This window comes from Choloepus didactylus, chromosome 26 (genome assembly GCF_015220235.1).
Source record: "Choloepus didactylus isolate mChoDid1 chromosome 26, mChoDid1.pri, whole genome shotgun sequence".
NCBI classification, from domain to species: domain Eukaryota; kingdom Metazoa; phylum Chordata; class Mammalia; order Pilosa; family Megalonychidae; genus Choloepus; species Choloepus didactylus.
Genome location: NC_051332.1, coordinates 8,747,153 through 8,859,258, shown reverse-complemented (window position 1 = coordinate 8,859,258; position 112,106 = coordinate 8,747,153). Strand labels below are relative to the sequence as shown.

General features: G+C 40.3%; 1 protein-coding gene across 1 annotated transcript; it reads right to left on the bottom strand.

Moving 5' to 3' along the window:
* Positions 1 to 12,160: 12,160 nt before the first annotated feature.
* LOC119520734 (olfactory receptor 13A1-like) lies at positions 12,161 to 82,962 on the bottom strand. The gene is given in 3 exon segments (XM_037818693.1): positions 12,161 to 12,333; positions 12,336 to 12,851; positions 82,611 to 82,962. Coding segments are annotated over 3 exon segments (1,041 nt in total).
* Positions 82,963 to 112,106: the final 29,144 nt, after the last annotated feature.

Below are 112,106 nucleotides of genomic sequence, written 5' to 3'. Positions count from 1 at the left end.
CTCTGAGACATATTCTGATCAGATTTTCAAATGCTGAAGATAAGGGGCAAGTTCTGAAAGCAGCAAGAGAAAAGGAAATCACCACTTACAAAGGAAACAACATAAGACTAAGCAGTGACTACTCAGCAGCCACCATGGAGGCAAGAAGGCAGTGGCATGACATATTTAAATTCTGAAAGGGAAAAATTGCCAACCAAGAATTCTATACTCAGCAAAGTTCTCCTTCAAATTTGAGGGAGAGCTTAAATTTTTCACAGAATTTGCTAACAAGAAACCCGCCCTGCTTGAGATACTAAAGGGATCACTACTGACAGAGAAACAAGGAAAGGAGAGAGAGAGATGGTGAAAGGTTCAGTACTAAAGACATTCAGTATGGGTACCTTAAAGGACATAAAGAGAGAGAGGGGAAAATATATCTGATAAACATAAACCAAATGATAGGATGGCTGATTCAAGAAATGTCTTCACAGTAATAACATGAATTATAAATGGACTAAACTCCCCAATTAAAAGATAAAGATTGAAAGAATGGATCAAAAAATATGAACCATCAGTATGCTGCATACAAGAGACCCATAGACACAGGGGCACAAAGAAATTGAAAGGATGGAAAAAATATTTCATGCCACCTACAGCCAAAAGAAAGCAGGAGTAGCAATATTGATCTCAGATAAAATAGACTTCAAATGAAAGGATGTTATGAGACACAGAGAAGACCACTATATACTAATAAAAGGGACAATTCAACAAGAAGAAATAACAATCATAAATGTTTATGCACCCAACCAAGTTGCCTCAAAATACATGAGACAAACATTGGCAAAATTAAGGAAGCAATGTGTTTCCACAAAAATTGTGGGAGACTTCAATACATCACTCTCACCTATGGATAGATCAACCAGACAAAAGAGTAATAAGAAAATTGAAAACCTAAACAATATGATAAATGAATTTGACTTAACAGACGTATATAGAACATTACATCCCAAATCACTGGGATACCCATTCTTCCCTAGTGCTGATGGAAATTTCTCCAGAATAGATCATATGCTTGGTCATAAAACAAGCCCCAATAAATTTAAAAAGATTGAAATTATTCAAAGCACATTCTCTGATCACAGCGGAAAACAACTAGAAGTCAATAACCATCAAAGATTTAGATATTCACAATATCTGCAGTTTAATAACACACTCCTAAACAATCAGTGTGTTAAAGAAGAAATAGCATGGGAAATTACTAAATATCTAGAGACAATTGAAAACAAGAGCACAACATATCAAAACTGTGGGATGCAGTGAATGCAGTAGAGGGGAAAATTTATAGTTCTAAATGCATACATTAAAAAGGAAGAAAGAGCTAAAATCAAAGAACTAATGGAACTATGAAGAAGCTAGAAAATGAACAGCATACTAATCCTAAGCCAAGTAGAAGAAAAGAAATAACAAGGATTAAAAAAGAAATAAATGACATAGAGAAAAAAAAAAAAACAATAGAGAATAAATAAAACCAAAAGTTGGTTCTTTGAGATCAAAAAGAGTGGCAAGCCATTAGCTAAATTGACAAAATCAAAAAGAGAGAAGATACAAATGCAATAATAAATGAGAGAAGGGACATGACTGTTGATCCTAAGGAAATTTAAAAATCATAAGAGGATACTATGAACAACTATATGCCAACAAACTAGATACCATAGAGGAAATGGGCAATGTTCCACAAACACAAGCACAGCAAGACTGACCAGAAAATAAATAGAAGACCTCAACAACCCAATCACAAGCAAAGAGATCCAATCAGTCATCAAAAAGTTTCCCACGAATAAATGCCCAGGGTCAGATGGCTTTACAGGGGAATTCTACCAAACTTTCCAAGAACTGACATCAATCTTACTTAAAATCTTTCAAAAAATTGAAGAAAATGGAACACTAGCAAACTCATTTTATGAAGCTAACATCTCTCTAATACCAAAACCAGGTAAAGATGCTACAAGAAAAGAAAACTACTGGTCAATCTTCCTAACAAATACAGAAGCAAAAATTCTCAACAAAATGCTTGCAAGCTGAATCCAAAGACACATTAAAAAAATCATGCACCATAACCAAGTGGCGTTCATTCCAGGCATGCAAGGAAAGTTCAAAATAAGAAAATCTGTCAATGTAATAAAATACATTAACAAATCAAAAGGGAAAAATCAAATGATCATCCCAATAGATGTTGAAAAACATTAGACAAAATCTGGCATCCTTTTTTGTTGAAAACATTTCAAAAGGTAAGAATGGAAGGAAACTTCCTCAACATGATAAAGGGCTTATATGAAAAACCTGCAGCCAGCATGGTACTCAATGGTGAGAGACTGAAAGCCTTCCCTCTAAGATCAGGAATGAGACAAGGATGCCCGCTGTCACCACTGTTATTAAACATTGTGCTAGAAGTGCTAGCCAGATCAATCTGGTAAGACAAAGAAATAAAAAGCATCCAAATTGGAAAGGAAAAAGTAAAACTGTCATTATTTGCTGATGATATGATCTTATTTTTGGAAAACCCTGACAAATTGACAACACAGCTACATGAGCTAATCAAAAAATTTAGCATAGTAGTGAGACACAAGATTAATGCACATAAGTCAGTTATGTTCCTATACAATAGAAATGACACAATTGAAGAGACACTAAGAAATAGATTCCATTCTCAATGGCCTAAAAAATTCAAGTACCTAGGAATAAACTTAACCAAGGATGTAAAAACCCATACATAGAAAATTATATAACTTTACTAAAAATTTTAGAAGGGGACCTAAAAAGATGGAAAAATATTCCATGTTCATGGATAGGAAGGTTGTTAAGATGTCAATTCTACCCAAACTCATCTACAGATTCAATGCAATCCCAATCAAAATTCCAACAACCTACTTTGCATACTTGGAAAAGCTAGTTATCATATTTATTTGGAAGAGAAAGATGCTAAAGCATTCTAAAAAAGAAAAAGTATGAGGACTTACACTTCATGACTTTGAAGCTTACTATATATCCACAGTAGTCAAAACAGCATGGTATTCATATAAATATAGACATATTGATAAATGGAATTGAATTGGGAATTTGGAAATAGACCCCTAGATCTGTGGTTGACTGATCTTTGATAAGGCCCCAAATCACTGAACTGGGAAATAACAGTCTCTTCAATAAATGGGGTTGGAAAAACAGGATATCCCTTTCAAAAGAATGAAAGAGGAACCCTATCTCACACCCTACACAAAAATTAACTCAAAGTGGATCAAAGACCTCACTATTAGAGACAGTACCATAAAACTAGAAGACAATATAGGGAGACATCTGCAAAACCTTGTATTAGGATATTGCTTCTTAGATTTTTACACCAAAAGCACAGGCAACAAAAGAAAAAATAGATAAATGGGAACTCCTCAAAATAAAAAGCTTGTATACCTCAGAGGAATTAGTCAAGAAGGTGAAGAGGCAGCCAACTCAATGGGAAAATATATTTGGAAACCATGTGTCTGACAAAAGACTGATATCTTGCACATATAAAGAAATTCTACAACTCAATGACAATAGTATAAACAACCCAATTATAAAATGGGCAAAAAATATGAAAAGACATTTCTCTGAAGAAGAAATACAAATGGCTAAAAAACACACAATGTTCATCTTCCCTAGCTATTAGGAAGATTCAAATTAAGACAGCAATGAGATATCCCACACCCATTAGAATGGCTGACATTAAACAAACAGGAAATTACAAACCTGGAGAGTATGTAGAGAAATTGTAACTCTTATTCATTGTTGGTGGGACTGTATAATGGTACAGCCCCACTGGAAGACATTCTGGCAGTTCCTTAGAAAACTAGATATTGAGCTACACTTCGATCCAGCAATTTCACTTCTTGGTATATATACCCAGAAGATCTGAAAGCATGACATGAACAGATATTTGCACACCAGTGTCCATAGCAGCATTATTCACAATTGCAAGAGATAGAAACAATCCATATGTCCTTCAATATATGGGTGGATAAACAAAATGTGGCATATAGACATGTTGGAATACTACAATGCAACAAGAAGGAACAAGGTCAAGAAACATATGACAGCATGGATGAACCTTGAAGACATAATGTTGAGTGAAAGAAGCCAGGCACAAAAAGAGAGAGCTTGTATGTTACTACTAATGTGAACTCTGTGAAAAATGTAAAATAAATGTTTTATATTGCAGAATGTAAGGGACCTAGCTATAGACAGCAACTAGTGAAGGGGGAACAATAATAACAGATCAGTTATGGAAGGTAATCTTAATGTTATGGGAATGCTCAGGAATGACTATGGTTTGTTAATTTGGGGGATGTATGGTAGGAACATGTTGTAAACAATATAGTTATTTTAGGTTATTTGTTTTCTTATTTATTTGTTTGATTATGGTTTATTAATTTTCTTGGGGTATGGTAGGAACTTGATGGAAGCAATGTAGTTATTTTAGGTCATTTGTTTTTCTTATTCCTTTGTTTTGTTTTGTTTGAAATGTTTTTTATTGTTTGTTTTTTAATTTTTTTTGATCAAATTTTAACAAGTGTACAACACAATTGCTGGTAAATAAGTAATCAATAAATGGTAGATACAATCATTCATATTAAAGTTGATTATTATTAAACTAAAAAAATAAAAATAAAACCTATATTATTATTTTAGCAGCAAAATCCTCTGGTGTTTTTTCTTTTAGAAAATCAGAACTTCAGTTCCTAGGCTGCTTAAAGTTTAATTCTTTCTTATCAGCAGTTTATGGGCAGTCAATTGCCTCAGCATCCTTGTCAGCATATGGTATGGTCAGGGTTTTTAATTTTAGTCATTCTAATAGGTATGCAATAGTATCTCATTCTGTTTTCAATTTCCATTTCACTAATGATTAATGAAGTTAAAATTCATTTTGCATGTTTATTGGTCATCTGTACATACTCTTTGGCGCAGTGTCCATTGACAATTTTACTGGGTTCTCTGATTTCTTGTTATTGTGTTTTGAGGGTTCTTTATGTATGCTGGACACAAACCCTTCACCAGAAACAAGTCTTGTAAATATTTTTTCTCTACATCTGGTTTCTTTTTTCATTTTGTTAATTTTCTTCTGCAAAGAAGTTTTCAATTTTAATACAGTCCAGATTATCAATTTGTTCTTTGATGATTTATTGACTGTGTGTCCTATATAAGTGTGCCGGTTTGAATGTATTGTGTCCCCCAAATGCCATTATCTTTGTGGTCTTGTGTGGGGCAGACCCTTGGGTGCTGGTTGGATTTGCTTGGAGTGTGCCCCACCCAGCTGTCGGTGATAATTTTGATGAGATGTTCCCCTGGAGGTGTGGCCCCACCCATTCGGGGTGGGCCTTGATTGGTGGAGCTATATAAATGAGCTGAGTCAAAGAGAGAAAAGAGAGTGCAGCTGGGAGTGATGTTTTGAAGAGGAGCAAGCTTGCTAGAGAGGAACGTCCTGGGAGAAAGCCGTTTTGAGGCCGGAGCTTTGGAGCAGATGCCAGCTGCCTTCTTAGCTAACAGAGGTTTTCCGGAGGCCATTGGCCATCCTCCGGTGAGGGTACCTGATTGCTGATGTGTTACCTTGGACGCCTTGTGGCCGTAAGACTGTAATTGTGTAGTGAAATAAACTCCCATTTTATAAAAGCCTATCCATCTCTGGTGTTTTGCATTCTGCAGCATTAGCAAACTAGGACAATAAGAAATCATTATTTACCCCAAGGATGCAAACATTTTCTACTATGTTTATTCTAGTTGTACAGGGTTGGCTTTTATGTTTATGTATATGACCCATTTCAAATAAAATTTTATAAATGTTGTGAGGTAAAAGTTGAGGTTCATTTTTCTAATATATGGAAATCCAATTGTTCCAGCACAATTTGCTGAAAAGATTATCATGTCTTCATTCAATTGCCTTGATGTCTTTGTGATTAACCAATTGACCATATATATGTGGGCCTATAGCTAGACTTTCCATTGCTTTCCATTGATCTGTACATCTAACCTTTTGCCAATACAGCACTGTCTTGATTACTAGCATTATAATAAGTGATGAAATCAGATGGTAGCCTCCTTGCACTGGTTAGGACTTTGAGTTTGTTGTAGAATTGCAGTGATGGGAGGGAGCATATTTACCTAATTTGTCATCTTGGATAAAAGGTATGCAATATTTCAACATAAAATATAATGGTCATCTGAAGTTTCTTGTAAATATCTTACCATGTGTGGAAGTTTCATAATGTACTTAACATTTTTGTTATTCCTGTTTGTTGAAAATTGTCAAGCAATTTTTCTGCATGTATTTAGATTATCTTGTCTTTTTCTCTTTTTGTTCTGTTGATATTCTGAATAATGTTGATTGATTCTAATATATTGAAACTGTCTTGCATTCCGGTGTAAACCATTATTTATGTGATGTTTTATCCTTTCTGGATTATATATTCTAGAATTTTGTTGAGGTTGTTGAACTGTTGTTTTCTTTCTTCATTATGATTTTGTCTGCTTTAGATGTCAGAATACTATTGACCTTATCAAGCAATTCAGGAATGTTTCTGACTCTTCTCTTCTGGGAAGTGATTAGTAGAATTGCCCTAAAAAATGTCCTGTGCTCCACCTGTCCGTTCATTCCTTTCTTATAACTCATGGCAAACACTGACATTTTTTTGTTTCCATATTTTTGCTTCTACCAGAATGTCCTATAGTATGTAGCATTTACAGACTGATTTATTTCATTTTGCAATTTGCCTTCTTTACTCCATGTCTTTTCATGGTTTGGGTGCTAGCTTGCTGAAGTTGCTGAATAGTATATACCAGGAATGGTTTGGCTGTTACAATGGGGGTTTATTAGTTCACAAATTAAGTTCTAAAGCCATGAAAATGTCCAAATTAAGGCATTGATATATAGATATCTTCTCTGAGGAAAGGCTGATGAATCCAGGGTTCCTCTGCCACATGGAAAGGTGCATGGCAACATCTGCTGGTCCTTCTTCTGGGTTCTTGTTTCAAAATGGCTTTCATCAAAATGTATCTTGGTTTCTGTCTCTCTTAGCTTTTCTCAGCTCTGAGCTCTCTCCCAAATATCTCTTCCTTTTATCCTCACATAAAGGACTCCAGCAAGGGAAACAAGACCCACCTTTAAAGAGTAAGTCACATCTCCATGGAAACAACCTAATCAAATTTCCCAGCCACAATAGGTCTGCTCCAAAACTGGATCAAGAGAATGTGGTTTTTATGGGATAAATAATACATTCAAATCAGCACATTCCAGTTTCTGGACCCCAAAATCATGTTCTTTCTGTACACAAAATACCTTCATTCTATCACATCACAAAAGCCTAAATCTTTTCAGTAACAATATTAAGTACCAAGTCTTATCAAAATCAGTTACAGGTATTGTTTGTCCTAAGGCAAAAATTTCCCTCTGGCTGTGAAACTTATAACATATTATCTTCTTCCAATATACAAAAGAGGGACAGTCATAGGATAAAGATTCCCATTGCTGTAGGGAGAAATTTGAAGGAAAACAGGAATCATAGGACTAAACAGTTCTGAAAACCTGCAGGGCACATGCCATTAGATTTCAAATTCTGAGAGTCATTTCTCAAAAGATGTTTTACCCTTGGGGCTTGAGAGAGTGGGAGTCCCACCATTTTCAAATGATTGCATTGTAGCCTTTTCTCTCCAAATGCTGGGCTGAGGGTCCAAACATATCCAATTATTGGGGAGACCACCTTGTTCTCAGCTCCACCTTCCTGAAGCAGTGAGGTGGCACTGGACTCTCTGCTATCTCTTAGGCACAGACTCTCCCCTCTCCAGAAGGTTGGGTGGTGGTCAGGCTCTCCCCAACCCCAAGGGGATGTGCCTCCTTGAATTCCAGGGCAAACTCATCCTGTCCACATGCATGGCTGGGTCTGATTTCCTGGCTGTGGTTTCTTGACTTCAGACCTTAACTACCATGGTTCTGCCTTTGAAGTCATCTTTCCTTCAATTTGTTCCTTTTATGTCCCTTTTAGTCCAGATTGGCAGTGGTTCTGTTTATACAGAAATCATAAAAAAATTGTTTGCTTGGCATGCAGTGTACAGATGTCAAAACCATCAAACAGTAGGAATTTACACAAATCCTTCCGCAAACACCATCTCAAATTGTACCTTGCACTGATATGGCTGACTGGTTCTTCCATGTTAGGTTAAATCCTAAACTGGGACACTAGCCTCTGGAAGATCACTTTCTCAAAGACCAGAATTTTCAAGACCATCAAATTTTGGATTCTTTGTACCCAAGATTTCAGTTCTCAGCTTATCCCTTTCTTCCAGCATTTTACCAAATGCTGTAAGGAGAAGCCAGGATGTATTTTCCATATTTAACTTGGAGAATTCTTCAGCTAAGTATCCAGGCTCATCAGTTTCAATTCTGCCTTACACCTAATGCTGGGGCTCAATTTTTTTTGTAGTGGACATAGGTTTAATTGGGACTTACTGACAGGCTTTATGGTTGTGGCCAGCTGTGGAAAGTGAACAGCATGAAAAAGCAGCATGATGGGGGGGTGCTTATAAAGGTTTGTGACAATGGACTTTCTCATGAGATTTGGTTACATCAGGATCTTGTCAGATTTGTTTATATAAAGGTCTCATGAGACTTATTTACTACAAGTGCTTAGGGGAGGGAAGTGTTAATGCTTTCCTCCCAGGGGAAGGAGCCTGTTTTCTGGTCATGTAGGCAGCTGTTTGCATCTCATAATGGAGGAGGGGTTGGGGCCCTGGGTCCTCACAATCCATTCCCATGTAGCAGACTACATTGACCATAGGACAGACATTGCAGGATAAGAGACAATAGACTCTATGGGTCACCCCATTCAGAAATATCAACTCCACAAGAGATGCTTCTAACAACTGATAAAATCTGTGGTTTTCAGTCTTATTTTCCTATATGTTGAATTCTGCTGGGCCAGCAGGTTGTTCCACATGGTCCAATTCACAAGAGTTACAGAACAGGAATCAATTTTGCCAAATTCTCTACCACTTTAAAACAAGGGTCACCTTCCTTCCAGTGTACAGTAATACATCCATCATTTCTCTCTAGGTCCTCACATGAAGTATCTGTCATCCATATTTCTACCAACAGACTCTACAAAACAATCTAGACATTTTCTATCAAGCTTCTCATAATTCTTTCAGAATTTTCCCCTTACCCAATTTTAAAGCTGTTTCAGCATTTTTGGTATTTGCAAATGGCAGCACCCCACTCCTGATATTAAGTTATATTAGAGTTCTCTAGGGAAACAGAACCAACAGGAGACATCTGTAAATATGAGATTTTTAAAAAATGTCTCATGTAAGTGTGGAGATGCACGAGTCCAAATTCCACAGGGCAGGATGCAAGCTGGCAGCTCTGATGAAGGTCTTTGATGAGCTCCCCAGAAGAGGCTGGCTCTCTGAAGAAGAAATAAAAGTTCTCTCTTCTACCTTAGGAGTCTTCAACTGATTGGATTAAATTCAACTGATTGGGTTCTCTTGTTGTGGAAGACACTCCCTTAGTTGAGTGTAGATGTAATCAGCCACAGATGCAATCTGCAATTTATTAAACTAATAATTTAATAAATCAGACTTCTGGCTCATTAACCAACCACAAAAATATCCTTGATGTAACCATTTGTCTGGAACTTGTGTGACAAGACACCTGGGCACCATCACCTGGTCAAGTTGACACAGGAACCCAACCATCACATACTTGTTGCTTCTACGTTCTCTGTAAGGTGATTGTGACAGAACCTCATGCTCTAAGGAGGTGGGCTGGAACAACATAGGAGCCCAACTATAGCTGTCTGCATGAGGTCAACCCAACAGCCCAAGATTGCCTTTCTCCAGACTTCCCTTGGGTGGAAGAAAAAATTCCCATGTAGTTTATGGCATGGTTTGGGCTTTCTGTGAAATAAGTCAAAAATGAATCCTTGTCTACAGAAGAGCCCAGGCTGAGCAGCTCCAGCTGGTATAGAGACAATTTTCAAAAGTACTCAGGGAAGCCTTAAAGGACTACAGGAACAGTAGATCACAAAAAACTAGACTAGCATCTTTCCAGCTATGTCAAATTTCATCTTTCTGAGAGACACGAATGTGTGACCTTGCCTGTGTGGAAAGGTTGCTTTAGACATTGGCATCATTGATGGAGGAAACTAGTGGATGAAGGGAATTTTCCCTGCCTGGCTTTTGAAATTTCCTAAGATTTATGACATATTTTTTCCAATTCATCCATTTGGAAGGGGAATGTCTAATCAATTCCCATCCAACCAAGGCATTTTAGAAAATGTTGACTTGTTTTATAGTTACACAATTCTATTTATGGGGAGAAATGTTGCCACAAGTTAGATCATTCCCAGAGTCTCATCCAAGATCCACATGATTCATTGGATGCGAAAAGGGACTTCTGATCTGCTAATATTTAGTTGAGATTTTCTACTTAATGTAGATGCTGTAATGGGTTGAAGTGTGGGGATTTATTACAGTGGAGTAAATGTATTTTGCATGTGGTAAGACATAAATTTGGTGGGGGCAGATTATATGCATCAAAAAATATCTCCAGAGAAATATGTCTACCTGAACCTCTTCATGCATCATTATTTGTAATTGGTTCTTGCTGATGTAATTAACTTAAAATTCTAATCTCAATTCAATATCAGTTTTCCTTATAAGAGAAAGGAGGGGAGACACAGACACAGAGTAGAGACACAGGGAAGAAGACCACATGGCAATGAGGCAGGGATTGGAGAGATGCTGCCACAAGCCAAGATCTCCAGGAGCTACCCACAGCTGGAAGAGTCAAGGAGATCTCTCCTAGACCAGTAGGGAAGTTTGAACCTTCCAATAACATGGATTTTTAGTTCTAACTTTCAGAAAAATTGAAACAATTCTCTTGTTATAAGCCACCTAGTTTTGGGAAGGGTTGCAATTTTAGAAATGCATTCACAGCACAGGACCCTCACTCAAGGAATCAACAATGGGAACTCTAACCTCTGTACCATGGACTTACTCCCACATCCCACAACAATGAATGTAACCAGTTCACCTAAAGCCATTCTCACATAACTCAGAACACCATTAGTACAAAATATCACACATGTTGAGCTGTAAAGCAACCTTTTATGAAATGTGGTTAAACCATTTAGAATGGTTTATGAAGAACCTGGAGCAGCAGCTGTTATAGGTTTGTGTTGGATACTGATGCAACTTGAATTTATGCATGCAGAATTGGGTTATTTTATGTGAACAAGCTGAGGAGTTGGGCAATAATGTGCCATTACACACATCTCCAGACGGGACTGACTAGGTGTAGGGGGTGTTAGAGCAGGGAGCCCCACCCTGGACAAAATAGGCAGAGACACTCCCAACATGAAAGTTCTCTTATTGCTGATGGTGATGCTGATCTGGGCCTGAAATTAGTATCCTAGTCTTATAGACAACAAGAGGTCCTGGAAAATAGCACTGCACAAGGCAGAGCAAGGTGCTATTTGTGGCTCAGAAGATGAGGGAAGATTTTGAGTGGGGGCATTTTTGCTGGCTTTGATTGTAAACTGGTTTTGAACATGTACTAATGGGAAGGGAATCCTGGACAAATAGACATCTATGGACAAATGCATGGATGGTGAAGTGCATGAATGGTGACAGTGCATTTGTGGGGACAGTATTTGGGACCAAAGAGGTAAGATAATGGTACAGCTGGTCAATCTTTTTAGTTAGAGCTGTGGTGCAAGGCAGGGGTAGTCACATTTGAGGAGGACTGGATTAAGAAAATATTGGGGGCAGTGTTAAGTCTCAGGGCTCTCTGAGAAGTCAGCCAGAGGAGGGTGTGTTTCCCAGAGTGCAAGATGAGTGCCTATGAAGAAGTACTTCTGGTTCTGCTGACACATTTATTATATTTCCACATCATGTGATACCATGCTGGGGCAAGTGCACCACATCCATGCAATTCCAACAAATCAACCAACCCAGCAAAGCCACACCAACTAGGCCAACTATCACAGCTGGGGATGATTTTGCTAAAGTGTGACAGCCTAGTCATACTTCTATAAACATAGTCATAGTCCTCATAAAATGGTCATGAGGCAGCACAAGATAGAAGAACGACATTTAATGTCTACTAAAGGGGAAGTTTCCCTAGCACTGTCTTGATCTCCTTGTTCCTCAGTGTGTAGATGGGTGGGTTTAGTGTGAGACTTATGGTTGTGTACAGCACTCCAGCCAGTTTGCTTCTCTCAGGGCTGTAGCTGATTACAGGTCTGATGTAGGCACAGAACACAGCTGAGTAGTAGAGACCATGATGAGGCGGGAGAAGCAGGTGGAGAAGGCTGTCTGCTTTCCCTCAGCTGAGCAGATGCATAGAATGCTGGCAATTATGTAGCTGTAGGACACAAGTGTGAGTAGGAAGTTGAAGCATCCATGGAAGGCATCAGCCAAGATGGTCATGATATTGTTCATATGGTTGGGACTGCAGGAGAGCAGCAACAGTGGAGGGATCTCACAGAAGAAGTGAGTGATGACATTGGGGCCACAGAAGGACATCTGTGCTGTCAGAGCAATGTGGATGGAGGAAGCCAGGGCACAGATCACACAGACTCCCATGGTCAGCACCAGGCAGGGTCTCGGGCTCATCAGGGTCCCATAATAGAGTGGCTGGCAGATGGCCACATAATGGTCATAGGCCATGACTGTGAGCAGTGACAGCTCAGAAGATGCAGACGAGGTGAGTAAGAAGAGCTGGGCCATGCATCCCTGGAAGGAGATGGTGTTTTTCTCCAAGGCCAGATCTACCAGCATCTTGGGCAGTGTTGCTGACGGTGCAGGAATGAGATGCAGACACAAAGTTAAGAATTAAGGGAGCAGGAGACACACTGCATCTTGTGCTAAGTGGATGCTAATGCACCTGTACTCCAGCTATTTATTTGTTTCAGAAGACAAGAGAGTATATGTTAAGTGTCCTAAGGCACACAGAGCCCACCAGGTACCTATATTTACATCCTGTTGCATATCAGAAGGAACAATCTAGGTTTAGAACAATGGTAAATGTCACCATAGTCACAAGACACATATCTTTACAAGGTGTGCCTGCATAGCCTTCCATGCAGGCCTATGGCTTAGCATTCTAAGCCACCACCCCAGATACATCTCAGGCAACATGGAAGACTCAGTTTCCCACCTGTCCCCCTTTTTGTTTCTTCAATGCAGACAGGATGGACCAAGCAGCTTCTTTCTGCTTTAGGTCTGAGAGGGTTTTTCTCATGCATCTGAGGACTAAACAAAGACAAAGCAAAATTATTAAGATCAGGAGAATACTACCTAAAAACCCACCACCAAGAGATTTAACCCATATAAGGGGATTTAATCATTCAAGGCCTTTAGCAATGCCTTGCATAGTTTCAGTTTCAGTTTCTGTAAGAGAATCTAAGTTAGCACTTTGTATATCACTTACTATTTCCTGCAGTTTTAGAATATCCAATGTAAGATTATTATAGTGTCCAAGTAAATGTTTTTTAACTTTACTCCAATTAAAAAGCATGTGATTATATTCATGAGTGGTCACACAAAACGTGAATGTATTCCAGTCACATTTTAACTTAAATTGATACTGTAGATTCTCAACTTCTCCTAGAAGAGCATTTTCTAGGTCTACAAGGTGAGCATTAACTTCCTTGTCAATTTGTAATTGCTTGCCCCAAGGCTTTCTTGCATTCTTGTGCCATTTTTGGACAAATTTGGTGGTCTGAATGGATTGATGTAAGGCTGTTTCTGAAACAGCAGCAGTTGTGGTGATGGCTAGTATACCTATAATAAAAGCTATTAATAATCTAAGAAATCTTTTTGTTCTTTTATATACCTTTTCTAAAATTTGCAATAACATATGCATATCAGGTGATGACTCCCAAAGTCTATGCTGTGAAACAGGGAGCCATAGACCCTTTCATCATCTAAGAACTACAACAGTGATGTTGCTATAATTTATGGTGTTATTTAAACAAGTATATAATGAGCAACTCCAATTGTCCAGACAGTTAATTTCTTTAGTAGCAGTGTTAATAGTTAAGTTTCCTACCTAGAACACATAGGGGTCTCTGACACAGGCTTGTATTCCAAAAGTATCTAATATTGTGAAATTTAAAGTATAATTAGTCTTGTCTGTATAATTTCCATTCCATCAGGAAATATTATGTAAACTAATAGGAAGCCTCCAAAGTGTATCTTGAACATAATGTTTTAAAGTAGGTCTTGGTGGAGACCAAACAAAACCATGCCAAATAATTGGATATTTAGCCTGAGCATAGAGAGAATTATTAAGTGCAGAATGGTTGTAGCTATGCACTCCCCATCTTAATTTTTTATGATCTGAGCAATTTGCACTGGTGCAATTCTGAACTGAATACCCCTTAGGGGACCAGTCAGTTACAATTCCATAGGAACCATTCTGCACCAACACTCCACTACTTGCTCTACAATTACTCCAATGTACCCTCTACATTTCTGGCAACCAATACTGTGGGATGTGGCAAATAGGCCACTGGGGGGCATGGTCAGTAATGATAATATTTTCATTATAAGCAAAACTATATCCAGATATTAAAAATAAAGAGGATTTTGAAATATTGTCATGTTTAGGTATGATTGATAACCATGCCTGCCAAGTTGACTTTAAGCACCAAACAGCTTATCCCATACATAAGGGCAAGTGTGAAAAAGCCAATGGTTGTGAATAATGTTTCCTTCTTCCTCAGGAAACTGAGGAAGTCACTCATCTATTGGAGGAGGCAACCAAGAACCATTGCTAAAATACACAGTAGGTAAGGAATGATCCCACTCTACTGGTTGCTGCAATGGACGATTAGGAATGTAAGCCCAATAATGGTAAGAGAAGAAACCAATGAAACACAAACTAACAGGAGAGAGAATAAACAAATTTAAAAGAAGCTGGTGATATGAAAAGATAGAAATTTTGATGACAGCCTGGCAGGACTAATTAAGAATATAACAGAGGTAAAAAGTAACTACAATTAACAAGAATAAAAGAGATAATATAGCTACAGATCATACAGGCTTCAAAATAATAGGGGAATATTATGATAATCCTTAAGGCAGTAAATTTGAAAACATTTACGAAATGCATAACTCTTTGAAAAACACAACTTACCAAAACCTTACAAAAAGAAATAGAAAAAAATCTAAATCTTCTTTATGGTATAAGAAATTGAATCATTGTAAAAATAATCTTTACTTAGATGGTTAACTGGCATTTTTAGCTAACATCTAATGAAGAAATAACATTAACATTGTTCAAAGGTATAAAAGAGTGGAGGAGAAACTTTTTCCAACTCATTTTATGGGACCAGTGAAAATAAGTAAAACTTGAAAGGTTTAACAAGAAAAGATCATTCAAACAGAGTCCTCTGTTTAAAACTCCAAGAGAAATTCCTAAGAGAAATTTTTAAATAAGTGATACACCACTTTCAGGGATTGGAAGACTGAATGTTATTATGATGTCAATCCTCTTTTTCCTTTCTTTTTTTTTATTAAATTCAGTTTTATTGAAATACATTCACACACCGTACAATCATCCATGATATACAATCCACTGTCCACAGTATGATAACATAGTTATGCATTCATCACCACAATCTATCTCTGAACATTTTCCTTACATCAGAAAGAACCAGAACAAGAATAAAAAATCAAAGTGAGAAAAGAACACCCAAATCATCCCCCCCATTTATCCCCATTTTCCTACTCATCCATACACTAGATAAAGGGGGTGTGATCCATAAGGTCTTCACAATCACACTGTCACCCCTTGTAATCTACATTATTATATAATTGTCTTCAGGAGTCCAGACTGCTGGGTTGGAGTTTGGTAGTTTCAGATATTTACTTCTAGCTATTCCAATACATTAAAGCCTAAGACGTGTTATCTATATAGTGCATAAGAATGTCCACCAGAGTGACCTCTCGACTCCATTTGGAATCTCTCAGCCACTGAAACTATTTCATCTCATTTTTCATCCCCCTTTTGGTCAAGAAGATACTCTCAGTCCCACGATGCCGGGTCCACATTCATCCCCGGGAGTCATACTCTGTGTTGCCAGGGAGACTTACACCCCTGGGAGTCAGGTCCCATGTAGGGGGGAGGGCAGTGAGTTCACCTGTTGAGATGGCTCAGTTAGAGAGAGAGAGGGCCACATCTGAGCAACAAAGAGGTACTCAGGGGAGACTCTTAGGCACCATTACATACAAGTTTAGACTCTCCTTTGTGGTAATGAGCTTCATAAGGGCAAGTCCCATGCTCGAGGGCTCAGCACATCAAACTGCCAGTCCCAATGTTTGTGACAACATCAACACCAGTCCAGGTGATGATGTCCAACACATCCGCACCTTCCCCCAGATCCTCAGGGCTGGGGAGGGGGAGGCTGTAAATACATTTTTTATTATCTGCCCAAATGACTCTAGGATGTGTCACTATTTCACTCCAGCCTATACTAACCTACCGTATCTCACTTCCTATTCAAAGTTCCATGCAATTGTGGTGTTTGAACAAATAGATTGTAGAATTGTACCGTTTAGAAATTTAGATCCTGCACCAAATAGATATCTATTCCCTTGGTCTCATATGAAAGTTGAAGTTTTAAAACACAATCAGTTTCAACCTTTACCCTTTGGTCTGGCTTGCCCTAGTCTTAACCAGACCTGCTTCATTCATATCACTAATTGAAGTCTGGGCTCTTTTTCAGCTTTTTTTTTTTTTTTTTTTTTTTGACAGTGGCTGTATGCACTAATACTGACATTCATATCTGTCGAGCTCTAGCTCTGAGTTTCAGGTGTCTCAGAGATAGGCATTGTTCCAGAGACCAATCAGGTCATACACTAGGGGATCAGCATCTCAAAGTTTAGAGATAGGCCTTACAATTCAGAGATAGAGTTAACTGCTGTAAGAGCTTACAATCTAGGGTCTCTTACAATTATGTGTCCATGTTAGGCTACGTTCTAAGATTCAATTCTGAGTTTACACATTGTAGTTAGTCCATATTGGTGAGGCACCATCCCTCTCACCATGTTTCTCCAACACTTTTACTCCTATATATATATTTTCCCACAATTTTATAGAGTTATGTTCACATACCATACATTTATCCACAGTGTACAATCAGTTGTTCATGGTCTCATCATAAAGTTGTACATTTATCACCACAATCAGCACTTGAACATACTGATTACTACAAGAAAAATTTTTTTTTAGCAATAAGAAACATTGATAAAAAGAAAAATAACATGTCATACAATACAATATACTACTAAGGACAGCAAATAACACCACTACCAAGAATCCCATATTATGCCCATATATCCCCCTCTGATATACATTTAGCATTGGCATATTGCCTTTGTTACATTTAATGGAGGTATATTACAATGTTACTGTTGACCATAGACTCCAGATTGCTTTGATTATGTTTTTTCCTGAATACCATCCCTTTTTCAAATTTCTACATGGTTGACATTCATTTGCTTTCCCACATGCAAAAACATTTTTATATTTGTATATTTAGTAACAGTCATTGGCCACTCCAGTTTTTGCCACGTTATAGAGTCCCAGTCTTTATCATCTATCTTTACCTCTGGTGTCATACATTCTCCTATCCCACCTCTTTCAGCTTTACTCACAGATATCTTTGTTCAGTGTACTTACAATATCATGCTACCATCACACAATATTATGCTATCTATTTCTGGATCTATGCAATCACTCCTAAACATTCTGTAGTCCTTCAGCATCAAATGGCTGATCTCTGCCCTCTTTCTATCTCCTGGTCGCCTGTGTTGTCAGCTTTTAACTCCCAAAGTCTGTTCATTAATGTCTGTTCATATTAGTGAGACCATACAGAATCTGTCCTTTTGTTTCTGGCTAACTTCACTCAACATAATGTCCTCAAGGTTCATCCACCTTACTACATGATCCATGTCTTTGTTCTGTCTTATAGCTGCATAACATTCCATCATGTGTATATACCACAGTTTGTTTATCCACTCATCCTTTGATGGACATTTGGGCTGTTTCCATCTCTTGGCAATTGTGAATAATGCTGCAATAAACATTGGTTTACAAATGTCTGTCTGTGTCTTAAGTTTCAGTTGCTCTGAGTATATACCCAGCAATGGAATAGCTGGGTCATATAGCAAATCTATATTTAGCTTACTGAGGAACCTCCATACTGTCTTCCAGAGTGGGTGCACCATTCTACATTCCCACCAACAATGAATAAGTGTGCCTCTTTCTCCACATCCTCTCCAGCACTTGTCATTTTCTGTTTTTTTGGATTATGGCCATTCGGTTAGGTGTGAGATGATATCTCATTGTGGTTTTGGTTTGCATTTCCTTAATAGCCAGTGAAGTTGAGCATTTTTTCATATGCTTTTTGAGCCATTTGTATTTCCTCTTCAGAAAAATGTCTGTTCATGTCTTTTGCCCATTTTTTAATTGGATTGTTTGTCTTTCTGTTATTGAGATGCAGGATTCCTTTATATATTTGAGATATTAAACACTTATCTGATATGTGGTTTCCAAATATCATCTCCCATTGTGTAGGTTGTCTTTTTACTTTTCTGACAAAGTCCTTTGATGTACAAAAGTGTTTAATTTTGAGGAGATCCCATTTGTCTATTTGTTGTTGGTTGCTCGTGCCTTGGGTGTGAGGTCTAAGAAACCACCTCTTTCACAAGATCTTTAAGATATTGCCCTACATTTTCTTCTAAGAGTTTTATGGTCTTGGTGCTAATGTTTAGGTCTTTGATCCACTTTGAGTTAATTTTGGTATAAGGTGTGAGATGGACATCCTCTTTCATTCTTTTGGAAATGGATATCCAGTTCTCCAAATACCATTTATTGAACAGGCTGCTCTTTCCCAGTTGCTTCGGCTTCACTGCCTTATCAAAGATCAGTTGTCCATAGATGTAAGGGTCTACTTCTGAACACTGAATTCGATTCCATTGATCAGTATATCTGTCCTTATGCCAGTACCATGCTGTTTGAGCACTGTAGCTTTGTAATATGCTTCAAAGTCAGGGGTAGTGTGAGACCTCCCACTTCATTGTCTTTCTCAAGACATTTTTGGCTATTTGGGGCAACTTACTCTTCCAAATAAATTTAGTTATTGATTTTTTCTATTTCTGTAAATTAAGTTGTTGGGATTTGAATTGGTATTGCATTGAATCTGCAAATCAGTTTAGGTAAACTTGCCATGTTAACTATATTTAGTCTTCCCAATCCATGAACATGGTATGTTCTTCCATTTTTTCAGGTCTTGTTCAATTTCTTTTAGCAGTTTCTTATAGTTTTCTATGTAAGGTCTTTTGTGTCCTTGGTTTAAGTTTATTCCTAAATACTTGATTCTTTTGGTTGCTATTGTAAATGGGATTTTTTTCTTGATTTCCTCCTCTTGTTGCCACATTACTTGTGTATAGGAACACTACAGATTTTTGCGTGTTGATCTTGTAGCCTGCTACTTTGCTGTATTCATTGACTAGTTCTTGTAGCTTTGCTGTAGATTTTTCTGGATTTTCTACATATAGAATAATGTCATCTGCAAATAGTGAAAGTTTTACTTCTTCTCTCCAATTTGGGATGCCTTTATTTCTTTTTCTTGCCTAATTGCTCTAGCTAGAACTTCCAGCACAATGTTGAATAACAATGGTGAATAGTGGGTATCCCTGTCTTGTTCCTGATCTTAGAGGAAAAGGTTTCAGTCTCTACCCATTGAGTGTGATGTTAGCTGTGGGGTTTTTCATTATATGCCTTTATCATATTGAAAAAGTTCCCTTCTATTCCTATACTTTGAAGTGTTTTCATCAGGAAAGGATGTTGAATTTTGTCAAATGCCTTTTCTGCATCAATGGAGATGATCATGTGGTTCCTCTACTTTGATTTATTGATGTGGTGTATTACATTAATTGATTTTCTTGTGTTGAATCAGCCTTGCATACCTGGAATAAATCCTACCTGGTCATGGGTGTATAATTCTTTTAATTTGCTGCTGGATTCGATTATGAGTATTTTGTTGAGGATTTTTGCATCTATATTCATTAAAGAAATTGGTCTATAATTTTTCTTTTTTCAGTAGTATCTTTGCCTGGTTTTGGTATTAGGGTGATGATGGCTTCATAGAAAGAGTTAGGTAGCTTTCCCTCTTCTTCATTTTTTTTGAAGAGATTGAGCAGGATTGGTACTAATTCGTTCTTGCATGCTTGGTAGAATTCACATGTGAAAGCATCTGGTCCTGGGCTTTTCCTTTTTGGGAGCTTTTTGATGACTGACTCAATCTCTGTACTTGTGATTGGTTTGTTGATGTCATCTATTTCTTCTTGAGTTAATGTTGGTTGTTTATGCTTTTCTAGGAAGTTGTCCATTTCATCTAAGTTGTCTAGTTTATTAGCATATAGTTGCTCATAGTATCTTCTCATTATCTCCTTAATTTCTGCAGGGTTGGTAGTTATATTTCCTTTCCCATTTCTGAGTGCATTTATTTGCATCTGCTCTCTCTTTTTTTTTTTTTTTTTTTTTTTTTTGTTAGCCTAGCCAGTGATCCATCAATTTATTGATTTTCTCAAAGAACCAACTTCTGGTTTTGTTGATTCTCTCTATTGTTTTCCTGTTCTCAATTGCATTTATTTCTGCTCTAATCTTTGTTATTTCTTCCCTTCTGCTTGCTTTTGGGTTAGTTTGCTGTTCTTTCTCTAATTCCCTCCAGGTGAGCAGTTAACTCTTCAATTTTTGCTCTCTCTTCTCTTTTAATATAGGCATCTAGGGCAATAAATTCCCTCTCATCACTACCTTTGCTGCATCCCATAAGTTTTGATAAGTTGTGTTTTCATTGTCATCTGCCTCGAGGTATTTACTAATTTCTCTTGTAATTTCTTCCTTTACCCACTGGTTTTCTAAGAGGGTGTTGTTTAGCCTCCATATGTTTGTGAATTTTATGACCTTGTGCCTTTTATTTATTTCCAACTTCATTCCATTGTGATCTGAGAAAGTGTTTTGTATAATATCAATATTTTTAAATTTGTTGAGACTTGCTTTGTGACCCAACATGTGGTCTATCCTAGAGAATGTTCCATGAGTACTTGAGAAAAAAGTGTATCCTGCTGTTGTTGGATGTAGTGTTCTATAAATGTCTGTAAAGTCTAGTTCATTAATCATACAATTCATCATCTCTGTTTCTTAAGTGATCCTCTGTCTAGATGTTCTATCCATTGATGAAAGTGGTGTATTGATGTCTCCAAATATCATTGTACAGGTATCTATTTCTCCTTTCAGTGATTGCAGTGTTTGCCTCATGAATTTTGGGCATTCTGGTTTGGTGCATAAATAATTATGACTGTTATGTTTTCTTGATGAATTGACCCTTTTATTAATATATAGTGTCCTTCTTGTCTCTTTTAATTGTTTCACTTTTGAAGTCTAACTTGTCTGATACTAATACAGCTACTCCCGCTTTTTTCTGATTGTTTTTGCATGAAATATCTTTTTCCAACCTTTCACTTTCATTCTATGTTTGTCCTTGTGTCTAAAGTGAGTTTCTTGTAGACAGCATATAGATGGGTCCTGTTTTTTTAATCCTTTCTGCCAGTCTGTGTCTTTTTATTGGGGAGTTTAATCCATTTATGTTAGTGTATTACTGTAAGGGCAGTACTTTCTACTACCCAGTTTGTTTTTTGGAATTTATATGTCATATCTTATTTTTTCCTCTCCTTTTACCTTTCCTGATAATCTTCATTTCTGCACTCTTCTCCAACTCTCTCTCTCCTGTCTTTTCCTATCAGCCTGTAGCACTCCCTTTAGTATTTCTTGTAGTGCTGGGTCTCTTATTCCCAAAACTCTCTCAGTGTCTGTCTGTCTGAAAACATTTTCATCTCTCCCTCATTTTTGAAGGAAAGTTTTGCTGATATAGAATTCTTGGTTGGCAGTTTTTCTCGTTCAGTATCTTAAATATATGCATGCCACTGTATTCTTGCCTCCATGGGTTTCTGCAGAGAAATCTGTACATAGTCTTATTGACCTTCCCTTGTATGTGATGGATTGCTTTTCTCTTGCTGCTTTCACAATCCTCTCTTTGTCTTTGACATTGGACAATCTGACCAGTAATTGTCTTGGAGTAGGTCTATTGGGATCTATTCTATTTGGGGTACGTTGTACTTCTTGAATCTCTAATTTTCTGTCTTTTATAAGAGTTGGGAAATTTTCAGTGAATATGTCTTCTATTACTCTTTCTGTCTCTTTTCCCCTCTCTTCTCCTTCTGGGATACCCATAACACGTATATTTGTGCTTTCATGTTGTCACTCAGCTCCCTAAGACCCTACTCATATTTTTCCATTTTTTTCACCATCTGTTCTTTTGTGTGTATGAATTCGAATGACCTGTCTTCCAGTTCACTGATCCTTTCTTCTGCCTGTTCAAATCTACTGTTGTGTCCCTCCATTGTGTTTTTCATCTCCTCCATTGTGGCCTTCATTCCCATGAGTTCTGCCATTTGTTTTTTTTAAGTTTATGAATTCTTCTTTATGGTCGATCCAGTGTCTTCTTTATATCCGTCAGCTCTTTTGCTATATCTTCCTTCATTTCATCAAATTTATTTAGCATTAGTTGCCTCCACTCCTGTGTCTCAGGCTGAGCTATTAGTTTGTTCCTTTGGCTGTCCATGTTTTCATGTTTCCTGGTAAGGCTTGTTATCTTAAGTTGTCTAGGCATCTGATTTTCTTGATTAGTTTATTTTGGAGCTTGTTTTCTGTCTTTTACCTAGTGGTTTCCTTGTTGTTGGCTTTGTTCTCTGACCTCTGTTATTCAGTTCACTTATTCTAGACCTCTAACTTAGGTTCTATTTAGTTGATCAGAATTTTTCCCCTCTGGTTTTTTCTGTTTCTTGCTCTGCCTCTATGTAACCTTTTTGTGAGTGGGTCTACTCAGATATGGTCGACCCTAGTCAGATTTTCCCAGTCTAGTGAGGTCCAGGACTCATTGGGAGGGTATGGAGTTTTCCTGAGAATGAGACCCTCTTATGAGGCCTTTAGAATTGGTACTTTTCCTCTCCTGTCCAGCAGGTGGCGACTGGCCAGCCCGCAGCTCCCCCACCAGTGTAAGGAGGTGTGGAGGCTATAGTTCTCCTGGTGACTCTGATCCTGTCAGGGGCATGGCTGACTGAAGCTGGAATCTGAATTCAGTCCCTGGGGCCTGAATTCCCAGAAGGAGGACTGCCAGTTGAGCTGGACCTCCCTCCACTCTCCCAATCCTCAGAACTCCAGTTGGCTCTCAGGGGCACTATTGCCTTCTCCCCTCTCCTCTTTGGGGCCTCTCCAGGTAAATTCCTTGGTCAGCCTGAGTTGCCAATTAAAGACGGGGTTGGAGGCCTTCAGTAGTGAATACAGAACTCAAAGTCACTGTGGGTACTCTGTCTCCCCGAAGCCCAGCCTAGTCCCTCAACCTGGGCTTTCCAATAGAAAATAACCACATATATTACTTTTAGATTAAAAAAAAAAAATAGAAGATAAATCAAGAAAAAGAAAAAAGGAAAAAAAAAAAGAGTCTGTTTTAAAAGTCTTTCCCCAGCCTGGAAGTTTTGTCAGTGTCAGAATAGAGCATTTAAAGAAATGCTTTGGGCTATTGTCTGATAATTACTCTCCAACCACTTCAGTTCCACCCCTGCCAGGGGCTATTGAAATTCAAAAAGATAAGGGATCAGTGAGAAGCCAGAAGGGACAAAATGTAGGGGAAAAAATGGCTTTTTTGGAGTCTGGGAATGGGTGCCAGCTTTTACGTGCCCCCACTTCTCAGAGCCCAGCCCTTCTTTAGCACCCCAACTTCCAAAGTTAGTTAACTAATTTGTTAATTAATTCTGCAGTTGAGGCTGGGTTGAGCCTCCCTTCTTGCCCTCAGCAGATTGCTGTTTTTTGTTTTTTTTTCCCCACCCTTTCAGGGAGCTGGCAGCAAGACAGTCTGTGAGGTCTGGGTGGGGAGGGGAGCTAGACCCCTGGTCCGGGGAACTTACAATGTTCGCTGTGATCTCAGCTTTTCCTCCAATTCCAAACTTGTGTCCAATGTGTGACTGGTTACTGGAGACCCCCAAAACACTGTTTCATATAGTTCTTGGGTAATTGCCAGCTGCTCTAGGGGAGAGACGAAATTCTGCTCCTCACCACTCTGCCATCTTCAGATCAATTCTCAATCCTCTTTTAAATGCTCTGTAGATTTAACACAATTTCAGTGATAATCCTAGCAAACATTTTTTAATCTGAAATTGAAAACTGATTCTAAAATTGATATGGAAACACAAAAGACCTGTAACAGACAGAAACATTTTTAAGAGAAGAGCAAATTTGGAGGAGTTAGAGTACCTGGTTTCAGTAATACAATGATCAGAGCTACAATTTCACAATAATTTCATTTTTGCATAAGGATAGAAAAATAAATCAATGCAACAGAGTAAATATCCAAACATAGACCCATCCATTTATAGGCAAGTGATTTTTGTGATGATGTGCCAAAAAATTCAATAACAAAAAGAAAGCCTTTTCAACAAATTATGTTGGAGAAATAGAATATGCATATGAAAAAAACACAAACTTTTCTATGTCATATTTCATAAGTATTGATAATTCATTAGTTATAGCATGATGAAAAAAGGTAAAATTATACTTTCTAAAAACAAACATAAGGGAATATCTGGTAGACCAATTCCCTAAGAAAAAATTTCTTATTTGGGCACAAAAGCATTAATAATACAAGATATACTGGTAAATCCATATTCATAAAAATAACAATTCTCATAAAAAGACAATACTAAAAATAATAGAGAAGCTACATAGTGGGATGAATTTTTCACACTACTTATAGGTGACAAAGGACCCACATACAGAATATGTAAAACTCTCCTACAACTGAAAACTATAGTCAAACTACTCAAAAGAAATGGATGATCCCTCCCAAAGCACAATTTGTGGATGATCCATAAGTGCGTCAAAAATGCTCAACAACATTAATTAACAGGAAAATACCAAAAAAAAGCCAAGCAAGGATCTGTGTGTGGCAAAACTGTCTTTCAAAAATGAGGGAGGGATTAAGACATTCCAAGATCAAGAAAATTTGAGAGGATTTTTACCATTAGACTATAATAAATGTTAGAGAATTTCTACAGTTTCAAAGCAAAGGACAATAGAAAATTGACTGAAGCCACAAGAAGAAGTAAAGATCACAGTAAGGATAATGACATAAGTAAATATAAATACCACTACCACAGTATGTTGATTTTTAACTCTGCTATTTACTTCCTACAGGATCTAATTATAAATGCATAAAATGTAATGATAAATCAATGATTTTTGACTGGTAGTGTACAAGCATTTAATTTGAAAAAGAGAGAGGCGGGGCAAGATGGTGGACTGGTGAGCTGTATGTTTTAGTTACTCCTCCAGGAAAGTAGGTAGAAAGCCAGGAACTGTGTGGACTGGACACCACAGAGGAATCTGACTTTGGGCATACTCCATACAACACTCATGAAAATGTGGAACTGCTGAGATCAGTGAAATCTGTAAGTTTTTGTGTCCAGGGGACCCATGTCCCTCCCTGCCAGGCTCAGTCCTGTGGGAGGAGGGGCAGTCAGCTCCGGGAAGGAGAAGGGAAAACTGCAGTGGCAGCCCTTATGGGAAAATCATTCTACTGATCCAAACTCCAACCATAGATAGACTGAGACCAGACACCAGAGAATCTGAGAGCAGCCAGCCCAGCAGAGAGGAGACAGGCATAGAAAAAAACAGCACAAAAAACTCCAAAATAAAAGCAAAGGATTATTGGAGTTCTGGTGAACATAGAAAGGGGAAGGGCAGAGCTCAGGCCCTCAGGCTCATATGCAAATCCCAAAGAAAAGCTGATCTCTCTGCCCTGTGGACCTTTCCTTAATGGCCCTAATTGCTTTGTCTCTTAGCATTTCAATAACCCATTAGATCTTTGAGGAGGACCTTTTTTTTTTCTTTTTTTTAAATCCTTTTTTCTTTTTCTAAAACAATTACTCTAAGAAGCCCAATACAGAAAGCTTCAAAGACTTGCAATTTGGGCAGGTCAAGACAAGAGCAGAACTAAGAGAGCTCTGAGACAAAAGGCAATAATCCAGTGGCTGAGAAAATTCACTAAACACCACAACTTCCCAAGAAAAGGGGGGTGTCTTCTCACAGCCATCATCCTGGTGGACAGGAAACACTCCTGCCCATTGCCAGCCCCATAGCCCAGAGCTGCCCCAGACAACCCAGTGTGACAGAAGTGCTTCAAATAACAGGCACACTCCACAACCTGGGCATGGACATTAGCCTTCCCTGCAACCTCAGCTGATTGTCCCAGAGCTGGGAAGGTGGAGCAGCGTGAATTAACAAAGCCCCATTCAGCCATCATTTCAGCAGACTGGGAGCCTCCCTACACAGCCCAGCAGCCCAGAACTGCCCTGGGGAGACGGCACTCACCTGTGACCTAGCACAGACATCCCTCAGCAGAGGACCGGGGGTGCAAGGCCTGGAAGAGGGACCCACTTTCAAGTCTCAGGAGCCAGACACCAATACCAAGGACTTGTGGGTCAGTGGCAGAGACAACCTGTGACAGGACTGAACTGAAGGATTAGACTATTGCAGCAGCTTTAAAACTCCAGGATCACCAGGGAGATTTGATTGTTAGAGCCACCCCCCCTCCCTGACTGCCCAGAAACACCCCATATACAGGGGGCAACACCAACTACACACGCAAGCTTGGTACACCAATTGGACCCCACAAGACTCACTCCCCCACTCACCACAAAGGCACAGCAGGGGAGAACTGGCTTGTGGAGAACAGGTGGCTCGTGGATGCCACCTGCTGGTTAGTTAGAGAAAGTGTACTCCAGGAAGCTGTAGATCTGATAAATTAGAGATAAGGACTTCAATTGGTCTACAAATCCTAAAAGAACCCTATCAAGTTCAGCAAATGCCAAGAGGCCAAAAACAACAGAAAATTATAAAGCATAAGAAAAAACCAGATGATATGGATAACCCAAGCCCAAGCACCCAAATCAAAAGATCAGAAGAGACACAGCACTAGAGCAGCTACTCAAAGAACTAAAGATGAACAATGAGACCATGGTACAGAATACAAAGGATATCAAGAAGACCATAGAAGAGCATAAAGAAGACATTGCAAGACTAAATAAAAAAATAGATGATCTTATGGAAATTAAAGAAACTGTTGACCAATTTAAAGAGATTCTGGACACTCATAGTACAAGACTAGAGGAAGTTGAACAACGAATCAGTGACCTGGAAGATGACAGAATGGAAAATGAAAGCATAAAAGAAAGAATGGGGAAAAAATTGAAAAAATCGAAACAGACCTCAGGGATATGATAGATAATATAAAAAGTCCTAATATAAGACTCATTGGTGTTCCAGAAGGGGAAGAAAAGGGTAAAGGTCTAGGAAGAGTATTCAAAGAAATTGTTGGGGAAAACTTCCCAAATCTTCTAAACAACATAAATACACAAATCATAAATGCCCAGTGAACTCCAAATAGAATAAATCCAAATAAATCCACTCCAAGACATATTCTGATCACACTGCCAAACATGGAAGAGAAGGAGCAAGTTCTGAAAGCAGCAAGAGAAAAGCAATTCACCACATACAAAGGAAACAGCATAAAACTAAGTAGTGACTACTCAGCAGCCACCATGGAGGCGAGAAGGCAGTGGCACGATATATTTAAAATTCTGAGTGAGAAAAATTTCCAACCAAGAATACTTTATCCAGCAAAGCTCTCCTTCAAATTTGAGGGAGAGCTTAAATTTTTCACAGACAAACAAATGCTGAGAGAATTTGCTAACAAGAGACCTGCCCTACTGGAGATACTCAAGGGAGCCCTACAGACAGAGAAACAAAGAAAGGACAGAGAGACTTGGAGAAAGGTTCAGTACTAAAGAGATTCAGTATGGGTACAATAAAGGATATTAATAGAGAGAGGGGAAAAATATATATGACAAACATAAACCAAAGGATAAGATGGCTGATTCAAGAAATGCCTTCACGGTTATAACGTTGAATGTAAATGGATTAAACTCCCCAATTAAGAGATATAGATTCGCAGAATGGATCAAAAAAAATGAACCATCAATATGTTGCATAAAAGAGACTCATCTTAGACACAGGGACACAAAGAAATTGAAAGTGAAAGGATGGAAAAAAATATTTCATGCAAGCTACAGCCAAAAGAAAGCAGGTGTAGCAATATTAATCTCAGAAAATAGACTTTAAATGCAGGGATGTTTTGAGAGACAAAGAAGGCCACTACATACTAATAAAAGGGGCAATTCACAAGAAGAAATAACAATCATAAATGTCTATGCACCCAATCAAGGTGCCACAAAATACATGAGAGAAACACTGGCAAAACTAAAGGAAGCAATTGATGTTTCCACAATAATTGTGGGAGACTTCAACACATCACTCTCTCCTATAGATAGATCAACCAGACAGAGGACCAATAAGGAAATTGAAAACCTAAACAATCTGATAAATGAATTAGATTTAACAGACACATACAGAACATTACATCCCAAATCACCAGGATACACATACTTTTCTAGTGCTCATGGAACTTTCTCCAGAATAGATCATATGCTGGGACATAAAACAAGCCTCAATAAATTTAAAAAGATTGAAATTATTCAAAGCACATTCTCTGACCACAATGGAATACAACTAGAAGTCAGTAACCATCAGAGACTTAGAAAATTCACAAATACCTGGAGGTTAAGCAACACACTCCTAAACAATCAGTGGGTTAAAGAAGAAATAGCAAGAGAAATTGCTAAATATGTAGAGACAAATGAAAATGAGAACACAACATACCAAAACCTATGGGATGCAGCAAAAGCAGTGCTGAGGGGGAAATTTATAGCACTAAATGCATATATTAAAAAGGAAGAAAGAGCCAAAATCAAAGAACTAATGGATCAACTGAAGAAGCTAGAAAATGAACAGCAAACCAATCCTAAACCAAGTACAAGAAAAGAAATAACAAGGATTAAAGCAGAAATAAATGACATAGAGAACAAAAAAACAATAGAGAGGATAACTATCACCAAAAGTTGGTTCTTTGAGAAGATCAACAAGATTGACAAGCCCCTAGCTAGAATGACAAAATCAAAAAGAGAGAAGACCCATATAAACAAAATAATGAATGTAAAAGGTGACATAACTGCAGATCTTGAAGAAATTTAAAAAATTATAAGAGGATACTATGAACAACTGTACGGCAACAAACTGGATAATGTAGAGGAAGTGGACAATTTCCTGGAAACATATGAACAACCTAGACTGACCAGAGAAGAAACAGAAGACCTCAACCAACCCATCACAAGCAAAGAGATCCAATCAGTCATCAAAAATCTTCCCACAAATAAATGCCCAGGGCCAGATGGCTTCACGGGGAATTCTACCAAACTTTCCAGAAAGAACTGACACCAATCTTACTCAAACTCTTTCAAAACATTGAAGAAAATGGAACACTACCTAACTCTTTATGAAGCTAACATCAATCTAATACCAAAATTAGGCAAAGATGCTACAAAAAGGAAAACTACCAGCCAATCTCCCTAATGAATATAGATGCAAAAATCCTCAACAAAATACTTGCAAATCGAATCCAAAGACACATTAAAAAAATCATGCACCATGACCAAGTGGGGTTCATTCCAGGCATGCAAGGATGGTTCAACATAAGAAAATCAATCAATGTATTACAACACATTAAAAATTCAAAAGGGAAAAATCAAATGATCATCTCAATAGATGCTGAAAAAGCATTTGACAAAATCCAACATCCGTTTTTGATAAAAACACTTCAAAAGGTAGGAATTGAAGGAAACTTCCTCAACATGATAAAGAGCAGATATGAAAAACCCACAGCCAGCATAGTACTCTATGGTGAGAGACTGAAAGCCTTCCCTCTAAGATCAGGAACAAGACAAGGATGCCCGCTGTCACCACTGTTATTCAACATTGTGCTGGAAGTGCTAGCCAGGGCAATCCGGCAAGACAAAGAAATAAAAAGCATCCAAATTGGAAAAGAAGAAGTAAAACTGTCATTGTTTGCAGATGATATGATCTTATATCTGGAAAACTCTGAGAAATCGACAATACAGCTACTAGAGCTAATAAATAAATTTAGCAAAGTAGTGGGATACAAGATTAATGCACATAAGTCAGTAATGTTTCTATATGCTAGAAATGAACAAACTGAAGAGACACTCAAGAAAAAGATACCGTTTTCAATAGCAACTAAAAAAATCAAGTACCTAGGAATAAACTTAACCAAAGACATAAAAGACCTATACAAAGAAAACTATGTAACTCTACTAAAAGAAATAGAAGGGGACCTTAAAAGATGGAAAAATATTCCATGTTCATGGATAGGAAGGCTAAATGTCATTAAGATGTCAATTCTACCCAAACTCATCTACAGATTCAATGCAATCCCAATCAAAATTCCAACAACCTACTTTGCAGACTTGGAAAAGCTAGTTATCAAATTTATTTGGAAAGGGAAGATGCCTTGAATTGCTAAAGACACTCTAAAAAAGAAAAACGAAGTGGGAGGACTTACACTCCCTGACTTTGAAGCTTATTGTAAAGCCACAGTTGTCAAAACAGCATGGTACTGGCACAAAGATAGACATATAGATCAATGGAGTTGAATTCAGAATTCAGAGATAAACCCTCAGATCTATGGCCGACTGATCTTTGATAAGGCCCCCAAAGTCACTGAACTGAGTCATAATGGTCTATTCAACAAATGGGGCTGGGAGAGTTGGATATCCATATCCAAAAGAATGAAAGAGGACCCCTACCTCACACCCTACACAAAAATTAACTCAAAATGGACCAAAGATCTCAATATAAAAGAAAGTACCATAAAACTCCTAGAAGATAATGTAGGAAAACATCTTCAAGACCTTGTATTAGGCGGCCACTTCCTAGACTTTACACCCAAAGCACAAGCAACAAAAGAAAAAATAGATAAATGGGAACTCCTCAAGCTTAGAAGTTTCTGCACCTCAAAGGAATTTCTCAAAAAGGTAAAGAGGCAGCCAACTCAATGGGAAAAAATTTTTGGAAACCATGTATCTGACAAAAGACTGATATCTTGCATATATAAAGAAATTCTACAACTCAATGACAATAGTACAGACAGCCCAATTATAAAATGGGCAAAAGATATGAAAAGACAGTTCTCTGAAGAGGAAATACAAATGGCCAAGAAACACATGAAAAAATGTTCAGCTTCACTAGCTATTAGAGATGCAAATTAAGACCACAATGAGATACCATCTAACACCTATTAGAGTGGCTGCCATTAAACAAACAGGAAACTACAAATGCTGGAGGGGATGTGGAGAAATTGGAACTCTTATTCATTGTTGGTGGGACTGTATAATGGTTCAGCCACTCTGGAAGTCAGTCTGGCAGTTCCTTAGAAAACTAGAAATAGAGTTACCATTCGATCCAGCAATTGCACTTCTCAGTATATACCCGGAAGTTCAGAAAGCAGTGACATGAACAGATATCTGTACACCAATGTTCATAGCAGCATTATTCACAATTGCCAAGAGATGGAAACAACCCAAATGTCCTTCAACAGATGAGTGGATAAATAAAATGTGCTATATACACACGATGGAATACTACACGGCAGTAAGAAGGAACGACCTCGTGAAACATATGACAACATGAATGAACCTTGAAGACATAATGCTGAGTGAAATAAGCCAGGCACGGAAAGAGAAATATTATATGCTACCACTAATGTGAACTTTGAAAAATGTAAAACGAATGGTTTATAATGTGAATGTAGGGGAACTAGCAATAGAGAGCAATTAAGGAAGGGGGAACAGTAATCCAAGAAGAACAGATATGCTATTTAATGTTCTGGGGATGCCCAGAAATGACTATGGTCTGTTAATTTCTGATGGATATAGTAGGAGCAAGTTCACAAAGTTGCTATATTATGTAACTTTCTTGGGGTAAAGTAGGAACAGGTTGGAAGTAAAGCAGTTATCTTAGGTTAGTTGTCTTTTTCTTACTCCCTTGTTACAGTCTCTTTGAAATGTTTTTTATTGTATGTTTTTCTTTTTTTTATTTTTTTTCCATACAGTGGATTTAAAAAGGAAAAAAAGGTTAAAAAAGGAAAAAAAAATAATTTGAAAAAGAACCACATAAAAGTGGGGGATATAGAGATATAGAATATACTCTATGTATGTCATTGAAGTTGTTAAATTGGTATTGAAGCAAATGAGATACTTATAGATTTAGAATGGGAAATAAAAGCCACATGCTAATGATAAAGAAAATGTCAGAGAATATGAAACTCATAGAACCAAATTAGAGTGCAAGTTACCAGGATGGGAGGGAGGACAATAGAAAGTTAAGACAGAGTGGGTGTAGGGTTTCTGTTTAGGGTGAAGGGAAAGTTACAGAAATTGATGGTAGTGAAGATACCAAGGTATTGTGAATGCAATTTATCCCAATGCTTTAGAGGAGTTTGAATGGTAAGATTTATGTAGCATATGTGTCTGCAAAATTTGGAAAAATGAAAGAAAAAGAAACTAAAGGTAAATAAAACACAATGCAATAATGACACTGGAAGAGATCTAAGAATGGAGGCAAAAATGCTCAAAAGGATATTAGGGGGTTACAAGAAAAATTGGAATATAGTCTGTGCATCATTACATAAGCCTTAATTTCGTGAACTTGATAACTATACTTAAGCCAATTATATATGTGAATATACTCATTCATAAGAAGTGTACATGTGTTATATAGGAGTTATTGATGTGTGCAACCGGCTCTCAAATTTTCAGAATATACTAGATAGATAGATAGATAGATAGATAGATAGATAGATAGATAGGTTAGACAGAATAACACAGAAAAGGTGGCAAAACATTAAGATCAGTTGTTCTCAGTGTTCAGGGACTTGGTGTATGTTGAAATTCTGTGTAAGTGGTTTGAATTGTTTTTGCATATATCCTGTAAGCTTGAAATTATTTCAAAATAAAAAGTTACAAAGACATAGATCTCTACAACACAAAGAGTGAACCATAATGCAAACAATAGGCTTTAGTTAATAATAATATATCAATATGGTTCATCAATTGTAGCAAATGTTTGACACCAACAGAAGATACTATAAGAGTGGGAAAATTCTACCTGGAGGACAGGATCTCAGTGGAGATATAAGGGGAACTCTCGCTGTACTTTCCATGCAATTTTTCTGTAAACTACAACTACTTTAAAAAAGCCTCTGAAAAAAGTTATACAACAATTATGCAGCAAGAAATCAGTAATCAATCAGATACCTGGACTTTGCAAAGAATACTGGTATACTTCTCTATCTGGTGGCTCCAGGTGTACATATATTTTATCCCTTTCTTTCAAATGCAGGAGCTGACATCCACAGGTAATCATTGTGGATCATGTGCTTGATATGGATATAATGTATCTCCCCACACCAGACCCTGGAAGAGAGGTCCTGTTACCACCCAAAGCTGTGGGCTCATTCCATGCATTAAGGATGCTGCTGCACTCCTAGTTCTGTTGAAAGACAGTGTGAGCTCTAAAATGTTGCTTTGGAGGAGACAATAGGTTATTGAGCGGCAGCCCCTGTGAGAGGCCGTTGGAGAGTCTAGGAATTAGACAGTGTTTCATGACTGGTCTGGAGCAGCCTCACAGAAGCCCCACAAGGCAGTGAGTGAGGACAAGACCTCAGAAAGGCAACTGCACACCTGTAAGAGCTGATGATCTATCAGGATCCACCTGCCTTTGGGGTCCACCATGGTGGACATAGCCCCCCCTGGGCCCCAAACACTGTGAGCCTTGAGACCTACTGAGGTATATTGCTGGAAGAATTATCCAGTCTACATCACTTGTATCACATATTATCTGCCCCAATTTATTCTTCTCAGTTTTCTGAATTTTAAGAGGGTAAATGGAACAATATTTATATGACCTTATATAAGTGATTGAGTCCACCATGGACACAGCACTAAAAGACCTGATAAAACTGGATGAAAGTTTTCCTTTCATGTAAATCTGAGCTCCTGTTTCTACCCTTGAATGTTGTTCTGTTGATATGGGGGTAAGAGGATGGTGTCTGAAACAATTTCACAATGTTCTCTCTGGAGGCTGTAGCTGAATGGTAGGGAGCTTCAAGTCTTCTCTAACATGGATGTTGGTTCCTAGATTCTTCAAATTTTGTGTTATTGCAGAAGCAGTTGAGTGAGTAAACAAGGTATTGAAGAAAGGATAAAGATAGTAGACATTAATAACTCAGCAGCCATGAAAGCAATTGACATCAAATTTTTTATATAATAGATCATGAAACCAAACGTGTTCTATGATAATCAAATTTGGTTATTTGGTTTTTTTTTTAATTTTTCTAGAATACTTTGCAATTACAAAATTTCATAAGCTTCCATATTGAGTTCCTAGAACTGTGAGAAATACCATGCTTACTGACAGATAAGTATTCTATGAGATCCGTATTCAGCCTATGATCCAGAGCATGGGGTGACAGTGCTTCACTCACCTCTGCACACTCCAGTGACCTCACTGGGCATTCTGGAAAGCAGTGAGTCCATGGCAGGAGCTGCAGGGACCACTGACAGCTTTCCCTGTGAAGTGAATCTCTAGCACTCTCTTCATTATGTCTCTGGGCTGGGATTTAACTGAACTTCAAGTAAACCTCTGTTTTTACAAGGCCAGGGGCATACATTTGTTCTAGGGACCCTGGGGAGGCAGACTCTGAGAGAAAGTTTTCAGGGGCAATTAAACATGGTTCTGTGGTTCATGGCAAATGCTTTCCATAAATTAGGTGCAGAGGATTGAATTGGGCAATTGGAGGCTCAACTTGTAAGAGCAAGAGCAGCCTGGCAATGATGGCCAATCTCTTGCATAATTCCCTCAATATTTGCCTTCAAAGAATCAGCATTTTAGTGTAGAAGAACTCACTAACCTTTAAGCCAATTCAGCTAAGGCTATTCTGTCTTAACTTTGCATTCTACTAACTATACATCTTATTAAAGTAACACATAGCAATGTAGGTATATCCCTAGAGTATTTTTTGTTCTTTTATAAATATTATTACTTTTCCTATATTTAAGCAATGAAAGTAATTGCTTAGATTTCCTTTAAGAGCTCCTTTAGCACTTATGTTTTTGAATTTTTTAACTCTATAGATAGAATTTAGAGTTATTCTTTGCTGGATTTTTAATTAAAATTGTATACCTGCATGCAGAAAACATATGTTTTGATCAGACATGCATATTCTTCACTTTCTTTCCATTTTAGTATGAGCTTTTAATCCAATTTCATGGGTTTGTATTCAGTATTAAAATACAAGATTATTATTGTGATGATTAAACACACCCATATAACTACACCTCAATCAAAATAGAGAACAGCTCTTCACCCCAGTGTGTTTTCATGCATCTTTTGCAGTCAATTTTGTGCTATCTTTGCTTCTTCTGCCCCCAATTCACTGATTTATTTTTAAAGCATGTTAATTTTATCTCTTTTAAAACTATTAATTGGAGACTCTATTTCCCTAATTCATAGAGGCCAAAATAATTTTGCCTCTATCAGACTATTAAATATGCTATTAAACAGGAAGGAAATGTCTGAAACAACTATTAGGAAACTCCAGTGGGCAGAAGAACACCAATAATGAGAATCCAGGGAAGAGTGAGATAAAGAGACTGAAATATTACAGTAAGGAACAGTAAAATGCCCTCTCTACATGGTGGGCTCTGTGTCTCCTCCTGCATTTTCATGGCAGGACAGAGAGGGGACTAGCCACTGTCTATGTCCCTGGAGACAGAAAGGGGCAGAAAAACCCTCTTCCCAAGGATCAAGAGTTTGCACAATGTCACTGACCGTGGTTTCGATCAGCAACCTCAGATGCCTGGGAGCCTGGCCTGAGGCTGGCCATTGCTTCAACCCTTGGGTAAATGCCTCAGTGGAGGGGACTTAAAGACAATCTGCTTCCTCAAGGATAGGAGAATGCTTAGTTGAAGGGGTGCATTTGCCAGACAGGACAACAAAGCTTGCCTTGATGAGCCATGGAAGAAGCTCTTGGAACTCTTCTCAATAACCTTCCCATGGGACTTTTGAGACGGTCTCTTTCCCCTTCATGGGTTCCTGGACGAGTTTCAGCTGGTAAACGTGGACTTTGGAATGTGCTTTCCTGTCTGCCATTCCTCCCAGTATTTGCCCTGCATCAATAACAGCTTCAGACAATGAAAGGAGAGTAAGAAACTACAGTGACAGAAAACCTTGGGCAAAGCTGCTGGTTCCAAACAGGCAGAAGAGGGATGCCTGTCTCCTGGTAAACAGAGGGGACAATCAAACTTCTGGACATAGGGGAACTCCAAACAACTAATAAGCAAAGGTAAAGAAAAGATACAGGCCCTGAAGACAGGGAAAGCCCTGCACAATGCATGTGCCTTGGAGAGGCATTCTAGATAGAAGGGCTGAAGCACAAGAAAATCTTTGTCTTATCATCAGCTGGTTACAAAATCAAGAAATAATCATCTCAGAAATACAACTCTTAGCTTACATTGTTTTTATTAAATTCAGTTTTATTGAAATACATTCACACACCATACAATCATCCATGATATACAATCCACTGTCCACAGTATGATAACATAGTTATGCATTCATCACCACAGTCTATCTCTGACATTTTCCTTACATCAGAAAGAACCAGAACAAGAATAAAAAATAAAAGTGAAAAAAAAAACACCCAAATCATCCCCCCATCCCACCCCATTTGTCCTTTAGTTTTTATCCCCATTCCTCCACTCATCCATACACTAGATAAAGGGGGTATGATCCACAAGGTCTTCACAATCACACTGTCACCCCTTGTAATCTACATTATTATATAATTGTCTTCAGGAGTCCAGACTGCTGGGTTGGAGTTTGGTAGTTTCAGGTATTTACTTCTAGCTATTCCAATACATTAAAGCCTAAGAGGTGTTATCTATATAGTGCATAAGAATGCCCACCAGAGTGACCTCTCGACTCCACTTGGAATCTCTCAGCCACTGAAACTATTTCGTCTCATTTTGCATTCCCCTTTTGGTCAAGAAGATACTCTCAGTCCCACGATGCTGGGTCCACATTCATCCCCGGGAGTCATACTCTGCGTTGCCAGGGAGATTTACAACCCTAGGAGTTGGGTCCCACGTAGGGGGGAGGGCAGAGAGTTCACCTGTTGAGATGGCTCAGTTAGAGAGAGAGAGGGCCACATCTGAGCAACAAAGAGGTACTCAGGGGGAGACTCTTAGGCAACATTACATACAACTTTAGACTTTCCTTTGTGGTAATGAGCTTCATAAGGGCAAGACCCATGCTTGAGGGCTCAGCACATCAAACTGCCAGTCCCAACGTTTGTGACAACATACGCTAGGGGATCAGCATCTTAAAGTTTAGAGATAGGCCTTACAATTCAGGGATAGAGTTAACTGCTGTAAGAGCTTACAATCTAGGGACTATTACAATTATTGTGTCCACGTTAGGCTATGTTCTAAGATTCAGTTCTGAGTTTACACATTGTAGTTAGTCCATATTGGTGAGGCATCATCCCTCTCACCATGTTTTCTCCAACACTTTTACTCCTATATATATATATTTTCCTACAATTTTATAGAGTTATACTCACATACCATACATTTATCAACAGTGTACAATCAGTTGTTCATGGTATCATCATAAAGTTGTACATTTATCACCACAATCAGCATTTGAACATACTGATTACTACAAGAAAAATTGTTTCTTTTTTCTTTTTAGCAATAAGAAAAAATGATACAAAGAAAAATAACATGTCATACAATACAATATACTACTAAGGACAGCAAATAACACCACTACCAAGAATCCCATATCTTAGCTTACATTTTAAAATATCAATTAAACAGTATGTGACAAAAGGCACAAAAACAAACAGGAAACTGTGGCCCATTCACAGGAAGAGAAAACAAATCCAGAAAACACCAACAAATGAAGACCATAATGTGGACATATCAAACAGAGTCTTCAAATAGTAATCTTAACAATGCTCATGGACAAGAAGGAAAATACAGAGAAAGAAACAAGGAATATCAGAGAAACAATGACTGTGCAATATCAGAACCTTACTAAAGAGCTATAAAATTTTAAAATGAACCAAACAGAGCTACTGGAGATGACTGCAATAACTGAAGTGAAAAATTCTGGAGGGTTTCAGAGTAGATTGGAGATGGTACAAGAAAGAATCAGTGAACGTGAAAACAAGATACTTTAAATTAGTCAGGCTGAAAAGCAGAAAGAAAAGAGTTATAAACAGTGAAGGTAACCTAAGACACCTCTGGAGACCATCAGTCATACCAATATATAAATTATCAGAGCCTCAGAAGGAGAGAAAGGGACAGAAGGACTTCTCAAAGTAATAATGACAGAGAACTTCCTAAATTTAGTAAAAAGCATTAATATTCACATCTAAGAAGCTGAGAGAACACCAGATAGCATAAACATGTAGAAAATCACATCCTATCAAATACTGATCAACTACTGCATGCAAGATCAAGAGGGAATTTGGTAAGTTTCAAGAGAAAAAATGTGTCACATTCAAGGGAGTGACAATTAGGGTGCTGATTTGCCTTCACAAAATATGGACAAAAAAGGGCAGTGGGTTGAAGTAAAATTCTGGAAGAAAATCAGTGCCAACCAAGAATTTTATATCTGGTGAGACTTTCTTTCAAAAATTAGAGAGAGATTAAGACATTCCCACATAAAACCTAAGGGAGTGCATCACCAGTAGACCTGCTCTACAGACAAAGCTAAAGGGAGTTCTTCAGACTGAAAGAAAGGACACTAGACAGGGCAAAGCAGCATAAAGAAAATAATAAGTGTAGTAAAGGTAATCATTTGGGATTATAAATGCCAGTATTATTGTAGCATAATGTTTGGTATGTAATGCCACTTCTTACTTTTGCAGGGTAAAATTAAACTGCATAAGGAATAATGATATATCTATGGTTTTGGAAGTACAATGTACAAAGACATAAGTGGTATAGGGTACAAAAAAAGAAAGAGAGGTAGAACACAGGAAGGTATCAGAAAATTGTACCATGTATTTAAGTTGGTATCAGAGCAAATATGATTGCTAAAAATGGTAATTTTAACCCCATGTAACATAAAGGAAAGAGACATAAAATATATTTATATAGAAAGGAGATGTTTGATATGGTACAACATCAAAAATCAAATAAATATAAACATAGGCATTAACAGAAAAACTGAAAGGTGAAAAAGTGTAAGACATACAAAGGATAAACAGAAAATGTCAGAATGAAGTCCCCCACTATTAGTAGGGACTGTAAATCTAAGTGCATTAATGTTCTAGTCAAAATGCAGAGATTGGCAGAAAGGATTATAAAAAAGCATAACCACATTGTATACCCACTGTAATAGACTACTTGAAATTCAAAAATATTAGTAGATTGAAAGTGAAAGGATGGAAAATATAGCATGGAAGTAGTAACCAGAACACAGCTGGTGTAGCTACACTAACATCAAATAAGATCGACTTTAAGTCAGAAACAGTAATGAGCAAAAAAGGCAGTCATTATATACTGATAAAGGGGACAATTCAACAAGAAGGTGTAGTCCCAAAATGTTTGAACCAAATACTGACAGATTTGAAGGGAGAAACTGATAGTTCTACATTAATAGTAGGAGAATATACTACACCACTTTCATTAATGGTTAGAACATCCAGCTAGAAAATCAATAAGGAAATACACAAGTTGAACAATACTGTAAACCAACAAAACCTAACAGACATACATAGAAAACATTGCACCCAACAAAAGTAGAATACACTTTCTTCTTGAGTGCATGTGGATCATTCTCCATGATAGATCATATGTTAAGCCACAAAACAACTCAATAAATTCAAAAATATTGAAGTCATAAATTATATGTTCTCCAAACATGACAGAATGAAGCTAGAAACTAATAACAGAGGGAGAACTGGAAAAATCACAAATATGTGGAAATTAAATAGCATGCTCTAACAAACAAGATGTGAAAGAGTAAATCACAAGAGAAATTGGGAAATATTTTGCGGGCAGTGAAAATGAAAGTACAACATACCAAAACCTATGGGATGCAGCAAAGGCAGTGTTGAGAGGAAAATTTATAACTCTAAATGCTTACATTAAAAAAGAAGAAAGATGTGAAATTAGAGACATAATCTCAAAACTGGAGGAATTAAAAAAAAAAAGAGCAAATGAAAATGAAAAGAAAGAGCAGAAGGAGAGTAATAAGTAAAACAAAGGAAAAACAATGGAGAGAATCAACAAATCCAAAAGTTGGCTCTTTGAAAAGATTGTCTAATTTTCTTTGAAAAGAAAAATGAAATTGAAAAATATTTACCTAGGCTGACAAAAAAATAAAAGAGGGAGAAGATAAAAATAATGAAAATCAGAATAATGAAAATAATGAAAATCAGAAAAGAGTCATTATTACCAACGCTGCTGAAATAAAAATGACTATAAGAGGATACTATGAAATACTGTATGCCAATAAATTAGATAACCTAGAAGAAATGGACAAATTCTTAGAAACACACAAACTACCTACAGTGACTCAAGAAGAAATAGAACTTCTGAGCAAACAAGTTACCAGTAACAGATTGTAAACAAAAAACTTTCCATCAAAGGAAAGACCAATGGAAGAAGGCTTCATAGGAGAGTTTTACCAAACATTCCAAGAAGACTTAACTCTAATTCTGAACAAATTCTTCCAAAAATTGTAGGGGAGGAAACATAGTATAATTCATTATACTATGCAACATAATTCTCATACCAAAGCCAGATAAAGATACCACAAGAAAAGAAAAGTACATTCCAACACCTCTTATGAATATAGATGTAAAAATCCTCAACAAAATACAAACAAACAGAAACTAACAGCATACGAAAAGAATTATACACTATGATCTAGTGTGATTTTACCCTGGTATGCAATGTTGGCTTGAAATAAGAAAATCAATTAATGTAATTTACCACCTTGAAACAATTGATGTAGAAAAGGCATTTGACAAAAACCGGCACTACTTCTCCTCCTCCTCTTCCTCCTCCTCCTCCTCCTTCTTTTCAGTTAATGTGAATGTTTATTTTTCTCATGAGAGTTTATATGGTAGCCACAGTAGGAGCCTGTGTCCTCTGCATGGAGTCCCTGGTATGGGTCTTCATGAGATAGTTGGTGAACTCTTGTTAAGGAGACATGATGACCATCTATTTCCAGAAGTTGGGAGTGACATAGCTGTAGATCTTTGAGGTGGAACCAAAGGTGGTCTTGGCAAAATTGCCCAGGGTGCAGTCCCTAGCTGAAGTGTAGCAGTCGTTGATACCAGCAATCAGCAGCAGTTTCTTGGGCAAGGGGCCAAGACAATGCCAGTGCCTCTGGGGGTGGGGATGAGGTGCACCAGCACAGAGCTACAGCATCTTGTCGCCTTGGAAGGGACAGTGTGGGGCTTGCCAGCCCATCTTCTTGATAAATTTTTTTTGAACAGCAGAAATAAAAGGAAACTTCCTCAACATGATAAAAGACAGATATGAATAGCCCATATCTAGCATCCTCTAAGATCAGGAAAAAGAGAAAGAATGCCCAATTTCACCATTGTTACACAACATTGTACTGAAGTTATTCCCAGATAAATTAGACAAGTTATAGTTCACTGTTGTGTTGAGTTCATGTGTCACCTTGGCCAAGTGATGGTGACCAAGTGTCTGGTCAAGCAAGCACTGGCCAAACCTTTATTGCAAGGACATTTGAGGCTGGTTAATAAGCCAGAAGGCTGGTTTATTAAATCATCAATCAATTGCTTGCATCTGTGGTTCATTACATCAACGGAGGGAGTATCTTCCACAATGAGAGAATTCAGTCAGCTGGATTTAATCCAACCAGTTGAAGGCTTTTAAAGAAGAAAACAGAACTTTCACTTTCTTCTTCAGCCAGCTGCTCTCTCCAGGGGAATTTATTGAAGATCCTCATTGAAGTGTCAGCTCAAAGCCTACCCTCTGGAATTTCTCTTCTTCAGGCAGCCAGCCTCTCCTGGGGAGTTCATCAAAGACCTACATGAGAGTTGTTGTCCTGCCCTATGGAATTTGGACTCATGCATTCCCACAGATTCATGAGACACTGTTACAAAATCTCATATTTATCAACATCTCCTGTTGATTATGTTTCCCTAGAGAGCCCTGTCTATTCCAACTGTGTAGTGCAGTTCCATGGATTTAATATTTTTTTAGCATATATACAATCCAAGATTTCTCCTTATATCGACACTCAGTTGTACAGGTCAGTGCTGTTAATTATATTCACCATGGTTCTGACAGAGAGGGCTGGAGAAAAGTTTCCTGGTTTAGTCTATAAAAATTTTCCTTCTTTATTATAGAAACTGTTGGTATGCAGAACAATCATGCATAAACTCCAGATTCCCATACACATTTTCACCATCACCTTGCATTCTGTAGAACATTTCTTACAACTGATGAAAGCACACTTTATAATTGTGCTTTAATTAAAGTCCTTGACTTAACTTAATGTTCAGTTTTGTGTTGTATAGTTACATGAATTTATTTTCCTTTTTTCTTTATTTCCTTTTTCTCTCTTGCAAGTTTATTGAGACATAGTCACATACCATACAAACATCCAAAGTGTACAGTCAATTGTTCACAGTATCATCACATAGTTGTGCATTCATCACCAAAATCAATTTTTGAATATTTTTATTACTCTATGGTACTATAACTCATAACTTTGGAAGTTTCCTATATGTTAAATCCTACTTTGAAAGATATTATCTTTTTGTATATATGGGATATTTCACATTAAGGAAATAACTGAGAATGTGGAACTGTAACCTATAATTTTCTTTTAAATTTGCTCTCTAATTACTTGTTAAATTGCACTTGGAAAGTTATCACTTCTGTGTGTATATGTTATATTCTACAATAAAAAATATGATAAAATGAATAAAAATAAAAATAAAAAGAACACCCAAAACAAACTATCCCCCCTATTATTCATTTATTTTGTCCCCATTATTCTTCTCATCTATCCATACACTGAATAAAGGGAATGAGTCACAATATTTTCTAGAATCACACGGTCACACCGTATAACCTATATAGTTATATCATCACAAGAGACAAGGTTACTGGGTTGCAGTTCAACAGTGTCAGGTATTTCCTTCTAGCCATTCTAATACAATAAAAGCTAAAAAAAAGATATTTATATGATGCTTAATTATAACCTCCAGTATGACCCCTGAAACTTGATTTTATTTCGTATCTTTTTTGCCATTTTGGTCAAGAAGTCTTTTTCAATCCCATGACACCAGGTCCAGACTCATTCCCAGAAGTCATGTCCCATGTTTTCAGGGAGAGTTTACCCCTAAGAGTCACACCCAGCATAGGGGTGAAGGCAGTGAGTCCATCTGCCAAGTTGGTTTAGAGGGAGAGGTCACATCTGAGCAACAAAAGAAGTTCTCTAGGGGTAAGTCAGGCAAAATTATAAGTGTGCTTAGCCTGTCCTTCACAGCAACAGGGTTCATAAGGGCAATACCCAAGATTGAGGGCTTGGCTCACCAAACTGGTAGTCCCCAATGCTTGTGAGAATATCAATTCCCCAGGTGGGGAAGTTTAAAATTTCCCAATTTTTCACCAGTACCTCAATGGGACTTTTCAAATACTTCTTTATCCTCTGCCAAAATTACTCTGGTATGTATTCAGTCTTCACAGTAACCTGTATAAACAAAACAACTCTCACATCCTAATCAAGGTTCCATGTAATTATGGGATTTGAATAAATTGATCATGCAAGTTAACTTATATAGCATGCTACAGAAAATATTTGCCACTAAATAAAAATCTCTATTTTTGGTCTCACAAAGAAGTTGAAGTTTTAAAATACAGTCAATATCATCTTCTACCCTTTAGTCTGATTTGCCTTAGTGCTAACCAAGTCCATTTCATATCTATACTTGAAGTCTGATCTCTTTTTCAGCCCTGTAACATTTGCTGTATGGGGTAATGTTGACATTCTTGTGTACAGAGGTCGAGCTCTGAATTTCAGGTGTCACACAGTTAACTGAAGTTCCAGGGGCTGACCAGGTTATACACAAGAGGTCAACATCTCAGAATCTAGAAATAACCATTACAACTCAGTAAGAGTGTTAACTGCTGTAAGAGCTTACAATCAGAAACCATTACAGTAAGCCTTCCCCTGATAATCTATGCCCTCAGATTCAATTCTGAGTTTGCACATTATAGTTAGTCCATATTAGTGCAGTGTTATAATGTCTGTCTTTCTTTTCTCACTTATTTCATGCAACATACTGACCTCAAGGTCCATTCATCTAACTGCATGTCTAACAACTTCATTTCTTCTTGCAGACAATCAATATTCCATTGTATGCATGCACCACAGTTCACGATTCCATTCATCAATGTACCCTTAGACCACCTCCATCCATTGCAAATCCTGAATACTGCCACCATAAACACAAGTGTGCAAATGTCCATTCATGTCCCTGTTTTTGGTTCTGCCAAGTATGTACCCAATAACAGTGTTGCAGGACTATATGGTGACCCCATACTTAGCTTCCTTTTGAACAACCACACTGCCCTCTACATGTGCTGCACCATTCTACTTCTCCACCAGCAGTAATTAGGTACATCCTTCTCTCCACATTTTCTCCAGCTCTTGTACCCCTCTGTTTATTTTATAAATGTCCAATACTACCTAAACAATGAGTGGTTCCTAGTGTAATCATGTAGTTTTGCATTCATCACCACAATCTATATGTTTATATTCCCATTTCTTCCACAAAAAAAGGAAGAGGAGAGAAATGACAAAAGAAAAGATAATAGAAAAAAATGATGAATAAAAAAACAAAAGAAAATATGAAAATAAAATAAAATAAAATATATTAAAAAGTTCAGACAACAGCAACAATAAGAATCCCATACCCGTCCCTTATATCTCCCTCATACAGACATTTAGCTTTGGTATATTGCCTTTGTTACAATTAGTGGAGGCATATTACATTGTTACTGTTAACTGTAGACTCTAGTTTGCATTAATTGTGTTTTCCTCCAATACCATTGTTCTAGTTTGCTAATGCTGCCAGAATTCAAAACACCAGAAATGGAGTGGCTTTTATAAAAGAGGTTTTATTTGGCTACAAAGTTACAGTCTTAAGGTCATAAAGTGTCCATTAACAAAGGCTACCTTCACTGGAGGGTGGCCAGTGCTGTCCAGGAAATCTCTGTTAACTGAGAAGGCACATGGCTGACATCTGTTCCAAAGTTCTGGTGTCAAAATGTCTTTCTCCCAGAACATTCCTTTCTAGGCTGCAGTTCTTCAAAAATGTCATTCTTAGTCACTCTTTGATGTTTGTCCTCTCGTAGCTTCTCCAGAGCAAGAGTCTGCTTTCACCAGCCATCTTCAAACTATCTCTCATCTCATCTCTTCTGTGCATTCTTCAAAGTGTCCCTCTTGGCTGTAGCAACCTCTGTCCTTCTGTCTGAGTTTATATAGTTTTCCAGTAAACTAATCAAGGACCATGCTGAATGGGCAGGTCCACACCTCCGTGGAAATTATCTAATCAGAGTCATCACCCACAGATGGGTGGGTCACATCTCTGTGGAAACACTCAAAGAATTACAATCTAATCAACACCAATACAGCAGCCCACAAAAGATTACATCAAAGATGGTGTTTTGGGAGGACATAATACATTCAAACTGGCACATTCCACCCCCTGGACCCCAAAATGACATGATCTTTCCATATACAAATACATTCATCTCATTGCAATATCACAAAACTCAAATCATTTCAGTAACAATAGGTAAGTACAAGAGCCCATCAGAATTAGTTACAAGCAAAATTCCCCTCTGGCTTAGAAATTCAGAACAAATTATCTGCTTCCAATATACAAAGGAGGCACAGTCATATGATAAACATTCCCATTGCCATAAGGAAAAATTGAAAGTGAAACAGGGTTTAAGGGACCAAAACAATTCCTAAAACCTGCAGGGCAAATTCCATTAGATTTCAAAGTCTGAAAGTCATTTATCCTTGGGGCTTGAGAGAGCAGGAGTCTAGCCCTACCTAAGGGCTTTTGCCACAGCCCTTTCATCTCCAAACTCTGGGATGAGTGCTCCAACATATCCATGCATTGGGGAGACCACCTTCTTCTTGGCCCTACCTTCCTCAAACTTTGGGGTGTCGCTGAACTGTGCCTCTCTGGGGCAAAGTCTCTACCTTTTCTGAACAATGGAGTGGTGGCTAGGCTCTCACCAATACCTGGGGAACATGCTCCACCCTCTCTGAAGCCTAAGGTGGCAACACTCTTCCTGAGAATTGAGGCAGAATGTCAGTCCACAACCTCTGGGCTAAACTCACCCTTTCCATATGTGTGGGCTGCTCCATTCTCCTTGCCTGAGACTTCTTGACTCCAGACCTCAACTTCCATGGCTCTGTCTTTGAAGAATCTTTTTCTTCAATTTGTCCCTCTTCCATCTCCTCCAGTCCAGACCAGCAGTTTCTCCATCTAAAAAGTTCTCACAAAAATCTTGCTGGCTTCACATGAAGCACACAGTGTTCAAAGCCATCAGACAATAGCACTTTCCACAAATTCTTTCTGAATAACTCCACTTCCAATCCTGGCTTGTACTGAAATGGCAGCCATTTTCCCTGTTTGGTTAAATCCTCATGTTGAGCTATAGCTTCTGTTGTTCCACCCCATGGAAGCCCAGAATTTTCCAAGCCATCAATTTCTGGTTTCTTTGAACCCTAGAGTTCAGTACTAAGTTTATCTCTCTCCACTCACATTTTACTATAGGCTGCAAGTAGAAGCCAGGCTACTTATTCTGTATTTTGCTTGGAGATTTCATCAGCTAAATATTCCAGGTTGTTGCTTTCAAATTCTGCCTTCCATCCAACACCAGGACTCAATTTTGTCAAATTTCTCTGCCACTTTAAAACAAGGATCACCCTCCTTCCAGTTTGCAACAACACATTCTTCATTTCTGCTCAAGTCCCTATCAGAAGTATCTTTAGAACCCATATTTCTACCCACAGTCTCCTCAAAGCAGTCAAGGCTTTTTCTATCAGGATCCTCACAATTCTTCCAGAATCTTCCCTTTATCCATTTAACGAGCAGTTCCAACATGCTTGGTATTTGCAAACTCAGCAGCATCAGCACCCCACTTCTGGTACCAAAATCTGTTCTAGTTTGCTAATGCTGCAGAATGCTCAACACCAGAAATGGATTGGTTTTTATAAAATGGGGTTTATTTGGTTAAAAAGTTACAGTCTTAAGGCCATTAAGTGTCCATCAACAAAGGGTACCTTCACTGGAGGTTGGCCAATGGTGTCCAGAAAAATCTCTTTTAGCTGGTAAGGCCCCTGGCTGGTGTCTGCTCCAAAGTTCTGATTTCAAAATGTATTTCTCCCATGATGTTCCTCTCTAGACTGCATTTCCTCAAAAATGTCACTGTTAGTTGCTCTTGGGATGTTTGTCCTCTCTTAGCTTCTCCAGAGCAAGAGTCTTCTTTCAGCAGCCATCTTCGAACTGCCTCTCATCTGCAGCTACTCTCTTAGATTCTGTGCATTCTTCAAAGTGTCCCTCTTGGCTGTGAGTGAAATATTTGGATAATTTCCATGGAAGTGTTACCCTGCCCATTCAGGGTGGGTGTTAATTGGATCATTGGAGACACATAAAACAGCTAACAAACAAAAGGAACTCAGAGCTACAACTTAGACATTTTGCAGATAACCATTGAAAGCAGATGTTTGTTCTGGAGAAGCTAAGAAAGGACAAAACACCACAAGGGCACCTGAGAGTGACATTTTGAGGAGCAGATACAGCCAAGAGACACACTTTGAAGGATTAACAGAGAGGAGATGGAAAACAACCTGGGATCAGCAGATGTCAGCCATGTGCCTTCCCAGCTAACAGACATTTTCTGGATGCCATAGGCCTTCCTTTGGTGAAGGTATATTTGTTGAAGTCATAGCTTGGACACTTTTATGGCATTAGGACTGTAACTTTGTAACCAAATCACCCCATTTATAAAAGCCAATTCACTTCTGCAATTTTGCAAAATGGCAGCATTAGCAAACTGAAACAGATTTTGGTACCAACTGTGCAGTGCTGTTGAGTTTGCAGATACCAAACATGTTGGAACGGCTTTTTAAATGGACAAGGGGAAGAATTGTGGAAGAATTGTGAGGAGCTTGATAGAAAAGGCCTACACTGCTTTGAAGAGATTGATTGTGGAAATATGGACTCTAAAGATACTTCTGATGAGGCATTGAGCAGAAATGATGAATGAGTCATTGCAAAGTAGAAGAAAGGTGCTCCTTGTTTTAAAGTGGCAGAGAAGTTGGCAAAATTGTGTCCTGGTATCTGATGGAAGGCAGAATTTGAAAATGAGAAGCTGAAATACTTAGCTGAAGAGATTTCTACACTAAATATTAAAAGCCTGGCCTGGCTTCTTCTTGCAGCTTATAGTAAAATGCAAATGAAGAGACATAAACTTAGAACTGAACTCTTGGGAACAAAGAAACCAGAATTTGGTGGCCTGGAAAACTCAGAGATTCTGGAGGGTGGAATACCAGAAGTCATAGCCCCATGTGAGGATTTAACCAAACATGGAAACTGACCACCATTTCAGTACAAAACAGGATTGGAGATGGAGTTATCCAGATAGAATTTGTGGAAAGCCCTACTGAATGAAGGTTACGACCACTGTGTGCTTCATGACAAGCCAACAAGATTTTCGAGAGAACTGTATAGATGGAGCCATGCCTGGTCTGGACTGGAGGGGATGAAGGAATAAACTGAAGGAAAAATTTTTTCAGACAGAGTCATGGAGTTGAGGCCTGGAGTCAAGAGATCTCAGGCTGGGAGAGTGGAAGAACCCACAAACATGGAAAGGGTGCGCTTGCCCCAGAGGTTTAGGGCAGGCCTTCTGCCTTGATGCTCAGGAAGAGTGCTGCCACCCCAGGCCCCAGAGAGTGTGGAGCACATTCCCCAGGGATTTGGGAGAGCCTGGCTGCCACCCCACTGTTCAGAGAGGGGAAAGACTTTTCCCCAGAAAAGCAGAGTCCAGGTGGCACCCTGATGTTTGAGAAGGGTGGAGCTGAGAAGAAGGTGGTCTCCCCAAGGTGTGGATATGTTGGATCATTCACCCCAACATTTGGAGAGGAAAAGGCTGCCATGTAGGCCTCTGGAAAGTGTGGGACTGCCTCTCTTTCAAGCCTCAAAGGTAAAATATCATTCTCTAAATGACTGTCTGACTTTAAAATCTAATGGCCTTTGCTCAGTGGGTTTTAGAAATTGTTTTGGTCCCTTAAATCCTGTTTTCCTTTCAGTTTCTCCTTATGGCAAAGGAAATATTTATCCTATGACTGTTCCTTCTTTGTATATTGGAAACACATAACTTGTTCTAAGTTTCACAGATCCACAGCTAAAGGAGAATTTTGCCTTAGGACAGACCATGCCTGTAATTGATTTTGATTAGATCTTGTACTTCACTATTGTTACTGACATGATTTGTTTCTGTGATATTGTGATGGGATAAGTGTATTTTGTATTTGGAAAAAATATGTTTTTCTGGGCTCTAGGGAGTGGAATGTGCCAGTTTGTATATATTATGTCTCCCAAATGCCATGTTCTTTGATGCAATCTTGTGGGGCCAAACATATTAGTGATGATTAGGTTGGAGTCCTTTGAGTGCTTCCATGGATATATGACTCAATCAACTGTGAGTGAAATGTTTGGATAATTTGTGTGGAGATATGGACCCCACCTATTCAAGGTGGCTCTTAATTAAATCACAGGAGTCCTATATAAGAAAGTCAGACAGAAGGAGCTTACCTCTGCAGCCTAAGAGGAACATCCTGGGAGAAAGCCATTTTGAAACCAGAACTCCAGAACTTATGCCAGCCATGTGCCTTCCCAGCTAACAGAAGTTTTCTGGACACCATTGGCCATCCTCCAGTGAAGGTACCTGAATGTTGATGCCTTACCTTGGACACTTTACGGCCTTAAAACTGTAAATGTGTAATCAAATAAACCCCCTTTATAAAAGTCAATCCATTTCTGGTATTTTGTGTAATGGCAGCATTAGAGAACTAGAACATAGACAAAGCAGTGATTGGTGAGAAATTTATATATTTAAATTATATTACAATTAAATTATGTTAGAAAAAATAGAAGGGTTTAAAATCAGTAAACTAAGTTTCCAATTGTGGAAGCAATAAGCCAAGCAAGTTGAATACAAAGGAAGTAAAAAGCGGGAAATCATAAAGGTAATAACCAAAATCAATGAAGTAAAAATAAAGAGCAGAGGTGGTCATATGGAATAGTCAACAATTTTATAACAGCCTGGCAGGACTAAATAATAGAATGGAGAGAAAATATTAATTATTATTAACAAGAATGATAGAGAGACTACAACTACAGATCATATAGATCTTAAAATAATGAGGGAATATTATGACAATCTTTAAGTTACAAAGGATGAACCTTTAAATTTCATTCTTAAGCATTGGAAGAGATTTGGGTATGAACCCATGACAAAGAAAAACATGGAATGTTTATGTAAAGTAATTTGGCCTTAGTATGAAACAGAGGATGGCCACAAGTGGCCAAGACAAGGATCAATAAACTATAATGCTATTTTGCACCTAGATTCATTCTGTAAGAGAATGGGTAAATGGGATGCAATTCCATATGTACAGTGGCTTATGGCTCTAGCTCAGAATGAAAAGCTGCAAGGAGAATATTTTGGGCATGGCAGTTTACCCATAAGCCAATCTCCTAGCCTGTCCTTGAAAGCTGTGGAGCTTATTGCTCCAGGAGAAGTAAAGGAGGGTCCTAGTCCCCGGTGAAAAATAAGGAGACTGAAGCTTCTGAGGTCCAAAATAAAGAAATAGTAGTGAAACATCCTAAACCTCAAATGAAAGAATTCTCTGAGATCCCAAGTGGACTCCTGAGTCCGAGGTTAAGCCAATAGTAGCTGAGGCCTCTGTGCCCCAGGTTGTGGGACACTTGGAGCTTCCAACTAAGGAGTTAGCAACTGAGCCACTTGCCCTCCAGGATAAGAACAATGCTATTGGGAGTTAAGTGAAAAATATAGTTAAAGATATGGTATCACCATTAGGAACTAAACAAGGGAATGATCAAGGCCATGAGAGTGGTAAGAAACCCCTCCCTGGTTCTTCTCAGCCTGATGCACTTATGGATGCTGTGGTCACCTGTGGGATTGAAAGAGGTACCCTTTCCCTCAATACAGAGGTCCACAGTCTCCACATTTCCCCCAGCTCCTCAGCCAGGGTCTATGGTTTCTGTAGGGTCTGTACACTCTGCTTTTCCCCAGCCCTTTCAGCCAGAGCCTACAGCAGTTGTGTCTGCTCCCCCCCCCACTCACACTTTCCTGCCAGAGTCCACCACTTTGGCAGTGCCACTTCTCCCCCACCTTATTGGAAGAATGCAGAGGAACACCTAATGCCTTTGAATTCCCCCCAAATGGCCTCCCCACCTCAGATCCAGAGTGGGATGAATTTTAGGCAGGGTTTCTCTACATCTGGAGGGAAAATACAGGGACAGTTCCCTCTTTGACAAGTGCCAGCTTGGATAGATGATCAGGGCCAACCAAGAGGATACCTATATGTACCTACACCATTTTCCACTTCTAACCTCTACAATTGGAAGGATAGGGTTCCTAGTTACAGGAGGAAACTAGGAAAAAAGAGAATCTTTTTAAATTGGTACTTGGCATGCACAACCCAAACTGGGCAGACATTCACTCCTTATTGAATGTTTTGTTAACTTTTAGGAAAAATGAGTAGTTTTGGAAAAGGTACAGAACCAGGCTGACTCTTTGGCAAATAATAATCCAAACAATCCAATTCATGTCCCTGGCAGTCAGCCCCCTTGGCTGATCCAAATTGGGACCCCAATTAGCAGGGGCAAGACAAGTCTTGACCCCTATAAAGCATGCATAATCATGGGACTCAGAAATGGAGGGCCCAAACAAAATAACTTATGTAAAATTCAGGAGGTTGTCCAATGGCCATATGAAAATTCATCAATATTTTTAGAATGATCATTCAAGGCTTACCATAAATTTACTGATATAAGCCCTGAATACCCAATAAATCAATGCAATGTAAATCAGTCTTGTATTTGTCTTAGTGCTCCTGACATTTATTGGAAAAAATAAGTTTAGCAAACCTTGCGTATTCCAGAGCATTTCTTCTATGACTACTATTTTTAATTTCCAGGCTCAGTGAAAGAATTATAAACCACAACTCTGCCAGCTCTGTCTGCCACCCCTTCCATCATAGCTTCCTTAGGTGGTAGGCCTTGGGGGCAGGAACACACGAGACAAGGAAAAATGAGGTGTGCTCTGTTGACTTTGATTTTAAAAGTTTTAGGTGAGGGTTTTGGGATTTGAGAGTTCCTACACCCTTCATTTAAATATTTCCAATTATTATATCTATTTCACTTAAGGCTATGACCCAGACAATTGGAAAAGGTCTTTGTCTTTTTCAGAGGCAGACCTCTGACAGCCTTCAGCTATCTTAGGGAAATTCCAGTGGCAATTTTTTTCTAATGTCCAGGTTTGTTTACCATAATTACAAATCTAAGGCTCTGAACCCTACTACCTAGAGAGTTTTTCTTTATGGACTTCAGGATTACTAATTATGTGTATATATATATATATATATATATATATATATATATATATATATATAAAACTTAACAGGAGTTAATAAATGGTCAGAAGAGGCAAAGAACTGGAGCACCTTGCAATTTCAGAAAGAATTCATTAGTGTCACAGTGGTGTTAATTCCACAGGGATTTGCACACAAAAAATATGTAGTCTAAAAATACAAAGGCCTTTCTGGCACCACAGCATATGTTTCTCATTATTCTCAGACAAATGGCTGCATTAAGTGAAGTATTTAACTTTATTTAAGGAAGGCTTCTGTTGCACAAGCATTTCTTTGGTTGGCAGAAACATGCACTTTTGTTAAAATAAATATTTCCAAAAAGATTCCCTGTTGTGTGTTTTGCTGGGCACATATATCTCTACTTTCTTCCTGTACTCCCACTTACAGTCAAGTAGTCTTTCAGAACTGAGGATTCAGACATATTTCCTTAAAACACTGACTAATAAATTTAACCCAATCTGAACATTGTTTTGTTTGCAACAGTGCTAGGTTATTCCTATAAGTTAAATTTAAAAAGGAAAAAAAAACTTTATGTATTAAGTCACCCCAACAGAACCCAATAAATCTAATAATCATGCAGCTGCCCATCTATAAAGTTAAAAAATGTAATTGCCAATGTTATATGCATTAAACAATAGCTATCATAGTATAACTCTAGTAAATACAGAAATAACTTTAATGCACAAGGCAGTGCTACAGAATAGAAGGGCTCTAAATATCCTCACTGCCTCTCAAGGGAAACTGAAGTGGGCTCCCTCCCCTTAATCTCTAACAAGAGAGTCCTCTTCCCCCTCAACCGGTAATGACTGCAAAGTAAACATTAAAGCCCTGAGAGTAAGGGAGTGAAACTGTGCCATTTTAGGGAGTGAAACTGCCATTTTAGGGAGTGAGACTTGCGGATGTATGCATTAGCCAAGCACAACCATTCCAATAATTAACCATTGCACCAGCCTTGAGAAAATTTCTCAAGGTTGCTAAAGATCTTAAGCACCCATTAATTAGCCGTGGACTCTGCTTTTGTCAAAGTAGCTTGCTTGCATTTTCAGGATGTAATTTCTACCTGTATAAGTCTCAAGCACTCTCCAGGCGGCTGCTGCTCACTGAACTCCCTGCGCGGAGTGACAGGCAGCAGCCGCCAGCTAGCTGACTAATAAAGGCTCTTTTAAATTCCGTTTGGCTGTCTCGTACCTTAACTCGTGGGCACCATAACATTTGGAGGCCCCAGCGAGAATTTTCTCCTCGGCGTACTCCGAGGCTTATCGGTGGAGACAAGGTCTGACTACCGGTCTTCCCCCAGGGGGGCGCGCTGAGAGACGTTCCTCAGCCCCGGCGGAGAACCGAGTGGTCGGGCCTCGAGATTCAAAAATCTGCCTCTGGAGCCATCTGGACGTGGGCCTACAATGGTAAGAGATCTCTAATCTGGTCTGGTGGGGTACTGCTTTAGGGTCTTTAGGAGGGCTGGATGCAGCCATAACTCCGAGACCCGGCCTCGGACCACGACGGTGGCTGGTGGCCTCAGGTTTTAGGTTCTGGTACAGGTTTGGAATTGGTCTCTTAGCGCAGACCTAGTCTCTGTTTTGTGTTTTGTTGTTAGTGTCTTTGTTCTGTTCTGTTTCTGTTTTGTCAACTGTCAGTCCCATAGGGTCACTTACATGGCAAAATTGTTAAAGATGTTTCAAGACTCTTCAGCATCAACTGATGCCTGAACTCTGCTTACAAGTCACAGTCTACAGGAAAACCAGAATGCAGGAATTGGACTTTAAAAGACATCTTTCCAAAATCTCCTTGAGAAATGGAACAAAGCTCTACCTATTGCCCTCTGGAGGATAGGAGTAGCACCCCAAAGTGGGCTGGGCTTGAGCCCATTAAAATAACATTTAGAAGGCTGTTTCTAAAGGTTAAATATGCAGGTAACATGCATCCCAGCTCAATATGTAAAGTTCTTAAGTACTGATTTAGCTTCTAATCCTTTAAATTTCCCACAGGTGTACCCCTTAAACCCTCAGTCTAAAAATCAAGCCTGAATCTGCACCTAAAAGTACCAGTATTCCCAGGTTCAACTAAATCCTAAATAGGTTAAGCCTTATTTAGTGTTACTTGTTACTCATTCTTTTCTTAAGTTGCAGGAAATAAAGCCCTGAAATTCACCATACTAAAATTAAGCTGCAACTGTTCCAGGGTGAGGAAACACCACCTGTTAAATAAAAGCTATGGTAACAATAAATCCTCCAGAAATAGGGTTATGGTTATGAACTCATTTTTCAAACCATGCTTATAATCTTCCTAATTGTTGTGTTTACTCTTGTGCTAGTCAATGCTTCCTATCTCTATGTACTCAGATAGTAACTCAAATATGTACAAAACCCTTTTCATCTTACAAAACTCTGCCTAAGAATGATCTACAGAAACTTGAATGTAGAGGGTATCAGGAATGCTTTTTTATTAGAAGGAAAAAGAAAGCAGTTTTGTCCTAAAATAACTGATTGCTTCAGAATGTGGGACAAAACCAAGATGGATGCAGAAAGTTGTAGAAAGTTTGCAGAAAGGGAAATTCATTTCTGTGGTAAAGGTTAAAAAATGCTGAAAACTAGCAATATCACTGCTAAATAGTAAAACCTCACAACTTAAAGAGGTGGTTTTGCAAAGCAAAATAGCATTAAATATTCTGGCCACCACCCAAGGCAGTACTTATGCTCTAATTAATGTTCAGTATTGTATGTATATGCATGATAATTCACAAAATGTAACCCTTTTCATCTTCCAGAACTCTAAGAATAATCATTCTCCCCCTCAAAAAATCAACAATATCTACAAGTTATGAGTAAGAAATTTCACCAGATAATCCCTTAATTTCTTTGCCCCATTTGCCAGCTCAAAGCAGCCAGAACTACTGGTGACCCCATTTCTAAGATTGGAAATGAATATTATTTTAAGGGGGAAATTGTAACAGTGACTTTTAAAATAAAATCTTAAACTATAATCAAGCAAGAAATTGTAAAATGTAATCTTCAAAGCTAGAGACAGGACAAAATGGAAGCTCCTATTCTTACAAAGGAACAATTTGCAAATGCAAAGTGCAAACATATATAAATATGGGGTTTGTGCCTTGCCACTTGGCTCCTGAAGGGAACAGGAAAACAGGAAATAGTTAAATTGACTCCCTTTGTCTTTAATGGGTTTGGCCAATTGAAGAATCACTTGGAGATGCCTCAAGCCTCCTGAAGGAATGGGCCTTTGTCTATCCCTCTTGTTGCCTAATTATCTCTCTTTGTCTTTGAATCTGGGGATAAAACCCAACTGGAGAAGGAGATTTGGGAAGCAGATTTGGGGAAATGTCCCCTGCTTTCTGCTGGTGTAAATTAATAAAACCATCTTATCCTTTTCAAAAAAAAAAAAATATGCTAGAGACCCATCACCACAGATTAGAAGAGGCAGAACAAAGAATAAATGAAGTAGAGGACAGTGCATTGAATATGAATGCACAAAAGAGCAAATGGTGAAAAAAAATTAGAAAGTTTGAAATATATCTCAGGGAAATATTGGATAACATGAAGTGCATAAAAGTAAGAATCATTGGTATCCCAGAAGGAGAAGATATGAGTAAAGGTCCTGTAAGAATATTTGTGGCGATAGTTTGGGAAAACTTCCAAACACTTATAAAATATGTGCATATGAAAATCACAGAAGCCCAGCAAGCTCCAAATAAAATATATCGACATAGACCCAATCTGAGATGTATAGTAATCATATTGTCAAATGCTGAAAAGGAGAAAGTCCTGAAAGAAGCAAGACAGAAATGATTCACCACATACAAGGTAACCACATAAAACTAAGTATTGACTACTCAATAGGCACCTTGGAGGTGAGAAGGTAGTGGTATATATTAAAGTCACTGAAAATGAAAAATTGCCAGTGAAGAATTCTTTAAACAGGAAAGCTCTCCTTCATAAGTGAGGGACAGTTTAAAATTTTCACAGACAAGTGTTGAGAAATTTGTTAACAAGATACCTGTCCTGTAAGAGATACTAAAGGGAGTTCTGGCTGAAAATAAAGAAAGGAGAGAGAGGTCTGGAGAAGGGCACAGACCGGAGAAGTATTAATAAGGATAATATAACGAAAAAAAGAGAGAGGGGAAAAATAGATCTGACAAATAAAAACCAATGTTTACGATGGTTGATTTAAGAACTGTCTTTACAGTAGTAACTTTGAATGTAAATGGATTCAACTCTCCAATTAAAAGATACAGACTCTGAAATGGATTAAAAAGTATGATCCATTGATATGCTGTTTACAACAGACACATCTTAGACCCAGAAGGAGAAAGAGTTTGAAAGCAAAAGGATGGGAAAAAATATTTTATACAAGCTGCAGCAGAAAGAAAAAAATGGGTAGTGTGCCAGTTTTGATATTTTATGTCCTTCCAAAAAGCCATGGTCTTTAATACCATCTTGTGGGGACACACAGTAATCTGTTTATTAGGGTGGAACTTCTGATTGAATTATTTCTGTGGAGGTTTTCCCCTGCCCTTTCAGGGTGGATCTGAATTAGATCACCTGAGTCCTTCAAGAAACACTTGGGAGCCAACAGAGATGCTAGGAGCTGACAGAAATGCTTAGAGATGCTTGTGATGCAGACTAAAGGACATTTGGAGTTGCTAAACTAAGAGATGAAGACCCGGGTGTGATCAAGAGATGTTAAGGGAGCTAAGAGAGAAGCCCAGAAACATTTTGGAGAAAGCCATTATGAAATAACCCTGAGCAAATGACCAGAAGACCACAGCTCTGTACCTTCCCAAGCTGACAGAAATGATTTGGACACCATCAATCATTCTTCAGTAAAGTTCTGGCAAACAAGAGCAGATTTTTGCTACCAGAGAAGTGGGATATGCATATGCATAGGCAGGTTCAGCAAACTCCCCATACCCCACCCCCCGTGCTTGCAAGTGAATTCTCATACTACCTTTCATCCTGTCAAACCCCAAAAGCAGAACAATAGCATAAGCACTTAACAAGCAACTACACTCCTATTTTTATCACTATAATAGTAATATTTTTATTTATGCCAATACTGATATAGCACTCAAGCATTTTGAAATTTCTACTGTGAAAAAAGCCTATGTCTTGATGAAGTTATAATTAAATTTTGATAAAACTTTTTTCCCATTTTTAATTATTACAAGTAGTGCCATCCTTACTCATAACAATATTAACATAGCACTCAAACACCGCAAAACTTATGCAATAGGGAAAGCCTATGCCCTAAACCATAATTAAACTCTAGTGGGACCTCTTGCATAATTGATGTCACTTAAAAACAAATCAAGTCACTGAAAATGCCTAGCTGAGTCCACCACAACTCCAGAAACACACAGCTTTGGTTCTGACCTTACTACTAGTTCTTAGCAAACTTACACATGCAAGCATCCATGATCCAGTGAGAATTCCCTTTATGTCCACCAGACCAAGAGGAGCAGGTATCAGGCCCACAAACCCAAGTTAGCTCACAACACCTTTCTCAACAACACTTCCACAGGAAAAAATTAAATAATAAATGAAAGTTTGACTTAGTTATGCTAATATCTAAGGGTTGGTAAATTTCGTGCCAGCCACCATGGTCATACGATTAACCCAAATTAATATTCACCAGCATAAAACATGTTTAAGGTAATCAAATGATAAAGTTAAACCAAAACTAAGCTGTAAAAAGCTACAGTCAAAATAAAATAAGCAACAAAAGTGACTTTAATAAGCCTGAACATATGATAACTAAGACCCAAACTGGGATTAGATACCCAACTATGCTTAGCCCTAAACCAAGACATATAACAAACCTAAATGTTCACCAGAGTACTACTAGCAACAGCCTAAAAGTTAAAGGACTGCTGAGTTTACAAATACTAAACATGTTGGAAAAGCTTTTAAAATGGATAAGGGGAAGATTCTGGAAGAATTGTGAAGAAGCTTGATAGAATTTGTCTAGATTTCTTTGAAGAGACTGTTGTTAGAAAACATGGACTCTAAAGATAGTTGGATATGGCCTTAAACACAAATGATGAACATGCCATTGCAAATTGGAAGAAAGGCAATCTTTGTTTTGAGATGTCAGAGAACTTGGCAAAATTGAGTCCTGATGTTAGATGGAAGGCCAAATTTGAAAGCAATGAGCTGGGATACTTAGCTGAAGAGATTTCAAAACTAAGTGTGGAAAATGCAGCCTGGCTTCTCGTGTAGCTTATAGTAAAATGTGAGATGAAAGAGATAAGCTGAGAATTGAACTCTTGGGTACAAATAAGGCAGAAATTGATGGTCTGGAAAATTCTGTGCTTCCAGAAAGTAAAACTGCACAGGCTACAGCCCCATGTAAGGGTTTAACAAAACCTGGAACAAGTCAGCCATTTCAGTACAAGGCAGGATTGGAAATGGAGTTATCCAGAAAGAATTTCTGGAAAGTCCAATTGTCTGATGGTTTTGATCTCTGTATTCTGCATGTCAGCCAATAATTTTTTGTGGAATATGAATAAATGCCACCACTGCCAGTCTGGGCTATAAGTGACAGAAAAGGGACAGATTGATGGAAAAATTTCCTCAGTGAAGGCAGAACATGGAAGACAAGATATGAAGCCAAGAAATCTTGGGCAACAAAATCAGAGAAACCCATGCATGTGGAAAGGCTGAGTTTGTCCTGGAGGCAGAGGGTGGGCTTATGCATCAATGTTCAGGAACAGTGCTGCCACCTCAGGCCTCAGAGATGGAACACATTCCCAAGGGTTTGGGGAAAGCCTGTCAACCAACTCATTGTACGAAAAGGGGAGAGCATTTGCCCCAGAGATGCAGAGTCCAGGTGGCATCCTGATGCCTGAGGAGGGTGAGGCTGAGCAGAAGGTGGTCTCCCCAATGTGTGGATATACTGGAGTACTTAACCCAGTGTTTGGAGAGGAAAGGGTTGCCATGAAGGTGGCATGGGTTTTTGAACTGTTTTTGTCCCATGTACCCTGTTTTGCTTTCAATTTCTCTCTATGGCAATGGGAACGTTTATCCTATGACTGTCACCCTTTCAATATTGGAAGCAGATAACCTGTTCTAAGTTGCATAGCCAGAGGAGAATTTTTCATTAAGATAGAGCATGCCTGTAAGAGATTTTGATGAAGTTTTGTACTTACCTATATTGTGATAGAATGGGTGTATTACTGCATTTGGAAAGAACATGGTTTTTTGTGGTCCAGGGGTTGGAATGTGCTGGTTTGGGTTTATTTTGTCCCTCCATAAAGTCATGGTCTTTAATGCAATCTTGAGGGATCAGACTGATTAGTCCATTGATTAGAGTGGAACCTCTGATTGAATTATTTCCGTGGAGGCATGGCCACATACATTCAGGGAGGGTCTTAATTAGAACATTGGAGTCCTTTAAGAGATGCATGGGGGCAAACAGATATGCTTAGAGATGCTTGGATATGTGGGCAACAGGAGGTTTGGAGATGCTAAGCTAAGTGATAAAGCCCAGAGTTTGCCCTGGAGAAGCTAAGAAAGGAACCCCAGACACTTAGAGAGATGTGCTGTGGGAAAAAGAAGCAAGGACAAATAGGAGCTGAAAGACAGGACTTAGGATATAAGCCCAGAGACATTTTGAAGAAGTCCATTTTGAAACAACCCAGGTGCAAGTGACCAGCAAATGACAGCCACATGCCTTCTCAGCTGAGAGAGGTGTTCCAGATGCCATCAGTCATTCTTTAGTGAAGCTCTAGAAAACTGGAACAGGTAGCTATGCTAATATCAGACAAAATAGACTTTAAATGCAAAGATGTCATAAGAGACAAAGAAGGACACTATATACTAATAAAAGGGACTATTACCTAGAAAGAAATAACAATAATAAATGTTTATGTGCCCAATCAAGGAGCTACAAACTACATGAGACAAATATTGGCAAAACTGAAGGTAGCAATAGACTTCAATACACCACTCTATTCTATAGATAGAACAACTAGCCAGAAGGCAAATAAGGAAATTGAAAACCTAAACAATGTGTTAAATGTATTAGAATTAAAAGATATATATTTTATTATACACTAAATTACCAGGAAATACATTCTTCTCCCAAATTCATGAAATGTTCTCCAGGATAGATAACATGAAGAGGCACAAAAAATTCTCGATAAATTTAAAAAGCCTGAAATTTTTCAAAGTACACTCTCTGACCACAATGGAATGCAACTAGAAATCAATATCCACAAAAGAACTAAAACCTTCACAAATATATGGAGGTTAAAAAACTCCTATACAATCAGCTGGTCAACAAAGCAAATACAAGAGATATTGGCAAATACATAGGGACAAATTTAAATGAAAATATAACATGAAAACCTGTGAGAATCAGTGAAGGCAGTGCTGAGAGGGATATTTATAGCTCTAAATGCATACATTTAAAAAGAAGGAAAGAAAGGAGTGGCAAGATGGTGGCATATAGAGGAGTAGAATTTAGTCAGGTCCCTGGAACAATTAATAAACAACAAGGAACAACTAGTAAATAATCTGGAATAACTCCTGGGGAACAACTGTGCCACACATCATACAACAACCTGGATTGGGAAGAATGTCTGAGATTGCAGCCTAGAACCTGTAAGTAGGAGCTGTGGAACCAAGACAAGAGCCCCTCACCAATGGAAGGCTGAGCTGCAAAACCTCACTGTGTTAGAGAGTGGCACTATCTGAGTGAGAGAATATGGCTCAGCTGAGATCCAACTGGGGATTTAATTAACAAATGTGGATTGCTGAATACAAGTTACAACCCCCAACAAGCAGATGTAGGCTTTCAGTGATGACTGACCTGAGAGAACCAGAAGACTCATCTGTACTGGGAGGGGGAGCCCAGAAGAATGGGTGTACCCCAAAAAGAATAGATCCCAATAGACCTACTCCAAGACACTTACTGATGAGATTGTCCAATGTCAAAGAAAAGGAGGATTCTGAAAGCATCAAGAGAAAAGCAATTCGTCACATACAAGGGAAGGTCAATAAGACTATGTACAGATTTCTCTGAAGAAACCATGGAGACAAGAAGACAGTGACATGATATATTTAAGATACTGAAAGAGAAAAACTGCCAACCAAGAATTCTATATCTGGCTAAACTTTCCTTCAAAAATGAGGGAGAGATTAAAACATTTTCATACAAACAGACACTGAGAGGGTTTGTGAATAAGAGACCAGCACTACAAGAAATACTAAAGGGAATGCTACAGGCTGATAGGAAAAGACAGGAGAGAGAAAGTTGGAGAAGAGTGCAAAATGAATATTATCAGGAAAGGTAAAAGGAGAGAGAGGAAAAATAAGATATTACATCTAAATTCCAAAAGACAAAATGGTAGTAGAAAGTACTGCCCTTACAGTACGAACACTAAATGTAAATGGATTAAATTCCCCAATAAAAAGACACAAATTGGCAGAATGGGTTAAAAAACACGACCCATCTATATGCTGTCTACAAGAAACTCACTTTAGACACAAGGACAAAAATGGACAGAAAGTGAAAGGTTGGAAAAAAATATTTCACACAAACAACAACCAGAAACCAGTGGGAGTAGCTATATTAATATCAGACAAATTAGACTTCAAAAGTAAAACAATTAAAAGAGACAAAGAAGGACACTATATATTAATAAAAGGGTCAATTCATCAAGAAAACATAACAATCTTAAATATTTATTCACCAAGCCAGAATGCCTCAAAGTTCATGAGGTAAACATTGACATCACTGAAAGGAGAAGTAGACAACTCTACAGTAATGGTTGGAGTATTCAATACACCACTGTCATCAATGGATAGAACATCTAGACAGGTGATCACTAAAGAAATGGAGATGTTGAATTGTATGATAAATGAACTAGACTTGACAGACATTAATAGAACACTACATCCAACAACAGCAGGATACACTTTTTTCTCAAGTGCTCATGGAACATTCTTTAGGATAGACCACATGTTGGGTCACAAAGCAAGTCTCAACAAATTTAAAAATATTGATATTATACAAAACACTTTCTCAGACCCTAATGGAATGAAGTTGGAAATAAATAAAAGGCAGAAGTTCATAAAATTCACAAACATATGGAGGCTAAACAACACCCTCTTAGAAAATCATTGGGTAAAGGAAGAAATTACAAGAGAAATTAGTAAACACCTCAAGGTCAATGCCAATGAAGACACAACTTTTCAAAATTTATGGGATGCAGAAAAGGCAGTGCTGAAAGGGAAATTTATTGCCCTAAATGCCTATATTAAAAGAGAAGAGAGAGCAAAAATTGAAGTGTTAACTGTTCACCTGGAGGAATTAGAGAAAGAACAACAAACTAACCCCAAAGCAAGCTGAAGGGAAGAAATAACAAAGATTAGAGCAGAAATAGATGCAATTGAGAACAGGAAAACAATTGAGAGAATCAACAAAACCAGAAGTTGGTTCTTTGAGAAAATTAATAAAATTGATGGACCACTGGCTAGGCTAACCAAAAAAAAAAAAAAAAAAAAAGAGAGAGAGAGAGCAGATGCAATAAGCACAATCAGAAATGGGAAAAGAAACATAATTAACAACCCTGCAGAAATTAAGGAGATAATGAAAAGATACTATTAGCAACTATATGCTAATAAACTAGACAAGTTAGATGAAATGGACAACTTCCTAGAAAATCATAAACAACCAACATTGACTCAAGAAGAAATAGATGACCTCAGCAAACCAATCACAAGTAAAGAGATTGAGTCAGTCATCAAAAAGCTGCCAAAAAGGAAATGCCAAGGACCAGATGATTTCACATGTGAATTCTACCAAGCACTCAAGAAATAACTAGTACCAACCCTGCTCAAACTCTTCAAAAAAATTAAAGAGGAGGGAAAGCTACCCAACTCATTCTATGAAGCCAACATCACCCTAATACCAAAACCAAAGATAATACAAAAAAAGAAAATTATAGACCAATTTCTTTAATGACTATAGATGCAAAAATCCTCAACAAAATAGTTGCAAATCAAATCCAGCAACACATTAAAAGAATTATGCACCATGACCAGGTGGGATTTATTCCAGGTATGCAAGGCTGGTTCAACACAAGAAAATCAATTAGTGTAGTACACCACATCAATAAATCAAAGCAGAAGAAACACATGATCATATCAATCGATGAGAAAAGGCATTTGACAAAATTCAACATCTTTTCCTGATGAAAACACTTCAAAGTATAGGAATAGAAGGGAACATTTTCAATATGATAAAGGCAATATATGAAAAACCCACAGCTAACATCATACTCAATGGGGAGAAACTGAAAGCTTTTCCTCTAAGATCAGGAAAAAGATAGGGATGCCCACTATCACCATTGTTATTCAACATTGTGCTGGAAATTCTAGGCAAGGAAAAGAAATAAAAGGCATCCAAATTGGAGAGGAAGAAGTAAAACTTTCACTATTTGCAGATGTCATGATTCTATATGTAGGAAATCCAGAAAAATCTACAGCAAAGCTACTAGAACTAGTCAATGAATACAGCTAAGTGGCAGGCTACAAGATCAACATGCAAATATCTGTAGTGTTCCTATACACAATTAATGTGCAACAAGAGGAGGAAATCAAGAAAAAATCCCATTTTCAATAGCAACCAAAGGAATCAAGTACTTAGGAATAAACTTAACCATGGACACAAAAGATCTTTACATACAAAATTACAAGAAACTACTAAAAGAAATTGAACAAGACCTAAAAAATGGAAGAACATACCATGTTCATGGATTGGAAGACTAAATATAGTTAAGTTGGCAATTTTACCTAAACTGATTTACAGATTAAATGCAATACCAATTCAAATCCCAACAACTTACTTTACAGAAATAGAAAAACCAATAACCAATTTTTTTTTTGCAAGGGCAATGTGCCCTGAATAGCCAAAAGTATCTTGAGACAGAAGAATGAAGTGGGAGGTCTCACACTACCTGACTTTGAAGCATATTACATAGCTACAGTGCTCAAAAAAGCATGGTACTGGCATAAGGACAGGTATACCAACCAATGGAATTAAATTGAGTGTTCAGAAGTAGACCCTTGCGTCTATGGACAACTGATCTTTGATAAGGCAGTCAAGCCAAAGCAACTGGGAGAGAGCAGCCTCTTCAATAAATGGTGTTTGGAGAACTGGATATCCATTTCCAAAAGAATGAAAGAGGATGCCTATCTCACACTTTATACAAAAATTAACTTGAAATGGATCAAAGACCTAAATGTTAGACCAAGACCATGAAACTCTTAGAAGAAAATGTAGGGTAATATCTTAAATATCTTGTGATAAGAGGTGGTTTCTTAGACCTCACACTCAAGGCACAAGCAAGCAAAGAAGAAATAGACAAATGGGATCTCCTCAAAATTAAACACTTTTGTACATCAAAGGACTTTGTCAGAAAAGTCAAAAGGTAATCTACACAATGGGGGACAATATTTGGAAACCACATAGCAGATAAGGGTTTAATATCTTGAATATATAAAGAAATCCTACATCTCAATAACAGAAAGACAAACAATCCAATTAAAAAATGGGCAAAAGACATGGACAGACATTTTTCTGAAGAAGAAATACAAATGGCTTAAAAACATATGAAAAAATGCTCAACTTCACTGGCTATTAAGGAAATGCAAATCAAAACCACAATGAGATATCATCTCACACCTACCAGAATGGCCATTATCCAAAAAACAGAAAATGACAAGTGCTGGAGAGGATGTGGAGAAAGAGGCACACTTATTCATTGTTGGTGGGAATGTAGAATGGTGCAACCACTCTGGAAGACAGTGTGGAGGTTCCTCAGGAAGCTAAATATAGATTTGCCATATGACCCAGCTATTCCATTGCTAGGTATATACTCAGAGGAACTGAAACTTAAGACACAAACACACATTCATAAACTGATATTTATTGAAGCATTATTCATGATTGCCAAGAGATGGAAACAGCCCAAATACCCATCAACAGATGAATGGATGAACAAACTGTGGTATATACACATGATGGAATATTATGCAGCAGTAAGACAGAACAAAGACATGGATCATATAATAATGTGGATGAAACTTGAGGACATTATGTTGAGTGAAGTTAGCCAGAAACAAAAGGACAGATTCTGTATGGTCTCACTAATATTAACAGACATTAATGAACAAACTTTGGGAGTTAAAAGCTGACAACACAGGCGACCAGGAGATAGAAAGAGGGTAGAGATCAGGCATTTGATGCTGAAGGACTACAGAATATTTAGCAGGATTGATTGTGTAGATACAGAAATAGATAGCATAATACTGTGTGATGGTAGCACAATATTGAAAGTACACTGAACAAAGATATCTGTGAGTAAAGCTGAAAGATGTGGGATAGGAGAATGTATGACAGCAGAGGTAAAGATAGATGATAAAGACTGGGACTGTATACCTTGGCAAAAACTGGAGTGGCCAATGACTGTTACTAAATATAAAAATATAAAAATGTTTTTGCATGTGGGAGAGCAAATGAATGTCAACCATGTAGAGTGTTGAAAAAAAAGGGATGGTATTCAGGAAGAAACATAATCAAAGCAAACTGGAGTCCATGGTCAACAGTAGCATTGTAACATACCTCCATCAAATGTAACAAAAGCAATATGCCAATGCTAAGTGTATATGAGAGGGGGATATAGGGAAGGAATATGGGATTCTTGGTAGTGGTGTTATTTTCTGTCCTTACTATTATATTGTATTGTACGACATGTTATTTTTCTTTTTATCATCTTTTTTATTATTGCTAAAAAAATCAATTTTCTTGTAGTAATCAATATGTTCAAGTGCTGATAGTGGTGATAAATGTACAACTTTATGATGATACCATGAACAACTGATTGTACCAAATTTCTCATAAAGAGGGGTTGTACACTGTAGATAAATGCATGGCATGTGAATATAACTCTATAAAATTGTAGGAAAAATATATATAGGAGTAAAAGTGTTGGAGAAAACATGGTGAGAGGGATGTACCTATCTACTGTTGATGAGCAGGTAGAATGGTGTAGCCTTTCTGAAGGTCAGTGTGGTGGTTCCACAAAAATTAAGTATGTGGGGACCATAAGGTCCTGCAAACTCATTATGGGGTATGTCATTTGAAGATCTGAGAGCAGGGACATGTATGGACATTTGCAAACTGTTGTTCATGGAGACAGTAATCATGATTTGCAATGGGTGGAGGTGACCCAAGGGTACATAGTTTGAGGAACAGAATGGTGAACTGTGGTGTATGCATGCAATGGAATATTGAGCAACTATGAGGAGTGAAGCTGTGAGACACACAATGAGGTGAATGGATCCTGTACACAGTATTTGAGTGAAGTACATCAGAATTAAAGGCAAACACTATAATGCCTCACCAATATGGACTAACTACAATGTGTAAACTCAGAATTGAATCTTAGAACATAGCCTAACATGGATATGATTATTGTAATAGTCCCTAGATTGTAAGCTCATACAGCAGTCAACTCTATTCCTGAATTGTAATTCCTATCTCTAAACTTTGAGATGCTAATCCCTTAGTGTATAACCTGATTGGTCTCTGGAACAATGCATATCTCTGAGGCATCTGAAACTCAGAGCTAGAGCTCAGCAGATATGAATGTCAGTATTAGTGCATACAGCAACTGTTAAAAAAAAGAGGTGAAAAACAGCCCAGACTTCAATTAGTGATATGAATGAAGCAGACCTGGTTAAGACAAGGGCAAACCAGGCCAAATGGTAAAGGTTGAAACTGTGTTTTAAAACTTCAACTTCCATGTGAGACCAAGGGAAGAGATGTCTATTTGGTGCAGGATCTATATTTTCTAAACAGTATAACTCTACAGTCTGTCAAAACACCACAATTACATGGAAATTTGAATAGGAAGTGAGATACAGTAGGTTAGAGTGAAATAGTGACACATCCAAAAGTAATTTGGGAAGACAATAAAAAATATATTTACAGCCTCCCCCTCACCCCAAGGAGCTGGGGGAAGGTGAAGTGTTGGACTTCCTCACCTGGACTGGTGTTGATGTTGTCACAAACATCGGGACTGGTGCTTAGATGTGCTGAGCCCTCAATTATGGGACTTGCCTTTATGAAGCTCACTACTGCAAAGGAGAGGCTAAACTTGCATATAATTACGACTAAGAGTCTCTGCCTGAGTATCTCTTTGTTGCTCAGATGTGGCCCTCTCTCTCTAACTAAGCCACCTCGGCAGGTGAACTCACTGCCCTCCCCACTATGTGGGACCCAACTCCCAGGGTTGTAAATCTCCCTGGCAACACAGGATATGATTCCCAGAGATGAATCTGGACCTGGCATCATGGGATTGAGAACGTCTTCTTGACCAAAAGGAGGATTCAAAATGAGATGAAATAGTTTCAGTGGCTGAGAGATTTCAAATGGAGTCAAGTCACTCTGGTGGACATTCTTATGCACTGTATAGAAAACACCTCTTAGGTTTTAATGTATTGGAATAACTAGAAGTAAACACCTGAAACTACCAAACTCCAAACCAGTAGTCTGGACTCCTGAAGATGATTATATATAATAATGTAGATTACAAGGGGTGACAGTGTGATTGTGAAAACCTTGTGGATCACACTCCCTTTATCTAGTGTATGGATGGATGAGCAGAAAAATGGGGATAAAAACTAAATGACAAATAGGGTGGTATGGGGGATGGTTCGGATGTTCTTTTTTCTTACTTTTATTTTTTATTCTTATTCTGATTCTTTCTTATGTAAGGATAATGTTCAGAAATAGATTGTGGTGATGAATGCATAACTATATGACTGTACTGTGAATAGTTGATTGTATGCCATAGATGATTGTATGGTATGTGAATATATTTCAATAAAACTGAATTAAAAAAAACTATGGGACCCCAGAGCCTGGGCCTTTCCCTAGAATTCTGTGAACTGAAGCATACAGCAGCCTGCAGGACCCAGAGCAGTTCATCAGTAGGTAACTAGCTCCCCCTTAGATGGAGGGGTACAGACATGGTCACTTCTCCCTCCTTATTAACTAAATATTTCCAAGTTCCTCTGGTTCCCAGAACTGAGATTGTTACTCCCTTCCTAGCATGTAGCTCATCTAAATATTTCAGGGCACCTTTTTCTCACACCCTCTGGAATGTCTGTTCCAGGCCTCTACAAGGCCTTGCTGATTCCTGTCTAATTGCCTTGTACTTTCACACTGAGCTCAGAACCAGCCACCATCACAGCAGTTTGACTGACATTTTGCTTCACTCCTCTAAGCTCCTATAATAAAGTTGTTGTCTGCCTCCATTCCTGGAGTTTGCTTTGTCTCCCTGGAGACAAGCCCCCACAGGCCAGAACAGAGATCATTTACATTTGTTCTAAAATGCTTATTTTCCAACTTTTTCCTACATTAACATGCTACTGTTGCTTCAGTTTTAGTTGTTCTCTGTGCTAGAAGTTAGAAATCTCACCCCACACATCCTTTTAGGAACAGGAAATTTTGGAGTTTAAATTTTTCAGAGCAGGAAGCACAAAATCCCAGAGTGAGTAAGAGGATCCAAAAAACTCAGTTCCTGAGGGCACATCTGTATTTATAGTCACATGTTGTTCTATGATTCTCACAATGTCTTCTGTAGGGCTAACAGCACACCAGGAACTCTGTCTCAAATACTGAACAGAGAAGCACAACCTTGCTCCAGAAGCACAGAACTTATTGTTACACAGGAGAGAAATTAAACTAAACTATAACTATTGGAAAGGAAAATAGATGGAATGAGGCAATTTTAAATGGTTAAATAGAATGTGTAACAGTAATGATATATCCCTTTCCATAAACCTACCCACTTTTAAATATTACATTCAAAATTCCTTTATGACCCTGAGCCTCAGTAGCCAACAATAGAACAAATTGTTACACATGCATAATGCAGGCCCATTGTGTGTTGTCTAATCAATTTTTTTATTTTAATAGCAAATGCTTGAGGTAGATTGAATTATTAACATTTTAGTGCTCTTCCCTGTAAGAAGATAGTGTACCAGTACCCCACTGGTATAAAGTTTGGTTATGTAGCTGGCTCATATGATGTAATGACAGAAGAAGAAAAAGTGTAGATTAAAGAGCTGTAATATTATTGGCAATTATCTGTATTCTCTTTAATTTTTGGGGGGATGGTTCTTCATCAGCTTGGGTTCCACTGCGAAGATCTGTAGCTAACAGAAACTGGACAGGCATCGTGAATCAGTAGATCTGCACTGAGTTTGGGGCTCAACTCAAGTATAACAATGCTTAACCCAATTAATATAATGCCACATTGTATTTTAAACATGTACCAATTAATACAGAGATCATTAAACTTTGAGAGTTCTCTTTGCTCAACTTCTTCATTCATACTTTCTATTAGAAATTTCAAAAAATTCTAATGTAGTTCTTGTATGTATATGTATACATATGCATATACATATGCATAGGTATACATATCAGTTTTAAATGTTTAATGTAGTTTAATGATAATCTGGAATTCTCTCCTGTGAAATTCCTGTATGCATTATTTGTTACAAGCACATTTCGGAGTTAGTTTTATAAAATGTTAGTTTTTTCTGCATTCTGTGAGGGATAGTTCTCAATTCTAATATAATCACATTTATCAATCTTCTTCATTATAGTTTGTACTTTATTTCTTTCCTGAAAAACACTTACCTAGGTTAGTACCCTGAAGGCATTATGAAATGTTAGTCTCTAAAGCCATAAGTTTTGACTTTTATATTTAGTCATTATAGTAGGCCTTGCCCTTATGAAACTTCTCACTGCAAAGGAGAGTCTAAGCTGACTTGTAGTTGTGCCTAAGTGTCATTCCCAGAGAACCTCTTGTTTCTCAAATGTGGACTCTCTCTCTAAGCTAACCCAGCACATGGACATGATGGTCAGGGATGTAAGTCTCCCTGGAAATGTGGGGCATGACTCCTGGAGATGAGTCTGGACCTGGCATCCTGAGATTGAGAAAGGCTTCTTGACCAAAATGGGGAAGAAAAATGAAATAAAATACAGTTTCAGGGGCTGAGAGATTTCACATGGAGTTAAGAGGTCATTCTGGAAGTTATTCTTATGCATTATAAGAATATCCCTTTTTATTTTTCATTATATTAGCATAACTGGAAGGAAATACCTGAAGCTGTTGAACTGCAACCCAGTAACCCTTATTATTGAAGACAAGTGTATAGCTACATAAGTTATATGGTATGACCATGTGTTCTAGCTTGCTAATGCTGCCAGAATGCACAACACCAGAGATGGATTGGCTTTCATAAAAGGGTTTATTTGGTTACATAGTTACAGTCTTAAGCCCATAACATGTACAAGGTAACATGTCAGCAATCAGGTACCTTCACTGGAGAATGGCCAATGGTGTCTGGAAAACCTCTGTTAGCTGGGAAGGAACATGGCTGGCATCTGCTCCAAAATTTTGATTTCAAAATGACTTTCTCCCAGAACTTTCCTCTCTAAGCTGCAGTTCCTCAAAAATGTCACTCTTAGTTGCTCTTGGAGTGTTTGTCTTCTCTTAGCTTCTCTGGATAAGAGTCTGCTTTCAACCAGTCTCTTCAAACTGTTTCTCATCTGCAGCTACACTCTCAGCTTCTGTTCATTCCTCAAAGTGTGACTTTTGGCTGTATAGCAAGCTTCCTCCTTCTGTCTGAGCTTATATACTGCTCTAGTAAACTAATCAAGGCCCATGCTGAATGGGTGGGTCCACACCTGCATGGAAATCATCCAATCAGAGTTATCACCCACATTTGGATGGTTGCATCTCCATAGAAACAAAGAATTACAATCTAATCAACACTAATATGTCTGCCCACACAAGGTTACATTAAAAATAATGGCATTTTGGGGGACATAATATATTCAAGCTGGCACACCATGTTATTGTGAAAAGCTTGTGGCACAAAATCCCTTTATCCAGGTAGAAAAATGGGCACAAAAAAGGAAATGAAAACAGGGGGTGGGGGAATGGGTTGTTTTGGGTGTTCTTTTATACTTTTAATTTTATACTTTTATTTTTATTCTTATTTTTATTGTTTTTAGGAGTAATGAAAATGTTCAAAATTGATTGTGAAGATGAGTGCACAACTATATGTGATCATTCCAATAAAATTGCAAGAAAAATTATCTTTTGCATTCTGTCAAGAAGGCCAGAATATGAGAAAATGTTCTGACTAAAACCTATAAGTACACATACACCCTCATACTCAATCACACTCAGAGACACCACACTCTACATGCAATATATTACTAAAAAGAGATAGATGATGATAGCTAGATGATAGTTTTAGATAGGTAAAAAGATAGAGATGGGAAAAAAATATATATCACAATGTATAAATTATTAATATGTGGCTTTATATATTTATAATTGGGTATGAAATTGAATTCTAAGGCACTGAATAAATGCAAACAATTTTTAAAATCAATAATACAGAAAATATCAAAGAAGGAAAAAACTGTAAAATAATGAAAATTATAAATTATTTTAGACAATTTTCCATGAACATATAAAATTAGGAATATATAAAAATAAAAATAATTAATATTGTACTAATATATGGATAAATCTCGACAAAAATATTTCAAGTAAAATATTCATTATTATGCAATTTTTGTGTGTTTATTTCCTCAATGCATGTTTTCCCAACATTTGGAATTTGCCATTTATTTTACCAAACAATTAGTGCATGGTTATTTTTCTTTTCTCAAAAATACTTCTGAATTTTAAAATATAATTGCTAAAAATTTTCTATAAAATAATAATCAGGAAAGTGTTTTGAAATGTTTTTAGACAGAGACACTGATTTTATGAGACCAGTATTATACTGATATACAAATCAGGGAAACATTTTTAAAATTGCAGACAAATATTCAGCATGAAAATAGATGCCAAGATCATTACCAAAACTTTAGCAATGGGAATTCAAAAGCAGACTAAATAAATAATACATCATAACTAAATGTAATTTATTCAAACCTTCCTTTGCATTAATGATGCCGAGTGAATAAAGCCAGAAAAATCATAGTATGTAATGTTTGATTCCATTTATGCAAAATTCCAGAAAATGTGTTCTAATCTATAATGACGAAAGCAGATTAGTAGTTGCCTGAGGAGGATGGGGAGGAACAGAAAGAAACATACATTTGAGGGTGATGAACATGTCCATTATCTTGACTTTAATGAAGTTTTTACAGATATATACATATATATAAATATATGCATATATATAAATGTATGTATAAATGTCTATATATATTTGCATATATATGTGAAAACCCTTCAGATTGTACAGTTTAAATATCTGCAGTTCCTTGTATGTTTGCTGCTCTGGGATGGTGGGAGAGTCTCTCCTGCCTGTGTTCAGCAAGTCAGCTATAAATGAGAGTCAGCTGGTCTGTCACTCTCTGTTGCACGTGATCTCTCATTCTCCGGAAGTTTAATTCTGTCTTAAATGATGGTTATATGAATCCAAGAAAGTGAGAAGAAGTGTGTACTGCCACTTGATGCCTGCATTTACACCAGGGACACTGTTGCTTCAGCCTCATTATTTTTGCCAAAGCAAATCCAGATTCAATGGAGTAGGAAAATGGAATCCAAAATTTCATGGAGTCATATTGTGGGGATTGTTGATAAAAGAGAAGGAAAATTTGGGCAAGTTTTACAATCCATCTAACATGTATTTTAATAGTTGTTATACTCATGTTACATTAAGACATGCTATATTTGTGATTTCAATGCTGGGGTCCACCTTTCATTTTTTAATGCAATTTTATTCAGAGTCAGACACCATAAAGTTCATCCAAAATATACAGTCAGTGGCTCACAGTATCATCATAAATGTGTGCAGTTATCACCACAATTTTAGAATATTTTCATCACTCCTAAAAAAAGAAAAAAAGAAAAACAAAAAGAAACACCCAAAACAACACATACTCCTTAACTCCCCTAATATTGATACATTTCTGTCTTTATTTTGTTACTTATCTGCCCACACGCTGGATAAAAGGAGTGTCAGTCACAAAGTTTTTACAATCACATGTTCACATGATCAAAGCTATATGTTTATAAAATCATCTTCAAGAAACCAGTCTACTGCATTACAGCTCAACAGATTCAGGTTAAAGTGTTACATATGGAAGAGAAATTTGGATTCATATTTTTAAATTTTTTATGTAGAATTCTTATTTTTAATACTTGAAAGTGGCATCATATGAAAATTGCTGTCCATGTATTTGAAAATCATTAGAAATCATTTTATAAATTTGCAGTGGATTTGCAATATTTCTTTTAAAATGTTATTGATTTATTATGTTTACTCCTCATTACATTCAAAATTAAACATAAAGATGAAATAACAGTACAGAGAATTCTTATAAACCACTGAGTTTTCATAAACCATTTATCTTCCCATTGATTCCCACTAGAGAGTGGCAGACAATGGTAGCATCACCTCCAGGTTGGAATTGGGGGGTTGTTGTGGTAATACTAGTACATCCTGTCCCACAATGCTCCCCTCCTGTTAAGTGTACTTCTTGTAGGAAAAAAATAAACAGAGCAGTTGGATATAATGGGATTGACATTCCTTAGGTGGACCTTAATCAGGTGACTACATGGTCCTCTGTCCCATCTAAGGTAACTATTTGCCAACACATGCTGAAGGGCCATGCTTCCTTCTGGTGGAATATAGTGTTTAGTGTCCAAAGAAATGGGGACACCACTGGATAAGTTGTCCTTCCTGATCTGTTTTGCCTATTTGTTTTAGTTTTCCATTCCAGTGTTCTGTTGCTGTGTTTCCTTGGGGTTGGTAGGAAGCATGGGAGGGCTCTCCCATAACTTGGAAGTGTGCCCATTGCTTGGCCATGTGTGCTGTACATAATGTACCTTGATATGAATGGAGTATGGTTGGATATATGAACATGTGGCACAGGTGTTTCCATAAGGTTGCAATGGTGTGATGATGCATGGGAATTGCTATCTCTTATCTGGAATATGTGTCTAAGGCAGTGAGACACCATCAGAAACTGTCAAAGGGGCAGGTATCCCATGTGATTGGACTACCACACCTGTGTAGGGCATAGGCCCCAGTTGATGTAGCCCAACTACCATTTTGGTCCCATTGGCAGAAGCCACACAACTGGGCTACATCTTGGGCTTCTGCTTCCTCCAGGGTGCTTTGGCTCCCTCTCACCTGTGAGGTGGCCACTTGTGTCCCATTCTGGGGTGGATCAAGCAGGCAGTCATTGCAACCTGTTGAGTACATGCTTTGTCAATGTGGAAATTCCAATCATGTTCCATTTAAATGGCCTTTGTCTTGGACATCAATATGGGTGATGAATAGTTCTCCTTTCCAGCTAGGAAGCTGATGCCACAGCTCATGTCCTCACATGAGGAAGCCCCTAATAGTCTAATTATTGATTTGCCAGTCAGAAGAACACATGGGTAAATCCCATTTGCAATGGCCCATGAGTCTGTAATTATGTAGCTGGAAGTTGTGGTTGAAGTGGCCTGCACAGTGATCACCACTGCATGGAGCTTGGCTCCTTGGGCAGAAGTCCAACATCCAGTCTTAGTGGGTTGTTGTCCTTGGGATGGGTGGCAGCAGTAGATTTGTAGATCCATCAGTGAACCAAGCCATACCATCCAGCTGGAACATATTCAAACAGGGGTCCCACTTCACCAAGAGAAGGGCAGAAGGAGCCCCAGCAGGCCATTCATTCCCCTCAGGCAAAACAGCTATTTGTTCATGGAGTTGGCTGATTCCTGAGACCCCGGGAAAGCTAGGTCTTTGATATGCCCTTTCCTTTTAATGATGGAGCTTTGCTGAGCCTGTCCAGCTTTGTTAGTAGGATTAGTGAGTAGCCAAGCAAACATGGGCAGCTCTAGGCTTAAAATCACTTTTGGTGCTCAGGGCCAAGAACAGCACCTCGGCACTTAATCTATGGAAATCTATCATCTGTCTTCAGGCTCCTGAGTTCTTTTCTGTGGCCAGACTGGGCTATTAAAATGTGACAGGGTAGCTTTTAACACTTCTGCCTGAATTGAGTAATGAATCAACAAGTTAATATCCTTTTCATCTCCCCCCCGAAGGGAGATGATATTGCTTTTGTTGAACTGGCTTGGCTATGGCAACACTGGAGGTGTGCAGCTGATACACCCCATGACTTGGGCCCAAATTTCTCATAAAGAGGGGTTGTACCCCTCAGTTGATGCTGGGGTTCCCAGCCATAGGCAGCCAATTGTCAAGACCTATAATGCACTGGAGAGGGAAACGTGATCACTGGTGTCTGAAAATGTCCCAAAGGGCCCCACCCACAAGCACTGCACAGTTGCCTGCCATGTGGCACCAGATCTGCCTCCAAACCCCCCAATTCCTCCAGTGTACTTGCCCCACAGAGGCACAGGATTACTGTCACATGGGCATCTGTATCAAAGAACCTCATAAAGATCAAGATTCCCCTTTTTCCCTCTTCTGTCCAAAGTTGATCTAGGGCCAACAATCACTGGAGGGATGTGGAAAACAGCCCCATCCCTGATCACTCTTCTTAAAAGTCATAAGATCAGGGTACAGGTGAAGGAGTCAACCTCCCTATCCTATGCATTGCACTGATAGTCAAAATCTCTTCCTTACTGGGACACAGAGAAGCCTTTTCAACTTTGCTTCCAAACACCCTGACTGGGTGCAAAGACTCAGAGGGCAGTGATGCAGGATTCTCAATGTTTCTAGTTCTGTGATCCCTCTTCCTCATGTTCCTCCATGGTTCACAGAAGTGCCTTCTTAGAGGGAAGCCCATCCTCAAATAGATTTGGTGGAGCTCTTCCTTAGAAAACCCCAAATTTCTCCTTTATCACTTGCTTGAGAAACTAAGTCCACATTGCCCAGTGGGCAGACTGCCCCTCTTTTGTCTTCCCCAGTCATGCTTTGCATTTTTCTTATGGTCCTTTGGGTAGGGCAGCTTTCCATTTCTCAGCTCCTGTCCTTCTGAGCCTGGCTCAGTGAAGATGACTGACACTTTCCTGCTATTTTCACCTCACAACAGACATTATAGGGGATTATCCACCACCTCCCCACAATCATCCTGGGAGACAATCATAGGACAAGGGGTCTTCCCCTGGGTAGTTCCCTGGTTCATGACATCTGACACAGGACATTCACATCCATGTCCTGCCCTAGCATAGGGATTTATAACCAACTGTCTATAACCATCATTCTCAGGCCATTCACAGCTTCATGAACAGTTCTCCATGGGTTTTTCCTTTGTGAAAAATCTCCTTCAGTTGGGAAAACTACTCTCTTACTCCCAAGAACACAGATGAATAGCAGTTTGGGCTTGTCTATATCTGTACCCTGTCAGTTGTCCTGTTTGATGCAGGCAAAAGTGCAATGGAGCAGAGGGTAAGTAGTTGATTTTCCCAGATTGTACCTCCTGGTACTGGATATCTGAGTCTGCAATGGCTCTTTAAAGGACAGATGCACAGTCCAAACTGCATGGTGCTTCCCTGGCTTCTTCAGATAACTCTCTTTTAACTTCCTTAATTCACTGTCTGAAAAAGACCTAATTTCAACATTTGGGTTTGAACAATGCACAAGGTACATCTGTGTTCTTTTTTAAATTTTTTAAATTCAGTTTTATTGAGATATATTCACATACCATACATTCATCCACGGTGCACAATCAACTTTTCACAGTACCATCCTATAGTGGTGTATTCATCACCCCAATCTAGTTTTGAACATTTTCCTTATACCAGAAAGAATCAGAATAAGAATAAAGAATAAAAGTAAAAACAAAATACCCAAATTATCCCCACTATCCCACCCTGGTTTTCATTTAGTTTTTGTCCCCATTTATCTACTCATCCATTATTACACTGGATAAAGGTTTCCAATTCACAAGGTTTTCACAATCACTCTGTCACCACTTGTAATCTACATTGTTATACAATCACCTTCAAGACTAAAGGATACTGGGTTCAAGTTTAGTAGATTCAGGTATATACTTCTAGCTATTCCAACACAATTAAAACCTAAAAAGTGTCATCTATATATTTCATAAGAATGTCCACCAGAGTGACCTCTTGACTCCATTTGAAATCTCTCAGCCACAGAAGCTTTATTTCATTTCATTTTGCTTCCCACTTTTGGTCAAGAAGATGTTCTCAATCCCATGATGCTGGGTCCAGATTCATCCCCAGGAAACATCTTGCATTGCCAGGGAGATTTACACCACTAGGAATCAGATCCCATGTAGGGGAAGGCAGTGAGATAACCTGCCATGGTGGCTTAGTTAGAGAAAGAGAAACACAACTGAGCAAAAAAGAGGCACTCAGCAGAAGACTCAGGCACAATTATAAGCATGTTTATCCTCTTCTTTGCAGTTACAAGCTTCATAGGGGCAATATCCAAGACAGAGTGCTCAGCATGTCAAGCCAGCAGTCCTCAGTATTTGTGAGAACATCAGTAACAGTACAGGTGAGGAAGTCCAACACCTCTGCATCCTGCCACAGATCCTCAGGTGAGAACTAAATATATATTTTTTCTCCATCCAAATTACTTTGGGATATGTTGAAATTTCACTCTAACCTATACAGACCTACCATATCTCACTTCCTATTCAAAGTTCCATGTAATTGTGGAGTTTGAACAAACTGACTGTAGAAGTTATATTATTTAGAAATATAGATCCTACACCAAATAAACATTTCTTCCCTTGTTCTCACATGGAAGTTGAAGTTTTAACACACAGTCAGTTTCAAACTTTACTCTTTAGCACAATTTGCCCTAGTCTTAACCAGATCTGCTTCATTCATATCTCTAATTGAAGTCTGAACTCTTTTTCAGCTTTTTAACAGTTGCTGTATGTGGTAATGCTGGCATTCATATCTGCCAAGCTCTAGCTCTGAGTTTCAGGTGTCACACAGATACCCAATGTTCCAGAAACCAATGAGGTTATACACCAAGGGATCAACATCTCGCAGTTTGGAGATAGCCATGACAATTCAGGAATAGATGTGACTGCTGTAAGAGCCTACAATCTAGGGATCATTACAATAACCATTTCCCTGTTAGGTTGTGCTTTAAGGTTGAATTCTGAGTTTACACATTGTAGTTAGTTCACATCAGTGAGGCCTTATAGTGTTTGCCTTTGTTTCCGTGTGCCTACTTTTTTAGTGTTTTATCAAGTAAGAGTGTTTAATTTAGTAGCTTGATTTTTTTTAAAGTGTCTTCAGATGATAATGTGCTTTTTAATTTTTTTCCTTTTTTAAATGTAATTTTATTGAAATATATTCACATACCATACAATCAACCAAAATGTACAATTGTTTTCAGTTACATCACATAGTTGTACATTTGATACCACAATTATTTTACTCCAAAAAATAAAAATGAAAATAAAAGACAGAGAACATTCAAAGCATCCCATAACCCACCTCCCCCATTTACCTTTTTTAGTTGAAATATATTCACATATCATACAATCATTCAAAGTTTAAAACAGTTGTCCACAGTCTCATCAATTAGTTGTGCATTCATCACCACAGTCAATTATTGAATATTTTCATTACTCTAAAAATTAAAATAAGAATAAAAAGAAAAGGAAAAAGAACACTAAAAATGTACCATATCCCCCTTCTCCATATTATTCATTTACTTTTTGTCCTCATTTTTTCTATTCATTTGTCCATACACAAATGAGTAAAGAGGAGTGAGCCATAAGGTTTTCACAGTCACATGGTCACACCATATAAGCTATATAGTTATAGGATCACCCTCAAGAATCAAGGATACTGGATTGCAATTCAACAATTTCAGATATTTCCTTCTAACTATTCTAATAAACTAAAAACTAAAAAGGAATATCTATTTAACACATAAGAGTTACCTCCAGAATGACCTCTCAACTCCATTTGAAATCTCAGTCATTGAAACTTTATTTTCTTTCAATTCTCCTCCCCCTTTTGGCCCAAAAGACTTTCTCAATTACAACATGCAGGGCCCAGGCTCATCCCCAGGACTCACATTCCACTTTGACAGGGAGATTTATACCCCTGGGAGTTTTGTCCCACATGGGGGGAGGTGGGGAGTTAACCTGCTGAGTTAAGGAGAGAGGCCATATCTGGGCAAAAAAAGACAACCTCTGGGGATGACTCTTAAGCACAATTATGAGTAGGATTAGCCTCTGCTTTGCAGTATGAAGCTTTGTAAGGGAAAACCCCAAGATCAAGGGCCCAGCCTACTAAACTTGTGGTCCTCAATGCTTGCAAGAATATCAATAATTGCCCAGCTGGGGAAGCTCAATATTTCCACATTTTTCCAGTCTCTCAAGGGAGCTTTGGAAATACTTTTTATTCTCTGCCAAAATTACTCTGGGTTGTATCGGGTCCTTGTGATAATCTGTACAAACACCAAGTCCTCACTTCCTAGTCAAAGTTCCATGTAATTATAGTGTTTGAGTAAATTGACCATACAAATTAAATTATATAGTGTGCTACAGAAAATAGAGATTTTGCATCAAATAAATATCTCTTCCTTTGGTCCCACACAGAAGTCAAAGTTTCAAAACATGGTTAGTATCATCCTGTACAGTTTAGCGAGAGCTATCCCAATCTCAACCAAGTCCATTTCATTTATATCTCCAATTGAAGTCTGACCTCTTTTTCAGCCTCTTTAGCAGTTTATTCATGGGGCAATGTTGACACTCACAGTTGCTGAACCCTGGCCCTGAGTCCCAGGTGCCACACAGACACCTGAAGCTCCAGGGACTGAACATGCCACACACAAACATGTCAGAATCTCAAAATTTAGAAATAACTGTTACAACTCATGAATAAACATGAATGCTGTAAGAGCTTACAATCTAGGAAACTTTTCATAAGCCTTCCCCTTATAGCCCATGCTCCCAGATTCAATCTCAGAGTTTACACATTGTTATTACTCCATTTTAGTGAGGCATTATGATGTTTGTCTTTTCATTTCTGGTTTATTTCACTCAACCTACTGTCCTCATGGTCCATTCACTTCATGCATATGTCATAATTTTATTCCTTCTTGCTCCCTTAGGCAAAACCATTCTTATATTTGTACCTTTAATCACACTCATTGACCACTCTAGGGTTCACTAAGTTATACAATCCCAGTCTTTATTTTCTGTCTTTCCCTCTGGTGTCACACAGACCCCTAACCCTCCTCTTTCAACCTAGTCCACAGTCATGTTCAGTGCACTTACAATATTGTGCTACTATCACTTGGTAGTGTGTTATCCATTTCTAGATCTACATGATCAACCCTCTAGAACATTCTATACTCCTTCAACATCAAAAGTCTGATCTCTACCCTCTTTCTATTTCCTGATACCTTCATTTGTACACTCTTCTCCAAACCTCTCTCTCCTGCCTTTTCCTATCTGTCTGTAGCACTCCCTTTAGTATTTCCTGTACAGGAGGTCTCCTGTTCACAAACTCTCAGTGTCTGTTTATCTGTAAATATTTTAAACTCTCCCTTGTTTCTGAAGGACAGTGTTGCTGGATACAGGATTCTTGGTTGGCAGTTTTTCTCTTTCAGTATCTTGAATATGTCACGCCACTGCCTTCTCACCTCTATGTTTTCTGCTGAGAGATCCACACTCAGTCTTATGGAGCTTCCGTTGAATGTGATGGATTGCTTTTCTCTTGCTGCTTTCAGAATTCTCTCTTTGCCTTTGACATTTGAAAATCTGTTTAGTATCTTGGAGCAGGTCTCTTTGGATCAATTCTGTTTGGGGTGTGCCGTGCTGGGCCCAGCATTCTTGTCTCAGTGGCATCTTCTGGAGTGAGGGGCTGCCAGCAGCAGACACAGATCTGTCACCCTCTGTGGTGGGGCCCAGCAGGGACAGACAGGGGCCCCAAGCTGGCCAGCCTGGTGGCCAGGCCTGCCTCACCCTCGAGGGGTTACCTGGCTTGGTATCAGTCACCTGGGATTTCTGGTCTCTATTTCCCCAAATGTACTGGAACTACCTAAGCCAGAGAGGCCTTGTTGTTCCAGCCCCCACCCCTCCTGGCACACAGTAGGTGCTCAGGAAGCATCTGTGGGTGGAGAAAGCAACCTTGGGGCAAATCTGGGGGTTTGCCATCCAGGCCAGCTCCAGCGCCCTCTCAGCCTCCCCACCCCAGCCAGCCAAGGACACAGCCACAATCCCTGGCTTGCCTCCTGACACCCATTCCACACTCTTTGCTTGGCATTTGGGAGCCACATTTGAACTTGAATTTGAATTTCAACCCTGGACAGAAATGTCTTAAGGCCTCCCACCAGGGTCCCTGTGCTGGGATCTAGGGTGACCTTCAGAGTGACACACTGATGCCCCCTGCCCTGGGCCCAGGCAGGGAGGAAACTGGGTTGGAGACAAAAAGCTGCCCTTCCCAGTGGCAGGAGGGAGCCAGCACCAGGAAGGTGCCTGCTTCTGGCACTCCTGACAGGAGGGGGGGAATGTGCCCAGGGAGCCATGTGTTTGGGAGCCAGACAGCTGCCTGAGGATGTGGCACTTTGGGGCCAGGATGTGGGCGTGTGCGCGCCCTTGCCTGAGTGTGCTGTGTGTGTCCAGGCCCATGTGCCTGTTGCAGAACCCTGGGCGCTCCCTCCCAAGTGCCGGTCGCCCTGAGCCCTCTGCTCAGCAGCCAGGTCCTCGGCCCTGGTGCTCCCTCCTCTCCCGGGCCCTGGGGCGAGGTAGGGAAAAGGGGCGCCCTGACCATGAAGGGGCCCGAGGCTGGCCCGCCCAGCCGGGGCAGACTCTGCGGGGAAGGGGGAAGCCCCGCGCCACTCGGTGGAGCCAGACCCGCAGGCTTCAGCTGGGCCCTCCTGACCCCGGCGCACCAGGCGGGAACGCTGCAGGGCTCCTTGGTCCCTGGGTCCCCTCCGCCTTCCAGTGCGCATCCGGGGCTTCGCGGCACTGACGGAGCGCAGATGCCGAGAGGCCGGGGCCCGCCGAGCGCGCCGGCGCCTCCAGGCCGGGGCAGCGGGGCCCGGGAGCGCCCGGCGCCGTGTTGTCACCCTACCTGCGGGCGCCGCCGCCATCGCTGTCACCCGGCGGCCCAGGGAGTCTCGTGCCCGACCTGTCCTAGCCTCTTCTCTGCCCTGCGGCCCGGGCTCTGGGGCCGGCGGCACGGCAGGCCCGGGGCGGCCATCCAGGGAGGCGTCCGCCACTCCCCGGGGCACGGCACGCAGCCTCGAGCCTGGTCCTCTCCAGCGGCGGCCGCTGGTTCCCGGGCCGGAGGGAGCGCAGGAGGCGGTGGCAGCGCCGGGGACATCCATGGGACCCCGCGGCCCAGCGGCTGCGCAGTCCGGCTCCGGCGATCCGGGCGCAGCCGGCGCGCGACTCCGGGGACTGCAGGCCGATTCAGGGAGCCGGCGGGCCGCCACGTCCGCGACCCGCAGCCCGCCACGGTGGGGGAGCGGCCGGAGCAGCAGACGCCGCGGCCCACAACTTTTTTAACTTTCCGGCCCCACGCCAGCCCTTCCCCGGTGCCCCAGTGTCGGAAATAAAGCGGTACCTATAAGGGAATAAACGCTCACTGGGTTCTGGAGGAGAAAAGAATTTACTTAGGATCTTGCAAGATAGGGTGCCCAGCCAAACACATGGTAGGCTGGCGCTCCAGAGGAAGAGAATGGCGATCTTTAAATCTCCTACTCCTAATTCGCAAGTCCCTCCTCTGTTTCCCCATTGACTGGGTACTACAGAGGTTACAGCCCATCTGAGAACACTAACTAATTCATCTTTTGGGATTTTAATTTGTACAGCCTGTCCAAGAGAGCCAACTAGCTCATTATTGAGATTTTGAACTGATCAGCCTATTCGAGAGAGTTCATTTAGTTTAAAAAAAACTTTTTTTTTTGCTATGAGTTCCCGCCTCTGATTTTACCTCATATCTCTTTACATTCCAGTAACCATGGTTACTTTTCCATATAAGGAGCTGGCAGATTCTCTCTTTCTTCTCTTTATCGGGGGGCTTGTTTAAACTGGTTTTGCCTCCATTTCCCTTATTCCATGCTGTCTCTATGTGAAAGCTAAACTTATCCGTTTCTTACACCCAGCACCCCACATTTCACTCCCCCTCCGCGTGCCCAAAAAGACACCGATTGCTTCCCTGAGTGGCGCCCCCAGCCGCCGCTGCGGCAGCGTCGACCGCTTCCCTGGGCCAGAACCAGCCCGTGGTCCCCGCGCCCTTCTGGGAACGGCCGGCTCGTGATCCGGGTGCGGGGGTCCCTGGGCCCTTCTGCCTTGAGCCGTGAATCCCGGCACAAGTCGAAGCCGCTGTCCCCAAGCCCGTCCCTGCACCAGAGCTCCACCCCGGCAGAGTCGGGGTTCGCGGGAGCCTGCGGCGAGGCCTGCGAGCCTGGCGCCCCAAGTCGCGCTTCCCCGGAGCAGGGCTTGGCCGCGGGCCCAGCGCCACGTTGGGCCCCTCCCTTCTCTGGGCCGCCGGAGCCGGGGCTCCTGGGTCCCCATGATTGGGACTCGGCTGCGCGCGCGCACGGTGTCGGCGAGACCCTTGCGGCTGGAGGGGCTCTTCGGCCTAGAGACCCCCTCACTGAGCTCGGCGGGCACAGGGCTCTCCCGCAGGAGGCTCCGGGGACCCCGGGCACCCCGAGAGCACTCTCGGAAACTTTCCAGCCCGGGCTCCGCTCTCCACATCCCCAGCGCACCGCTCTTTAGCCAGACCAACTGGCGCTGGACTGCTGACACAAGAGGCGCCCGCCGCCTGTGGTCGCCAGTGCTCCCTGCTTGTCGCCAAATGTCGGCGGCCCGTCTCAGCGGGCCAGCTGCGCCAATGCTGGCAGCTTGGCAGTGAGAGCCGAGCACAGAGAGGGCTGGTGCAGCGGGGGCCTGGCGCCTGATCCCATTAGCTCCGGTTCCCACAAAGGGCTTTGCCAACCTCAGCTGCTTTTCTGGCTAGTTAAGGAGCCGGCGCCTGGGGACGCAGGTGGGGGTGGGAAGGGGACACAGGGCAGCTCCCACTGCTGGTACAGGTGCAGCCGCAGGCAGAGGCGCAGGCAGAGGCGGGAGCAGGACCGGGAGGGAGAGGGACCCTGGGATGGTTCCTGCCCTGCCCAGCCAGGGGGGATGAGTCCTTCCTAGAGTTGTCTGCAACCCCCGCCCCCAGCTTACTGACCCACTTCAGCCGTAGCCCCCAGGGCTGGCTCTCTGGCCTTCCTGTTCCCTGGCCACTTGCCCCAGGTCCCTGAAGGCTGTCCTCAGCTGGCGACTGGTGCCCACGCCCAGCGGACCCTGGGACCCTCCAGAGCTCTCCAGGCCAGGCTGCCTGGCTCCTCCCTGCCCAGAGTTCTCACTGCCCCTTCCTGTCGATATTTCTTTCTCTGGAGAATGAACATTTGCAGGAGGCAGAGGCAGGGGTTCAGGTTTCCGTGCTTTTTTCTGAGGTCAGAAGCCATGGTCAGGTCCCGGTTTTCTGTGCTGCCAGGATTTCTTCTCACTTGTGAGCTGTGATTGGCGACAGAGCCACCAGCTGTGCCAATGGTGCTTAGAGGCGGCTTCTCAGACTGAGCCTGGTGTGTTGGGGCACCATCAGTTCCCAGGAGCTGGGCTGTAAGGAGATGACACCATTTGGTCAGGAAGGGAGAGCACCTGCCTGTTGGATGGGAGGGTGGGGGGCTTTAATGCTTGAAAGAATAATTGTGTGCCTAAGCAGAGTGGATTCTGAGAAAAGATGTCTTGACCACCCTTAGCAGAGCAGAGTTTCCCGAAAGCAGCCACATGGGGGTCCGGCTGCCTTATGCCAGGGACTGATGGGGATGTGGGCCCTGGGCCAGGTCAGGTGCGTTCCCTTCTAGCACAGGTGCCTTTTAATGGGCAGCAGGGTGCAGGGTGTAAGTACGGGCCTGCCTGGCCTCCAGGGTCCTTGGAAGTCAAGCTTTACCAATCCTAAAACTCTTGCATTTGCTCCACTGGATTCCTGCCACCTTGGTTTATCTCAGAAAAGTCAGGGCTGGAGTTTCATCCGGTCCTCCCTAAGATAACACTTGGGCTCAGGAGCCCTGGAGGAAGCCTTGGGGATGGGAAGCTTTGGGGAGGGTGGCAGGGACCTTGGCTGCAGTCTTTTCTAGAAAACAGGTTCCCCAGAGAAACCCCAGGGACCCGCTCCTGGCTGACCGGCCACCGGCTCAGGCCCATTTCCCCACCGGGCCCCTGCCAACGGGAGGGAAAGGAGGTGACAGGGGGGCAACTCTTGTTGTCTGGGAATGAGTGGGAAAGAGCTGTTTCAATACCCATTTCCCTGAGTGTTTCTTTCAGGGGTGAAGGGGGCACCCAGGGAGCCCTGTCACCACACCTTGGCTTTTGTATGGAGCTGCAGCCAACCCGAGGCTAATCCAGGCCCCCAGGGCTGGGCTGTCACCCAGTGTTCCCCACGCAGGACCCAGGGAGCAGCTGCTGTGGTCTGGGCTGCAGCCCTCTCTGGGGGGCTCTGCCACTGCCAGGCCTGCCTGCCCATGGGGCCTGGCTAGAGGGGCAGAGACCCTGGGAGCCAGCCCACCCCAGACAGAGGCCACGATAGGCAGGGGTGAAGAGGACAAGTGTGGCCTGCCATGGCCCTGGGCAGCAAGCTGCCCACTCCCTGCCTCCCTCCAGGTACCCCCACCCTCCTCTGCTGTGGGGGACCCTCCTCTGCTTCTGATGGGGGGGCAGGGGCTTTGCTTTTGTGACCACAGTCCAGGTGCGCTGGGGTGTTCCCAGGGGTATATGGGAAACTTGTTTAAAACCGAGTGGCTTAATTGGGAAGTGGAAGGCATCCTGTTGGTATGCTCCAGTGGGGCAGAGGGCAGCCATGCCTTCACCTCCATAGGTGCATCTGCTCTCAAAGCACAGAATTATCAAAAGACTTTCCATCTGCCTTTTGCAAAGACTTTATCCCATTTTTCTTCATGTCTTTGAATAACTTGAGACATCGTGGCACTGCAGCTACGGTTAATGGGCTTGGGCCCCATCCTCCACCTGTCTACACTGTGGAGATTTGGACTCCAAGATGGGCACCAGCTTCCACCTGTCTAACCCTCAGGTACATGGATTCAAAGCTGATCCACAGGATCCACAGGTATCTGGGCTCCAAAATGGGCCCAAGCCTATAGCCATCTACACTGTGTGGCTATGGGCTCTGAGTGGACCTCAGCCTCCATCAATCTACTGTACAGGTATATCAGAATCAGGTTGGGCCCCATGCATGCACATGTCTACAGCAGAGTTATTTGGGGTTCAAAACAGGTCACTGGCTCCACCTTTCTATACCCCAGTTATATGGGCAACAAGCCTACCCCATGTTCCCACCCATCTACATTGTGGTGATAGGGGCTCTGAGCCAGGCCCCAGCCTCTACCTGTCTGTACTATAGGTATATGGGCTCCAAGTTGAGCCCAAGTCTCTACCTGTTTACATTGCAGGAATATGGGTTCTAGGCTGGGCCCCAGCCTCCACCTGACACACGTTGGGGATATGGGTTCTGAGCTGGATCCAGCATCAACCCATCTACCCCAGAGTTATATGGACTCCAAGATGAGCCACATCCTCCACTTGCCTACATTATGGGGATATGGACTCAAGCCAGACCCAGCCTCCACCTATCTATCACACATGTATATGGATTCCAAGCTGGGCCCTGTGTCTACACCAGTCTACACTATGTCAATATGGGCTCTGAATCAGGACCTAGCCTGCAACTGTCTACATGGTGGGGATATGGTCTCTGAGCTGTGCCCCAGCCTCCAGCCTTCTACCTCACAGGTATATGGGCTCCAAGCTGGGCTGCAGCCTCTGTTTGTCTACACCACAGGTATTTGGTCTCTGAGCCAGCCCCAGCCTGTACCCATCTACACTATGGGAATATGGGCACTGAGCTGGGCCCCAGCCTCCAGCCATCTATGCCACAGTTATATGGGCTCAAAGTTGGACCCCACATCTCTACTTGTCTGCACTACAGTTATTTGGGCTCCAAGCCAGGCTCTAGCATGCACCTATCTACACCACAGTTATATGAGCTCCAAGCCAGACCCCAGCCTCTACCTTCTACCTCACAGGTGTATGGGCTCCAAGCTGAGCCCTAGCTTCTACCTGTCTACATTGTGGGAATATTGGCTCTGAGCCAGGTGCAGCATCCACCTGTCTACATCACAGGTATATGTGCTTGAAGCTGGGCCCCAGCCACCAACTGTCTACACCAGAAGTAAATGAGCTCCAATCTTGGCCCCAGCCTCCACCTGTGTAAACTGTGGGGCTATGGGCTCCCAGCTGGGCCCCAGAGTCCATCCACCTACCCCACAGGTGTATGTGCTCCAAGTTGTGCCTCATGCCCCACCTGTCTTTACCACAGGAATATGGGTTCTGAGCCAGGTCCAAGCCTCCAACAATCTACATCACAGATATATGGGTTCCAAGCTTGAACCCAGCCTACACCTGTCTACACTGTTGGAATATGGGCCTGAGCAAGACTTCAACCTCCACTGATAGACCCACAGGTATATGGGCTCCAAGCTGAGCCTGATTCTCTACCTGTCTACACTGTGGGGATATGGGTGCTGGGTCGGTCCCTGACTCCACCTATCTGCACACCAGTTATACAGGCTCCAAGTGAGGCCCCATTCCTCCAAACATCTACATTTTGTGGTTATGGGCTGAGCTAGGCCCCAGCATCCACCTTTCTACCCCACAGATATATAGGTTCAAAGCTGGGCCACAGTGTCCACCTATCTACATCACAGTTACATGTGCACAAACCAGGCCCTACACCCCTACCCATCTACACTGGGGGGATAAGAGCTCTGAGCCATGTCCCAGCCTCCACCACTCTACACCATAAGTATATGGGTTCTGAGATGGGCCTCTACCTCCACCCATCTAAATTGCAGGAATATGGGTTTCTGAATGGTGTCCCAGTATCCATCTGTCTGACCCAGAGGTATATGGGCCCCATTCTGGGTCCTAGTCTCCACCTGTCTACTGCAAACACATGCTGGCTCCAAGCTGGGCCCTGGCCTCCATGCATCTGCTCTGTGTGGTTATTAGCTCCAAGCTGGGCTCCAGCCTGCACCCATCTGCACTGTGCCCCAAAATGTGCCCCAACCTCCAGCTGTCTACACCACAGGTATATGGGCTCCAGCCTCTTCCCAGCTACACTGTGGGGATATGGGCTGTGAATCAGGCCCCAGCCTCCACATGTCTGCCCTAGCATCCACCTGTCTACACCATGGGTATATGGATCCAAGCTGGGACCCAGCCTACATCCATCTACACTGTGGGGATATGTTCTCAGAGCTGGGCCCGAGCCTCCACCTCTCCACACCAAAAGTATATGGGTGACAAGCTGGGCCCTAGCCTACCCCTGTCTACACTGTGAGAATATTGGCTCCAAGCCAAGCCCTAGCATTTCCCCCTTCTACATTGAGGGATAATGGGCTCTGAGCCATGTCCAACTTCCACCTCTCTACCCCTCTGGTATAAGGGCTACTAGCTGGATCCCAGCCTTCACCCACCAACACCACAGATATGTGTGCTCTGAGTCTGGTCCAGCCTCCGCCTGTCTACCCCAAGGGTATATGGGCTCCCAGATGGGCCCCAGCCTCCACAAGAGTACACTGTGGGGATATGGGCAAAAAGCTTGGTCACATCCTCCACCTGTCTACACTGAGGGAACATGGGCTCCAAGCTGGATCCCAGCCTCCACCTGTCTACACCACAGGTGTATGGGCTCCAAGCTGTATATTTGATCCAAGTTGGACCCAACACCTCCACCCATCTACACATAGGGATATGAGCTCCAAGACAGGTCCCAGCATCCTCCTCTCTACCTCACAGGTATATGGGCTCCAAGCCAGTCCTCAGACTTCCAACTGTGTACACCAAAAGTATATGGGCTCCAAGCTGGGCTTCAAGGCTCCACCTGTCTTCACTGTGGGGATATGGTCTCCAAGCTGGGACTGAGGCCTTCAACTGTCTACCCAACATGTACATTGTCCGATATCCATGCCCCAGCCTCCACTGTCTATATTGTGAGAATATGGGATCCTTGCTGGGTCCAGCCTCCATCCATCTTCCACACAGGAATATGGGCTCCATGCTGGGCCCCAGGATCCAACTGTCTATACCAAAGGTATAAGGATACCTAGCCAGGCCCCAGCTTCCTCTCATCCACACCACAGTTATTTGGGCTCTGAGCCAGACCCCAGTCTACACATGTACATTGTAAGAATATGGGCTCAGAGCCGTGGATCCACCCTCACTGGCCCCTGGACCCTCTCCTGCCTGTGGAACCCCTATCTCAATTGTCCACCTTCAAGGCCCCACTGATCCACAAGCACTTGTGGACCTACATTTGATGTCCCTTGGATGTGTCCAAAGCATCCATTTTTAGGCCCCCACTGATTAACTAGCAGCTACTGACCTACATTTCAAACCCCATGGACCATTTCCTGCCTCTGGACCCCTTAACCCAGGTATATGTCTTCCAGCCCCTGCTAATCCATCATCAGGCACAGACCTGCTCTCGATGCCCCTTGTAACCCCTCCTGCGGGCAGAACCCCTGTGCCAACCCTCCATCATCAAGCCCCAACAGATCCACCAGCAGCCATGGATCCACACCTGATGCCCCTTGGACCCCCCTCCTGTCCACAGAACCCCTGTCCCAAGAGCCCATCTTTGAGCTCTCAGAGTTCCATCAGCAGCCATGGACCTGCAATCAATGCCCCAAGGACCTCCACACACCTGCAGAACCCTCGTCACTGTCAGCCATCTTCCTGCCACTGCTGATCCATTGGAAAATTGACACCCAGTGTGCTGGGGACAGCTGCCTGTCAAAGAACCCTGGACAAGGTGGACTAGGGAATATTGATGGTTTAGGGCCCAGTTTTGTGGCCTCAGCAGCACCCAGGACTGTTCAGAGCACCGTTCTCCCTCTGACTCACTCTGCTCAGGGATGGCATTCCCATGGCCAGAAGATCTTGGTCTGGGGACTGACTTCAACCTAGTGTCCTTGCACTTTGTATTCTGTGGAGCCCTTTGCTTTATTGGAGTTCTCTTGTTTAAAGTGTGTAAAGGATGGCGAGGTCATGAAAAGCGGATGGACCTGGAGTTGCAAGAGTTCTCCTAAACCAACAAGCTTGTAGGTTGGTCATTTTTAGACTGTGAGAAAGCACTTGAACACAGAAAGATAAATTCTAAAGTAGCCATGAGTGTTACTGACAATCTGTTCAAGGAAGTACCTGAGTTAAAGATGCCCTCAGAGTGCATGAGCAGGAACACTTAAGTTTGCTGCAAATTTGTCTTCTCAGCTTGGTCACCCAGGAAGGACAAGATTTAAAGGTCATGCTGGAGAGCCAGTCCTACCTGTGTACATTATAACAAAGGGAGTTGTGAACAAGTTCCTGAGGAAACCCCGGTCCTTGGGATGATCATGCTGGACGAGGTGAAACTCAGCCAAGGACTGCCTTACTCAGAACGATCATCCTCATGGCCTGGGATTCCTCAGGACCTTGTTCCCAACACCCTTAACATCTGTTAATGTGCTGAGGGAGAGCTGGATCTCCAGGATGTTCTTTAAATCCTGTCCTTCCTGGGTCACCAAGCTGATAAGGCAAATTTGCAGCAATCATTTTTTTTATCTTGGGAGAGGATTCATTTGAATTGGAACCATCTCTGTGTTGTGACCACTATGAGAAGTGTGAAGCCTCTGGACTCTGAACAAGATGGCCAGGATCCAAATCCCAGGTCCATCCCATCTCAACTGCATCACTTTGGGCAGCTGACTTACCTTCTGTCTTTCTTCACTTTGGAAATGGGATAATAAAGATAAAATAATAAAACTTCTTCTGGTGTGATGGTGATTGAATGAATGTAAACCTTTTAGTACCTGGCCAGCCATAGGGAAAGTGTGATCTAAGTGTTAAATCTGTTCCCAGAGTCAACTATCTCCCCCAAGGGGAAGCCGTGGCTCCTGGGTGAAGAGCACTGCTGTAGCTGATTATTTTTCTAGCAACTGAAGTTTTCAGCCTGAACTTGAAGGGGCAAAGAAGGAGTAATGTAACAGGGTGGCCACACACCCTGCATAGTGTCTCATGGCCACTAGCTGGATGGATGTGGCCCAGGACACAGATGTGGCAGTGAGCTAGAACCAAAGAAGCCCCTGGAGGCCTTGGAGGCAGAAACGGCAAATGCAGCTGGACTGAGCTCATGAGAGCTGCACTGAGGAGAGATCTGTCTGGACTGGTGCAAGGCCCTGCCTGCTGTGCTGGCTGCCTCAGCCTTGGGGACAAGGACCTGTTGCAGTCTTCCTCCTGTGGACATTGTACTCCCTCCCTCCTGACCCCTCCTTCACTGCTCTAGTTCTTTCCTGACTCCATGGTTTACCCTGCCTACCAACCCTGCCTGCCCAGGCTACCATTTCTGGGGTCTCCTTAGCAATTATTCAGATTTAAAGCTACAGAAGGTTTACTGTGAGTACAGGGAAAACTGGAAACAAGTCACGTGATCTAATTTTTACATCAAAGAGAAAATTGTGGTCTCCAAGCCACAAATCTGCAGGCTCTCATTGTAGAAAAGGCCTTGTGAGTCTGATCCTCCTGCACCCAATGGTGTCTCCACATGCACAACCCCAGGCTGCTTGCCACCTCCCTGCATGATGGCACATTTGGCAAACATCCGAGAACAGAATCCTCCCTCCCACAACTTCCCTCACTCCTCTTTGTTCTACTCACTTCTTTCTGGGTCCACTCAAAATATATATATGTTTTTATTAGAGGACTTAAAGGATTACAGAGAAATCATGCAAAAATATGAAGTTACTTCATGCTACTCCAGCAACCTTTTCCCTATTATCCACACTTTGCATTAGTGTGGGACCTTTGCTACAGTTGAAACAGTATCACTATAATTATACTATGAACCATAGTCCATTGTTTACATTAGGGTTTACTGTTTGTGTTGTACAGCCTTATGGTTTTTAAAATGTTTTTATTCAATAACATGTCATTCCATCTTTATCTAAAGTATGCTTCATAAGTTTGGATGCTGAGTATTATGGATGAAAAATTGTGAAGCCTTCAGATAATATTCTCCTTCTACAAAAGGGACAACCAGGGCAAAAGGGATCTAGGGTGGCCGTACCACCCACCCCAATTCCAACTTGGGAAGCTCTGGTGTCCTCCCCCTTCTGAAGTTGAATTGTGGAGGGATGGTGATTCCAGTGGTCACCTCACCTGGAAGCCCCCAAGGCAAGTCTCCCCTCCCCTGCATCAGCCAGAAGCAGGACTGGGGCCCTCTAACCCACTTGGCACTCTCAGGGGCTGGAGCCCTAGCTGGTGCCTACAGGAGAGCAGGTTCACCTCATGGATTCTCTCTCCAGGCAGCAATTCCAGACCAACCCAGGGCTGGCCCCAGGCTTGCCTAGTGTTGCAAAACCCAGGCAATCTTCAGATGAGATCCCCTTTGCATAGGCCAGCCAAGGTCATCTCTTTTGATCCACCCAAGGACCCCAAGTGAAACAGAACTGCTGAAAGCAGGTGACTTGCTCATGTCACTGCAGGGCTGTGTCCTACCGTCCTCCCCATCACACCTGGATCAAATATTCCAGTCTGAGTCTGTCTACACACAAGAAGCTTCCCCATTGGCCTGCATAACTGGTCCATGGACAGGTGACACCCAGGCATCTGTCTCCCAGGACCCCTGGTTGGAAGGGACTTCTCAGCCCCTGGGAACCCCATGGCTCACCGAGTGCTCTCCATGCCAGTGAGTTTCATTTCTCCCACATGCACTGCTTACTCATGGTTGTTCTCATCCTCACTGCCTGCTTCACTATTTCACCACCAAACCCCTGGGCCCAGCCTCTGCCATGTGCTTTGCATCACTGACCCTGGGATGTGCCCAGATCAGTGCCCAGAAACATTTTCCTCTGATAAATGCATTACTTTTCTTGTTGGCCATATTTAAAACCACACTCAATCTTGACAGAATTCCTGCTCACTAGAGATTATAGTATTGGAACAAGAACACTTCTTTCCTCTGTTCCACAAATATATATTCCTAAGTTTTTATCAGGTGCTTTTGCATTAAGCAAAGTCTTGCTCCTATGAAGAGAGTGACACATGGCACCCCTTTCCTGCACAGGCCTGCTTTGGGGGTGACAAACCAAACATGGACTCCAAGCAGGACAAGTCCATGCAGAGAGACCACCCAGCTCCCAGCATAGGCTCAGAGCCCAGCCTCCCCATCCTCCCTCCACAAGTCACTGCCTAGGTGGGAGCCCACCCCTCCCAAACTGCAAGACCACAGCTCTGCCTCCAGGACCCCAAGGCCCCATCCCTCATTCCTGTATTCCCAGGTCCTGCTGCCCTTGCCCCTGAGCCCACTCACAGCATCTCCCACCTCAATGGGCCATGTGTTCATGGAAACAAAAGGATTTCTGGGAACTGCAGAAGGTAATAAATGCCTTTTTCCTGAAAGAGGAAGAGAAACACCAGAGAAGCAAGCAGGAGCAAGGGAAACCACCCCATGTAACAGTTGCTGCCTGGTGTGCACAGCTATAAAGGCCACTCAGCCAGCTGCTTACACTGTGTGGTGTGAACACACAACCACATGATGGTGCTGTGCACAGTTGATTGTACACAGTGGATGATTGTATGGCATATAAATATATCTCAATAAAACTGAATTTTTAAAAAAGCAGAAAAAGAGACCAGACTTCAATTAGAGATATGAATAAAATGGATTTGTTTTGGACTAAGGTAATCAGACTTAAGGGTAAAGGATGATGTTGATTGTGTTTTAAAATTCAAATTCTATGTAAACCAAAGGAAGAGATATTTATTTGATGCAAATATGTATTTTCTGTAGCACACTATGAATTTAACTTGTATGGTCAGTTTATTCACGCCATAAGTCTATGGAACCTTGAATATAGGGTATGAAATCTGATTGGTTTTTAATGGTTAGACTGAAGCCCTGATACATCCCAGAGTAATTTGGGCAGAGAATAAAAAGTATTTGCAAAGCCCTTTTGAGGGATTTGGGGAAAACATGGGAATGTTAAACTCCACCAGAGGAATCCCTGATATTCTGGCAAGCACTAGGGACTGTGCCAGTGTGTATGTATTATGGCCCCCAAAATACCATTATCTTTGATGCTATCTTGTGGGGGCAGATAGATTAATCTTTTTGATTAAGGTGTGACCCTTTGATTGGATTTTTCCATGGAGATATGACCCACCCAGCTGTGGATGATGACTTTGGTTGGATAATTTCCATGAAATTGTTACCCCACCCTTTCAGGGTGGATCTGAATTAAATCATGGAGCCATATAAATTAGCTGACAAACAGAAGGAACACAGTGAAGGTGTTAATGACATTTTGGAGAGCAACTGCAGCTAAGAAAAGATAAAATGTCCCAAAAGCAACATTTTGGAGAACACCATTTTGAAATGCAACCTGGGAGCAAGTAGATGCCAGCCACATGCCTTGCCAGCTAACAGGTTTTCCAACAATGGCCTTTCTCCAGTGAAGGTACCCTATGGTTGGTGCCTTACCTTGGACACTTTAAGGCTTTCAGACTGTAACTTTGTAATGAAATAAACCCACTGTTCTGGTTTGCTAATGCTGCCAGAATGCAAAATACAGAGATGGATTGGCTTTTGTAAAGGGGGTTTATTTGATTACAAAGTTACAGTCTTAAGGCCATAGTGTCCAAGGTAAGTCAACAAAACAAGGTACCTTCACTCAAGGATGGCTGATGTTGTACAAAAGCTTCTGTTAGCTGGGAAGTCATGTAGCTGGCATCTGCTTGCTCCCAGGTTGCTTTTCAAAATGCTATTATCCAAAATGTCAGTGTCAGCTTCCAGTGGCCATCTACAAAATAAGTCTCTCAGCTGCAGCTAGGTATGAGATCCTTCTGTCTGAGATTTTATAGGTTTCCATTGAACTTGTCAAGGTACATGCTGAATGGACAGGGCCACACCTCCATGGAAATGATCTAATCAGAGTTATCACCTACATTTAGGTGGGTCACATCTTCATGGAAATAACCTAATGAGAAAGTTCCAATCTAATCAACACTAATATTTCTGCCTCCACAAGATTGCATTAAAGAATATGGCTTTTTCTAGGGGACATGATATATGCAAACCAGAAAACCCCCTTTATAAAAGCCAATCAATTTCTGGTATTTGGCATGATGGCAGCATTAGCAAACCAGAACAGATTTGGTACTATCAGTTTAGTAGGCTGAGCCTTTGATTTTTGGGCTTGCCCTTATGAAACTTGCTACTGCAAAGGAGAGGATAAGCTGACTTATAATTATGCCTAAATGTCACCCACAGAGAATGTCTTTTGTTGCTCAGATCTTGCATGTCTCTCTAAGCAAACTCTGCAGGTAAACTGACTGCTGCCACCTCCCAAATGGGACATGACTCCCAGGTGTATAAATCTCCCTGGCAATATTGGACATGACTCCCAGGGATGAACCTGGCTCTGACATCATAAGATTGGGAAAGCATCTGAACATAAAGGGGGAAGACAAATGAAGTAAAATAAAGTTTCAGTGGCTGAGAGATTCCAAATGGAGTTCAGAGGTCATTCTGGAGGCTATTCTTATGTATTATATTGATATCCCTTTTTAGTTTTTAGTGTAACAGAATAGTTAGAAGGAAGTACCTAATACCATTGAACAGCAACCCAGTATCCTTGGTTCTTAAACAAGATTGTATAACTATATAGCTTACAAGAAGTGATCATGTGATTGTGAAAACCTTGTGGCTCACACTCCCTTTACTCAGTGTGTAGACAGATGAGAAGAATGGGGGCAAAAAGTATATGAATAGTAGGTGGAGGGGAGGTATGAATGTTTTAGCTGTTCTTTTTTACTTTTATTTTCATTCTTGTTTTTATTTTTTTAGTATTACTGTAATGTTCAAAAATTGATTGCAGTGATAAATGCACAAGTATATGTAATACTGTGAACAACTGATTGTACACTTTGGATAATTATATGGCATGTGAATATATCTCAATAAAATTGCAATAAGAAAAGGAAAAAGAAGTAGCCCAAAGTTTCCATCATACCCCCTTCCAGTCACTTTCCCCCTAAGTAACTAACACATATTCTAATCTCTACTCTCATGGGTTAGTGCTGTCTGTTTTTTAACTTTAAATAAATTGGAATCACAGAGTATCTATTTGCCTTTGCCTTCTTTTAAATAATGTTTGTAGACGCATCATGGATATATGTAGCAGTAATGCATTCCTTTCATGGTTTGGTGGATTTCAAGTAAATTAATATGGCACAGTTTTATGTATCCTCTTTACTGTTGATGGACTTTTAGACTGACTTTTGGGCTGGTTTTTTTCCAGTTTTATTGAAATATATTCACATACCATACAATCATCCATGGTGTACAATCAACTGTTCACAGCACAATCATATAGTTATGCATTCATCACCACAATCTAATTCTGAACATTTTCCTTACATCAGAAAGAAACAGAATAAGAATAAAAAATAAAAGTAAAAAAGAAAACCCAAATCATCCCCCCCTTCCCACCGTATTTTTCGTTTAGTTTTTGTCCCCATTTTTCTACTCATCTATCCATACACTAGATAAAGTGAGTGTGATCCACAAGGTTTTCACAATCACACTGTCAGTCCTTGTAATCTACATTATTATACAATCATCTTCAGGAGTCCAGACTACTGGGTTGGGGTTTGATAGTTCAGGTACTTACTTCTAGCTATTCATTGTGCTGTTTTGTTTTTTTTAAAAATTTTTTTATTAAATTCAGTTTTATTGAAATACATTCACACACCATACAATCATCCATGGTATACAATCCACTGTCCACAGTATGATAACATAGTTATGCGTCCATCACCACAATCTATCTCTGAACATTTTCCTTACATCAGAAAGAACCAGAACAAGAATAAAAAATAAAAGTGAAAAAAGAACACTCAAGTCATCCCCCCATCCCACCCCATTTGTCCTTTAGTTTTTATCCCCATTTTTCTACTCATCCATACACTAGATAAAGGGGGTGTGATCCACAAGGTCTTCACACTCATTGTGCTGTTTTTAATGAAGCTGCTATGAACAGTCTTGTGCACCATGGAGAGCACATGGACTCACTTTTTCTTGGGTATATATAGCTATGAGAAGAAGTGCTGGAACTGCAGGTTAAGTGTAGAAACTGTCAAATATTTTTTCAAAAGTAATGGAAACAATGTATATCCCCACCAGCCATACTGAGAGTTCTATTGATACAAATCCTTTCCAACACTTGATACTGGCATCCACTTGTAGTGATATCTCATTTAGTGTCTGTTTAAATCTTGATTTTTATTTAACTCAGTTGTCAGGTTAGAGGGGGCTGAGGGCAATGCCGGGGCACTGATGTGGCCTGTGTCTTGATCTGGTGGTTGTTTAGTGCATATGTTTATGTACATTATGGTTGGTGCTTTATGAGTCCTTTTTAAGACATTTAAGATATTCCAGCTATGTTATCTTCTAGAAGTTTCACTATCTAACATTTACATTTAGGTTTATGATCCATCTCAAATTGATTTTTTTTTTTGTTTCAGGTGTTATAAATTAAGGCATAAAGGTTAATACATCCCCATATGTATATCCAAATTAACCAGCACCATTTACTAAAAAGCTAACTCTTTCCCCCACCGCATTGCAGAAAACCTTTGTGTGAACAAAATAAGTGACTATATATGTATTTCTGGATTTTATTCCTTTCTGTTTGTCCAGTTCTCTCTCCTTGTGGTATTCCACTTTATCTTAATTATTGCAGCTTTATATAAGTCTGTATCTGGGAGTTTAAGTGCTGCAGCTTTGGTCTTCAATTTTTTGGTTATTGTATATGCTTTGTTGACTGTAAGTGGCTAGAGCAGACATCTGCATCTTGTTTTAAAACTCATGTTTGATACTTCAGCATTAATTATGACATTAGCTATTGGCTTTGTTGCAGGTACCCATGACAGTAGTGGAATAGAACTAACAATTAATAACATAATTAAACAAAGAAATGAGCAGTTTTGAAATTTAGAAATACATTTTTAAACTGAGCTGGGAATAGGGTGAGGCAAACAAGGGGCCTAAAGTACAAAGTGCCATTTATCCCTGCACTTTCACAAACCTGAGAGTGAGTGGCTCCTTCATTTTGTTCTTGAGGATCTTTGCTGTCCCCATTGTATTCCTGCACCTGGTTCTAAATAATACATAGGTCCATATTTTGGAAATGAAAATATTTATGGAATGAGGGAAATTTATATTTTTAATGCATATGTTTGAAAAGAAAAGTCAAAATATCAAATCACTGCTCTCCAGAAAAATTTCTGAGATGATGGAAATGTTCTGTATTTGCACTGACCAATATAATGGTCACTAAACACATGTGACTTGATCTCCTGTTCTGTGGTAGTGTGGTTGATATATTGAATTTTAAATTTAACTTTGCTCTTCCTTACCAAATAATCCTAAATAACTTATGTAGATACACTTTCCCAATAAGGTGGACTTTAACTTCCTTCCTCACTCCAATCCCCTCCATTACCTAAGTGTAGTTCAAACTAGTAACTTGCTTCCAAGAACAGTGGATGAAAAGGGGAAAATAACTTTAGAGGGGAGAAACTTGTCACACAATCCTTGGCCAGTTGTACAAGGCAAATTCCCCAGTCATAAGTCAGGTTGAGAGTAGGTTCCCTGCTGTGAAGTGATGAGAAAGGCTCATCACTTTTGTGTTATTCCTAAAAAACTTTAACCCCATTGTGATGGTGAGAAAAACAGCAGACAAACCCAAGTTGAGGGACAGTCTACAAAATACTTGGCCATTAGTAACTCCTTAAAATTGCCAAGGTCATAAAAATGAGGAGAGTCTGAGAAACTGTCACAGACCAGAGTAAGCTCAGGGATGTGATGACTAAATGTGTCACACTATCCTGGATGGAATTCCAGAACAGACAAAGGACACTAATGGAAAAACCAGTGAAATCCAAATAAAGACTAGAGTTTGTTTAATAGTAAAATAGAAACACTGCAGTTATTATTAGGCTTAAGGAGGTAACTTCACAAGTATAAATTTTAGACATTGCAAATATCTGTAAATCTATGATGTCTTAATTTTGACTATGAACAGAAATCTTCAAGGGCTAAATATTGATCATATGTAGATTGTGTGATCTTGATACCATTAGAAAACATGGAAACATGGTTCTAAATAGTCAGACACAACCAATCCCAAATCAAACAGAGAAACAAGTCTCTTTCCTTTGGTGAGAAGGTGAGTTTATTGAAGATGCATCAACAAGGAACTGGAGAAAAAAAGTGCTTTCTAAGGCCACTTCATAGTGAAAAAATTATTTGTGCTTTTATAACCCTAAACAGACAAAGAAATGGCCAAAAGCCAAAAGAAAGCAGAAAGGAAAAAATATAGAAGAGAAAAAGATGTTTGGTCAGCATCTCCTTGTTATCTTCAGGTCCTCCCCTCATTCAGGCTTGTTTTTCAAGAAGGTCCTGATTATGAGACCATGTGGTTACATCACTCATATCTTACTGCAGGCAATGCTGGGAAAGTGCCCAGGAACAGAGAATAAATTTTTGTTGTTGAGATTAGAGCAAAGGCAAGTTATTTTAACAAGGGCTTTTTAGGCTTAGAATAACTCAAGACTGCTTGAGCGAATTGATCTTAATAAACAGTTTTTTTCTCCATTGGTTATTGAAGATTATACTAAGCATTTTCCAGCTAAAGAATTATATTAAATAATTTGTACATATCCAGCTATCATTGTTTGGGGTTTTAGAGAAATTTAGGTAGTGGATGCTAGTGACAACATTGTGAATGTAATTAGCACCTCTGAATTATATATTTGATAGTGGATAAAAAAGAATATTTTAGGTTGTATACATGTTACCAGAACAATTTTTTTAAAACTTATAGAACTATACAACACAGTTTACTCCAATGTAAACTATGGACTATGTTAGCAGTATGATTATAATACTGTGTCATCAATTGTAACAAAAGTACATTAATGCAAATTATTAATAATAGGGAAAACTGAGTGCATGGAAGATGTATATAGGAACTCTCCACTATGCATGAGTTTTCTGTAAACTATCTGTTTCTCTAATATGTTTTTTAAATTAAGAATGCAAAATGAGATGCAGTATTAATTTAACAAAGGAAAAAATTTGATTACATCTTTGCTGCAGAAAAACTTATTTGACAATATCTAAAACATTTTCATGATTAAAATTCAAACAAACAAGAGAACAAAACTAGGAATACATACCTATTATCATACTCAATTGTTAAAGACTGAAAGCTTTCCTCACAGGATCAGGAATAAATAAAAAATGCATGCTTTTGTCATTGTGATTCATCATTGTCCCAGAGCAAATAGCCAAGAAAATGAATGAAAAGCATCCCACATTGGAAAGGAAGAAGTAAAACTATCTCTTTTAGAGGATGGAATGATTTATAAATAAACAATTCTCTAAAATTCACAAAAATACAGTGAATGCTAATAAACAATGTTAGCAAAGTTGTACAAAAATCAGTTATATTTCTATATGCCCATGACACACAATTTGAAAAGGTAAGTAACAAAGGAATTTCTTTTTAAAAACCACCGAAAAACACAAAATACTTAGGTAGAAATTTAACCAAGGATGTGCAAGATTTGTAATCTGAAAACAACCAAATATTGCTGACATATTTAATGAGCAAAGCCAGGGGAAGACATTTTAGAAGCTGACATAAAAGACAACATATTTAACAATTCTCATTGAAGAGAAATTGTTAAATGTTTGAATTAAGCCAACTGAACAGGAGATAAGCAAAATATTAAAATTATTTTTAAATAAATTATTTTCACTAAACAAAAACATTAAAATAAGTACTAGATTTATAATAATTAAAATTTTAAACTTAAAATTATATTTTCTTTTACATTGCAAGAAGTTCTCTATTTTCCAATAGCTTTCAACTACTTCAACACTGCAGGAAAAACTGCCCATTAAAAATTTTACAAAGCATGTAAATAGGGGCACCCATGTTCCCTTTCTTCCTTGCTCTAAGTTGCCTCATCCAGCACTGGCCCGACCCCAACTTACCAAACTGGGAGGTACCAACATTTTTTTATGGTCATGTCAGGATTGTATATTTTTTTCCCATTCTCTGATTCTATCTAAATTTCTGACTAGAAACTATTCTGGACCAGCAAAATGTTGGAAAACACCAGGATTTCCAGCCATCAAAGCTCTCAGTAAATGCAAACTTTCCTGGTCTTACTAAAATATTCCATAAGAAAGTAAAAAAAAAACTAAGTGGGGAGAGGGCAGAAAATGAAAGGTTCTGTGCTCCCCATTGAAGAAAAATCATCTCAGAGAAATGGCAGCAAAGCCGCCTGCTCAGCCTCAGTGACAGGAAAGGGAAGCATTTTACTCCCTGTGGGGTGGGCTGAGCTGTCCAGAACTGAAGGGTTGAGGTCTCATCTTCTATTTGAACCCAGCACCTCAACCATGGGGCCTGACAGGAAGGCCCTAGAAGGCCCATTAGGCTTAAATAAAAGCAGCTGAAGTGCCCTCTTCTGCCCTGGGTTCACAGAGCATTTTGCAAACTTAGTATGCACTGTTTAGCTATGCACCTTCATCCCCTACAGGCATCCCTCTGAATCTCTGAAATTATTCATATTATTCACTGCCACAAGTTTGAAAATTAAGGGGAATTTAATTCACTTTAAATTCCCTTGAAAAGAATGCATGCAGATACTAAGAAGAAAACACAAGGTGAATATAAAAACATTTACTGATTTCCCCTTCTCAGCAATAAGATACAATTAGCAAAAATCAAACAAATAATAAAAACATGAAATGAACTTATTTGGATTAAACCTATTAAAATATGTAAATACCTAGATCTTGTAGACTATGAAACACTTGAAAGGAATCAAAGAAAATATAAATAAATGGAGAAATTTTTTTCATGGTGGATAAGCACAATATTTTTAAAATGTCAATTGTTTGTGAAGATTTCTAGAGTCAATGCAATCTGAATAACAGTCCCAGCAAGATGTTTTGTAGACACTGACAAACTGCTTCTAATCCTAGATTGGCACACAAATTGCTTAAAAACAATGTTGAAGTACACAAACTGCCTGATTCCAATAAATAAATTAAGAGACCTTGGCACACAGAAAAAGGGAGAAGAATTCACTCTCCAGGTAGAACCGTGGAAACACAGTCCAGTGAGCATCATCCTTTCAATAGGTGGTGATGGAACAACGGGGCTACTGTTCTGGTTTGCTGTTGCTGACATTATGCAAAAAAACAGAAACTAATTGGCTTTTATAAAGAGGGTTTTATTTAGTTACAAATTTACAGTTCTATGACTATAAATGGGTTCAAACTAAGGCATCAATAAGGGGATATCTTCAATGAAGAAGAGTCATGGGCATGTGGAACACCTGTCAGCTGGGAAGGCATGTGGCTGGCATCTGTGCTTCTCCAGGGTGAACTCTGGTTTTGTCTCTTAGCTTAGCATCTTGACCTCTCCAAACACCCTGTCTACATCTCCAAGCACTTCTGAGTGTCTCTGTCAGCTCCCAAATATCTATAAAAAACTCTCTCTATGCTGCTCTTAGGGTAGTTTGTCCTCTCCTCTCTCTGCATGAGCTCCCTTTAAAGGACACCAGTGATCTAATCAAGACCTATCCTGAATGGGTGGGGTCAAATCTCCACGGAAACATTCAAGCAAGAGGTCAAACCCTGATTGAAAAGATTAATGACACTGCCTCCCAAAACTGTATTAAAGTGTCTCTCATGTGCCTGGTAGCCATGGTGAGTGGGAGAAAGAGGCTGTGGCTTGGGAAGGGTTTGATATTTAGCATAGTTAGTGTCTGAAATTGTCTGTTTTCCTTTGTGTTCTCTGCTGTCTGGATTGCTTCTCTGCAGTCCACAGATTGAAGAGAGGACAGGGGAGGAAGCAACAGAAGATTAATGTTTTTTGGGGGACATAATATATTCCTAACCACCATATAGAAAAGAAAAAAAGAAGTGACATAAACTTTACATCTTACACAAAGATGCACCCAAAAGTGTTTATATATATTTTATAAGATGCAAGACTATAAACGCTTAGAATACACTGGAAGAGGAAGTTTATGAAACATTAGGTTTGCTAATGAGATTTTATGTGCAACACCTAAATAAAGACTCATTTAAAGAAAAAGTTGTAATGGGATTTCATTATGTATTGAAAATTCTACTCTATGGAAGATACTGTTAACAGAATATAAGCACCTCATCCCTACACTAGGGATAAGTTTTGCAAAACACATGTACCTCAAAAGGAGTTGTGCCAAAATATGCAAAAGACCCATAGGTCAACAACAGCAAAAAATCTTATCATAGACCAGGCACAAGTTTCAGATATCATGGAATTAATTTCACAGCATTGTTGAACATATTCAACCAACAAGTTTGTTGAAAATAAAAGCAGTCCTGTTATAGGAGAGATTAGAGAGATGAGGAACTGCCCATTCAGGAGCCTCTCATGTGCCTGGTAGCCATGGTGAGTGGGAGAAAGAGGCTGTGGCTTGCGGAGGGTTTGATATTTAGCATAGTTAGTGTCTGAAATTGTCTGTTTTCCTTTGTGTTCTCTGCTGTCTGGATTGCTTCTCTGCAGTCCACAGATTGAAGAGAGGACAGGGGAGGAAGCAACAGAAGATTAAGGCTGGCAGCTTGGTCAAGAAGAGAACAGTCTTTGTAAGGATCATTGTTTTGCTAACAATATATCACCAGTGTCCAACACAATGCCTGGACTGTGGTAGACACTGCAAAATTTGCACTGAATGAGTAAATGGATGAAGATAATAGATCAGGGAACTCATTAGGGAAGCACATTGGTGTATGCAGTAGGGATATTTTAAAACTACATTCAAAGAATATAAGGAGATGAGTCACTGGAAAGAATTTTGAACCATCAGTCTGTCAAAGAGATACTAGCAGATTGTGATATGATTTAGTGGAATTAAATATGCCAAATACAGGTACAAAGAAAGACCAGTCCCAAAGTGGAGGCCACTTCTAGAGGCCACCTTGGAAGGCTTGTGCTGAGGACAGCAGGACAACATGAGGGAAGGAGCCTGGGACACCAAGTCACCCCAAAGGAGAGAATCCCCCATCCAGGAAGACAGGGATGGAAAAGGAAATAAGCGAGTCCACAAAAAATACTTGACAACTTACGATTTGGCCAGTTCCAATGGATTCCTCCTGAATCATATGACAGAGATCCAGGTCCATTAGTTGATACAGTCCTCTGCCCCTGCCTACCTTGAATAAACTTCAAGGAATAGCAACCTTCATGGGAGTGAGACCCCTCCAAACATTGTAGGCAGGATCTGGCTTCCAAAGGGCAGAAGGAGACTCAGGTCAGGAGAACAAGCACATCTGGGGACAAAGGCACATGAGCCTCACCATTGCTTTCTAATGTGCTCTTGTGCAGGGCAGGAGAGAGGGCAGGGTGCTGTCTAATCCTCTATGTTTGCTGTAGGACAGGGTGGGGCAGGGAGATGCCAGAGCTCATGTTCTGTTCTCCCCTGGTTGCCATCAGCCATTCCCCCCTTCATGCACAGTCAAGTTAACAGTAGTTTCTAGTTCTACAGAGGGAGGAGCAAAGTTAGAGAGCCCAGTTTTATATAAACTTGCAGGGTTCCCCTCTCCCTGAGCAGCTGAAAGTGTGCCCTGGTTGCCAGGCCCCTGTTTGCATTTGAGACAGCACCCTCCACAGCACACCAGAGAGTCAGTTGTGGCCAAAAGGATACTGGCACTCAAAGGCAGAGCCATGGTGAGCTCCTGAGTTATGGAGGGCCTGCTGATGGCCAACAAGATATCTCTCCCATTGATCCTCAAGCAACTTTCTGGTGCTTTGTTGTTGGTGTCTAAAAACATGAGGCAACTCTCAGGTGACTTTGGGTTTCCCTGGGAGACACTGATATGTACTGCTTGTGCCAGTTTGAATGTATTGTGTCCCCCAAACACTGTTATCTTTGATGTAGTCTTGTGGGTCAGATGTTTTGGTGCTGATTAGATTTGCTTGGAATGTGCCCCACCCAGCTGTGGGTGATGACTCTGATGAGATATTCCCATGGAGGCATGACCCCACCTGCTCAGTGTGGGCCTTGATCAGTGGAGCCATATAAATGAGCTGACTCAAAGAGAAGGAACTCAGTGCAGCTGTGAGTGACATTTTGAAGAGGAGCAAGCTTGCTAGAGAGGAATGTCCTGGGAGAAAGCCATTCTGAAACCAGAACTTTGGAGCAGATGCCAGCCACATGCCTTCTCAGCTAACAGAGGTTTTCTGGATGCCACTGGCCATCCTCCAGTAAAGGTACTCAATTACTGATGTGTTACCTTGGACACTTTATGGCCTTAAGAGTGTAACTGTGTAGCCAAATAAATCCCCTTTTTATAAAAGCCAAACCATCTCTGGTGTTTTGCATTCCACAGCATTAGCAAACTAGAACAGATTTTGGTACCAGAGAAGTGGGGTGCTTTTGCTGCTGAGTTTGCAAATACCAAAAATGTTGGAATGGCTTTTCAAATGTATAAGGGGAAGATTCTGGAAGAATTGTGAGGAGCTTGATAGAAAAGACCAATACTGCTTTAAAGAGACTGTTTATGGAAATATGGACTCTAAAGATACTTCTGATGAGGACTTGAGCAGAAATGATGAATGTGTTGTTGCAAACTGGAAGAAAGGCGATCCTTGTTTTAAGGTGGCACAGAATTTGGCAAAATTGAGTCCTGTTGTCAGATGGAAGGAAGAATTTGAAGGTGACAACCTGGAGTACTTAGCTGAGGAGATCTCCAGACTTCATGTGGAGGATGTACACTGGCTTCTTCTTGCAGCTTATAGTAAAATGTGAGCAGAGAGAGATAAACTTAGAACTGAACTCTTGGGTTCAAAGAAACCAGAAACTGATGGCTTGGAAAATTATGAGCTTCCAGGGGATGGAATCCCAGAAGCTACAGCCCAACATGAGTATGTAAACAAACATGGAACCCAGCTGCCATTTCAGTACAAGCCAAGATTGGAGATGGAATTATCCAGAAAGGATTTGTGGAAAGTCCTATTGTCTGATGGCTTTGACCCCTGCCTGCTTCATGTGAAACCAACAGAATTTTTGGTAGATCTTTATTGACAGAGCTGCTGCTGGTCTGGACTGGAGGGGATAGACAAAGAACAAATTGAAGGAAAAATTTCTTCAAAGACAGAGCCATGAAGGTTGAGGTCTGGAGTCAAGAGGTCTTGGGCTGGGAGAGCAGAGCAGCCCATACACATGGAAAGGGTGAGTTTGCCCTGGAGGTCAAGGGTGGGCCTCCTGCCTTGATGATCTGGAAGAGTTTTGCCGCCCCAAGCCCCAAAGAGGGTGGAGCACATTCCCAGGCAATTGGGGAGAGCCTGGCTGCCACCACACTGTTTTGAAGGGGTTGAGCATATGCCCCAGAGATGGAACGGAATCTGGCAGCTGTCCCAATATTTGAGGAGGGTGGGGCCATGAAGGTTGTCTCCCCAATGTGTGGATATGTTGGAGCACTCACCCAAGTGTTTGGAGAGGAAAGGGCTGCCACAAAGGCCCTTAGGAAGGGTTAGACTCCCACTCTCTCAAGCCCCAAGGATGCAACATCGTTCTGTTAATGACTTTCAGACTTTGAAATCTAATGGTGTATGTCCTGCAGGTTTTAGGAACTGTTTTGGTCCTGTTAACCCTGTTTTCCTTACTGTTTCTCCTTATGGCAATGGGAATGTTTATCCCATGGATGTTCCTCCTTTGTATATTAGAAGCATACAACTTGTTCTAAGTTCACAGATCCACAGATAAAGGAGAATTATGCCTTGGACTGACCACACCTATAATTGATTTTGGTGGGATTTTGTACTTAACTATTGTTACTGAAATGATGTAAGTTTCTGTGATATTGTTGTTGGATGAATGTATTTTGTATATGGAAAGATAATGTCTTTTTGGGGTCCAGGGGGTGGAATGTGACAGTTTGAATGTATTGTGTCCCCCAAACACCATTATCTTTGATGTGGTCTTGTGGGGCAGATGTTTTGGTGCTGATTAGATTTTCTTGGAATGTGCCCCACCCAGCTGTGGGTGATGACTCTGATGAGATATTACCATGGAGGCATGGCCCCACACAATCAGTGTGAGCTTTGATCAGTGGAGCCATACAAATGAGCTGACTCAAAGAGAAGGAACTCAAAACAGTTCCTTTGAGTGACATTTTGAAGAGGCGCAAGCTTGCTAGAGAGGAATGTCCTGGGAGAAAGCCATTTTGAAACCAGAACTTTGGAGCAGACGCCAGCCACGTGCCTTCCCAACTAACAGAGGTTTTCCAGACACCATTGGCCATCCTCCAGTAAAGCTGCCTGATTACTGATGTGTTACCTTGGACACTTTATGGCGTTAAGAGTGTAACTGTGTAGCCAAATAAACCCCCTTTTTATAAAAGCCAATTCATCTCTGGTATTTTGCATTCTGCAGCATTAGCAAACTAGAACACTGCTATTCTGGTTCTTCCAGTAAATTGTTGACATACTGTAAGGAGGCAGAAACATCTAGCAAAAATGATTTCTGCCTGTTTTGAAGTACTTCAAAAAGACCATGAGGAGACTGGCCTGATGACATGAGAGTACAAAGCCCTTGAGTACTCCATGGTGAAGGGCAGTCTCATCACATTACAGACTCTAGGTTTGGCAGCATTCAACATATATCTGAACAGCTCTTCACTTGACAGTATAGTAGACTATTTGGACAAAGAACAGAAACACTGGACCCCACACTTTCATCTCATGGAATGATTATGGATTGCTTTCAAGAACATTCTCAGTTATACTCCAAGGCAGGAGACTTTTTTCCAATCTCAAATGACAATTGCAAGAAATGTCTTAACAGATGATTAGAGAACAACTACAAAAGGAAATAAATGATTGTAATGTTGGAAACACCGACCTACAGGAAAATCTTCAAGGGACTTGCCAGGAAAGTGCAAGACAGTGGCAAAGCATGCAAGAATCAGAGGTACAAATAAAACTGCATGAATACTTCAAAGCAAGACTGAAATGAGTTGTTCAGGATAAATACAGCCAGATTCAATCTCTGTATGAAACCATGCTGAAAATCATAAACTTCCCTGATCAACCCAGAGAAGCTTATATGGATGATGGCATCTTGGTATTAGAAAACAATAGGCAGTCAGAAAATAGAGATCCCTTAATGTCGCAATTGGCAGTTCATCTGAGGAAACTCATTGTTATTGTGAACTTAAATATTTCCTCTAAAAGAAGGGAAAGAGAGAAACTTGAAATTTTCAAGAAAGCTTGTAAACAAAAGCACAAAATTGAAGACATCACAGGGCAAATAAAAGGTCTCAAGAATGAGCAAGCATCATTGCAGCATGCAAATTCAAAGCTGGAAAATGAGATTGAGAGGATTGAGATAAACTTCAAATATTTCCTGAGGTCCTTCAAAAACATGAAATGGAACTAGAGAGAAACTCAAATGAGGAAGAATCTTACTACTCAGAAATGGAAAAGAAACTTTGTGAAGTGTATAGAAATGTGAAACTTTTCATATCAGGAGTGCAACATCACAAGAAAATGGCTCAAGAAGTGGACAAAAAATTGGAAAGAACCACTACCTCCTATTACAAACAAACTAAATGCTGTGAGAAGAAAGCTCAAGAAAGACAGCTTCAAACACTGGACACTGAGAGAAAACTTAGTGGGCTGAGACAGGAAAATGATTACATGTTAATCCTGGCAAAGGCAGAGTGGTAAGTCCAGTTTTGCTCCTGAGGTTCCAACTGTGTCCTTCATGGAACTAAAGGTCTCAAATCTTTCACAGCTGCTGACACCTGCCCATCCAAAATGACAGCAAGACATCAGCCTGAGTTTCACACTTTAGAAGTAATTTTGATTGTTTTCATTTTAGTTTAACTGCTGGCATTTAACTGATGCTATAATTGAGGTTCTTATTGAACTTTGACATTACTATAATTTCAAAAATAGTATTTAGCAAATATATATTTAGTATAGCCATGCTGAATGAGTACATGTTATTGGATTCAATACAATTAAATCCTGTCTGACTATACAATTTTTTTGTTGAAAAAAGTTCTAGCAGTTGTTTTCTTTATGGTAGTCTTAGTCTCATGACTGCTTTTACAGAAAACAGCAAAAAACAAAAACAAAACCCTTAGTAAAAATGTAATTAATTACTTTAATTAAATTTTTTTAATTTACCTTTAAAATGCCTTGTTCTTTCCATCACTGTGTCTTGAGGGCTCAATACACACCAGGCACAATGCTGACCAGTGGGGTCACATCTGTGGGCACGGCAGATGATGACCTACCTCGAAGAGAGTTTAAAGTATTTTGACTTTGATTAATTGAAAACTAAACAAAAGATCACAAGGAAATAAAGCCAGTTTCACAATGAAGAAATCTAAGCTTTACAGAGATGCACCACATCCTCAGATCAGGGCTATGGCAGTCAGGAAACCAAGTATAGCTGGTGGTTGCCTTCTCAAGTGATGTGTCCCCAGGAACAGCCCCCCAAACAATTGATCATTGTTTAATGTGATACACCACAAATTCAGGTATAAACACCCTTTCTTTACAAAATACTCCTTCATGTATCTATTTTCCAAAAAGTCCCCCAATGATTAAATTGTTTCTAATCTCCCTAGGAATTCATTCACTCCAGAGTAAGGCTGGGGCATTTTCCCAGCCTGCAGCAGGGCAGGCTCTCCTGAATGACCCACATCCCAGACTCCTGCTGCCTTAGGGGAGGGGTGGCAGAGGCAGCACAGGCATCCATCCTGCCTAACATACATGGCATCAGCCACCACTCTTTCACATCCAGACCTCTGAGGCAAGCTGTTCCAAAGGTGAGAAACACAGGAATCCAAAGAGGGAAAGGATGTCCTCCCCTTCACACTGGCTAGATTCAGACTGAATCTCATAACTGGACTGTGTCTTGCAGCCAAACATGAAAGGCCTTGCATTGTGCAGTCAGGGATGCAGATGTGAGACAGGAAAATTAGGAGGAAGGGCATTTATCTTGGGGGAAAGTGTCTTGTCCACAAGGGTTTTTCAGGTGGGCATCCAGAGTTCAGAGATAGCTACACCCAGAAATCAAACACCCTCTCAAATTCCATATGAGGGGAAGGGACAAAAGAGGTCATCTGTTTGTCAGGACTGAGGGTTCCTTCCAAAACTCCAGCTGGAATTTACACTGACCTGCCAATATGCTTCTCCTTCTCCCAAAACATGCCAAAAGAGTAAATACTAATGGTTCATGTTTGGGAGATAAGTCCACATAGTCACACCTTGTGGTTACTTCCATGCGTGAAGTCCATGGCATCATGGGTGCCTGGTGGCCCTACACTCATTGTTGGCAGAGTGGGTGCTTGATCAATGCATCTTCTATTGTTCCACATGAGACTCATAAATGAAAGATAAAGGAAATGGAAAGTAGATGCACACACAGCCTTTCCGGCTGAGCACGTTGGTCCCTGGAAGGCATGAGGCAGGCAGCCCAGAAACCGCTCAGGCCACACTGATGAACACAGGTGTGTTTTCCCACAGTCAGATTTCCAGCGCTGAGCTCCCTACATGCACCACCCTTCACAATACAACCCTTGTTTCCCAGCTTTTCCTTCTTTGGATCCCCAACCTCCTGGATCCATCCCATCCAGGCTGTGATTTTCACCAACTTGCCAGCCTGGCATCTGAAGTTCTATGCAGTGACCACTGGACTTGGACCCTGGTGGGGTCTGTGCATGGGTGAAGACCCTTGTGGTCCCAGTCAGAACATGGCCTGAACTGCAGAGCACTGACAGCCAGGTCTACAATTGCTGCCCAACCCCTTCCTTCCAAGTTGCCCTTTCCCCCCAGCTCCCTGCTGGTGGTGGAACCTGGGCATGTGCAGGGACATATTTATATACATCAAACTAACA